The sequence below is a fragment of the Megalobrama amblycephala genome, linkage group LG5 (genome assembly GCF_018812025.1).
Source record: "Megalobrama amblycephala isolate DHTTF-2021 linkage group LG5, ASM1881202v1, whole genome shotgun sequence".
In the NCBI taxonomy this organism is placed as follows: domain Eukaryota; kingdom Metazoa; phylum Chordata; class Actinopteri; order Cypriniformes; family Xenocyprididae; genus Megalobrama; species Megalobrama amblycephala.
In genome coordinates, this window is record NC_063048.1 from 12,037,287 (window position 1) to 12,140,463 (window position 103,177).

The 103,177-nt window shown below is 37.6% G+C and overlaps 5 protein-coding genes and 1 long non-coding RNA gene across 7 annotated transcripts; 4 read left to right on the plus strand and 2 right to left on the minus strand.

Moving 5' to 3' along the window:
- The first annotated feature begins 6,488 nt into the window (after positions 1-6,488).
- On the plus strand, positions 6,489-10,824 carry LOC125268475 (cardiac phospholamban-like). Its single transcript, XM_048190698.1, has 2 exons — positions 6,489-6,636; positions 9,173-10,824. Exon 2 carries the CDS (start codon positions 9,271-9,273, stop codon positions 9,427-9,429), a length of 159 nt encoding a protein of 52 aa, XP_048046655.1. The 5' UTR covers positions 6,489-6,636; positions 9,173-9,270; the 3' UTR covers positions 9,430-10,824.
- A 457-nt stretch (positions 10,825-11,281) lies between these two features.
- Positions 11,282-57,571, minus strand: fam184aa (family with sequence similarity 184 member Aa). The gene is given in 19 exon segments (XM_048190697.1): positions 11,282-11,604; positions 18,718-18,822; positions 19,018-19,135; positions 20,977-21,123; positions 24,197-24,381; positions 31,020-31,147; positions 31,548-31,701; positions 34,635-34,847; positions 45,545-45,695; positions 46,131-46,252; positions 46,679-46,759; positions 46,761-46,841; positions 48,154-48,183; positions 48,185-48,277; positions 48,900-49,085; positions 50,593-50,774; positions 51,032-51,167; positions 52,498-53,352; positions 57,023-57,571. Coding segments are annotated over 19 exon segments (3,174 nt in total). The 5' UTR covers positions 57,221-57,571; the 3' UTR covers positions 11,282-11,595.
- A 2,466-nt stretch (positions 57,572-60,037) lies between these two features.
- On the plus strand, positions 60,038-75,780 carry si:ch211-266g18.6 (synaptotagmin-like protein 1). Its single transcript, XM_048190699.1, has 16 exons — positions 60,038-60,543; positions 63,622-63,767; positions 64,070-64,151; positions 64,272-64,317; positions 64,420-64,459; positions 65,013-65,374; positions 66,845-67,454; positions 67,694-67,779; positions 68,957-69,067; positions 69,587-69,759; positions 73,679-73,781; positions 73,879-74,041; positions 74,169-74,247; positions 74,372-74,471; positions 75,021-75,226; positions 75,352-75,780. Exons 1-13 carry the CDS (start codon positions 60,416-60,418, stop codon positions 74,198-74,200), a joined length of 2,082 nt encoding a protein of 693 aa, XP_048046656.1. The 5' UTR covers positions 60,038-60,415; the 3' UTR covers positions 74,201-74,247; positions 74,372-74,471; positions 75,021-75,226; positions 75,352-75,780.
- On the minus strand, positions 63,679-82,114 carry LOC125268479. Its single transcript, XR_007184897.1, has 3 exons — positions 81,768-82,114; positions 78,230-78,361; positions 63,679-63,804 (listed from the first exon to the last, which is right to left on the minus strand). It is a non-coding gene; the product is annotated as an uncharacterized LOC125268479 (long non-coding RNA).
- Positions 82,115-82,116: 2 nt separating this feature from the next.
- On the plus strand, positions 82,117-84,413 carry gja1a (gap junction protein alpha 1a). Of its 2 annotated transcripts, none has more exons than XM_048190701.1 (2): positions 82,117-82,141; positions 83,046-84,413. In XM_048190701.1, the coding sequence occupies exon 2, from the start codon at positions 83,091-83,093 to the stop codon at positions 84,153-84,155; it is 1,065 nt and encodes a 354-aa protein (XP_048046658.1). In that variant the 5' UTR covers positions 82,117-82,141; positions 83,046-83,090; the 3' UTR covers positions 84,156-84,413. The 2 variants fall into 2 exon arrangements, with proteins under 2 accessions (XP_048046658.1, XP_048046657.1); XM_048190700.1 differs by lacking the exon at positions 82,117-82,141 and adding an exon at positions 82,148-82,425.
- Positions 84,414-94,221: 9,808 nt separating this feature from the next.
- fabp7a (fatty acid binding protein 7, brain, a) lies at positions 94,222-95,366 on the plus strand. The gene is made up of 4 exons (XM_048190702.1): positions 94,222-94,382; positions 94,555-94,727; positions 94,853-94,954; positions 95,074-95,366. The coding sequence occupies exons 1-4, from the start codon at positions 94,310-94,312 to the stop codon at positions 95,122-95,124; spliced, it is 399 nt and encodes a 132-aa protein (XP_048046659.1). The 5' UTR covers positions 94,222-94,309; the 3' UTR covers positions 95,125-95,366.
- Positions 95,367-103,177: the final 7,811 nt, after the last annotated feature.

The window sequence follows — 103,177 nt, forward strand, 5'->3', positions numbered from 1 at the left end:
CTAATACTATATGTCTAAATAATAAGATGCATAAATGTACATTTAAATATTTTATTAATCATTTACTTACACTTCCTAAATGATCTTATGAACCACTGACAACTCCCTAAATAACTGGTTTGTGAATAATGTAATACATAATTTACAAATGATAAATTGATCATTAATAAAGTATGAAAATACAATTATTAAACTCATTATAGATATGCTTATAAATCAAGAACAAAGCATTTATAGCTGTATTTATAAACGGCTTACTAATGTCTGAATTAGTAAATTATAAATGATGAATTGACTATTTACTAATGCTTAACTAATGCTTCATAGCGTGAGTTATTACTAAAGTGTTACCAATGTATTTATCCTGTGATAGAAAAGCTAATGCTAACACTTTATTTTGATGGTCTACTTTAGGCATTCTACTATTATAAATAACAGTCTCCCCAACAGACATTCTACTGACTTTAAGTAAATTTGGAAGTACATGTCAACTTATTTGACAAACCCAAACCATAACACCTAACCTACTAACCTACTAACAGTCTACCAATACTCTAATGAGAGTTAGTTGACAAGTTACTGATAGAGATAGTTGTAGAAAGTGTCTAAAGTGGACCATCGAAAGAAAGCGTAAGGTTTCATTAGCAGCCAGTCTTCAGTGTCAGTGAAATCATTCTAATATGCTGATTTGGTGCTCAAAAAACATTTATAACTATCAATGTTGAAAACACTTGTGCTGCTTAATATTTTTTAGAAACATGAAGTATAAGTTCATTGAAGTATAAGCGCGAGACATCACTGCCGTTGTCAGAGCGCGATCAGACCTCACTAACCGAGTGCTGAACGCAGTTGGACATAGTGGTGTATTAGAGGTAAAAAATGATATAAATACTGTTCGGTTTCTCGCACAAACCGATCGTTTCGTGTCTTAGGACATCAATGTGTCGTCACGAGCCGCAAGGTTTAATTTGGATTTGTCTATGCAAGTTTTTTCGACTCTTATTGATTGTGTTCCCATTCACTCGCATTATATGACTGACAGACCACAACGGTTGGAGTTAAAAATCATCATTTGTGTTCTACTGAAGAAACAACATCTTGGATGCGCTGGGGTAAGCAGATAAAAATCAAATTTTCATTTTTGGGTGAACTATCCTTTTAACGCATCCTTGCTCAATAAAAGTATTCATTTCTTTGAATATTCAACATTTGAATGGTAGTGTATTAGTGTTGTCACGATCCTGGAATTTCTAACTTCGATACGATACCTTGAAAAATATTGATATTTGATACCATTTTCGAAATGATGGTGAAAACTGCCATAGATATTAAAATAAAATAGATATTTCTATTATAATTCTTTGATAATTTGGAGAATTATAGCTCACACACAGCACAGGGATGCTTTATTTGAAACTTTGAACTAAAGTAAACCGTCAGTAATAAAATAAGAACAAATGAACAAATTGCAAATGGAAAATTTAACAAAATAAATAATTACTAATATAATATTTTTGTTTTAGCCCTTACAAGGAGAATTTTGTTTGCTTTTGTAAATATCTAGATCCTGAAGCAAACCATTTAAAAAGCATTAGTCTGAAATATGAATTTTTCATACCAACAAATTTCTAATAAATCAGCATTTCAGCATTTATGCTTCAGACCAAAGCTGTGAATTTGTGTTGAAATAACCCGTATAAAGACCCAGAACTTAATCATTTGGTCTCTTCTGCCTCCGCGCACCAGATGCCACTTTTACAGAATGTCATTGCTACGTGTCAGACATGCGACGCAGGCCTCATTCCTTATCCTGTGGAAAAGCCGCACCTTCCTTGACCTGACATTTCTGTTCAGAGCCATCCATCTGCCATAACCAAGAGGTGTTGACAGCACTGGATGATGGCTCCTCTGCATCTTCGCTGTCAACTGACACAATATTTCTCTCTGCAGCTGTGAGAAAACAGATGAAGCTTTGAAAATCAAGAGCAAAAACAAACAAGTACCACATGATCTCTTGCGCATCCTGAGCCCTGTTTCTCTCTCAAACGGTGTTTAAACAACAATCATTTCCTAAATTTAAAGCAAGAGGCAAACAAATCCATAGAGAGTGATTGATAAATACTCTAGTAAAAGTGTTTCGGCTTTTATAGTGCGTCACGCAGGATGGGATAAAAGCGGGCTTTATCCTGAGCTTAATTCATCCATCTGTGATGACACGTCATAGCGCTGACACCTTCTCGTTCATTACTGTACTTTTATTATAGAAGCTACCAGGGCTTATGCTGTGGAATCGCACACTTGTGCCCCGGCATAGCTTCTGGACAGCAGGAGATGTGGAGGCATGCCAAAGGCAGCAAAGTCAAGTCCAGGGAAAACACAACCAGCACACATTCCTATACGCATCCTTGGCTGTTAGATAAGAGCGGTGTGCTTTTCAAATATTTATCCTGTGCTTGATTTAGGTTTTCCAAAGCCTGTAAAGCTCCTTAACACAAAGGAGTCTCCGCACGGCCCTACTGTTTTTTTCCTCAGCATCAACAATCTGTTTCATGTCTCAATTTTTAAATAATATTTGCTGTTGAAATTGGCACATGAGACCCAAAAGTTTTGCATAAAATAACTAATGCGAACAGCAAGTATTAAAACCAAAAAAGGAAATGTGAACAAGCATCATTATTTGCATATTTGAGGAACTTTTGTTTACATTTGCATGTTATAAGAACACTTACAGTATATACACTCTAGGTTAAAAATAACCCAAGTTGGGTTGAAAACAGGGTTGTTTTAACCCAGCGGTTGGGTTAAATGTTCACCCAACCTGCTGGGTAGTTTTATTTAACTCAACTATTGTTTAAAAATGACTGTATTGCTTGCTTAAAATGAACCCAAATTATGTTGGAAATTAACATTTATTAATATGTTTAATGAATAATAATTAATCATTTATTAAATTGCTTATTAATAAATGTTCACCTTTTGATTATTATTGTTGCCTCTAGTAATTTTGTGTCTGATTTTTAATTTCCAACCTACTGTATTTTAGGTTCAGCTATATAGTAATTTTTAAACAATAGTTGGGTTAAATAAAACTGCCCATCATGTTAGGCAAACATTTAAAGGTGCCCAAGAATGCTTTTTTACAAGATGTAATATAAGTCTAAGGTGTCCCCTGAATGTGTCTGTGAAGTTTCAGCTCAAAATACCCCATAGATTTTTTTAAATAAATTTTTTTAACTGCCTATTTTGGGGCATCATTAACTATACACTGATTTTTTCAGCGCGCCGCCCCTTTAAATCGCATGCTCCCTGCCTCACGAGAGCGCATTTACAAAGTTCACACAGCTAATATAACCCTCAAATGGATCTTTACAAGATGTTCATCATGCATGCTGTGTGCATACATCGAATCATGTGAGTAAAGTATTTTTTTTTGATGTTTACATTTGATTCTGTATGAGTTTGAGGCTAGTCCGTGGCTAACGGCTAATGCTACACTGTTGGAGAGATTTATAAAGAATGAAGTTGTGGTTATGAATTATACAGACTGCAAGTGTTTAAAAATGAAAATAGCGACGGCTCTTGTCTCCGTGAATACAGTAAGAAACGATGGTAACTTTAACCTCATTTAACAGTACATTAGCAACATGCTAACGAAACATTTAGAAAGAAAATTTACAAATATCACTAAAAATATCATGTTATCATGGATCATGTCAGTTATTATTGCTCCATCTGCCATTTTTCGCTGTTGTTCTTGCTTGCTTACCTTGTCTGTGCACAGATCCAGACGTTAATACAGCCTTTCCTTGTCTAATGCTCGAACATGGGCTGGCATATATGCAAATATTTGGGTCATACATATTAACTTACGTAACAGTCGGTGTTATGTTGAGATCCGCGTGTTTTCCAGAAGTCTTTTAAACAAATGAGATTTACATAAGACAGAGGAAGCATGGGGTTTGAAACTCAATGTATGTCTTTTCCATGTACTGAACTTTGTTATTCAACTATGCCAAGATAAATTCAATTTTTCATTCGAGGGCACCTTTAACCCAACTGCGGGGTTTGTCCATGTTTAACCCAACTTGGGTTGTTTTTAACCCAGCATTTTTTAGCATGTACACATTTATTCTTTAATTCTATAACTCCTGCACGGACTTCAGAAGACGCAACATCTGGATCAACATGCACATTCCCAAATTTCTATATATCCTTTATTTGCTAATATGTAATTCTGTCAAACGATTAATCGCGATTAATCGCAAACAAAATAAGTTTGAGTTTGCAAATATATGTGTGAGTACTGTGTGTAATTATGTATATATATATATATATATATATATATATAAATACACACAAATTAATGTGTATATTTAAGAGAAATATGTTATTTATGTACAAAATATTTTTATTTATATATAATATCAATTATATAAAAATATAAATGAATACATATACTTGTAAATATTTCTCAAATATATACATGAATGTGTTTGTATTCATATATACATAATAATTACACACAGTACACCCACATATATTAGGCAAACTTAAGCTTTTATTTTGTATGCGATTAATCGCGATTAATCGTTTGACAGCCCTACTAAATTATTACATTATTTGCTAACTGCATTCTTTAAATTGTAATTTTCACATGCATTCTCTGTAAAGCTGCTTTTAAACGATATGTATTGTGAAAATCGCTATACAAATAAATGTGAATTGAATTGAACTGAATTTATGTTACTGTGACATTACTAACATTAACATTGTTTCTTCAGGTGGTTAGATACATTTTTCCTCTTGTAAGTCTGTTAGTAATTCATTTTTCCAGGAGCTCATTGCTTCTACCTTCAGTTAAACTGCTAACAGTGTTTGTAAATTAATTGCCTAAATTATAGGGCTGTCAAACGATTAATCGCGATTAATCGCAAACAAAATAAGTTTGAGTTTGCAAATATATGTGTGAGTACTGTGTGTAATTATGTATATATATATATATATATATATATATATATATATATATATATATATATATATATATATATATAAATACACACAAATTAATGTGTATATTTAAGAGAAATATGTTATTTATGTACAAAATATTTTTATTTATAATATCAATTATATAAAAATATAAATGAATACATATACTTGTAAATATTTCTCAAATATATACATGAATGTGTTTGTATTCATATATACATAATTACACACAGTACACCCACATATATTAGGCAAACTCAAGCTTTTATTTTGTATGCGATTAATCTTTAAATTGTAATTTTGACATGCATTCTCTATAAAGCTGCTTTGAAACGATATGTATTGTGAAAAGCGCTATACAAATAAATGTGAATTGAATTGAATTCATATATTGAATTGAATTTATATGTCTGTTTTTAAATATTAATATTTTGTGTCCCTATTGTGTTATTTTAAAGGTTCCCGTTTTTGATTTGGTCTCCTACAATAGGTTTACATGCATCTAAGGTAAAAAAAAGAAAGAAAAAAAAAGTGTTTTCTCATAACACTGCACATCACCTCACCTCATTTTCACCAAGAGTCTGAAAATGGTTTGTTTTAAGATTCATTCTTTCTAAACCCCTCCTTTCCGAGAGCCTACTCTGCTCTGATTGGTCAGATGGCCCATTCTACCGCTTACAGCACATGTTGGAAACAAATGTCCATTACCATTTCTAAATTTCAGCACTCTGATGGCGTCGGTTTTTCTGTATCAATTCCAGCGCGAGTCCTCATCCTCTTGAAGTGCCTGCAAAGTGGATTCACAGTACTGAAAACAGCGTCTTCTCAACAAAAACAGAAAACACAAACCAAACTCTTCCAGTCTCAGCTGCAACTGCAGCGTTTGAGGGCGGGTCAAAGTAGACGTTGTTCACGGGCAGCCAGTGAAAACCATAGGCTGGCATTATGCAAATTTGTTACATTATCATGTAGGTTTGTAACAGGAAGTGAGACTGGAATTACTGACGACTCATTTCAGCAGTTCAGAATCGATTTTTCCTTTAGGAGACAATAACTTAATATTTGTTGTGCACTTTGATCTTTAAAAAGCAGACATTTTACATTCACAAACACAAAATATTACACACTACATGAAAGGAAGCATATTAGGGGCACTTTTTGGAGGAAAAATTAGATGATTTTTATGTTCTTATAGACAAAGATAATGCTTTGAGACTTAAAATTACCTTTGTATTCATGTTTAGTCATATTTGGATTCATTCTGTTTTATTAAATATACATTTTTATTTGTTACATAGCAAAATCTAACAGTCCTGCTCTACCACTCCTCTCTGTTTACTATAAACTACAGTTTGGAAGGATAATGATCCAGCATTGACTTCCTTCACCAGTCATGTGTCATCACAACAAACACTGGATGGAGGAGTCGATACAAACAGGCCAGTCCAGTGATCTTGAGAAGGGGATGTGTTCCCTTTGCATCTAACGCCCTCCTGTTTGTTTTCCCCACCCCTTTCAGTTCCTCCTATAAACTTTGTAGCGTGTCCTGGGAGCCTGTGTGTGTCGACATCCAACATTTTCCTGCTGGTTCACACTTTTCCTTATATTTGAAAAGGACTGCTTCTTTCTTTGGCTGCCATTTAACGGGTAAGAAAAAGACTTTAAATCAAGTACATCTTCTCTTGAACTGAATTACCACAGCTAAAATAATATTTAAAAATTAGCTATACTATTAAATATTAAGATTCTGAAGATTTGCTATTCATTGCATGTGGTTTACATCAGAAAATAGCAGATGAAAAAGGACATAGAGGATGAGCTGTCTAGCAAGAACACCAAAAACATTTGCATCCTGCACTGAAATATTACTTTCATAAAATTTGTTTCCATGCAAATCAGTAAACAGAAAACAGTCGGTCAAAGTCAAATAATTTGATGTAGCAGAACTGTAATGTACACCCTTAAAAATAAAGTTTCCGTAATGTTTTTTTTTGGCAGCGATGCCATAGAAGAACCATTTTTGGTTCTCCAAAGAAAGAATCTTTTTCCACTATAAACAACCTTTTTTGGTTCCATGGATTTTAAAGATTCTTCATGGAACCATTGATGCCTATAAAGAATATTTATTTTAAAAAGTTTTAGGTTCACAGGATAAAACTGTGCATTGATGAAATTGTATTTATTTTTACTGCACAACCAGTACACCATTGTATAGTCTATTGAAATCGAATAAAAGGCAAATCTAGTTGCTTTTTGTTCGACTTCAATACAGTCTGATCACAGATGCTAGTGTTTACTTTGCAGCTAAGCAGTTATAATTGTCACTGGATCACAGGACTGGAATGCAAGTCCTCCCCTGATAAATACTGGCTTTTGGTGCCTTTAAAATGAGATCAAGTTCATAAGTCTTGACGCACCACCGACTCTGCTTTTGTTGTGATATTTTTATTTTTGTCATCTAGCTGTTGTCTGTTTATCCAGAGCAAAAGTCCACATGGAGTCAAGGGCTGAGCTTGAGGGCTCAATGTTGATACAGGATCTCTGTAATTCTAGGTCAATCCTAATACACTATAGCAATACGATATACTGAAATTTCCCATCTGAAATGCAAGTGGAGAGACAGATAGAGAAAGACAGGGCGTCTAACTACCTTGTCTTTTTAATGGTCAATTAACTTTGTTAATAGGAATGTTGTTCCTGGAAAATTATTCAGGAACATCTTGCTTAGAATGTAATCAACCCGTATACATCAGCTTCAGTAAATCAGTTGTTGACTAATATAATTTAAAGAAGTGTTGACATTTAAAGTGACGGGATTGACTGTAGGCTACGTGAACTTTTGGCAGAGCATGTGCAGTCTGGAATTATTGAGCAGATATCTGGAGACAGTTGATAAGAGTATAGTGTTAGCTGTTAGACAAGTGGCTGTCACTGACGAAATGCATGTCCTTCACAGCTTTTAACACAAGTGCCCTAAAGAGGGTAAGAGTAGAGCAGTGAAAACTCTTTGAACTTTGAGTGCTGCTACAGAGTGTTCATGATAATCAGATCACTTTGGCAAATATGCAAGACAAATACATGCTATGAATAAAAACTGATCATACGCTTCTCAGATATTATTATTAAAGAATCCCTAATAAATAAAGGGCTGTGTGGTATTTATGTGATATCTACATGGTATTTTTAATTTCCTTTGATATATTTGTTGATCAGTTACATTAACACTCATACATGAATTATTAAATTAGGAAGTAAAATATAAAGGGAAAAAATGCTTAATGTATTGAAGAAATACAGTATACAGTGTGTTCATTTATTTTTTAACAATTAAATATATATATATATATATATACTTATCTCTCCCCAAAATTTCGATATTATAGGAATAAATTCCTTACTGATTTTTTTTTTAAAAAGTACATTTATAAATATAGTTAATTTTAATATAAATAAATAATTGAAATATAATATAATTTAACAATATAAATAAATAAATAAAAACACTTTTTAAAGATTTTCTCTTCCCAAAAAATATGTATTTTAATCGTATATATAAAAAAATAGCTCAATGCTTATAAAAACATTTAAATAAATACAGAACGAATGTTTATTTTATGCATATTTATTTTTATATAAAAGTAAGCTATTTTGTCGAGTCCCGGCTTGTGGTCCTTTCCCGATTCCGTGTCCCTCTCTCTCTCCCACTTTGCTTCCTGTCTAATCACTGTCCTATTATAATAAAGGCAAAAATAAAAAAAAAATTTAAAAAAAAGAAGAAAAAAAGTAAGCTATTTTTCCCCCTATACTTCCCCAAAATTATGTATTTAAGAGTTGCACTTCTCTCTGTTGCAACAAAAAATAGCAGTAAATATCTCAGTGGTACTTTATTCTTCACTGCTTTATCAGCCATTTTGATTTTATGTTGTTGTCATAAATTAAAAATACAAAAACAAGAGGACAGTGATATAGAATTATGGTAAGAATGTGATGTCACAATCCAAAGGGTTAAAAAACATGTGATGTCCATAGTGAACATCATGCATCAGAGGGTTAAAGACTTGAGCATCCCACATCAGAATACAGATTACCTATAAATACTTCCAAGACTAATCACCTGTTATTTTTTTATTTGTAAAACTTGTTTCATCATCTTAAAATAGAATTTCTTTCTTTTCCCATAAAGCACCAGAAGAACGTAACAGCACCACCATCTCCATCCGTCCATTCCTCTTACTGCCACTAGTCTGCAGTCTTTACTCTCAGCCCTCAGAAGCCATCAAGATGGAGAGGGTGCAGCACATGACGCGGTCAGCGATTCGGAGGGCGTCCAACATCGAAGTGAACCCTCAGACCAAGCGCAACCTACAAGATCTCATCATCAACTTCTCCCTCATCCTCATCTGCCTGCTGCTCATCTACATCATCGTCTTGCTCATGTGACACCAAAATATGGCAACTGGCCAATCACAAGATGCGCTTGATTTAAAAAGATTTTTTTTTTTAATTTACAAGATCTTGGACGATTTTAGGGAATTGAAAATGTCCTATTGATGATGATGATGCATCGCATGTCAATTTCCTCAAACGATATGAGGGCGGCCCACATTTAGGCTATGTTTGTTGCATTCTTCCTTCAACAATATGCAAATATCTGACCAATACAAAACTCTATGTTAGGTAAATTCAGATTCATGTTTTGTATATGAATGTAGACCTCCCACAAGGAAGCAGTCATCTGAACTGTTCAAAAAGACACAAAGAATTAACATCAAAATGGCTGTAATTACTGGCTATAATTGTTCCCAAAGGTGGACTACAAACCAGACACAGAGAACAGCAACTCCTCAGTCATTTATGTAAATATCCCCACAAAAAAACGTTTTCGTAATTGTTGTGTTGAAATGCAAAATTTAGGTTAGTCCCAGAAATCATATATTATTCACAGAGGAACAGAGCATGTTGGCACTGAAGTAAATTACGCTATACTCTTAACATATTAATGTCTGTTTACACTTCCTGTGAACATGATCTGAGAGAGAGAGAGCTAAAATAGGAAATTTAAGGATGTTTTTAAATGTGAACAACCAATAAAGATAATGTTTGTTTTAAATGTTGTAACTGACTGATTCTTTTTTAAACAAAACTAGTGAGAAATGAACCATGTGCAGATCCTGTTCAAGTCACTGAAAGTGCAGTGGAAAACCATAAAAAGTACCATAAAAAGTATCTTTAAAGTGCATTCACCTACAAATTAAAATTACTTTAAATTAACATCTTTATACTCTCCCTCCTTTCCAAACATGTATGACTGGAGTAAATGACTTTAGACACACACACAAACACACACACCAAAAAAAAAGTAATTTTTCCCCCAATGCACCGATAGTTTATAGTTCTGTCGTCATGACTTCAGAAGACTTGAAATATAATGCAAATATCAATTTTGTCCTATTTGACAGCTTGTCACTATGAGCAGTGGTGGTGGGACAAGAAAAAAAAATCTTTTAAAAAAATTTTTATGGACAAATAATTTATTTTTTGGTAAACTTTTATGGTAAAAGGAAACTCTTTCCCCGCCATGCATTCTTTTTTTTTATCAAAACCTGAATGTGATTTAGTTTCATAAAATAAATAAAGTAATATCTTGAACAAAAAGCTGAGAAAATGATGTTTTTGTCAAAGACTACGTCTGGTTTACGATGATCAAAACAGACCGAATAGACAGCGTCCATCAACACCCCCACAACTTGCAAAGTCCTATACCTCGTTTTGGGTCGACATTTCATTCAGTAACCTTGGGCAGTTTTGATTTATTTGCTGTTGAATGTTTAATGATCTTGTTAGCTTATATATGTGTAAGAAATGCTTCTATTGCTTGTTTCTGCTTCTTCTTCACTTGTGTTTTTCAGGGTTGCCAGGTCTGCACAACAAAACCTGCCCAACTGCTAATCAAAAGTAGCCCAATCACGGCCAAAACAAGCACAAAAAAAGTAAAAATCCCATTTGCTTCAACCCGCAGACTACAAAAACTACCCGCAGCAACAGTGTAAAAGTAACCCAATTCAAAGGAGAAACCGCGGACTTGGCAAGTGGTTTGGAGCCGGAGATTCCGTACTCTTTCAGAAGATGCATAATAGCGCCCACTACGGTATAAATGATGGAAAATTCTGTGAATGGCGGGGAAAGAGTCAAAAGACATGCAGTCCTGTTTCCATGCTATTAAAGTGTTTTTTTTTTTTTTTTTTTCAATTTATGGTTTATTCTTTCGTAACAAGACAGTATAATACAAATATAAGTGTCTGTGCAATTTATTTCAAAACTGGCAAGACATTGGTATTCCAACAGTTTTAGTCCATCCAGAAAAGACATATTTATGAATAGTATATGAAATGAATGTGCATTTCATTTTAAATCAAGTATATGCCCATATCAAAAGGGAAAATAACAAACTCACAGTGAGATATCAAGAACAGACGAATGGACTATTGAAAACTGCAGTTTCACATGCTCTTCAGTTGAGTGTCTTGAAAAATTTAAAAGGAGAAGTACTGTGAAAATAGCTCTTGTGGTTGCTGTTCTTTTGGTGCTACAGTTGAATCCTCAGTCTTACGAGGGCTGCACAAAACACAGAAAAGTCAAACACAACCAGTTACACTGCAGCAACATTACATGAAAGTGAATTTGCACATCCAAACCAAACACTTCTACATTGAATTGCTACTTTATTACATGACAATACTATCTAAGAAATGTTATACTTGTGTAGAGTGGCCGCAAAAAAATAAGTGGAAACTTCAGACGCAATTTGAATGTCATCACAATAGATTTCTATTAAAGATAGCGCAAGCTTGTTATTGTTTTTTGGAAATACAATCATTAAAATCACATTAACTGTTGGTTAAAAGCAGTGTTAGTGATAACACATTACAAGCAACTCAAGTTACATAATCAGATTACTTTTTTAAAGTAACTAGTAAAGTTATGCATTACTTTTAAATTTACAACAAAATATCTGAGTTACCTTTTCAAATAAGTAACATCTAGGTTACTAATGTAACCCCTGTTCCCATTCAGTCAGTTAGATCGACGTTACATCAATACTGACATAATGGGGTCTCGCCTGGGAGCCTGATCACCTCCAAGTGGTACAAAACGAGCCAATGGGAATTGTCCAGTGAGATATACATGCCGGATCCCACCCACCCGGCACATCCGGGTATAAATAGGACCGGCATACTCACTCTCATTCATATTTTGCTAAGGAGCCAAGACAATGATCCTGGTCATTCAGCGGTGGATCAGGGCTATGGCAAGGGGATGTAATGCCTCCGTTCCCTCCTTCAGGGAGGGGGGTTACAATAGTAACCTAGATGTTCCCATTTAGTCAGTCACGTTCAATGTTACATCGATACTGATGTAATGGGGTCCCAATGGAAAACTCCATAGCAACTGAACCGTGTTACGAGTATTGGAGATGCAGATGCTGGCAAGCAACGGTGTGCCCAGAGCAAGTACTACTCACAAACGTTGTAACCTACCCAGCGTCCAAAATAAGCCGAGAAAAAGTCCTCCATACCAAGGGGATGGAGTAGACAGGGCCTTACTCAGGAGATGGTCAAAGCTGCTGTTCCTTACCCCAGGGAAGAGTGCTTCGGAACTCAATTCCCACATTTCAGCCATGACCAATGCTAGGTAAGCATTCCCAGTCCCAAGGGAGGGGAACGCTACGGAGACTACACCCTGCGCGAAGGGAGGTAACATGTGGAAATACACATATGGACTGACCTGTGGGGCAATACTACATATGGAAGATCTCTGAGGTAGGTCCTACCTAGTCAGGGAGGAAACATTACAGCACAGAGACAGGGCAGAGCAGAGCCGCCCTGTGAAAAAAAGACACAGGTTTATAGTCAGGGAAACCCTACCGTGGACGATACACATATGGTATTACCTGCAGGGAATCACTTCATATGGGCATCTAGCCAAGTACAGGGGCTGACCGACAGGGCATGCACACGAGTCCTGGGCCTGGCATGGGACGCCTCTGCCGACTGGAGTGAGCTCTCACTCCGAGGGGACACGGCTCACCTTGGGACTGGTATGCGATGGCATCCATTAACCAGTGGGCCAATCTTTGTTTGGAGACAGCCTTTCACTTCTGCTGACCTCCAAAGCAGACAAAGAGCTGCTCTGAGCTTCTGAAGCTCTGCGTGCGGTCCACATAAGCGCACACAGCGCGAACAGGACAAAGCAATGCAAGGGCTGGGTCTGCCTCCTCCAGAGGCAGTGCTTACAAGTTCACCACCTGGTCCCGGAAGGGAGTGGTCAGAACTTTGGGCACATTTCCAAGCCTGGGTCTCAGGATGACATGAGACAAGGCCGGCCCAAATTCCAGGCAGGTTTCACTGACCGAAAATGCTTGCAGGTCCCCGACCCTTTTGAAGGAAGCGAGCGTGGTCAGAGGCACTGTCTTCAAAGACAGGAGTTTAAGCGCAACTGTCTCAAGGGGCTCGAAGGGAGCTCTCTGTAGGCCCACAAGGACGACAGAGTGGTCCCAAGAGGGAACAAGGCGAGGCCTAGGAGAATTCAATTTACTGGCGCATCTCAGGAACATGATGATCAGGTCGTGCTTTCCTAGTGACCTACCACCGACCACATCGTGATGTGCTGGAATGATGGCCATGTAGACTTCAAGGTAGAGGGGGACAGCCTCCACTCCAGCTGATGGTGGAGGAGCATCAGCTCTGGGAACCAGGTCCATTTGGGCCAGTAAGGCGCAATTAGCAAGACCTGCTCCTCGTCCTTCCTGACCTTGCACGAGTCTGTGCGAGAAAGCTAACTGGGAGAAACGCATATTTGCATAGGCCCTGGGGCCAGCTGTGTGCCAGTGCATCCATGCTGAGGGTCCCCTCGGTCAGGGAGTAAAACAACTGGCAGTGAGCAGAATCCTGGGAGGCAAACAGGTCCACTTGTGCATCCTCGAATTGGCTCCAAATCATCTGGACCACCTGGGGGTGGATTCTCCATTCCCCAGGGAGCGTAAGATGTCGTGAGAGCATGTCAGCTGCACGATTGAGCTCTCCAGGGATGTAAATGGCAATTAGTGACCAGAGCTGCCACTGACTCCAGAGGAGGAGTTGGTGGGCGAGTTGCGACATACGACGGGAACGTAGACCACCCTGATGGTTGATGTACGCTACGGACTATGTGTTGTCCGTTCAGACCATTACATGCTTGTCATGCAGCAATGGTCGAAACTGGCGCAGGGCAAGGAGTACTGCAAGCAACTCGAGGCAATTGATATGCCACCGCAGTTGGGGTCCCGTCCAGGAGCCCGAAGCTGCATGCCCGTTGCATACGGCACCCCAGCTGGTGGTGGAGGCACCTGTTGTGACCTGTTGTACTAGGGGCAACCCGGCCCATAGAAAAGCAAGGTCCGACCACAGCCCTTTGGCCCCAGAAATAAAAATAAAAATAACAGAAATAAAACGGAACACAGGATTATCCACCTGGCCCCTCTCCTGGGGAAGGAGCGGTGCCTTCACAGTCTCCTGGGACAGAGCAGTCCCCTGGGTCTGGTTGGGGGCCAGCCCGTGGCGGAACAGTTGCAGTATCACACCGGGTCAAGATATACTTTATGGACTCCGTCTGCTTCTGGACTGCCGAGAACTGCTGGGCAAAGTCCTCGACAGTGTCGGCGAAGAGACCAGTCTGGGAAATGTTGCACCAGCATCCGGCAACTTGACGGCACATGGTGTGCTGGAGGAGTGGGAGGTTCGTGGGGGCGGACCCGACGAAGAAGCACCCACTGTAACCCTCAGATCTCCCAAAGTGCTAACCAGACCGCGGCTTTACTGAAAGAAAGCACGGGGGGCTGGGTAGCAGCAGAGGGGACTCGTGCCTTCATGTTAAAGAAGGAGAGTCGTGATTGCAACGCCAACATGGAAATGCCATCGTAGTGAGGGCATGTACCATCCATGAGCGCAGACTCAGCATGCTGTTTGCCCAGGCATGTGAGACAGTGATCGTGGCCATCAGATGAGGTCAGGAAACGACTGCATCCAGAAAATCATGGGCGAAAAGACATCTTGAAAAAGACGCTGAACGCCAGTGCTGCTCTTTTAGGGACTGCTCTGACAGCTGAAACGCTCAGGGATGAGATGCTATGCTGCCTGTGCCAGCGCACTGACGCACACACAGCTGAACTGTGCCTTCAAGAGAATCCCATGAGCTTCGAGGCAGAAAGCATTTAAAATTGCTGTTTTTGCTCTCTTAATGGAAATTTGCACAGTCTTTTTAAAGGTGAATGGATTAAAAGCGATCAGATGTGACCGTTCGACTCCGAAGCAAAATATGAATGAAAGCGAGTATGCCGGTCCTATTTATACCCGGATGTGCCAGGTGGGTGGGATCCAGCATGTAAATCTCACTGGTCAATTCCCATTGGCTCGTTTTGTACCACTTGGATTGGGCTCCCAGGCGAGACCCCATTACGTCAGTATCGACGTAAAATCGAACATGACTGACTAATCGGAACTCAAGTTACTTTGTTTTCCCATTTATTGACTGACACCTCTCCTATCCCCATGTTGAGAGAAATCGGGAGTACAGAAGAGTTGTGTGCGCTCTGTAAACATGATGCTTATTCTAGACTAGTTTTAGACTAAATGTGAGCATACATTTACTCATTTACTTCTCCTGTGTCCTATTGTTCTGTATTTCAGAATGGCAGCACAGCTGAAAGGCTTGTTTGAGTAGCGCCCTCTACTGTACAGACGTGGATTTGCATTTCCTTCAGTCTGTGGCTCATTTATTTCCATTTTGGTGTGAAAGGGCCTTTACATTTGCCAAAAATATAACTTTTTTGTTGTTTTAAAAACAAACAGCCTAGCCCAGATGAGAAAAAAAATCCTGCAAAAGTAACGTAACACATTACTTTCTATAAAAAGTAACTAATGCAATTAGTTACTTTTTTAGGAGTAACGCAATATTGTAATGGATTACTTTTAAAAAGTAACTTTCCCCAACACTGGTTAAAAGTAATTGCACACACTATTACAAACAAATAAGATAATTATGGGGGGAAATGATATTTTCATATTTCTCATCTGTAATCATATTCAGACAGTTAAAAGTGTGGCAAAACATCCAGTACTTACTAGTCTAAATATTTTTTGTGGCCACTGTATATTTACATTATTTCCATATAGTAATCATTACTATAGTCAAGTAACCTTTGATTTGTTGGTGACATCAAGAATTATCCTAAAATTTGAGATCTGTAACTACCACAGCACACAGTGCAGTGTCTCTTGATGAATAGGAAGCTGCCCTCCTTGTTCAAGCATCAAATGAATCACAGGCTCCATGCTGTACTGTTTCCTTTTAAATGATAAATAAAATATGCCCCTCTACCAGAGACGGTCTAATATTATCTCCCGTCTCACAGCATACAGCATGTTCCTATGCCTGATTTTCATGTGGACAGAAATGCCAGGAATAGCTGTTCATCATTTGAATAGCTCATTTTAAAACCACAAAACAACAAAATGCATGAAATGTGAAGGGTGGAGTACAGCTAATAGGTGGAGCCATACTCATGACTGCAATGTGATGATGTGATGACAACAACCACATGCTCGCTTTGGCATTCCAATGCCATTGTGTGATCACACACAGTTTACGTGAACTTTCAGTCCGATTTGTGATAATATTCTTGTCAAACTTGACACAATAAGGACATTGAGACAGAACTTCTACGCACAATTTATCATGCACATCAAAGTAGCATAAAATACAAACATTTTTGATGTGTGCCTTTCACCGGCAAGATGCATTAAAGAGTGAGATGAGCATACCCACAATTCACTCTGGACACAAATGGCTGTGTTCTCATATCAAAACGTCTAATCAACAGACAGACTGACGGTTTGTCTACCATTACTGCAGTACAGGACTGAGACTGTGTGATCCGACCAATGGCAAGACAGTTCTGTGGTTTAAGCATGTCTCTTGTGAGGACAAGGACGTCTCGGACAATCTCACCTCCGGGTGGAGTCGGCCTGAGGCGGAGGGGTTGGAGGGGGCTGAGGTTTGTTAGACCTGAGCTCATGGTGGTGAATGGGGGAGTTGGGGACAGACTCTAGGCAAGCAGGCGGAACGGAGCCGCCCGCCATCCCTTCTGCCGCAACAACGCTTAGGTTCGAAGAGCTGGCGAAACTGTTTGCAGGTTTTCTACTCTTACGCTACATTAAAAGGACACACACAGAAAGGGATTGTGGGAAGTCGGAGGTGATGGCGAACTGTAGCTTCAAGCTAAACGATGACAAGGTAATGAACATCATTTTGAATGTGGACAGGGAACAGAAATGACAGGTTATAGCCCTGTTACAAAACCTAGTGTGCTATCCACCTAGACAGCATTTTAAGGCATCACAGGTGCAGTTCTGAAGCAAAGGCCAAATTTCAAATTTGATAACTATTAAATGAACCAGTTTCTATAATTTAACTGTTGGACTTTAGCACTAGTACCAAGGTCATGGGTTTGATTCCCAGAAAATACATATTGCTAAAGTGTGTGTCAAATGTGAAAAAATAAATGCAGCTTTCATGGTGGGCATAAGTAACTTTGAACATTCAAAAGTTTGAGGTTGGTAAGATTTTTGTTTTTGAAAGAATATATATGAAAATCGCAATATATTTAAAGGCACAATATGTAATTTTTAGCCGCTAGAGGTCCCCTATTCAAAACAAAGGACTCCTCGATTGAGTGCAGAATCATTTAACGATAGTTTTCTGTCAATGAATGCATCCAAACATGTTGTTCCAATGTCTAATAAAACATATAATATCTTAAAGCGTCTTTGGTGTTTCCATGGTTTCTACAAAATAAAATGGAAATCGAGGGTAACGCAGATATGATGTCATTGATAGGCGACGCACAGACACGTTCCGTGTCCTGGTTAAAATTGCTTATTTCTCTGGATTTAAACATTCTTGGAAACATCTGTGATAATGGAATTACACAAGTCAACAAAATATATAACATCTTCTAGTGGTTTTTGGATATTTTAGTCCAAAAATCTTACATATTGTGCCTTTAATGTATACTTTACTATACTAAATATTCGACTATCTCAGATGAGTGTTGCAGCATTAGAAACATGCTAATGTCTAATTCTATTGGAACTGGGAAGAAACTAATGGATAATTTTCTTCAGGTATTATATAGACCTCCAGTGCAGAACAATATTTGTGTGATGTGTAGATTTGTAGAGTGCTCTGAATGAGTAATTTTTAAGGTTTTATCTCAGTTAGGATGGATGCTGCCTATGTAGGAAGCACATAAGATTTTGGAACAGAGCTTATGACTTGGAAAGCAGGGTAGAACTTGATGTTTGAACATGGATATAAGACACAGACCATGACAACCGCACAAAACACAAAACGTATGCAACAGAAAAAGTTAGACCAACTAAAAGAAGTGCAGAACGCTTTAAATAGTCTCCCAGAACATCCCATTCCAGTGGTACCTCTGTAAAATACACTTCCCATAAGGCAAAACCTTTGAAGTATTTATTTATTATATTCATGGATTCCATGAACTGTATAGATGGAGTGCTAATAAAAATTTTATGGTTTGTGCTTTTTTTTTTTTTTTTTTTTTAACTATCAGATGAAATCCAGTTTATGTGGTACTCTTGATCAGTGTGGCTGTATCTCTCTAACCTTTATAAGGGGGTTTATGACCCCGACATTGGGATTGGTGTTGAACACCTTGTTGAAGCCAGGCTCTCGATTCACCAGCTCCAGTTGATAAAACTTCTTGTCATCCTGGAACAAAGGAGGCACAGTCAGACCGAAAGGCCCTGTGCAGAAAAATCAATGAACTGATATTGACTTTTGTCTGAAGATGTGTAATGCTTTGGGACAAAACAAAACAAAAAAACATATGAAGAAGTACAGTAGTACACATTTCACTTTTAATGTGGTGCTGCACCTCTGCGGTCCATTGCTGTGCATACTTACCACAAGCTTCTTGACCAGGGCTTCTCTCTCGGACACCATTTCTCTGAGCTCAGCAATCACCTGGAGGTCCTCCGGTCGGCTTTCTCTATTCCTGAACTTCTCCTCCGTACCTTCCAACCTGCTCACCCCACGCACATACACATTAAAGGGTTAGTTCACCCAGATTGAAAATTATCCCATGATTTACTCACCCTCAAGCCATCCTCGGTGTATATGACTATCTTCTTTTAAACTAACACAACCGGAGATATATTTAAAAATATATTGGCACTTTTTGAAGCCAAAAAAATGCATCCATCCATCATAAAAAATAATCCATACAGCTCCAGGGGTTTAATAAAGGCATTCTGAAGCAAAGTGATGTTTTTTTTAGGAAAAATATCTATATTTAAAACTTTATTAACTATAATAACTAGCTTTCGGCAGATGGTTGTAAACCCTGACCTCGTGCATATTGATGAACATGGAAGCGCAGAGAATAGAGCAAAACAAAACACTGGTCACTAATTAGAAGTCTAAAACGAGAATTTTTAAAGGTCCCGTTCTTCGTGATCCCATGTTTTAAACTTTAGTTAGTGTGTAATGTTGTTGTTAGAGTATAAATAAAATCTGTAAAATTTTAAAGCTCAAAGTTCAATGCCAAGCGAGATATTTTATTTAACAGAAGTCACCTACATCGAACGGCCAGTTTGGACTACATCCCTCTACTTCCTTCTTTAATGACGTCACTAAAACAGTTTTTTGACTAACCTCCGCCCACAGGAATACACAAGAGTTGCGTTTGTAGAGTGTGTTTGTCGCCATGTCGTCAAAACGTGGTTATTTTCATCCTGCAGTCCAATCACCGGGTCTGATTCCGGCTCAAATTGATAGGGTAAAATTAAAGACATGTTTACAATAACACTGAGCGCATGCATCTCCACGTTATGGTAAGAGGCGTGACCTTTCCGGGCAAGGTTCGCTAAGCTGCTGTCGAATCACAACACAGGAACCGCTGACACAATCAGAACTCGTTACGTATTTCTGAAGGAGGGACTTCATAGAACAAGGAAGTCATCAGCCCGTTTTTATGACAGTGGAAACAGCGGTATACAGATAAGTAAATTATGTGAAAAATACTGTGTTTTTTTACACGCGAAATATGAACACATGTTATATTGCACACTATAAACACAATCAAAGCTTCAAAAAACCATGAAAACGGGACCTTTAAAGAGAAATGTCAGAGGATTTCAACGTAAGACAAGGCGAGCTTGAATTTGTTGCCCAGCCCTATTTGTTTAAACCGCGAGAGGCGTCTAAGCTAACAATACTCCAACATCCTCCAACATCCCCCCCTTCACAACCATTATAAAGCTTGGAAGAGCCAGGATATTTTTTTATATATCTCTGATTGTGTTCATCTGAAAGAAGATACTGAAAGTCATATACTGTACATCTAGGGTGGCTTGAGGGTGAGTAAATCATGGGGTAATTTTCATTTTAGGTGAACTATCCCTTTAACAATTATACTGTAGTAAAAATAATGTCTCTGTCATAAAACCTAGCAAGGTGCCCTCCAAGCCAAAATGTTTAGGCACTTCTGGCCACTTCCTTGCTGCAAAATTCAGTCAGTGTAAACGCTCTTTTATATATCAGCTAAGTGAAACCTTGCATTCAAAAACACCAACAGAGCCAGCAGCAAATATTTTTTGGTAAAAATAGTTCCATATAATTAAACATTTAATGTAATATTTTATAAGATATGCAACATGCTAACATCAGACACTATTGCAATCAAAACTCCCATTGTTAGTGGGCCAAAAGTGATCCTATCTGTTCCATCTAATTGTAATCAATATGTGTGATTTTTGGCATTAGCATGTTGCTAAGCTTATGGCTCAATAATACTTAGAACTTCATATGTGGAATGCTGAAGTGATTTGATATTCAATTTGTAACTGAGATAAAGGGACTCACAGAATCTGCAGAGCAGAGATCTTGTCTTTTAGCAGCTCCTGAGCTTTGTTAAAATCTGACAGCATGATCTGGGTCTCTCTGTTATGAGAAGCGTTCAGCTCTTCAATCTCCCTCTCAAGGCGCTTAGAGAGATCCTGTTCATGAGCCCTATGTAAAAACAAAACCCTTTAACATATGCAAAACAATGTATATATTCACTCTTAAAAATAAAGGCTCTTTATTGGCATCTATGGTTCCATGAAGAAACGTTAACATCATTGGAATATTTCCAACCTTTCCAAAAGCTTCTTAAAATGTTCTTAATGTTCTTAAATGTTCTTAAAATTGTTCTTCACACTAAGAAGACTTTAAGGAACTGTTCACCAAAAGGTTACCAAAGTGTTTTTTTCTAATAGAGAAACACGGGCAACAAAACACATTCAAAATTATTTCGCTCTATCTGAGGTGCGCAATCTCCATTATTTATTAAAACAAATTCCCTCTGTTCCCCAAAGAACATGATCTCTTTTCATGTGCCAGAAATTAGATCCTCATTTGAATGAAACTAAAGGAAATTTGTTTGTTTATCTGCTAGACACCTCCACTGACCTTGATACTTCCATATTGTCGGAACAGAAAAATGCAGCTGATGATATCAAAAGAAGAAAGCTCTGCCTAAAGGCATTGGGCTCCTGCGTGGGAAACAGCTTCATCTGCTTTCTCCTCATATTAAATTAGCTTCTGCTTCAGCTAGACTGACCTTTAGGATTTTATAATTTAATAGCTCGTGAAAGCCAAAAAAGATTCTGCACACGCAGAAGATGTCTGTTGCTCATTTTTGCATAAAATGAGGCTATCAAAAACTGGGATAACGGTAATGTTCACAGTTTGTACTCTAACCTTAACATGAAAGTATTACCATGAGCACCTCAATTTCCTGTTCCTTTATGTTTCTGACCTTTGTGGCCTTTTTATTGGCAGAGATAGGGAAAGAAAAGACAAGAAGTGACACGGGGAAAAAAGGAGGAATGAGATCAGGGGCTGAAAAATCTTAAAGGTGCTAAAGAGGATTTTTTCGTCGACTGAGAATCCAAAGACTGTTACTGAGTTTTTTAAATGAGCGCATGCGTAAAAACAGCCCCCCAAAAACGGCATCCAAAACTTGTGCACGAGTATTGGAAGACGAGTGTTTAACACCGGCATTCGCTGTGTTGTGTTAGTGGATTCATTTTGTCGGACTCACCGTAGGTAACTCATAATCTGCAGTTGTTACTCCTGTCTCCTGACAAAAACATTGCATGCGGCGCCTGTGGAGTGTGGAAAGTTACTGGAGAGCGCAGCTGTGCTCGTCTCTCACAAGGAACGTCATGGCAGTGATTGACAAGCCAGAGAGCCAATCCGCGCACGTCTCTCACAAGGAACGTCACGACAGTGATTGACAAGCCAGAGGGCCAATCGTTTACACGATGATCGTATAAACGATTGGCTGATGTTTTTAAGGCCCTACCTCGTGCACAGATGATGTATATTAATATTATTTCTTTCAGTGCACCTAATAAATAGTCTTTTATCAGTTAGTAAAGACAGTTTCAAGTAATATTGCAAAAATGTATAAAACAAAACATCCTCTTTAGCACCTTTAAGGTAAAATTTTTTTGAAAATTTTTAAATCTTAAAATTTCTTAGGAGCATTCTTACAAACTTTTAGAATTTATCTTAAGCACAATTCTTGAAAAATTCTTAAGTTCTCATATTTTCTTAAGAACATCAGTTATTTTTCTTAAGAGGAAAATGATGGCTTTGGTGTTAGCTGAGTGTATGGAGGTTCTTGCCGTTTTTGTAGAGTTGTCACATCATGACTGACTCATTTTATATTATTAATCATTGTTGTCACTTCAGTAATGGTAATATGTATTACATGTAACTAATGTTATGTTGTAATGCTTAATATTTCAAACAACCCAATAAATTCATTAAACATCTGACCTGTAGGGATTTAAAACAAGTTTCTAAAAAAAATTCTAATGCTCAAGTTTTGTCTTAACGTGTAACTTTGCCGATTTTTAACACGCTCTGTATTGTTACAATGTTCATAGTATATGTAAATAAACAATGTTTAATTGTTCTCTGTTTTACCTGGACTGAGAAATTCACATTTATTTTGATAGCTCCAGGGCTTTTGTGAAAACAGCAGTTTCTTTTCCTTTTTCCACCTCCGTTTGGCCTAAAACACTGCGTTCATGGTTTGAAATGTTGACTACAAACACAGGTTTTTCAAATTTTCCATTGCGTAACTTCCGAAACTCACTCCTGCTAAACGTTTACTCTTTGAAATCTTGCACCCAGGAACAATACAAGTCGACACCCATTATGACTTAAAGTTTGTCAAGAAGTATTTCCTACTAAACTGTTTATCCAGCCAAGTTTTATTGAAAGCCCATTTTGCCAGTGGTGACATACCCCTTTGGGAAAAAAAGAAGAAGAAAAAAAAAAACCCATCTTAATAAAAGGGAATAAAAAATATTCTTAACTTTATTTAGAAAATATTAATTTTTAGTTTAAAAAAGAGGAAAAAGCATTTTTTTTTATATAAAAAAATACAAAAAAAAAGAGTTTTTTTAATATATGAATATTTCGTGAATCCAGCCCCAGAATGTGACGTGGGAACTAATGGCACTTTTCCACTTCATGGAGTGACTCGGCTCGGCTCGCTTACTTTCGGTTTGCTTTTCCACTGCAGTTTAGTACCGCTTCTAAGTGGGTGGGATTACACTGATCGGTATAGTTGTGCTGCCTTTACTGCGGTGGATCTGCTCCTTGGCTACTAACGAGTCACCTCATGTACTAACCATGATTTCTTCTTTCAAGTTGTGTGCAACGGTCGTTTAAAGCAAGTTGTTGATACTGCGGTGGCTGTTACTGACTACTTAAATCTTGTTTGGTGTCTCGTGTTTCAAATCCAATGATGCTAGTAATGACAATTCTCTCTGACCAATCAGTGATCTGCAGTGTTTACACGTTACATTTAGTATCAGTTTGGCTGATCCACCAAGGTGGTACTATTTAAGTGAGCCATACCATCCCGTACCGAACCGTACCATGCAGTAGGAAGAGCGCCATTAAGGTTGACTGAATAAGTACCAGAGTATGTCCCCTTCTGGCCAAGTTACGTAACTGACAGTCCTGTAATAGAAGTTAAAACAGCCTCAAACAAGGTTAATATATCCTCACAAGATGGTACCTGATCTGCATATTGGCCTCACTGCGTGCCCGCAGAACTTCTTTCCCTTTGAGCTCCAGCTCTTTGGTCAGGGTGCTGATGGTCTCATTGAGCGAGTGGATCTCATGGTCCAGATCGGCGATCCGGTTCTTCCAGCAGCTCACCTCCTGTTTCAGGTCAGATAAACGCTCTAGAAGGTCTTGTTCCTGGAGAGGAAATCCACAAAATCCACAAGAGCAGATAAGACTTTAACAGATGGATGACTGTGTGTCTAAACAAGGCAGCAAATGCAGTTTTCATAAATTCATTGCATTGGAATGATTCTCTTAAAAAAGCATTAGAAGATGTTTTGTGCCAGACCCAGGGTCTTTCAAAATATGCATATAGGTCACATAAAAAGAGATTCAATTGTCCTGAAGTATTAGCTGAAGTGAAACGAACATGAGAGAGTGAGACAATGAGAGTGTATAAGAGAGACAGACAGGGAGGGAGATTATAAATCAAATATGAAAATGGGAAAGAGGTGCAAGTCACGGTAAGAGCTCCCATAATTCAGAATTCAGTACCTCATACTTTATTCATTGTGGTTATTCTTCAAATTTCTATAAAGTGCAGCTTAGCTTAGAGACATTTTATAATGGCCTGGCACCCATTTCACATCTCTGTCAGTTTCAAGCCTCTCTATTGTTAGAAACCCTAACTTATGTCTTGAAGCCAAAGGAACCAAATGTGGCATCTGGTTTTATAAAAACAAGTAGCAAATTCCTGGCCCTCACACTGAAATAAGAAACATTTTAAATGTGGGATTTTGGTATGCTATTTGTTTTTTTATTAGTGGTTACCATTACTATTGATCATATTTAAAAAGATATTTTATGAAAAACATAGTTCCCTTTCAGTCGGTCACTCTCGACATCACATCATGACAGACGAAATGGGGATCTCGCTAGAGAGGCCAATCTACTTCGAGTGTAACTAAAACAAGCCAATGCACATTGGCATGCAATATTTGCATCAGCTGCGCCATCCTGCAGTGCGGGTACTTTATGAGCAGCAGGTGCATCGCATACTTCAGCTTTTCGCTTCGGAGCCGAGCATTTGTTTTCTGTTCTGAAAGCTGTTCTGTTCTATAAACTGAGCTGTTCTTCAGAGAAGAAGCCTCTTTCCTGGTTGGTGTTGGTGACACAGCACAAGCAGTGTTTGTTTATTTTTCTTTCTGCCTAAAGAGCGAAAAACATCAAAGGCTGTTCTCACAGCTGGTAAATGATGCGCTTTATTAGAGTGTTAAAAAGCTGTTCTCATCTTTCTCCGGAAAGCTTGAAAGCCTCTGCTGTTGGCCAGACGCTGCTTGTGTGTAAAAGCACAACCACAGGTCTGCTCGACACTCTAGGAAACTAAGGAGGTCAGCGAGAGCTTATCCGCCAGGCAAAACTCAGACGGACCTCTCGCTCCTCTGCATGTCACATGCCGTCGAGCTGCAGCGCAGGTTGTCACAGCAACCAAGTGCTCGCTAGGCGCTCTTGGTGCACGGTCTAGACTCAAGTGCCTCAAATGAGGTGGAGTCCCCTCGCCTATTTCTCGTTGTAGCACCCTCCCTGGTGGCCACCAGGAGAGGTCTACTTTGGTGGAATAGCTTGGGTGACCATAAATATGGAAAGCCAAGAAAACCAAAGCCTGCATAAAGTTTTCTCCTCTCTCACTACCCTTGACAGTGAGGTGGCTGTGAAAAAAACAGGTCACCTCTGCCCTTGTGCACTCTTAATGCACAAGGGTAGTTCTGAGCTGGGGTTGAGCTGCGCTTGTTGACTAACCATGATTAAAGTCACGGCACAGGCCCTTGGCCAGACGATGTCCACCTTAGTGGTCCAGAAGAGCCCCTGGCTTGCCTTGCAGAGGTGTGTGAGGTCGTCAAAGTGCGTTTTCTCGATGCTCCCATCTCACAAGGTGGCCTTTTCGGTGACACTGTCGAGGACTGGGCCCAGCAGTTCTCCACAGTTGGTAGCAGACTGAGGCAACCAAAAGCTTCCCCGATGGACCATCAGAGTCCCTCATGGGCCGCCCCTCAGTCTGCTCATTGGCCAGGGTGTCATCTCCTGTGGGGAAAAAAAACTCTGGCACAGCCTGCTCTAATGTGTCCATCGCAGGAAGACGATGCCACTCGTCTCAGCCACCGTTAAACAGTCGGTGAAACATCACCCTTGAGACGGGCGACCTGGAGATGGGTTGGGCTGCCCTTCCCCTGCCCCACAGCCAGCAGCACCCAAATTCTCAACAAAAGAGCAGTTCCTCTATCTCTAGGTCCCAAGAGGGCACGGAGAGCAGTGGGAGGCGAAAAACCTCACCACGCTCATCCTCCTCTTTTGTCACCAGTGGCCAGTTCAAGAGCATGAATAAGTCTCATGCACCCTATGCCCAACTGTGGAACCAGGCGTCGCACACCCAGACCCCGTTACGGGCCGCTTCAGAAAGAGAGCCCCAAAGCCGAGTCCCTGTGTTCCACCTTGCTGCTCCACTGGTGGTACATCTGTGGTTCACTCTGAGAGCCTGGTTAGCGCTCCACATTAGACTCGGCTATGCGATTCAGTTTGCCTGTCGTCCCCCCAAGATCAGAGGCATCCAGTTTACTGTTGATGCCCCTGTCTTGGGAGCAGAGATCACAGTCCTACTGGTGAAGGACGCGATAGAGCTGGTCCCTCCAGCTGATATGAAGACAGATTTTTACAGCCCTTACTTCATAGTACCCAAGAAAGGCGGTGGGTTACGACCAATCTTGGACCTACAAGTTTTGAACCGAGCCTTACACAAGCTACCATTCAAAATGTTGACGCAGAAACGCATTTTTGAATGCATCCGTCCCCGAGATTGGTTTGCAGTGATTGACCTGAAGGACGTGTACTTTCATGTCTAGAGTCTCCCTCGACACAGATTATTCCTGCGCTTTGCGTTCGAGGGTCAAGCATATCAGTACAAAGTCCTGACCTTCAGGCTGTCCCTGTCACCCCGTGTCTTCACCAAAGTCACCAAGGTGGCCCTTGTTCCCATGAGAGAACATGGTGTTCGCATCCTCAACTATCTCGACGACTGGCTCATACTAGCACAGTCCCGAGATCAGTTATGCAAACACAGGGACCTGGTGCTCAGTCACCTTAGCCAGTTGGGTCTTCAGGTCAACTGGGAAAAGAGCAAACTCTTGCCAGTGCAGAAGGATCTCTTTTCTTGGAATGGAGTTGGATTCGTTCGAACGGACAGCATGCCTCAGAGGAACATGCCTGGTCAGTGCAGAACTGCTTGAAAACAGAACGGTGGTCCCACTGAAACTGTTTCAGAGGCTCCTGGGGCATATGGCAACCACAGCGGCAGTAACACCGCTCGATTTGCCTCATATGAGACTGCATCAGTACTGGCTTCACGGCCGAATCCAGAGATAGGTGTGGCAATGCAGCACTCACTGGGTGGAAATCACACCGGCCTGTCACCAAACTTTCAGCTTGTGGTCAGAGCCTTTGTTTCTTCAGGCAGGAGTGCCCCTGGAGAAAGTGTCTAGGCATTCTGTGGTAATCACGGATGCCTCTGCCACCGGCTGAGGTGCCACGTACAACGGGCATGCATTCTCAGGGGTTTGGATGGTACCCCATCTGCATTGGCACATCAATTGTCTTGAGTTGCTGTCAGTACGTCTTGCACTGAGCCACCTAAAAAAGCGGCTACAGGGACAACACTGTATGGAAATCACTGCAGCCATTGCATACATCAACCAAAGGTGGCTTACACTTCCGTCGCATGTCGCAACTCGGCCGTCATCTCCTCCTCTGGAGTCGGAAGCATCTGAGGTCGCTTTGTGCCATTCACATTCCTGGCACTCTCTACCATGTGGTCGATGCGCTATCACGAGCTCCGCTACCAGGAGAATGGAGACTCCATCCCCAGGCGGTCCAGCTGATTTGGAGTTGTTTCGGAGCCGCACAGGTAGACCTGTATGCCTCTCCAGAAAAAACCCCACTGCCAGTTGTTTTATTCCCTGACCAAGGGAACACTCGAAATGGATGCACTGGCACACAGCTGGCCCAGGGGCCTACGCAAATATGAGTTTCCCCAGTGAGCCTTCTCGCACAGACACTGTGCAAGGTAAGGGAGAACAAAGTCTTACTAGTTGCACCTTATTGGCCCAACTGGACCTGGTTCCCAAAACTGATGCTCCTCGCAGCAGACCCTCCATGGAAGAACCTACTTTCTTAGAGACGAGGCATCCTATGGCACCCAGGTCCAGACCTCTGGAAACTCCATGTCTTGTCCCTGGACAGGATGCGGAGGTTTTGGTGACTTACCCCAAGAGATCAGTGTAATGCTTTCCTTCCTCCAGCATGGGTTGGAGCGAAGGCTGTCTCCCTCCACTCTCATAGTCTATGCTGCTGCAATTTCTGTTAATCACGACCCCATAGGAGGCAAGTCGGTTGGGAAGCACGACCTGGTCGTCAGGTTCCTTAGGGGTGGCGAGACAGTTAAATCCCACTTGACCTCCCTCCATACATTCTTGGGGACCTCACTCTGGTGCTCAGAGCACTTCAGATTATCCCATTTGAGCCTTTTCAGTCAGTTGATCTAAAGATTCTAACAATGAAGACTTTGATTCTGGTTGCATTGGCCTCCATCAATAGGGTAGGGGACCTGCAGGCATTTTCGGTCGCCGAATTGTGCCTAGTGTTCGAGCTGGGCGACGCCCATGTGGTACTGAGACCCCAGCACCCGGCACTGCTCCTTTCAAGGAACAGGTGGTGAACCTGCAAGCGCTGTCCCCAGAGGAGGGAGACCCAGCCTTAGCTTTGCTTTGTACCATCCGTGCACTATAAATGTACGTTGACTGGACACAAAGCTTTAGGACCTCAGACCAGCTCTTTGTCTGTTTCGGAGGCCAACAGAAGGGAAAGGCTATCTCCAAGCAGAGGATGGCCCACTGGATAGTGGATGCCATCGCCTTGGCTTTCCAAGCACAAAGCATGCCCTGCCCACTCAGGCTGTGAGCTCACTCTACTAGATGTGTTGCATCCTCCTGGGTGCTGGCAGGTGGCGCCTTGCTAACAGATATTTGTAGAGCTGCAGACTGGGTGACACCTAACACGTTCGCTAGATTCTATAGCTATTGTGTTAAGCCTTAGTGTGGGCTTGCTGCGCCAGTATGTACGCTTAATTTTCTAGAGAGTCCCTACGGGCAGACCCTGTTGAGTCCTCTGATCTCCCCCGGCAGCCAGACATGGCGGAGCGTCTGGCACCAGGCCTACATCTGCTGTATCCATGTGAACCAGTTCTAGGCTGGGTGCCAATATGTGCGACCCTGCATTAAGTGCAATTTCCATGGTAAAGTTCCTAAGTGGAAGCCTGTGTCTTTCCCTTGACAGAGTCTGCTCTGCCGTCTCTGCCATGTGTTGCCTCCTCCCAAACTGGGTGAAAGCCACTTCAGAGACTTCCATATGAAGTACGGCCCTACGGGTTAGTCCATATGTGTATACTCCACTAGACCTTCTGTGGAGGATGTGGTTTCTGCATCGTTCCTTCTCCTATGGAAAGGGTATGCTTTTCCAGTGTTATCTAAGGTCACTGTATGGGCATCTCTTTGCGTAAGCCCTGTCCCACGAGAGGGCTCAGCTAGCTTACGCAGGGCACTGGAAGGTGGCAGAACCTGTGGCGCTTCGGTAGGGATCCCAATTCATCAGAGGAGACGTCACGTCCAATCACCACAGCTGATGTACCGCTGCTGGTGTGCCGGGTCGGCTCCTCAGCAAAAACCTGAAGTATGCGATGCACCTGCTGCTCATTAAGTACCCATGCTGCGGGACAGCACAGCTGATGCAAAATCACATGCCAATGTGCATTGGTTTGTTTTAGTTACACAAGAAGTAGATTGGCTTCTCTAGCAAGATCCCCAATTTGTCGGTCATGACGTGACATTCTTCAGGGAACAAGCATTACATACGTGACCAAGACGTTTTTAAAATAAAAATTCTATCTTCATTTATTCACCCTCATGTAGTTTCAAACTTGTATGACATTTCTTCTTCTGTGAAACAAAAAAGAAGATATTCTAAAGAACACTGAGATCCAAACAACATTAGACCAATTGACTTTCATTGTATGGACAAAAAAATGTTCCAAAGAAAAAAGAAAGTCATACAGATTTGAAACCACAGTAAATGATGACAAAGGTCTGAACAAACCACTAACTACAATGTTATTTTAGTATTAATTAAAGTATCAATACTATTATAACAATTAATATTTTGAATTAGCTTTTATTTTTATTAAACTAATTAATTTTTTTTTTCACTTTTAGCTTTATTATTTTTAGTTCTTCAACGTTTTTGATTGTAGTTTCTAATTTTACTTTTTTTTTTTTATATTTATATTTTACTTTATTTAATCTGATTAAATCTTTATTAAATCTATCAGACATAAATCAATCTCTCAAATATTCTTTATCTGTGGGCAAAAATCCCACAGACATGCACAATATAAAATATTCTATTTTCCCATTTGTATAGAAAAATACAATGTTTTAAAAACATTGCAGCTGAAAATTGAAGATGATGCATATCATGTGTGGCTGTCTGTATAGTTTTGCAAAGGGTTCAGATGTTCTTATCTGCAAGGCATGATATGTCAGTGGTTCTCATGAGAGAAAATGCTTCTTACTAAATGCAAATAGCTCAAAAAAGCTCAAATAGCATCAAAATATCTTTCTCCTTTTGGAATTAATCAAGAGTCAACATCTATCAATCCAAAATGGCAAGTCTGCCTGTTGGGTTTAGAATTGAAGAGTCATGCTTTGTAACCTTATAAAAAAAATGCTCACATGTTCTTTGCAGCGCTCAATAGTGTCATCCAGCTCTCGTTTGGCAGCATTGTTCTCCTTCAGGTGGACTTGTCTCAGGTGTTCAATGGCAGTGGCATGGAGATGATTGAGCTCTGACCGCAGGGAAGCTATAGCACACAAACACACACACACACACACACACACACACACACACACACACACACAAAAAACAGCACAAACCAAATCTTCCATTTACTTTATTTTCTTGCACTGAGAGCCTACTAAGAGCCTAATTGTAGTTTTAGTAGCTCTGGGGTGGTGACCATAAGGTTGTAGGTTCAAACCCCTACAGTGAGTGATCCATGAGCTATTATAATCATACCCTTGAGCAAAAAGATTTCCTCTGTAATAAGTGCACTGTGAGTCACTTTAGGATATAAACGGCTGTGTTTGCTTTCATGATAACAGTGCATATGAATATACTACAAGACTTTAATGACCCCATAAAAGGCTCTAATCTTGTAGGCTGGTGTGTGGCGATGTAGTTAATGTAAGCATATGACTCACCCAGCATGGCTTTGCCTTCATCCTCCAGCTCAAAGCGCAGCGTCTGCAGCTCCTGGTCTGACTGCTGCTGAAGGATTTCCAGGGTCTGTCTGTGGGCTTCTCTTAAAGCATGTAACTCTTCTCTCTGTTCCTGCTTTAGACGATCCTCGAGCTCCTACACAAATGCACATGTACAGGAGCAGATGAAAATAAAGAATAAAAAATTCTGAATCACACATGCAATGCATTAAACAAAAGACCACATTTGCATCTGAATGCTACATGATGTGAACAAAAGGTGTCAATGAGAAAACTAGATTTGCATTTAATGAAGGAAATAGCAGAGTAGCCTATATATAGTTATAGATGCCTTTATATTTTAGGAATCATTATCATCACTATATTACTACCAAGGAAGCCTTAATATCAAACAATTAAAATAAAAGCCGGCATTAAGCTATTTGGACTAAATTCTTTGCAGAAATTTGGGAAGAAGAAAAAAAATTTAAGAGGATTTTCAATACAGTGGGTTAGTTAGTAAGCCAGATAGTTAGCCATGCATTGTCATCTAAATTACAGAATCATCCAGTTTTCCTGTTGACACTCTGCCTCTTTATCCTGATGCTTCCATGCCTCCACATGTCTGGGAGGAATGAGAGGACATTTAAACAGTCCACCCACAAAGTCACTCTAACATGCAGCGCCAACAACTGCATTCAAGGGTTGACATAAAAGAACGGAGATGAAAGCAACTATTAATGTTTTTTTCATTACTTGGTAATCCGAAATGTGCCAAATCAGCTTAAAAAAGCTTCTTTCTTGGCCACAGAGCCAGGCTGAGCGAGATGGAGAAAAGCCGGTTAGACTCTGTGTCACGTGTCTGCTTCAAATGTCTGGGCTTGCTATCTTAAAATATACTGCGTAATGCCCAATTTTGAAATGAAAACAACAGCTGCAGGTTCCTGGGTGAGAAACATGTTTTTTTGTGCATAACGTGTTTTAGGAGTAGATGGTAGACAAGTAAGGACAAAAAAGGAGCATAATTTACCATATGGATGTCATGCACAATGCAGATTCTCAGTGTGGGGTGATAATGCAGGGGTGACAAATCCAGAGTGTAAAGGAAACAGACATGTACTATGAAGGGGAAGAGGAGACAATGAAGGTGACAATCAATACACAATGACAGGCAGGAGGCATCATGTCTAGATGAAAAACAGGTAACATACACTACTGTTCAAAGGTTTGGGGTAAGTAAGATTTTTGGAAAGAAATATTTCTTCAGTTTCAAATAAATGCTTTTGAACTTTCTATTCATCAAGGAATCCTGAAAAAATACTGTTTTCAACATTGATAATAATAAGAAATGTTTCAGTATATTAGAATGGTTTCTGAAAGATCATGTGACACTTAAGACTGGAGTAATGATGCTGAAAATTCAGCTTTGCCATCACAGGAATAAATTACATTTTAAAATATATTTTAATAGTTATTTTAAATTGTAACAATTTTTTAATGTCTTTTTGATCAAATAAATGTAACCTTGGTGAGCATAAGAGATTTCTCTCAAAAACATAAGATCTCTTACTGACCCCAAACCTTTTAATGGTAGTGTATATTCAATGAGCTGAATGCATGTTTGTGAGCAGTATGGAGGTTGAAATTCATTATATGAAGGACACAAAAAGCTTTTCATGCCTTTGTTTATTTTTTACTACTTTTCAAATAGCTTTTATGTATATATTTAAATATTTTAACTAAGAGTATAAAGTTATAAAATATAAAAACTAAAAAAATATATAAAATGTTAAAAACTATGACAAAGGCCAAGCCATTTTAATATTTATTGTGAAAAATGGTGTGTAAAAAAAAAAAAAAAAAGAATTATCAAGTGAAAATTTCCAGTCAAGCTCTAATTATGCTAAGAAGTGTGAACAATGCTATTTAATGTTTATTTAGAATACATAAAATTTGCGCTATGAAATTAGCCTCAGTGAGACAAAGGACTTGGCCATTTTATTCCAAAAGATATTTCCGAAAACATTCCAATGATGTGCTGGAAATGACACTATGGTGGAAAATACTGGGGGAAAAAATGACAGAATTCTTCTGATATGCATGTACATTCACTGTTGGACATTTTAAATAGACCAAATTAGATCCTTAAATATTAAAGTCCCCCTGTAGTCAACAATTTCCTGTGAAAACATGCCTTCATGCCTTAAAATAGCTTGAATGTAACTCTACACCCTTGCTTCATTTAGTATATGTGGAGCTCAGAGATCCACTCGGTCAACTTGCTAGGTAAACGCAGCACAATGGTATCGCTTTTTCCAACGTTGGACACATAACGGTAATTAATACGATTAGCCTTTTGCTTGACTACGTTATCAAACAGCTAATAATGTGTTGCAAATGCTACACAAACCATGTTCCTGTTCACCATGTCAGAGTCAAACAGCTGCCTTCTAACGATCAGTATCCTTATAAATGCTTTAATACCTCAGAATGTCAGTGGAGAAAAACATATAATTCATCATAACATAGTATATACACAATACACCCACCATATTGCTAAATCTACCCGATTTTTCATATCAACAGAAAAATATACTGGGAAAACTTGGCTTCTCTTGAGACTCTCTTGCTTCAGATCGGTCATAGTTAATGATATGCTAAAGCCCGCTGACACGTTGACATGATCAGTTACAAGGTAGTTTGTGATTTAAGAAACACCAGCGATTTCAGACCTTGTTTTTGAAACGGTCTTTAAATCACTGCAGTTTTAAAGTGAAAATACTCAGCAATGGTGTTGACGTATGAATTTGCACATGGTTTGTCTTAAAGCATATTAAAAACACCACATAGACATATAAACAACATTAAAAACTTGATTTTCCCCACAGGGGGACTTTAAATACTATTGAAAAAACTTTTGAAAAGTATTTTCAAAAAGTCCACAGAGCCAAAAGTGTCCATAATTGATGAAACATGCATCTACTTTACAGGTATTTGGGAAATACTGTACAAGTGTAACTCTGCATGCTGACGTCATTGTGTGTGAGTTTGCATTTGTGCAGCCTGTGTTTGTATGTAAGATGCAGGTACCCTAAGCTCGATTTGTTGTGCGTCCTCCATGTCCTGCAGGGCGCAGCACTGGGCCTCCTGCAGGCGGCACTCTCTGTGCTGATGCTCCAGAGCCAGTTCCTGCACCTGCTGCGCCAGGTGCTCGCGCTCTTGGTTAAACTGTGCCTGCAACTGCTGCAGCGCGCTTTTCGACTGCGACATCTGTAGCTCCAGGCTCTGCTTCAGTAGAGAGATCTGACACAACACAAACACAGAGAACAGCTTCAAACGACTCATACAGAAATTGGAAGCCTGATAAAAACTGTGAACTGTGGATGACTTAGATTTGGGTGAAGGTAAAGCTGATATTTTGAACAGAGAAATTTGAAGCATTTGAAGGAATTTGGATCCAAATCACTGTAAAAACAAGCATTGACTTAAAAACAATTTATTATTGCATCGATCAGTATGGAACATGAGTCATTAAACTGAGACTGAAAAAATACTATGCTAAGAGCAATTTGAAATTTAATCCTTTCAGAAATAACCGTTAAACAGATGAAATATGACATCAACTGCATTTAACATGCTATTACAATAAGGTGAGGACTTTCTGTTGAGCTTTATCATCTGTTTTATGCTAGTAAAATATATTAATTCAGATCTGCTGTGTAGTATTTCCTGAACTACCCCAGGGATACCCTAAATGAGAAAAGTAATGTAATCTAAATGGCTTACCTACCAAAAGAATATGACTGAATAATAATAAAAAAAATAGATGAGGCCTAAGATAAAGAAAAAATAAAGAGAAGTCTTGCTAATCACCAAGATAGAGAATAAACAGAAGATGGTGAGCACATCTTCGCCTGCAGCAAATGGAAGGCCGAAAATAGACATGGAGGCAATAAAATGAGAGCAAAAGCAGAGGAGGGTCTGTTAAGGCAGTCTTCAATGCCTGTACTACACTGTGTTTGAATTCACACACAGATTTGTCTCAATAAACTGTCGAGGGACTTATAAGTCACAGGATTATTTGAGGTTGAAGGACCACGCTGTCCTCGCAAGCAGTTCAAAAACTAAACTGTAACCTCCCTACAGACCAAAGTGTATCCGTCTTCATGAACTATTAAATAGTATCTCACAGTGACTTCATTGCTTTGGGATGCACGCTTCATGGAAATTTTGGCTGATAATTATTGTCTATGGCCAATTACCAATATAACTGTTTTTTCCTTATAAACAAGATAAAAATAGAATTTGAATTATTTAAAAATAATAATTGAAATCAGACATAGAAACTTTTAAATTAAGGCTGTCAATTGATTAAATTAAATTAATCAATTAATCAAATTAATCATAATTAAATCACATATATTAATATTTACCCAAAAAACATTTATAAGACATAAATGTATTATTGCATCAAATATATATAACAAAATGTCTCGGTTGCGTATGTAACCCTCGTTCCCTGAAGGAGGGAACGGAGACGTACGTGAGTTGTGACCGAGGAATTGGGATATCACCAGAGAGCCCTATCAGCTTCGAGTGAAACTAAAACAAGCCAATGGAACTGGTGTGCGATATTTGCATAATGTGCACCGCCCCCGCCAGGTGGGTATAAATAGGGAAGCGGATGTTTTTTGTTTTTTGCTGAGGAGACAACCTTGAGTCTGCACTACAGTGAAGGCACAGGAACTGTGGCGACAGGATGTATGTCTCCGTTCCCTCCTTCAGAGAACGAGGGTTACATACGTAACCGAGACGTTCCTTTTCAGTTGGTCACGTTCGACGTACGTCAGTAGTGACCGACGAATTGGGATCCCAAATAAAACACCACAGTTGCTGACCCCTTCCAGCACCCAGAGTAAGCTCCAGCCACCCGGCGCACCTGGGGGGCGGAGAAGGGGGCGAGCTTACACTGAGAGAGTCTACTGCTGTTCTGCAAGACCCACTACAGTAAGACTTAGACAACACTGGGGAAGCGAACCCGTAGGGGACGCTGCGGAGGCCACAACCTACCCTGCAGGGAAGGAATTACGTGGGAATACACATATGGACTGGCCGTGGGCAGTATGCAAATGGAGTCGCTAGGATGGCTCCAGCCTAGAGATAGGGGGAGACTCATCTGACAAGGTGACAGCAGAGCTGACTCTGCTAAGGGAAAGACACAGGCTCACCGTAGGGAGTTTAACCGTGGACAATACACATATGAGACCACTCACGTGGAGGGGTCACAACATATAGCACCCAGCCAATTATCAACACCCAGCCTAGCATCAGACACTCTGCAATGTCAGAGCTGCAAGGGGTGGCGGAGGAACTCGACAGGGTTCACCAAGCGGGGAACTCGACTGGAGCAATGGATGCATGTATCCGGCACAGGGGGCGGGAGTGGCATAGCAAGCCGACACTAGAATGGGTTCTTCGCGTTACCGGCTACTGGAAGCGAGTACACAGGAAGATACCGGTTCCACACGAAGGCTATAGAATCTAGCGAACGTGCTGGGTGTCGCCCAGCCCGCAGCTGTACAGATATCTGTCAGCGAGGTGCCGTGCGCCAGCGCCCAGGAAGAGCCAACTCCTCTAGTGGAGTTAGCTCTTAACCCGAGCGGTCGAGGCATGCCTTGGGACTGATAAGCCAAGGCAATGGCGTCCACCATCCAGTGGGCCATCCTCTGCTTGGAGACAGCCTTTCCCTTCTGCTGGCCTCCGTAACAGACAAAGAGCTGATCTGAGGTCCTAAAGCTTTGCCTTCTACCCACGTACAGGTGCAGAGCGCGGTTGGGACAGAGCAAAGCCAGGGCTGGGTCTGCCTCCTCCGAGGGCAGCGCTTGCAGGTTCACTACCTGATCTCTGAAGGGAGTGGTAGGAACCTTGGGCACATGTCCAGGCCTGACGATCAGGTCGTGCCTTCCTTAAAGACTTACCATCAACTGCATCGTGATGTGTGGCAATACAGCAACATACACCTTGAGGGTGGAGGGAGACAGCCTTCGCTCCAAGCCCTCTTGCAGGAAGGAAAGCACAGACCTGACCGAACATGAACGGGGGTCCTCTCGGTGAGAGGAACACCATTCGACAAACAGGTTCCACTTCAACGCATAGAGGTTCCTAGTAGAAGGAGCTCTAATGGAAGTGATAGTGTCTACAACCAACTGGGGGAGATCACTTAGAACCTCCACGTCCCGTGCCCTCGGTCAGGGAATAAAACAACTGGCAATGGGCTGTGTCCGGAAAGGCAAACAGATCTGTCTGTGTGGCCCCGAAACGCTGCCAGATCAGCTAGACCACCTGGGGATGGAGTCTCCATTCGCCCGGAAGCAGAGGCTGCCATGAGAGCTCGTCAGCTGCACGGTTGAGCACGCCTGGGACGTGAATGGCACGAAGTGACCTCAGATGCTTCTGACTCCATAGCAAGAGATGGCGGGCGAATTGCGACATGCGACGGGAGTGTAGACCACCCTGTTGGTTGATGTACGCAACGATCGCAGTGCTGTCTGAGTGGACCAGTACGTTCTTGTCTGACAACAGCTCCTTGAAGCGGCCCAATGCAAGACGTACTGCTAGCAACTCGAGGCAATTGATATGCCAATGCAGTTGAGGCCCTGTTCACAGACCCGACACTGCATGCCCATTGTACTTGGCTCCCCACCTGGTGGCAGAGGCATCTGTGGAGACCAAAGCATACCTGGATACTTGTTAGAGGGGAACTCCTACCCGCAGGAACGAAGTGAGGGTACGACGGCAGTTCGGTGTCACGGGACACGGAACGTACCGTGTTGCCACGCCCATCTCGGGACTCTCGAGTTTGCTCTTCCCCAGTTGACCCAAAGACCCAAGCGGCTGAGGTGAGCTAACACCATGTCCCTGTGCTCGCACAACTGCTCTCGCAAGCTGGCCAGAATGAGCCAGTCATTGAGGTAGTTGAGAATGCGAACGCCCTGTTCCTTAAGCGGACGTGGGGTGACAGGGCCAGCCCGAAGGGTAGGACTTTGTACTGATATGCCTGACCCTCGAACGCAAACCGTAGGAAGGGTCTGTGTCGAGGCAGAATCGAGACATGAAAGTATGCGTCCTTCAGGTCGATCGCTATGAACCAATCCTGGGGACGGATGCATTCGAAAATGAGTTTCTTCCTAAGCATCTTGAACGGCAGCCTGTGAAGGGACCGATTCAGGGCACGCACACTGCCAGCCGTGCCCTCTTGGGACCTGGAGTATTGGGAAACAGTTCTAATTCATAGGTACCGCTGGACTCCAGAGAGCCAGCAGATGAGGGCATTGTCTCCCGAAGAACTGTCTACCTCTGCTCCAGGTCACCTGTTTCAGGACCGCTTCTCACTAACCACCTGGCTTGGCTGCGGACTGAGCGGGCTGGGTTTTGCTTGTGAGATGAGAGCGTCGAGAAAGCGCAATTTGACGACAACTCACACCTCTGCAAGGCTAGCCAGGGGTGTTTCTGGACCACCATGGTGGACATCATGTGGCCGGGGGCCTGCGCTGTGACTTGCATCATGCGTAGCTCAACCCTGACTCAGAACTACCCATATGCAATGAGTGCTTTGGCCTTCCACAGACTCGCCTGGGGCCAAGACACATGCAGGGCAGAGGTGGTGTGCCTGTAGCACTGCCACCCAACCATCGAGGGTAGTGAGAAAGGAAAAACTTTTGATGCCGATTATGGCCCTTTTGACATGTTGTACGAAACATAAACCACCCATGAACACAGTCACAGCATGTTTGCGATGCGCTAGAGGAGTGGGGGACCCACGGAGATCAGCTCGGTGGGTATTGCCCCACTGTGATCCTCTGGTCACCCTGGCTTATTCACCAAAGTAGCACTTTTCCGATTCAGAAAAAGAAACTAGATCGGGGAATAGGTGAGGGGACTCCACCTTGTTTGAGGCACTCGAGTCTCGACCACGCATCTAGAGTGCCGAACAATGCGCTGGGTTGCCATGCGCTGTCAGCCGGCACATGGCGCACTAAGCGCTCAAGCCCTTACGAGAAAGGCAAGATGAACAACGTGCCGACATGGGCATGCTCTCATGAGAGAATATGAACCACTCACAAACACAGTCTCAGCATGCTAAGCAGACATGAGAGAAAGTGATTGTGGTCGTCAGTGAGGATAGGAAATGACCACCTCCAGAAACGCACAGACAGAATGACGTGTTGAAAAAGACGCAGTGCCCGTCTGTGAAGCTCTTTTAGAAGAGGGAAAGAAACAGCTCTTTGTGTTGTGCTGAAGCACATAGGGGATCAGCCGTGATGTGACTGCATGCAGGGATGGGCAGTATCATAGGCATATGTGAATATTTGATCTGTTAAAGCCACAATATGTAAATTTTCGCCTCTAGGATCGCTAATTCAAAACAAAGGCGAAGCTCGATGACACCTTGATTTCATGGAACCACGGGATGTGTCGTCTTCACGTCTACATCCGGTGGAAAAGAATCGGGACAGGAAATCATGTTCATGGAGAGATTATTAACATTACTGTAGTATGAAGCAGAGCAGGACCAAATGCTGTGAGAGCAGTAACGAGCCCACTGGAGCGATTACTAATGAGAGACGAGTGCGACACACAGATTGACAGCAGCGGATCTTTTATTATGCCACAGTCGGCACTTCCGCTTCTTTCGGTCATGTGCACCTAGGGTAAAGCAGTGCTGCTTATCATACTAGATTCATTTGTGTGTTGAAAGTTGGTATAGTGCTACTCTGTGCGTTCGCTCGGCAGCTACTATGACACACTTGTTGCACACTGCAGTAAGCTAGATTGATATTAGTCATGGTAAAACATGGTACTAGCGATAAATCAAGAAAATGAGATTCAAACAAAAAGACTTAGGGCCAGATTTACTAACAGCTTGTGCCAGCGCAAACCCTCTTTTAGTGTTTAAAAACTACTGTCGGGATTTACTAAAGACACGCAGTATAAAATTAGTGCTGAAAACGCGTGAACCGAATTGCGTTTTCGGCTGACCTTATTGCATATGCATTTTTAGGAGTTTCCCCTTTCAGATGCAAAATTTATGGGAGGAGAGTATTTAAATGAATCACACAATGCTAATGATTTACTAATGTTTGTGCTCGTCAATTTACTGGTATTTACACCATTATTTAACGCCCTAAAAAAGCATGTCTGAACCCATTTTGTGACATGGCTGCAATTGTTGCTGTTAGGAGGAGACACCGCAGACAACAGAGAGTGCGTGGTAGAAAGAATATTAATTTCTTTGAAATGACAGAGTAAGAACTTATCCGAACATATTGTTTGCCTATATCTATATCTATAGGCCAACATAGCTTGGCAAACTATATTATACAGTATATGTGTATGTGTTTGTTAGATTACATATTAAGTTGCGCCTGTGTCGACCCACACCTGATGAGAACATCAGCATCAGGATTCAGCTCTGTTTATTTGCAACCCAACTCTAATTTGCACTGCTCTTGGTATATTGCGTTAATCATTATGTAAATGATCTGACCGTGTCTGTGATCTTTAATTTGCATGTCAGCAGATCACGTGCAAAACTTGCCACTCCCATCAACACATTTGTGGAATTACGCTCTCACGCTAATTTGCCCCGTTTAGTAAATCTGGCCTTTAATGTGTTAAGCGATATAACATGATGAGTTTTCTGTCGATTAATGTATCCAAACAGTTGCTTCCCTGTCTAATAAAACTCAGAATATACAGTACTAAAGTGTCTTTGATGTATCCATGGTATTTCGACAAAATAAAACAGGAAATCGAGGGTAATGATGTCATTGATAGGCGACACACGGACACGGTGTGTGTCCTGGTTAAAATTGCTTATTTCTCTGGATTTAGAATTTCTTGGAAACATTTAGGATAATGTAAGTACACAAGTAAACAAAAAATATGACATTGTTTTAGTGGTTTTTGAATATTTTAATCTAAAAATCCTACATATTTGTACCTTTAACTGATTGCATATGTCAGATTTATTGCATGACTCGGGCAAAGAAAAGCTGTTGCTATCAAACATTGTGTACTTAAATCAACTCAGTCAGTGTAATGGTGAAGGGATAGATCAAATGGGCCAACTGATGGAAGTTTTTTGAAGAAATGTCATGCTCCCTTGTAAAAGTATTTTGTAGTATTTTCAAAATACAAAAATACAGTAGTTTATTTCGATACATGGTGTGGCTGCTGTATTTTGTAGTTTATTTTTATACATTTAAAATTAAGGTATTTGGTATTTTATTTTAAAATACATTTTGATGTATTTTTGCCCATCCCTGATTGCAGGTACACCACTCCCTGAGTCACACGCACAGAGGAACCAGCCCAAATCGCAAACCAACAATGCTGTGAAAACAGCAGTTGAGAGCTGTATAATTAGCTTGTGAAAGCTCGCGGCTTCGCTGTAGGGTGCCTTAACACCAGCATGACGAACAAAGGCTCTTCAAAGGCTTGAGAAGTTCACTCTCAGTCGATAGCAGGAATACAACAGGTTAGCTCCGAAGCAAAAGACAGAGTGCGATTGCATTCGCTTCCCTATTTATACCCACCTGGTGGGGGCGGTGCACATTATGCAAATATCGCACGCCAATTCCATTGGCTTGTTTTAGTTTCACTCGAAGCTGATAGGGCTCTCTGGCGATATCCCAATTCGGTCACTACTGACTGAAAGGGAACATTGCTTTAGAAGTCAAGTCAATATATTGTTTATTTTATTTCATATTATTGAACATCAGCCCATTACTGGCATATTTAATTAATTAAACATAATTAAATCACATATATTAATATTTACTAAATGTCCCCCCCCCCATATATATGTCTCATATATATATATATACACATACATATATGAGACATAAATGTATTATTTATTTTGGCATCAAATATATATTACAAAAGAATGTTTTAGAAGTCAAGTGAATATATTGTTTATTTAATTTTCATATTATTGAACATAAGCCTTTTACTGGCATATAGTCACAGCAGTCTGTTTTGGAATCGAGTCATAAATCTGTCCGATGTAGACAAAGGGGCCGTACACACAGGAGTCAGAATGATTAATTGTGTTTTTTTATATACTTAATTAATTAATTAATTAACTGTTTTTATATGATTACACACACTAAATGAATGTGTTAAATTGACAGTGCCAATAATATGTATTACAACCTGAATTTTACAATTTTATGCACAAAATGAGCTTATTTCAAATTTGTTGCCTGCTATAGGTCTCAAATTAGTTGGGAAGGGGGCATGTTTACCATTGTGTAGCATCTCCTCTTCTTTTCAAAACAGTGTGAAGACATCTGGGCATCGAGGTTATGAGTTTCTGGAGTTTTGCTGTTGAAATTTGGTCCCCTTCTTGCCTGATATAGGCTTCCAGCTGCTGAAGAGTTTGTGGTCATCTTTCGTTTAATGATGCGCCAAATGTTCTCTATAGGTGAAAGATCTGGACTGTAGGCAGGCCAATTCAACACCCAGACTCTTCTATGATGAAGCCATGCTGTTGTAATAGCTGCAATATGTAGTTTTGCATTGTCTTGCTGAAATATACAAGGCCTTCCCTGAAATAGACGTCATCTGGAGGGGAGCATATGTTGCTCTAAAAACTTTATATACCTTTCAGCATTCATAATGCCTTCCAAAACATGCAAGCTGCCCATACCGTACGCTCTTATGCACCCCCATACCATTTTAAATGAGCCTTGGCTCACATGACATGATGGTGCTTCTGGACCATGTTCACATATGGCTTCCTTTTTGCATGATAGAGCTTTAATTGGCATCTGCAGATGGCACAGTGGATGGTGTTTATCGACAGTGGTTTCTGGATGTAATCCTGGGCCCATTTAGTAATGTCATTGAAACAATCATGCCAATGAGCGATGCAGTGTCATCTGAGGGCCCGAAGACCACAGGCATTCAATAAAGGTCTTTGGCCTTGTCCCTTACGCACAGAGATTTCTCCAGTTTCTCTGAATCTTTTGATGATGTTATGCACTGTAGATGATGAGATTTGCAAAGCCTTTGCAATTTGACGTTGAGGAACATTGTTTTTAAAGTATTCCACAATCTTTTTACGCACTCTTTCACAGTTCTGGCCATCTTTACTTCTGAGAGACTCTCCCTCTCTAAGACATCCCTTTTTTAGCTAATCATGTTACAGACCTGATATCAATTAACTTAATTAGTTGCTAGATGTTTTCCCAGCTGAATTTTTTCAAAATTTCTTGTTTTTTCAGCCATTTGTTGTCCCCATGCCAACTTTTTTGAGACCTGTAGCAGGCATCATATTTGAAATGAGCTCATTTAGTGGATAAATGTGTAAAATTTCTCAGTTTAAACATTTGTTCTGTTACCTGTGTTCTATTGTGAATAAAATATTGGCTCATGTGATTTGAAAGTCTTTTATTTTTCATTTTATTCAAATTTAAAAAACGTCCCAACATTTCCGGAATTTGGGTTGTACAAAAGATTAATATCTGTTTAGTAATCTGAAAGAGAACATAATATCTGAATTGAAAAAAGCCCTGCTATTGATATAGTCTGCTTCTGTCAGCCTGATGTCAACAACAAAACAATAAAAAATGCAAATATTGGCCAATGTCAATATAAAGTCACTGATAGTATAGAGCCCTAGTTTTACATGAGATCAGGGGCACTGACCTGAGGAAGCACTAAAGACAGACAACACAACACACATCAAGAGATGCTGACAGATGCCAGACGCAGCAACTTTTGGAGGCTCTTGAGTCTTGACATAAGCGACAGTGACGTGACTCTTGAGAGTGTCAGAGAGAAGTACAGGAGGCAGGCTGTCACATTACAGAAAGTGCCAAACATGCAGAGTATCATGGGAAATGAGGTTGCACACTAGAGACGGTGTGTGTATTCTACAATTCTGAATATCTAGTTTGCATGATATTGCACAAGACCAAAAGAACTTTGAAAGCATCAGAATTTAAGAAAAAACATCACTTCAATCTGAACTAAATGACTGATGATAGTTGTTGACAGTTACTCAAATAAGAACCACAGCTATGGGACTTCTTATGGCCTCGGGTGTCATACTACTCCAAATTAAGATATTCAAGGAGACATATGATGGAAAACAAGAATTTACTTGATCTTTTAAAATAAAAAAAAAGCTATGTACAGTAGATAATACTTTGTTCAAAACACAAAGCTCCCTTCCCAGTCCAGCCAGACTTCGTTTCCAGCCAAACTGCATGGTATTGGTGTCAGAAACACTATAACATTAGCATATAATCATTGACATATGCATTTCAACATTTATTAAAGGTGCCCTAGAATTAAATATTTAATTTATACTGGCATAGTTGAATAATAAGAGTTCAGTACATGGAAATGACATACACTGAGTTTCAAACTCCATTGTTTCCTCCTTCTTATATAAATCTCATTTGTTTAAAAGACCTCCGAAAAACAGGCGAATCTCAACATAACACCAACTGTTACGTAACAGTCGGGATCATTAATATGTACGCCCCCAATATTTGCATATGCCAGCCCATGTTCAAGGCATTAGACAAGGGCAGGCAGTATTAACGTCTGGATCTGTGCACAGCTGAATCATCAGACTAGGTAAGCAAGCGAACTTCTGAGGAAAAATTTAACACCTCTAAAATGTTAAAAGTGGACAAAACACTCTTAAAAATAAAGGTTCTTTATTGGCATCGATAGTTCCATAAAAAAATTTAACATCAATGGAATATTTCCATTGCACTAAAGATTCTTTATAGTGTAAAAGGTTTCTTTTTTCATTATAAAAATTTTCTTCACACTAAGAACAAAAATTGTTCTTTTAAGAACTGTTCACTGAAAGGTTCTTCTATGGCACTGCTGCAAAAACCTCCTTTTTTTTTAACTGTTATTTTTAAGAGTGTAGGCATAAATTACAAAAAGTCACCTGTGTGACCTTCTGTTACCTGTTCCAGGAGGTCCTCCACCTTCCTCTGCCAGCTCTCCCTGGCGGCCATCATCTCCAGGTCTCTCTGCTGGGAAAGTTGTGTCAGGGCCACCTGTTTCTCTGCCTGATATTCGGCTGTAAGCTCTTCCCGAAGACCCTTCAGCTCAGCCCTGAGATGAAAAAGAGAAGGAGAGGGCGCACAACTGACAGGGTGAAACAGATACAAGGACACATTACTTAAACAGCGTGGAAGTGACTCTGAAAGTAAGATATTAAAATGTTAATAAGAACCTCACAGATGTCTCAGTAACCTTCAGATCACTGTATATTGTGTGCTGCTCTGCGATTAGATGTTAACCTCTTACTCTTGTAATTAGCATATTTTAATCCAAATGCATGCCTGTGTAAGAGGATTTGTCACAGGCTTTCATGCAGGACAGACTGCTCCTATTTTAGGTTTGATTTGCCGTGTGCACTCTCTAAAAATCAAACACTGTGTACAGTCACAGTTTATTCAATTTAATGCGCTGTGCACAGAAAATCTCGCTCTGTTTTTAGCTCCGTCTTCTCCACAGTATGTATGACTCATATGTTTTGTGCAACACCTTAGAGCATCGGTCCACTTGAGATCCAGCTCCTCTGTGATTTTGTCCATTTTCTGTTTCTCCTCTGTTTTGATAGCGATGACCCTGGCTTCATGTTGCTGTTTCTGGGTTTCTATCTCCTCCTGTGAGAGGACAATGATTCATCATGGGAAAAGCAAAGAGAGAAAGCAGTTTCCAGTAGAGCTGATTATACAAATGGCATCTTTAGACATGCAGGCTCTTCCTGCACTTTGCACACTTTAGTGCAAAACAAAAGCGGCTGGTTTTGGGTGTCTTAAAAATTGAATGAGGCTTAATTTTTCTTTTAAGATCTTCACCACGCTCCATTATCCGTCTCCTATTGCAGTGATTGCCATGCCGAACTCCCGCTTCTCCCTCTAAACGACGAGATGCGTCAGTGGTTTTCACGCTTCTAAAAGCGTGAAAGAACTTGAACATTTTATATCAACATCTCCAAAAGCTGCTTCTATTTTTCTATCTAATGAGAGCCTAACTCAAAATGCAAGTAATTCATAATAAATGGAGTAAAAAAAAGTGGAGCGTTTTACTTGTAGGTCTGTGAGCAGATTGCTTGTCTCTCTCACTCTCGCCCTAGTGGCATCCAACTCGATGAGAAGCTTTTCCTGGCTTGTCTTTAAGACAGGAGATATGGCTCTCAGCAGAGTCCAGATTTTCTTCACTCTCCTTCACAAGATCCTTTAAATGGGACACCTGAGAGAAGCCACAAAGACAATCAAATTGTACAAAATCAAAATACGTATATGGGTCATTCTTACTACGCATTACATTTTCTTACATACATATCTTAATATCATCATCATCAAAAAAAAAATTTAAACACAATTTTTAAAGATGGAAATTATATAACAGTATATCATTTTCATCACAATATTTCAATAAACTCTACTTTGGTGGCCATCTTTAAATAAAAAATTAGCAATTTATTAAAAAAATTTCTTCATGATGTCCTTTTTCTTATTTAAATATTACAAAAGACATTCTTCAGGAAGTCAGGAATCTTTTTTTTTTTCACAGTGGTGAAAAAAAAAACAAGCATTAGCAATGAATTCTGTGGTGTTTTGGCTTTTCTTTAAACTCTAAAGCAATATCATATAATATAATATGAAAGATAATTATAAGTTGTCATATTAGACTGATATTGGAAGCAGACAATATCAATATTGGCGTAAAATATAATAATTATTAAACAGGTACTGGGGGAAAAACACATAAACATGGTTTATGAAAAATGTAAATTGGCATGTTGCTGGTTCAACTTTTTCTAACAGCTCTGTCCAGCGAGACTTAAAGCAGTGTTATTTTAGTATCAGTGAGATAGTAGTTATAGTTATATTTATATTTTCTGTTTGCATTTTAATTTTAGTTTTAGTTAAAGTTCTAGTAATTTTGTTGTTTTTGTCATTTTTATTAGTTTTTTTTAAATGTCTATATATTTTTAATATTTTTATTTCAGTTTTAGTTATTTTAGCGCATCAAGTTAAACTAAATGAAAATGAGAAATGTTTCCTTGTCAACTAGCTAAAATAAAATAAGTTTTCTTTTTATATTTTGTTTTATTATTTTTTTATTGTACTTTTTTTTATTTTAATTTATTTTTTAAAATAAAAATAAATATTTTAAATAAAAATAATATTTATATTTTATTTTAATTATATTACAAGTAACAAAAAAAGTTTATGTTTTTAATTTTAATTAATTATAATAACCCTGATGTAAAGTTCAAAATAAGGTCCACCAGCTAGAATTGCAGCTGATCAACCATCTAAACCAGTCTGGACAAATTTTTTTAATTTTTTTGGGGGCTCGTACGGGATATTACTAAGAAACACGGGACTGAGAGGTAATCCTTGATCAAAGGTAAGTTGTTTTTAATGATTTCCTGTGGTGGTAGGATTGATTGATCTCATTTCATAATTAAAAAAAATAAATTAAAATTCTAGCTACCATGAGATGTGTTGAAGCAGAAAAGTTTAACAAAAATTGAACAGCTGTTAATATAAACCTCTTGGTTGGCCATGTTGAGCTTGGTAGTGAAGTTCCTCTCGTATGGTCTCCAGTTGCTGTTGCAGGTGGTTTCTTTGCTCTTCCAATGACAGACGCCGGATATCAAACTGTTGTCTCATCTCCTGGCAAAGTAAACATGAAAAGAAAACATTAGAAAAGCCATAGTAGAGCATTGAAATGAGAGGTGAATCCAGACAGTAGGACAATCTGCTGCTGAAAGATGGAGTCTTTTTCAATTAATTACACAGAAGCTGTAAAAGAGCTTTGTTGAGAAGAGAGATATTTTCAAAAAATAAAGTGACATGATTGTCATGAGATGACAAGAAGATTAGTCTCAATATTTGTCATGATTGAGAGCTATTTTTATGGAGCATCACAAAAACTGTGGGAATAATATCACTGTCACATTGTCATCATTGCAATGAGAAACGGCTGTTTGCATAATCAACACCACTCAACGAGGAGCAGAAAATGTAATTAGGCATAGCTCTCAGGGTTTCAATAGATGGTTTGGGAACAGTGGTAATCCACCAGTCTTGTTTAGTAATATTTTTAATTTGTTTTGCGTTAAGATGATGCAGTTTATTTTTATGAAACAGAACACAGAGAAGAAGAAGCGAAAGAGAACACAAGGGAGGGAATATCTAAAGCAAAACTGCTAATAAAGCAAAAACTTAAAGCTCAAGAATAGATCTGAATAAGCACTTAAGCACTAAATCCATAGTAAAAAATATATGTTCTTACACTGAGCAGCTGATTCTTCTCTCTCTCAGCGGCATTGCGAGCACTTTCCTGCTGGACTCTGTGTTTCTCCTTGAGTTCTTCTAAGGACTCTGCCTGGCTTTCTTTCAGACAGGCCGTTTCCTCCTCGTATTTGGCCCTGATTTGCGCCAGCTCCATATCATAGCTCTGCTTTTCCTCACGAAGCGACTGCCAAAACAGCAAAGCTTCATTTACACACTGTCAAGACTCGATATCTTCTGTTAAACACCTGATAATAGTTTTCAGTTGGCAGTGACTGATTTCAAAATACTGTTTAGCAACAGTTTGTGTACATGATATTTGGTTTGTATGATTATAAAGTACCAATTCCTAGGGATGTAACCAAATACTCAAGATTACAGGGGACTAAATGTAAAAATCGAATAATCTGTCAGTGGAAAATTCATATTGATCAAGCAATAATTATTGAATACTGGAGGGAATTTGTCATGTTGCATCAATGTATCCTATATTAGGACATTAAATATTGATTTATTGAAAATTTATTGAAATACACTACAATTTAAAAGTCTGGAGTCGGTAAGATTTTTTATGTTTTTGAAAGAAGTCTCTAATGCTCACCATGGAAGCAATTTAAAAACAACTTTAATATATTATTATAAAAATGTTTACTATATTTTAAAATGTCATTTTGTAAGTCTTTTGTAAGTCACTTTAGATAAAAGCATCTACTAACTATATTAAAGGGAACCTATTATGCCCCTTTTCACAAGATGTAATATAAGTCTCTGGTGTCCCCAGAATGTGTCTGTGAAGTTTCAGCTCAAATACCCAACAGATTATTTATTCTAAGCTGTAAAATTTGCCCCTATTTTGGTTTGAGCAAAAACACACCATTTTTGTGTGTGTCACTTTAAATGCAAATGAGCTGCTGCTCCCGGCCCCAGTGTTGCCAAGTCCGTGGGAATAGGGCTACTTTTACACTGTTTCCGCGGGTTGTTTTTCATGTCCTCAGGTTGAATCGACCCCAAATAACGTGATATTTAGCCCTTGAATGTGAATTTTACCAGGGGAGCCCCGCCAAAAACGCGGATTTCACCCCCTGAAACGCGTGGGACCCCCCTAAAACACTAGATTTGAGGAGCAATTGGGCGGGTTTTGTTGTGAAAACCTGACAACCCTGCCGGCCCCCTTTCCAGAAGAGGGCGGAGCTTTAACAGCTCACGCTTCAGTTACTCAACAACAACAAAGCTGGAGAATCTCACGCAGCCAAAATGACGATTGTCGGTAACGGTGTTCAGCCTTACATTGTTCAAACCGGAGTCGGACACTGATGGAGAGACTCGGAAAGAAGTTACATCTTTTAGAAAGCATCTAGATGTTTCTGAATGGTTAGTGGATAAATTTATGTAGTTGCTGTCGAGTTGATTCAACTCATCGACTAGCATTGACTAGACTCTTTTGTGCAAATCCAGCATTAATTGATCCTCGTTTGTGAAACAGTCCGGCGTAAAAAAAAAAAAAGTGATACATTTTTTTCAGGATTCTTTGATGAAATTTGAAAAGATCAGCATTTATTTGAAATATAAATAATTTTAATTCATCCTTGCAGAATAAAAATATTAATTTCTTTCAAAATAAATTTTTACTGACCCAAAACTTGGTTCTTGAACAGTATGTAATAAAAAAATAAAAATGGTGAATAATAACTTGCCTTCTCCAGAGTGAGGATCTTCTGATGCTGTTGTTCTTCTAGGGTTTGAATCTGTTTCTGAAGTCTCTCTCTCTCCTCCTCCAGTTGGAGGATCTTCTCCTTCAGGCGGTTCTGCTCGGAGCCAAGATCCCTGATAGTGGCCTCATGGCTCATTTGGGTCGCTTGAAGAGAGCCTATCTGACCTGTTAATGAAATACATGGGGTGTGTTGTTAGATTAATTCTTCCTCAAAAAAAAATTTGTGGATATGAAGGAGTCAATTGCAAATTCAAAAACTGAGCAGTATTTTTTGCAAGTGAAAATTCAGAGCTATGTAAATCAATCCCTGCCAAGCTATCACAAAACTGTAACCTTTCTAAAAAACCTCTCACGTTGCAGCTTGAGTGAGTCACAGTCCTATGCTGAAGAAAAATGTAATTTGGTCATGACATTATTCTCACTGGCTTTGTGAAGGATTTCATTGGCCTGCTGCTGAACTCGATCTCTGCTTCCCTCCAGCTCATATTCTGTATCTTTCAGCTGCATCACCCAAATCTCTCCATCCTGTATGGCCTCTTCCAGCTGCTTATGTAACTCCTGTCAAGGAAAAAAAAACTTAAATTACTTTTCTGAGATGCATTATTATTTTATAAAGCATATAAACTCACAAACTCATCTCAATGTTGTTTGTTTCTTTTCCTTTTAAAATAAGCACCCAATATATTTTGAAGAGAATTGCCACTTGTGGCCTTGTGGAGTCTAAACAAACTTCATTTCACATACTTTATGTAATTTGGTCACAAACAATACAGTGTACTGTTCATACATGAATCATGAGAAAATTCTGTCATTTTTATCATTTTTCTGAACCATCATTAATATTTTTCATTAATAACACCACATCTCAAATTATGTTGTGTTTGATAGCATTGTGTAATGGAAATTACATTTTAAATATTTTGGAATACAGCCGTCACTTTTGTCCTACTAAGGCTAATTTCATAGCTAGCATTTTATATATTCCAAATAAATACAACTAAATATAATTTTCACACATTTGCAAAGTTACATTTGGGAAATAATGCACAATATATTATCTTTAGCTCATGCATGTCATTTTTATACTTTGTCTGATTTTTATTTTTTTTATTTTTTTGAACTTTTGATCAAATTTTATTAGGGTCAAAGTTATGGTATGCGAAAACAAGGTAAATTAAATACACTACCGTTTGCCAAAACTTTGGGGTCAGTAAGTATTTTTAGAGAAATTAATACTTTTATTCAGCAATAATGCATTAAATTAAGCAAAAGACAATAAAGACAATTAAGATTTCTATTTTAAATATTTATCTAACTTTCTACTTATCAAAAAAATCCTGAAAAAAAGTATCACAGTTTCTAAAAAATATTAAAAAGAAATTAGGAATTACATCTTAAAAAGTGTTCAAATAAAAGGAACCAGTTATTTTAAATTGTAATATTTTGAATTATTGGTTTTAATTATTGTTTGTTGTTGTTATTTGTTATTGACTGCATTTATTTGTTATTGTTGAATATTATTGTTTTTATTGTATTTTTGAGCAAATAAATGTAGTATTGGTAAGCCTAACAACTTATTTCAAAAACAAAAATGCTAGTGTACATTAAATGGTATATTATATTTCTTGTTATATTATAGTTTTAAAAAATATCTCATATTTATGATAGATTTCCATTTTTAGATTGAAATTTTGGGTTTGGGAAAAGGCTTAAATGATAAAAATCTACAATAAAAGGTAATAAAATTAAATTATGAAGACACTGTAAGACATTTCCAAGACTGACAGTTTTAATAAAAAAAAAATCAACCCCATAAAAGTGCCTAGAGTTGGAGAAGCACTCTTCAATGAATCTTCATTTACTGCAAATGCTACAGTAAAATCATTACCGTAATCGTGACTTCTGCATTGTTAAGAGATGCCTGGAGTCTGTTGGTCTTGTCCCTGCTCTCTCGCGCCTCATCCTGAGCTCTGTGTAGTTCAGCGCGGAGTTTACATAGGGTCCTCTGAAGAGCCGCCTCCTGCATCTGAAACTCCTTCCTCAGTTCCACCTCCGTCCTCTTCCAGGCCAGCAAGTTCTCTGTGGTGAGCTGCTGCGTTCGCCTCATGGCCTCCAGCTCACGTTCATAGAACCCTTGAGCCTTGCTCAGCTTGGCCTCGTATTCCTCCACCAGCCGAACCTTGTCCTGCATCAGCTCCTCCACGCGCTCCATGAGCGACTCCAGCTCGGTACGGTGCAGCTCGGCCAGTTTCTCCTGTTCCAGGCTTGAGGACGCACTCTGGTTCTCCTGGCTTTCCAGCAGCTCCTGGACTTCCTGTCGGTGGGCTGACTTGAGCTCCTCCAATGCCCGGCGTTTTTCCTGCTCAAACTGGGCTTGCACCTGGCTGAAGGAGCGCAGCTTCTCTTCGAACTCGTGCCGCATCTCCTCTACTTCACGGGACATGGATACCACGCGTTGCGTGTGCTGGGCCTCCGTGCAGAGCTGCGTGTCCTCCATGCGCTGACGGTACATCTCGAACTCTGCCAGGGCTTGGCGCTTCATGTGTTCGTGCAGCTCCACGGATTCCTCCAGGGACTGTAGGCGCCGTTTTAGGTCGGCCTCGTCCCCGATTTTGCTCTTGTAGTGAAGGATCTTCTCTCGAGTCTCTGTCAGGATGTGCTGCACCTCCTCATCATGGGCCTCCTTCAGAGACTGGATGGCATCTTCGTGCTCGTCGTTTTTCGTGTTGAGGGCGTAAATGACCTACGAGAAACATGGGTGATGATGAAGAAACAGTTTTTATACAGCTGCAGAAAATTCATTTCTGAACAGCCTCTCTGTCTTTCATCTCACTCCCTCTAAAAATCTGTGATTAGATGTCAGCACCTTTAAAATCTGTGATTATGTGAGTGCTCGGTCTTCATGTTTACTGAAAACAGCAGCTGCGGTAAGAAATTTGAGTTAATTTTACATGGATTATTTCATTTATGAGTCATAATATTAAGTATTGGTGGATCCAATCATAGTCAACACAGGTCAGCAAAGTACATTGTGGAGGTCAGATCTTTATTTCTCTGAAAAACAAAATAAGATATTTTGAATATCTTATTTTGTCATCATTTTTTTTGTCCAGACAATGAAGTGTTGTTTTGGACCCCAATGACTTCCACTGTATAGACAAAAACAGTTGAAACATTCATCAAAATATCTTCTATATCTCCTATCTTCTATACACAGGTTTGGAATAAGAGCTGGACGATGTGACCCAAAATCAAAATCTCGATTAACTGGACTGAATTTTTGTTTGTTTGTTTGTCTTTTGCTTTTTTTGCCCTCATAGTTCACTGATTGTACTGTAAATATGCTTGACTATTAAAGGTGGGATATTTTTTCCTACTGAAAGAGTGCTCTGACATAACAGCTCACTTTCTGCAGTTATTTTATCTATGGTTTGTAACATTTCTTACAGATTTCTGCTCGTTGTAAATCAGATACAGATAAATGAACACAGTAACAGTACATTTATTTGAATGCATTAATGAGAGAGCGATTGCGTGTGTGAATTATTCACTTTCTCTCTATCAATTATGAAGCTGTGGATTGTACTTAGTTACTTCAAAAGCATAAAAATATATGCTATAACTTTTGAGTTTCTAAGTGATAAATCACAACGTTGACAAATGAGATTCTGCGCTCCTTCTCTGTACGCGTGATCTTCACGTGATGTGCAGCTACTGTCTGTATGAGTGTTCGTGTGCCACAATCCATCAGCGCAGTAGCTCAATATAATGATACATACTGTATCTAATGGTCCTAAATTCGCTTGAATGTCCAAACTAGGCAAGCCTTAAAACACATACAACTGACAAAGTTTAGTGAAAACGCAAGTGAAAGTGATCTGGCTTCAGGGCTCACGCTTTGTCAGAGACATGATGCAACTCGGCTATCTGTGGCACAGAAAACAGAGGTGTTTTCCATATTGTTTTTCTTGAATGGTGTAAAATCACTTAAATGTTCAAACTGGCAAGCTTTTAAACACATACAATTGACAAACTTTTGTGAGGACGCAAGTGAAAGTGAAAGGGGCTCGCAAGCTGTCTATGTGTGTTGACTCGGCAACTGAGTTAGCCTTCATGTTGCTTCCATGCCGCTGACTGCACAAGGCAAAAGTCACGTGACTTCACACAAATTAATTTCGGTTTCGATTAATTTCCGATTAATCGTCCAGCCCTAACTATATGAGGGTGAGTAAATGACGGGTGAAAACTTGAACTGAACTGAGCTGGATGATTTATCCATACTACCAATAATAAAAAAAAAAAACTAAATAAGGGACATGGGAAAATTATGTTGGTTCTGAATTTCGGTTTCGATTAATTTCCGATTAATCGTCCAGCCCTAACTATATGAGGGTGAGTAAATGACGGGTGAAAACTTGAACTGAACTGAGCTGGATGATCACACTATTGTCTTCTGACACTTACACTTATTCAAATGAATTGAATCAACATTAAACTGACTTGAGCTGAATAACTATTCAGACACTATTGTCTTCGGTACAGTTGTTTATAAATTGAACTCATTTCATAATTGATGAACTTTACAAAGTTATTGGACTGAACTGAATCAAGACTGAACTGATTTGTGCTAAATAATGACACGATTGTCTTTGTAGAGCTGATTTATAGCAGAGTTTGTCTCATATTTGTTAGTTTCCATCTTTGATTCTGTTATTTTCCTATACTGTGAAGCTGCTTTGAAACAATTGGTATTGTATAAAGTGCCATAAAAATAAAGCTGATTTGACCTGAAGTTTCTTTTTAAGTCCAAGAAATAATTCCCTTAAAGCCACATGAAGATGTACTGAGCACCACCAAAATGTGCACCACTGTCACCAAATCAGACATAAGAACAAATAAGAAAAATTGCACTCCAATCAGGACATATACACATCTAAAGTGACAAAAAAAATGAAGGAATGGCCATTAAAGACCCAGTACACAATCTCTCCTGACCTCTGGCAACCAAAACAGATTCTTACATAAACATATATTCATATTTATGCTGTTTCAATGCTCTATGTCCAATTTGCCCATTCCAATACAAATATTTAAAAGTGTATTTTTTGTTATGTATCTTCTTGCATACATAATATATGTTCAGAGTCCTCAGAGCTTCTGTAAACCAAATCAAATTCCTTGTATTTCTATAAAGCGCTTTCTGATTTGGACCAAATCCTTAATTTAATAAACAAGAGTCTGTTTTCCTTTCGTAGCCAACAGTTTTTCCAGCCAAACATTTCATAATCATGACTCTCTTTCGGTGTGTTTAAAGAGTTGCACATCAAAGCAAGCCGCCCTCACTTGCCGCTGTTCTCCTTTTCATCTTTAATTGATTCCTTTCTGTCGCATCCATGTTATTAACATACTGTAAGGACTCCCTATTCTGCACAACTGTAGTTATGCAAAGTAGCCCTACCTAGTTTAATTAGTGTATTAATACATTCGCCGTCAGTTTAAAACTAGATTTTCCTAAACAAAGCTCTTGATTTAGTTTACTTAAAAATACCACATTGAAAAGGTGGATTAGATGTGCATTTAAAAGGGATTTTAATAGCTCAAAAACAAATCTAACATTTAATTATCATGTTTAAACACCATGTCTTAAGAGAAACTTATGAAAACATACAGTATAAACACAATCTCAACTTCATAACACACGACACAACCAAAAAGTCCTTACATTACTTCTGAATAGGGTCTTATAAACAAATGCAATTTGCACATAGCCTTAAACAGTATAGTATTGTAAACAGTATGTTTTTGCTGTGTTCAAAAAGGACCCAAACACAAACAACATCTAGAATGAATACTAGTCACATTTCTGTGAAACGCATGCATACTTTGTGGTAAAATCTTGTATCTGCATGCCTACCGGATTTTGTTTACATCAAAAGAACAAATGAAAATCATCTGAAAGGGAAAATAAGAGGTTAATTATTGTTGTTTTCACGCATACATCAAATTGAGGTTTGGAACTCTAAACAAAAACAGTGAAATACTGAATGGAATTAAATCTGAGGTAAAATTAATATGGCACACGCACTATTGATAAACATGAATGTTAATAAACTACAGTAGACTGATTATCTCTGCATTAAAGACTCATTATGTAAGATGCGTTGTTTTTGTAGAAATTAATCGTAGATTAAATGCAGTTTGCCAATCTTGTCTGGGATTATAAACAGATTTTTGCAGGGGAAAAAAACACTGCAGTTCAAAAATATGCAATATGTAGGGCATCATCTCTATGGGGGATAAGGATTAAACATCATGCAGAATCCTGGTGACTGTATATTCATATTAAAGTTGAGATTATACAATCTAAAATCTGACAATTTCCCTAAAATATGAGCTAATGTGATCATACCAACCTTAGTGAGTTGTGCTATTTTTTTACTCATCTTCAGGTGCAGATCTTGAGTGTATTCCATGGTCAGAGCAGATTCGTAGAGTAAATGGCTGGATGAGGAGGATGGACTGGTGCTTGATCCAGAAGCAGCAGCAGCAGCGGGAGGATTGATACCCGGAGCAGCGCTGTACGGCGGCTGCCAGCCCGTCCCCGTCGCCATCTTCACGTACTGTCACGATCAAAAGCCCCTCGCAAGTGGGTTAAGGATGATCCTGCGCCATCAGTATACCTGTCATCCATATGAATTCATGTAAACCCATCATCCTGTTTGTCTATACGTGTCGATCACCGTTCGCAGATGAAAGTACTGTTCACCTGACCCAATAAACAATCAATATTCTTAGCGTCTGATATTAGAGATTCATGACAGACGTGGTTATTACTTGGTTTACATCAGCCAGACATCAATGGCGGGAAACGAATGAAAATGAACTGAGCGCTACAATGTAACATTCGAGCATCATCACATACACGCACGGTGGAAGATGCGGAGCGAGGAGAGAGAGTTGTAAATGACGTCAGAGCAGTACGGCTGTCTCTCTCTCTCTCTCTCTCTCTCTCTCTCTCTCTCTCTCTCTCTCTCTCTCTCTCTCTCACACTGCTTTTCTGCTGCAAATACGTGATATAAATACAAAAGGGCCCAAGAATTATCAAAACAAAGAATAGCACGAACTATGACATGCCAACAAGCATAGTTAGTGTTAATTTGCTCATTTCAGTATGGTTAGTTGCGTGTATAGCCTACTAATATAATATAATATAATATAATATAATAACATTCATTGGTATAGGCCTAATGTTTATGGAGTATATTCTCTTTATTGTTTTTTTTTTTCCTTTTTATAATTGTATTAAATTAATATGTTTATTACTTGTGTGTATTCATAGGCAATATTATTATATTATCAATATCCATCTAACATATATTATATATTGAGCATATTCTCTTGATTATAATTTGCATTTAATTTTATTAAAATAAATTTGTTGTTATTTTTAATTATGTGATTTATTATGAATTTGATATATAATATAATATAATATAATATAATATAATATAATATAATATAATATAATAACATTCATTGGTATAGGCCAAATGTTTATGGAGTATATTCTCTTTATTGTTTTTTTTTTTCTCCTTTTTATAATTGTATTAAATTAATTTGTTTATTAATTGTGTGTATTCATAGGCAATATTATTATATTATCAATATCCATCCTAACATATATTATATATTGAGTATATTATTTTGATTATAATTTGTATTTAATTTGATTATTAAAATAAATTTGTTGTTATTTTTAATTATGTGATTTATTATGCATTTGATATATAATATAATATAATATAATATAATATAATAACATTCATTGGTATAGGCCTAATGTTTATGGAGTATATTCTCTTTATTGTTAATTTGTTTATTAATTGTGTGTATTCATAGGCAATATTATTATATTATCAATATCCATCTAACATATATTATATATTGAGTATATTATTTTGATTATAATTTGTATTTAATTTGATTAAAATAAATGTGTTATTTTTAATTATGTGATTTATTATGCATTTGATATATACCTATAGTATCTACTTACACACATTTTTATATATAATATAATATATCTGTTATAGTTTTTATGGAGTATATTCTCTTTACTATATATTTTTTCATTTGTCTAATTTTAATTAAAATAATTTGTTTAGTTGTGTGTATACATAGGCAGTAATATTATATTATCCAATATCCGTCTATTACATTATATTATAATGTATATTGGGTATATTCTCTTTAATTGATTTAATTTAATTAAAATAATTTAGTTTTTGTTATTTATTTTTAATTGTGTGATTTATTATGTATTTGCTCTATAGCTATCTATGCACGCAAGCGCGCGCGAACGAACACACACACAATTTCATATTTTATGAGGACTTTCCATAGACATAATGATTTCTATACAAACTGTATATCCTATCCCTTAACCCCAAACCTACCCATCACAGAAAACTTTCTGCATTTTTACATTTTCTAAAAACATCACTAAATATGATTTATAAGATGTCTTCCTCGTGGCCAAAAATGTCCCCGTTAGCTATCAGCAGACATACATTTGATTTATCAATGAAACGTCAAATAACAGTCTTGACTGAGTCCATAAGTGCTTTTGTTGAGTAATTACTGCCACCTACTGGAGTTTGAGTGATATGTGTCTACTGATGTTTACTACACCCAACTCATTTCAGTAAGTTAAAAGTAATGTTTTTTTCGGCTTCTGGGCTCTCATTAGCTGTGTTATGTGATGGCCAGGAAATAATTGCAAGACATTGCAAAATATTTATCTAAAAGGTGTGGTGTGGGTCAACATTGTGCTTTCAGCAACACACCAAAGTCAACTGCTAATGCACACCTATAAAAGATCCAACTGTATCGATGTACATTTTGAGCTCTAAAACTCTTGGTTGTCTTTTCAAAATACCCTTAGTACCCTTAGCAAAATAGCAAAGCAAACTATGTTTATCTCCCCCATGCAAACTCACACAGACTCCTAAACCAAGTAACAGGAAACCAGAAACATTATCATCAGAAGAAAGATGATATAATCTCATCTTCCTTCATGACATCGGAAAGCTTTAACCATTTTACTTCCTCTTATTTGGGGTGTCATTTTAAACATAATTTCACTGCAGAAAAGCATGTTGGAACTTGAATTAGGTGTGTCTTCTTACAACACAAACAGGACTTCAGATTGCTTAATAATTTTAGGTCTGGATGAGGAGAAATGAACAGTATTTTTATTTTGATTCTTTATAATGGATTTTATAAATACACGCCAATTCGTAATTCTTCATGTTATTTTGTAATAAATATATAGTGGAGCTCATTTACCATATATGTGGATTGCATAACAATAACAACACAAATATCTAAGAGACTAGTTTTATTGAATATTAAAATGTAGTAAATAAACAAATTAATGACTTTTCTCCTCTGTGTTTGCTCTGGTTCAGGGATCTAGGTTACTCCTGAAGGACACAGGTAGGGAAACATTAACTCTATTCTCAAACTAAATGTTGACAGATGACGTCACACCGTCCATTAGCTGTTTTACACCGTGTGAATGTGAACGACTGTGACACGCTTTAAAAGTGCAGCAAATCTCTTCCTCAATCACGCGAAAGAGGTTGAGCGTCTCAGAGGAATATGCGTTTACCTGTGTGGGCACGAATTCATGAGGACTGAAAGTGGGTTGACAGATTTCTGATTTGAGGAAAACGCGGTGGTTTGCAGCTTACCTTGGGGGAAAGAGATCGGTTGCTGGAAAGCGTTTGTTTTTATTGAACAGGATGAAACAATCAAAAAGTGCATTGGAATTGATTGACTTGAGCTTTCTGTCTGCTGAGGAAGAAGCAGCCATCCGACAAGTGCTTCTGAGAGATGAAGATTTAAAGCGACTAGAGAGTGGACGAGTCAGGTAGGAAGTGGTTGTTTGACCTACACTACAAGACATTTCATTGTCTTATTGTACACTGTTAAAAATATTTTCCTAAGTTGCAAATAAAACAAAGATCATTAGAGTATGTTTACTAAAAAATAGACTATTGTTTTTCTACTTCAAAATTTCGTTTCAAATGTACAAATACTCATGCTTACAACTTATAGAAACCCAAGCACTGATTATGTATTTCCCTGTTAAACCCCATTAAAGTTTTATTTACATTTTGTTTGTAATGCACTTTTCTCATACTCAAAGCATGTTACAACATGTCACAGAATGCAAAAATAACAATGATAATTACAGATTAAAAACTTTACTAAAAAGATGAAAGAAGTTTTGAAATGTTTCTTAAAAAAAGAAACGATCAAAAGGAGCATTCCTAATCAAGCAGGTATAAATTCCATAACTTTTGAGCAATGAAAGAAAATTGTGTAACCAAATCACAAATGTAAACAGGAGCCAATCCATCTACTGCTTCATAAGTTAATTTTTTTTTTTTTTTTTTTAATCAATGCGTGATTGACCTGGTAGTCAGTAGAGATGTGCAGTATTTTAATTAAATGTATTTAAAATATGTATGTAATTACTTTTGAGTATTTTGTAATTTGTATTTTCCTTAACAAAAACAAAAAAAAATCAAATGCAATTTATAATTAAATACTTTGAGAGAAAGTATTTTGTATTTAAAATACATTCAAACACATTATTTTATTCTTACATACAATAAATTTCATCACCAGGCTTAAAGGTAGGGTAGATCACTTTCGGAGAGGCTAGCGATAGCGAGCTAGCTTTGAAAGCATAAGAATCCCACCCTCCCTTCAAAACCACGCCTCCTCCAAAACACATGAACACAAACAGCAGGGAGAAAAAGCGATAAACAACCTCATGTCTCAAAGCACATAACATTAACAACAATAATGACGAACATAAACAACTTAAAGAGCACTTGACCTGTAGCATCCGACTGCTGCAGATTCATTTCGCCGTTGATAGTGTTGCCAGTGAAATGCATAAATTCGAGTCACAAACTGCTCCGAGTATAACTTCACAGGTGCCATCTCTTAATTAGGGTAGTTATGGAGTGAGCGCAGCATAAGCTTGTTGTTTTGGTTCAGGAGGAACTGTAACGGTGCATTCACATGGGGAGTTGGCGTCAACACTTGATGGAGGGCGTGTCTGAAGTATGGTGCGGACGCGACCTTCATAGTGACAACAGCCAATCACATTACTTTTCGGTGTTGGATGAATGCAATTAACTAGTGTCTGCGCTAGGGTATTTGCATAAGGCGATCTGATTGGCTGACGTTTGCATTGGCACTTGAACATTTGAGAAATTTTCAACTTCAACACGAGTGAAGCGACCCACAATTCAGTTTGGCAATTTACCAATTCAAAGTAAAAGAAAAGTGTTAACGCCGACGCCATGTGTGAATACTTGAACAGGTAGGTCAAGTAATAAAAAAATAACATTCTGATTAATTGCAGGTGAAAATACAGTAGGTTGTGTCTTAAATTAATGTACCATACGTGCGTTCGTTCTTAAAGTGACAGCAGCCTAATAAACCGGCTGCTGTTTGTCATTAAAGCAGAACTAAGTAACTTTTTTTACCTTCATAAATAGTTTTCTAAGTCCTTACGATGGTTAATTGACTTGTAGTGGTGTGTTTGAGGCGAGCACTAACCCCCTCTGCCACGTCTACGCCAGAATACAAATCTTGCAAGTTGAGCTGCACCGACCCGAAACAATCTTGCCTCATGTTCACGTTCACGCGAGAGTGACACAATGCTTTACGGTAATTCAAAAACAATGTATATAACTTTATAAGACAATTTCGAAAATTACCCACCTCCATCAAGTGTACTGTATTTGCAAATTACCCACCTCCTCTTTCTTGTACTGTATTTGCAAAACTACTGCGCCAGTGAGCGTTGTAGTCGTTGTAGTCCAGAGCTGCGCTTGGAGTATTTACGACAGTGTGATTCACTGTGATTCAGTGCGAGACACAAGCAGCTGAATTTTGTATATATTGCAACCTCTTCATAGAATTTTCTGGTAGACCTGCAAAGAGTGATTTACAGTCATCAAGCCTAGATGTAATAAAGCCATGAATAAGCCTTTCTGCTCTCAGCCTAGAGAAAAAAACTTTAGTAATATTTTTAAAATGAGTATTAAAAGTAAGTTGAGCATAAAAAAAAATACCCAAATACCGCACGTGGACAGAAGGGGAGATTAGGCTATCGTCCACGGTAAGTTATTATTACATTTATTAACATTAGTTGGAGTGCTGATTAACAAAATGTCAGTTTTAGAAGAATGTAATTTAAGAAAGTTCCAGGCCTTTATTTTCAACAAACAAGCAGAGAGAGTTGAAGAGGCAGATGTGAAATCAGGCTGAATGCTATGAGACGGTTAAACCGAGGTCCTGACTCTCTGTGGTCATTAAAAATCCTATGTCAGATGATGGCACTTCTTGTAAAGAGTAGGGGTGTAACCCCGGTGTCCTGGCCAAATTCCCTCCATTGGCCCTTACCAATCATGGCCTCTTAATAATCCCCATCCATTGAATTGGCTCTATCACTCTTTCTCCTCTCCACTTACAGCTTCCGTCGCATCATCCAAGTGGATGCTGCACACTGGTGGTGGATGAGGAGAGACACCTGATACGATTGTAAAGTGCTTTGGATGTTCAGTAGTACATATGAAAGTGTTATATAACAACATAGCAATGATATAGACACTAAACAGAGTAGGACCCAACACTGACCCCTGAGGGACACCCTGTCGTAACGGCACAATTTGAGATCTATTAGTACCCACATAGACAAATTGGGAACATTCTGAGAGATAAGATTCAAACCAGTTTAATGTGGTGTCAGAAAGTCCAATCAATCCAAAACAGTGTAACTAATGCATGCTAGTGAACCAAAAGCATATGCTAAATAACTACTCGTATTTATTTTGCATTTTATAAGTTATAATGATTTCTGCACACTTTTCACTGTTTGGCCAAAGTATACAGAACCCTGTCTGTGCTTTTTCTGTCATACCAGGACACTGAGGCAGTCAGTCCCTGACCTTACACAGCTGAAGACTTTGACAGGCGAGTGGTTTGAAGAGCTCAGGGTCAAGCGATATGGGCAGCAGACGGATGTCACATCAGTGGTAAGGTCCTCCATGAGATGGAAGAAAACAGCAGGTATGTAGGAGTCCATGCCTTCCTTATTGAGCTGATGCTGTTAAAAAGAATTTATCTTTGAGTACACATACCACACCTGTCTGGTGATTTCAAACTTTCTGGACTCTAACTGAGTCATGTGAGTCAACATGCTATGCCATGTGCCCTGATTATGCTTTGCATTGCTTTTCGCTACTGTAACTGCAAAACTCCATTTCACTGTTGAACAGAGTGTCTGTGAATTACTTTACCTCTAGATTTGAATCAGGAAGTTTTGAGTATGAATTGATTACTGTATATGTACTCTTTCTTTTTTAACTCAGCCCATAAACTCAACCCTTTCCTGAATGATATAGTAGACGAGAACAAAGAAAATGAAAAGGAGGAGCACAGAACACCTTCAAAGTAATGGCCTTTATTTTCACAGCAACTGCCATCCAAATGTATTTTGAGTGGATTTACAATATATAGATTTTCAATATACATGTTAATATTATGCTTTTTTTTTTTTTCATTCCACTGCAGTCCATCAGCTGACCCTAGATTAATTCATCCAGCCCTTAGTAAAGAGGTTTGTCACAAATATTATTTTTTTTCTGTAAATATTCAGAAAATAAGACCAGAATTTCAATTTATTTTATATTTTTATTTTATTATGTTTCTATTTATTCAGACTTATCATCAATATACTGATGATGACTTTGTGGATGATGGTGAGTTTGAATCACATGATTAAACATGAATGTTATTTTTAATATAAATTAATAACTTGAGGGAATTACACTACCTTTCAAAATGTTGGGGTTGGTATGATTAAAACAGTAATATTGCAAAATATTATAACAATTTAAAATAACTTTTTTTCTATATTTAATATATTTTGAAATGTATTTATTCCTCTGATGGCAAAGCTGAATTTTCAGCATCATTGCTCCAGTTTTCAGTGTCACATGATCCTTCAGAATTCATTCTAATATGCTGATTTGCTGCTCAAGAACCATTTCTTATTATCATCAATGTGAAAACGGTTGTGCTACTTAATATTTTCATGGAAAAGGTTAAAAAGTACAGGATTTATTAGAAATAGAAACATTTTGTAACAATGTAAAAGTCTTTACTGTCACTTTTGATCAATTTATTGCATGTTTGCTAAATAAAGGTATTAATAATAAAAAACTTTTAACCATGGTTTACATTTGGAAAAAAAAAAGTACATTGTTATCACGTGAGTCTGATTTGGTGATGTTTTGGTGTTTGTATTTGCAGAACCTTCATCTGCTCCAAGAGTGTCTGGTAGAAAAGAAAAACCACAAGCAGAAATTGATGGCAATCATATCCTCAATGGCAATGACCCAGAACGCAATTTAACTGAAGCACAACCCAAACAGCTCTCTGATGACAGAATAACAACCGTTTTTCCCTTTTCAAGAGCAGTTCAAGACACTAAACCTGAAAGAAGCACTGCAAAACCAGCAACAAATCCAGAGCCAAGGCGAAAAGTTTCACTCCCTCCAGCACTACAGAGAGATCAATCGTTTGAGGAGAACTGGGTGAAGATTTCCCTCGAACCAAATGCAGTGAAGCCTGTGCATGATGAAAAAAATAGTGTTGGACCTAAACTAAAAGAGGTAAAATCACATGATGAGAACACAGAGACCCTAGAGAAGCAGAATCAGGTCCATCTTTAAAATTCATGGATAAAACATCATTTCGAATTGTACACTACCCGTCTAAAAAAAAAAAGCTGCTGTTTGGATTTTAATTGGCAAATACTTGAGAGTCTATGGATGGATCATTTTTACAGTGATTATTATTTTTTCTAGCATGTTATAAGTTTGGCAACGGTTCTTTTAAAACCCTAAAAGATGGAGTGTGTAGCTTCATTTCAGTAAACAGTTCATTTCTTAAACAACCATGTATCAAGATTTATCATGGCCATATTCCAGGATGACAATGTCAAGATTCATCAGACTCAAATTGTGAATGAATGGTTGGGAGGGAGCATGAAGAATCATTTTCACACATGAATTGGCACTGACCTTAACCTCAGTGTAAGTTTTTGGGATGTGCTGGAGGAGACTTTACAGAGTGCTCACCTCTTGTATTGTCAATACAAGATCTTGACCAAAAAAATGATGCACCTCTTGATGGAAATAAATGTTGTGATGTTATTTCCATCAAGAGGTGCAACAATTTTTGGTCAAGATCTTGTATTGACAATGCAAGAGGTAAGCACTCTGTAAAGTCTACTCCAGCACATCCCAAAGACTTTCAATGAAATTAAGGTCTGGACTCAGAGGTGCAAATTCATGTGTGAAAATGATTCTTCATGCTTCTTGCCAACAATTCTTTCACAATTTTATCCCTGGTGAATCTTGACATTGTCATCCTGGAATATGGCCATGATGTGTCTTCCTACATGGTTGTTTAAGAAATGAAAGGGTTAAAAGAACCATTGCCTTACATATAACATGCTAGAAACATAATAATCACTGTAAAAATGATCCATTCATAGATTAAGTATTTGCCTATTAAAATCCAAATTGCAACTTTTTTTGGCCGAGCAGTGTATCTGTAGTTGAGCCTAAAGACTTTAACCAAGATGTTTTCTTAGAAAAATGTTTGTCGACCAAGTTTCAGATTCAACCACAGACTTCCTTAGTTTTCACAAGCGATGAACCAGAATTTACTAGACACTCAGATCATGAAGGTTCAAATGAGGTTAATGAGTCTACTAATGCTTTCCAAGATAATACAGGCAAAGATCAGCCATGTTCAGTTGAATTTATATTTAGAGAGTTTGAAACTGATAAACTAGATAGAAAGTCCCTCAGACTGTACTAATGAGCATGATAAGAGAAGGATGGTCTCTGGTGATTTTCTTAATGATGAAGCAAGTTCAGACAGGAAGGGAGGTGGAGGAAAAAATGTAAGTGCTGGTTTATGTGCCAAGACAGATACGGATCAAGTTTCATGAGCGTGTAGCTGGTAAGGAACAAATCAATAAGCATTGCTCTACTGAAGAAGCATCCCAAAGTAAGTCATTAAAATGGGGGACTGAAATGAATTCTCATGAATTTCCCTCTAACACTCTGCAGGGAAAAGATGCTTCCAGTGATTTTGGCGATGCCGTCCCAGTCGAGAAGAAAACATCCGATAAAAAGGAGCCATTGTTGCAGAATAAAACAGCTGATGTTAGTGTGAATAACAATTCTGAATCGAAACCAAGTGTCAGTGACAAAACTGTGCAAAGATATCTTGATGCTCATGAAGAAAAAATAAAGTTATCAAATGATCAGAACTTGCCAAAAGACACACCCACAAGTCAGGTTTTAAGAGAATTGAGCCAAGACTATCTTTCAATGACAGATGATGGGAAATTAGTGCACATTAAAGATGCTGGATTGCACGTTAACCCTAAACAAATCGACAAATTTGAACCAATTAAACCAGCTAAACCTACAATTGAAGATGTTGCTGAACTGGGTCAAGGTTCTTCAGAAATGAAAGATGAGGAGCACAGTGTCGAAACTGAGCAGAGGACGCAGTCAGATATTCTACTAAATGTTCTCGCAAGAGCTGAAAGGACAAGACCACCTGTCCCGCAGAAGAGCACCGCTCAGGAGCCAAAGCAGGGGAATGGAGATGATTCGGTTCCCACAATTGTCATTATACCATCTGAATCTCCAGATCCAACAGAATTGAATGGTAAATGGTTATGAGATCTAATACTAGAGGCTTATTCACCATGCTAATACAGTATGTTAAGCTTGAAGCGTAAAATAGCGTGTCTGATTTCTGAAGTGCCCTTAAGGGCTGATATTTGAGAAAGACACACCCTGTATTGTGTGTATGTTCACCTAAGCTCAAGTTTAACCTGTTCGATTCTCTCTGTAGATTTTCATGGATTTATAGCTGGTTTGAGATTTATTCTTTGATTTCTTTAGGAAATAAACATGGGTTGTCCGTTCTGGAGACTTTACTTGAGGATTCCAAATCTAAAACTCCTTCGTACACGGCAGATGCTTGGAAGGTGAGCTACTGTCCCACAAAAATAATTCATACTGTTGCAGCATTTGAAATATCATTTCATCATTCCTTTTATCATCCTCTGAAGTGTGAAGTGTTGAGAATAAGTTGCTTGACTGTCAAAAGTAACCTTATGTTCTGCTTTGCTGTTTTTTAGGGCCCGAGCACCGATGGTGTGAGGACCCTATTGTAATTGCTCGGTCAATTCTTCTTCTTCTCCGAAATGATTCTCTCACATTTTTGAGGGCCTAAACATGCTCGAAAACTCATGAAACTCAGAAGTGGTGAAAATTTAAGTCTGATATGGGTCTCTGTATTAGGTGTGTCAAAATGGATTGATAGCGCCACCTACAAAATTTCAATTAAGCGCCCTTCACGCAGCATTTCACGGATGAGTATGAAATTCGGTAGACACATGTTTTTGCAGTTTTTGCCATTTCCAGACGTTGTCCTTCAACGAACTCCTCCTAGAGATTTTATCAGATCAACATCATATTTGGTCAGTCTAATCAAAAGGCCTTTGTGACGTTAAATTGTGAAGATCTTGAGTTTTCGTTGAAGGGCGTGTCCGCGGCGGCCTGACAAAGTTCGATGTTTCACCATTAAACAGGAAGTTGTTGTAACTCGGGCATACAATGTCCGATCTGCCCCAAACTTCACATGTTTGATAAGAGTCCTAACCTAAAGACATCTACATGCAAATATTTAATTATATATCTATATGCCGATATTCAGTTATCATAGCGCAACAGAAAATTGCATTCTTTGTACTGTAATTCACTCCCAGAAACACATTTAAATATGCCATTAAGTACCAAACATGTTAGAAACACGTTAAATCATGCAACACTTGGCTAAGTGCTAATGTGTGCGATTAACACCATGAAACAGGAAGTTGTTGTAACTCAGGCATATAATGTCCGATTTGCTCCAAACTTCACGTTTGATAATAGTCCTGGCCTGAAGAAATCTACATGGCAGTCAGAGCGCCACCTGTTGGAAGCAGGAAGTGTGGCACGTCGAAATGACTTTGCCATATTTCTCCTGTATTTACTCACTTACATGCATGTCACCCACTATTCACTGTTTTCCTAAGGCCACCAGGTGGCGGTGGCCCCAGGTGCGAGGGCTCTTTCATCGCTGCTTGCAGCTTTAATGTTTATATTGTTTCTATTTTGCAGGATGAAGGAGTTGATTCAGATGATGATGAAGATGATATTTCATTGTCCAGCTATGGATCGGATCTCTCTAGCAGAAAAGGCTATTCAGCTAGCGCATTGTCTCTTACTGATGTAAGCTGGACTTTTTCATTTTTACTTTCTGTTTTTAACAATGTTTAAAGGCCAATTTAACATTGCTTGGCCAAGCTTGTCAATTATCCGATAAACAGTTTATTAAAGCTGACATTGGTTGAGCCAAAGTTGACTTGTTTAGAAAGCACCATAGAGCCACAGTGTTGGAAATTAATAGATGTTTATGCATATTAAACATCTAAAAATACTTTTGAACACATTTAAATAGCCCTTAAGTGGTATGAAATGACTCATTCACATTCAATGACATTAAGACAATGGTGTTATGTTTTTCTGTCTGGCGCATGTGCATATGATACGAGGGCCGTTGTGCTCCAGAGGGGCACAGGTTCAAGTACAGACTGCGTCATTTCCCAATCCCATATTCCCCTCACTCTCTCCCACCCTTTCCTGTCATCATTCACTTTCCTATCCCAAGTACAAGACATTAAAAGTCCAAAAATAAAAATATAGTCTGCCAGAGATTTATCCTTGCTAATTTTTTTTCCCTCCTATAAGCGCACCAGTAGTATGCTGAGTGTGTACAGCGATGCAGGGGATTTTGGGAATGTTGAGGTGCAGGGCTCTGTGGAGTTTGCAGTGATGTACAGCCCTGTTGGAGAGCTGATCATTATGATTGAACAGTGTCAGGATCTGGCTATTGCTAATCCTCGTAAACAACGCACTGACCCGTGAGTAATGAACCTAAAAGAAAATATATACTAATGAAATACATTAAATAAATAAATCTGACTCTGTCTATCTGTCTGTCTGTCTGTCTGTCTGTCTACTGTATCTGTCAGGGTGCATGCACACTGGCAGTTTAGTTTGAAACGGGGCACGGTTCGCACGAAAAATTGGTAATGTGAAAGCTGTCATGCGGACCTGGGAGCGCACACCAGGGTATCGAACCCGAGATCTGTATGAGGTCTGGTTGCACTGGAACTAGAGTGCGAATTCACGTGAATGTGAAAGCAACTCAGACTCGGGTGCGCGCTTGCTAAGTAAACTGCACATGCATTTTAGCCGATGGCAACATAATTAGTTAAAAAAACACATGTAAGGGGTGACAGTACCTTGGATATGAGCGAGCGTGATGCAGTGTGAGTGCAATCAGAGCACAAATGAATAGGCCAGTTTCATAAAGTGTAGGCCTATATAGCATGTATTAATCTCACGACATTATCGCACATTGAAACATATATTATAACTAATTCTGACAGATTAAAATGATGAAACTAAGACAATTTATTTCCAAGGCCACATTGTATACATTAACCAGAGTCTTTGTATTAATCTATAGTAAGCAAAGCAACTATGAAATGTGCAACAGTATCACTACTAATGGGTTTGCTAATACTGTGAATATTTATAGATATGTTTGGAGCCTATGTGAGTGAATGAGATGGAATATCATTGAGAGATGACAGTGTTGCTGTTTATGATAGAGATATCTAGAAACACATAAACGTGTCCTGCTTCTGTTTATGAATCAGCAGATCAGGTCTGTGTGAGAAGGGAGCTGCCAGCCGATGATTTCCCTAGCAAATCGCGAAAAAACACTTTTTACATGGAGTTTGATGATAATGCACAGCCACACCAAACAGGCAACTTGATATAACCAAGACAATTCTGAATTATTTCTGAAATTTAGCTCTTGATTAGAGCTTTGTAGTCTGACCAATAAATCACCAATAATTCGTACAAAGACTTTAATTCATGAACTGGCTCTTGTTAGGCTCAGCCATCGCTGTTACCGGAAAAAAGCTTACCCACTGCATTGGCCAATCTGACCAAAAACCCAAAATTGTGAAATTGGCCTATGGCTCTCAATCTGCGGTCTCCTCAAAAGAGTCAGTTTGCTAGCATCAGAAAATCACCTTCATGTAACGCTCATACAGTTAACCTAAGTGTCATTCACTCTGCTGTGCATATAATAGCACTAAATTAATAAAAAATACACAATATATTGACCTGAGTCCTGTCCTCTCCGCAAATGCACCGGGGTTCAGTAGAATCAAGTTGAGTGTGAAACCAGACCAATCACGCTAGGACCACAGCAAACGTACCCAGTGTGAAAGACCCCTCTGTCTGCTGTCTATCTATCCATCTGTTTGTTTGTCTGTCTGTACTGTGTATCTGTTCGTTTATCTATCTGTCTATCTATCTACTAGGGGTGTGACGAGACAGTTAGCTCACAAGACGAGACACGAGATTGAGTTCATGAGAACGAAACAATACACAGTATTTTTAAGAAATCTTCAATGACTAGAAAAATAGTCTGCTGGTGCATTTGAAATGTTTTAATTAATCATCTTGTTCATACGAAGTCTCTTCAGACCTTAGAACTGTACATGATTTATGAGTTTCTACAACTTTTGACCTCCTAACTGAACTCTAAAAATTGATCATAGAAATAAAAACAGTATAAATAAAAATAAATAACGGCTTTCTCTTAGTCTATTAGGCTATTAAGTGCAAACAATAAACAAGAGCGACCACAATCAAAGTACTCTCAATACTGAAAATGCAAATAGAGACCAAATTTTCTTCAAGCATGATACAGAGCTGAGAGATGGTTACAACTACACAGCCCAGCCTAAGATAGCTTTCATATTGGGAGATATTTGCATGCATAAGGAAATGCTTCCAAAACACAGGGTATTGAAATCGCGTTTGAATGCGCGCTCGCGTTTTACTTTTGCTTTCGCTTTTGTGATCACACATACTCTGTGAATAGGGAGAGGAGGTGCTGAACACGCATTCAACAATACAAGACATTTGTTAGACGCTTAGGCTCTGTTGTGCATCGAATCCTCCGCCATGGTCTTGTCAGTCATCTCGTCACTCATCACCTGATCAGTGAACTCTGATTCCTGCTGCACTACGTACAACTCTGCAGTTCCTGTTTAATGAGCTTTAATGACAATTGAAGCGACCATTATGGAGTCAACTGAATTAAATGGCCTTAAAGTTTTTTCAAAAATAAAGTTTTGCAAAACAAAAAAAGAATTGAGCAATAAAAAAATGTTTTGCAAACAAAAATAAAGAATTGCAAAGGAAAAATAAAGTATTGAGCAGAAAAAAAATAAGTTTTGCAAGCAAAAATAATAAATTGCAAAATAAAATAACGTAGTGCAAAAATAAAAATATAATCAATTACAAAAATCAATGACAGCTGTAATCCTATTTTATCTTTGCCACATATTTTTCATGCTCAAACCTACTAAATCATTTGCAACGCTCATTTTATTCTGCGTTTCAGTCAAGCGTGCGCTCACGATACCGGCTTTCGTTTGCGCTGCACTGTTCTGTGCGGTTCTCTTTATGGCACTGGTTTGACGTGGGGGTGGAGTCAAGAAACGGGGGCACGCCCCCGCGAAACACGTCATCGACAGGAGACGCAGATCGCAACAGAACAGATCAAGCATAGAGACAGAGCGCATTTATTATAATCTGAAAACCATGCCCACCGGGGGAAAAACAATCCAACCGGGGGAAAAATCAATCCAACCGTCTCCATTGACTTTGTAATGCATGATGCTGCCTCCTCGTATTTTCTGACTCATTACAAAAAACAGAACAATGCCTAAAAGTTGCTGTGTGGCAAGGTGTACAGCTAACAAGCTAAAAAACCCAGAAATAAGTTTTTATAAGCTGTCGACCCCAAAAAACGAATGTTTAAGGACACAAAAGTGGATACAGGCAGTGAGACAGAGCACAACAGGTCATATTACTATAAGAAATGCATTGAAGGGGGTCGTAATCGGCGACAACATATGCTAAACAAACCAACAAAAACAAACCATTCATTATTTTTAACCATGTCAAAGAATTATTTCACCTGTAGCTGATTACGTTCCCCTCCAATGCATTTCGCGGGGGCGTGCCCCCGTTTCTTGACTCCACCCCCACGTCAAACCAGTGCCATAAAGAGATCCGCACAGAAAAGTGCAGCGCAAAAGAAAACCAGTATCGTGAGCGCACACTTGACTGAAACGCAGAATAAAATGAGCGTTGCAAATGATTTAGTAGGTTTGAGCATGAAAAATATGTGGCAAAGATAAAATAGGATTACAGCTGTCATTGATTTTTGTAATTGATTATATTTTTATTTTTGCACTACTTTATTTTATTTTGCAATTTATTATTTTTGTTTGCAAAACTTATTTTTTTCTGCTCAATACTTTATTTTTCCTTTGCAATTCTTTATTTTTGTTTGCAAAACATTTTTTTATTGCTCAATTCTTTTTTGTGTTTTGCAAAACTTTATTTTTGTGCAAAACTTTAAGGCATTAATTTGACTCCATACGACCATTATTCAACTGAATTAAATGGCTTTTATTTCTATAAAAAGCAAAATGACAGTGGAGGTGTAATGTAAAAACTCTGTCATGGCAATATCGCAAGACGGCTTTTTACCTTGACAAGAAATCTCGTCACACCCCTACTATCATGGCCAAAAGTGATGTCTGGCCTCGGAAATTTGACATCTTCAACATTTATTCAGAAATTATTAAAAAAATGGTTAAAGATTTTGTAAGCATATTGTGTTTGGAGTCAATTGTTTCTATCTATTTATCTATCATGAATAACAACTTTCCTTTACAGTTATGTGAAGACCTACCTCTATCCAGACAAGTCTCGTCGTAGCAAAAGGAAAACTTCTATTAAGAAACGGACTGTGAATCCAGTTTATGTGGAATCCCTGAGAGTATGTTTCTCTGTGACACTAAATGATAGAAATATAATATGTACATTTATATTTAATAAAACCTTTAATCTTATATGCGCTGTAAATCTCTAATCAGTACAAAGTGAAGCGCGAAGAGCTGCCGGAAAAGACTCTGAATATGTCCGTGTGGCACAATGACTCCAGGGGCCGAAATGTGTTCCTGGGGCAGGTTGAGATCAGTCTTAAGACCTGGGACTGGGGACATGAAGCCCTCACCTGGTACAATCCTACAGCCAAAGGTACATCTTCTAAAGATGTTTGTGTGATTAGGAAAGATAAATAACATTGAGAGTTGAAAAAAGGGATGTCTTCGTTCAACTTAATTCTCTGTTATAACAGAATATTACCCTTTTTTTTTTATTATAGACTTCAGAAAATCAAGAATTGCAAGAGTCTAATGGATTGTTGTCAATTTCACTAAAATATGTTCCTCCAGAGTCCACTGGTAAAGTTTCAAATATTGATGTTGCTTCTGTGTATTTCATATCATTCTGTACATCTAATCTTAAAAATATATTGCTCATGACTAACCGACTCTATTTGCTCTAAAACACGTTATTTGATTTCAGGTGGGTCGAAGAACAGCACTGGGGAGATTCACGTCTGGCTGCGGGAGGCAAAAGAATTACGTCGCCTGAAGCCTCAGGGAGTGGATTCTTTTGTTAAGTGGTGAGGGTGTGCCGGTCATCTGTTACGGACCTGACTTTCAAAGGAGCTAAAGCCATTGTTCCATCTCTAACTCTCTCTCCCTCTCTCACGCTTCCTCTTTGTCATGTTTAAAGCGTCATGTTTGAAGTGTCATGTTTTTGTTTTGTTTTCATCTATTAAATTGACAAGAGCAGAAAGGAAATAACTCAGATGACCCATTTCACTTCATTTTGTTTGGTTTAGAGGACAAAAGTAAATACAGAGCTAACTTGCTCAAAACATTTTCACAATCTCATTTTACACATGGTCAGATCAAAAGTATAATAGTTTTCCTGTTGTATTTTTACAGGTTAAAAATTGCTGTTTTAGCACTTTAATTATTTAAATAATTTTGTTTATATATCCAAAAACCACTGAGTCAGAGGAAAACATGTTAAGAAAAAGAAATTATATTGCGCATAAGTAAATATTATCATTCCTGTAATGCCACCAGTCATTTTTTGTGGTGAAATAAGATCTGGACATATACTTTACAGGTGAGATTCACCAATTAATTTGTTTGTTTTTTAGCTACATTTTACCGGACACCAGAAAGAAAAGCCGCCAGAAGACTCGTGTTGTAAAAAAGAGCCAGGACCCTGTGTATAACCACGCCATGGTGTATGACGGGTTCAAAACTGGGGAAGTCACTGAGGCCTGCTGCGAATTGACCGTTTGGGATCACAACACACTCGCCAATCAATTTCTGGGAGGTCTGCGCCTCAGTCTTGGAACAGGTACAGAACCTTTTCCTTCACTGCACATGTATTTTGCACTTAATCTACATTAAAATCCTGATTTAAGAGCTGACGGCAGGTTTCTTGAAGCCATTTCATCAAACGGTGTCTGTATTTACTTGCAGGCCAGAGCTATGGCAAGAAAGTTGATTGGATGGATTCGCTGAATGAGGAAGTTCAAATATGGAAACGAATGTTGGCCAATCCAAACAGCTGGGTTGAGGGAGAGCTTCCCCTGAGGTCCTCCATGACCCCGAGGAAATGAACCTCCTAAAGTTCATTTGTGGTCTTGAATGTTTAGTTGTGAGAGAAAAACAATTCTTGGTTCCCAAAACAAATCAAGCATTTTCTATTACCGAAACCGTTTCTTCATTTCAGTCTCATTGCAAAACATAAAAAGAGTATATTAAATAAATGTGATGAGAACTTCAGTTTGGAAATCAGCTATGTAGAATATGCCTAATCTATTAGATAATATATCTATACATAAATTGATATAAGTATTTTAAGAGATGAGTTGTGATTTGTTCCAGAATAAAAAAAAAAAAGTGTAAACAAAACTTGTTTAATGTCTTTACATTCATTTCACTGTTCGTGGAAAAAAAAGAAAAAAAGAGATGAAATACTCTCTTTAATGGAAATATAATTAACGTGATATACAATAAAATGTATTCTGTCATTTCAACACAAACCCCCTCTAGATTAAATATAGACATTTGTGACCCTGGACCACAAAACCAGTCATAAGGGTCTGGGTTTCAACATTTGGCTGAGATACAACTATTTGAAAATCTAGAATCTGAGGGAGCAAAAAAAAATCTAAATATTGAGAAAATCGCCTTTAAATTTGTACAAATGAAGTCCTTAGCAATGTCGACTCATTAACGCACGGGCTTCCAGGGGCCTACACTGGGGAGGGCTCTACTGACTGCATGAAAATTATATTTTTCAAATAATTATTTGTATATAAGAGTTCATTCCATGAAATTGGTATCATTTGGACTTACACATTTTTAGATTTTTACCAATATGTATTACTTTTCTGAACACCCCACAAAATTAATGACATATTTAACTTCCAGAAAAACATATTTTCCCATCTCAGGCATTAAATCCCTATTATTTTTGGACATTATGGGAGCTCTCTGAATATTATTAAAAAATGTATTTGTGATAAAATCAACATTGTCCTATTAATCAGATGACCCTCACACTAATTCAGTAATTGCAAATATAAAAGTTACATAAAATCTCACACTTTTGCTATACTAAAGCCTGAAATGGGCGCTTTTTGTGTCAGCAACCTCATCATTTTTGATCAAAGGCTTTACTTCAGAATTTGAACTAAAATCAGTATTCTTATGATTGCTCTGTAACATTTCAGACAGAGTTCAACAAACTTTAAATTACTTTTTCATAAACTTAAAAAATAATAATAATAATAATAATAAAAATGTAGGTGTGATGGGGTTGTGATTTTTTGCCCAAATTGGCCACTGCTCTAAATCTAGTGAATAAATGGAGAGCAGATGGCATGCATGATATTAACAAATCATGAATAATGTTGAAATAACAAAGATAATTTTCACAAGTAATAGTTTTCTATCTTTAATTGATGTAACGGGGTTGAGCCGTTAAGCTTGACAAACACAATTTCACAACATAATTTAGTTATAATTATTAAAGTAACTTGCCTGTGTCTGCTCACAATGTTGTTCAGAAGACTTCTATGATGTCACTTCCTATTAATGGTGTCACATAAGTATCGGTTCATTATTTTTATAGGGGGAGAATGGTTTGTGTAACGGGGTTGAGGGGTTACTGAGTTACGGAACTAAATAATGTGATTTTAATGAATAATCATGAATTTACTTTACCAGCATTACCAGCAAAAAAGCACAGATGGATATTTATGGGAATGGCAAAATGTATGGACTTTTTTCTCATTTTATTATTCATATCCCAAGTACACTCATAGAAGGCCTTGAGGGACACGACAAAATAGGTGGTGTCAACTGAAAAAAACAAAATAATTTCTAATATGAAGATAAAATGTATGTCATGTTTTTAAACATTATTAAAGAAGACATTTCAATTAATACAAAAAGCTTTTAAATATATATTTTGGTGACCCAATAGATAAAATACACTGAAAAAGGTCAGAGGGACTCAAATCGTACCGGTTTTTGGAATGACTCATATGGGAGTCAGCAGCGACAACAACATTAAAGGTCCCGTTTTTCGTGGTTTTTTGAAGCTTTGATTGTGTTTATAGTGTGCAATATAACATGTGTTCATGTTTCGCGTGTAAAAAAACACAGTATTTTTCACATAATTTACTTATCTGTATTCCGCTGTTTCCACTGTCATAAAAACGGGCTGATGACTTCCTTGTTCTATGAAGTCCCTCCTTCAGAAATACGTAACGAGTTCTGATTGTGCCAGCGGTTCCTGTGTTGTGATTCGACAGCAGCTTAGCGCATCTTGCCCGGAAAGGTCACGCCTCTTACCATAACGTGGAGATGCACGCGCTCAGTGTTATTGTAAACATGTCTTTAATTTTACCCTATCAATTTGAGCCGGAATCAGACCCGGTGATTGGACTGCGGGATGAAAATAACAGCGTTTCGACGACATGGCGACAAACGCAACTCTTGTGTATTCCTGTGGGCGGAGGTTAGTCAAAAAACTGTTTTAGTGACGTCATTAAAGAAGGAAGTAGAGGGATGTAGTCCAAACTGGCCGTTCGATGTAGGTGACTTCTGTTAAATAAAATATCTCGCTTGGCATTGAACTTTGAGCTGTAAAATTTTACAGATTTTATTTATACTCTAACAACAACATTACACACTAACTAAAGTTTGAAACATGGGATCACGAAGAACGGGACCTTTAAACCAACTCACACACCTGTACATTTTCTGGACTCTCAACTGTATTTTTTTGGGCAAAGCCCTGCTGTGCGAACAGAAAGGGACTGGACAACTAGTAGTAGTTCTGTACCGTCATTCAGTGCGAGAGAGCCGTCCTGTGCTGAACGAGGGTTCAGTAACTTTTGCGCGGATATAATCTGCGTGTCATCACAGTTCCATCGGTGCTGCATTAAAGCCTCAATAATTTCAGCAGGTTTTAAATCTGGGGACGGAAAAACAGCAATATTGCTTAAATGTGATAATTACACTTTAAAAGGATATGATTTGATTAATAAAAATGCCCGCACTGCATGTTTCAAAGAAAAGACGCGGTTTACGTGCTTGTGCTTTTAGAGTAGTTTGCAATAATCAAATAACACCACATTTATGCCAAGTGATTATATGATCTACTGTTGATGAATAATAAATATTTTGTATAATTTATGTTATTTTTATCATGGAGCTATACCTGTAAAAGTCGCATTTTGGCCCTGAAATTTTTGATGCCATTTTCTTTTAATGATATTATGCTGTGACAGGTTGTCAGGTGTGCCATGGAAAATGATAATATTCCAAATAATATGTAAAAATAAATGCTACAAATAAGAGTACTATATCATCGCTGTCGGACCTTGTGTCTGTATATTTTGTCATTTTTGTTTTATAAAATTAATGCTACTGGTCATTCTTTACATCTGTATGTGGGTTTTACAAATATTTTACCAATAAAAAGCATTTAAATGAGGTTGTGACTAAATCTCGTAAATCCATTGGCTCCTCAAACTGTCAGTCAAACTTCATAACTCCTCCCCCACCACCATTTAGAATGTGCCGCGCACAGTTTGGAGATCTGCTTGATTGCATGCATGGTTATTAAAGTCCCCCTGAAATCAAAATTTAAGTTTTGTAGCTTTTAGTATTAATTTGTAATCCTTAAAGTTATGAATAAGCTGGTGTGTTCCAAAACAATGACAAAATTTGCATTTAGGAGATATAGGCATTCAAAACTATGACATCACATCGCACTTCAGCTTCTCATCAAATCTTCTGTCCAATCAAATGCTCTCTAGAATCTGAAGTCCCACCCCCTCCTACACTATAAACAGATCCTGAAGCCTCAGCTGAAATCAGGAAATTCACACATTTACTAGTTTCTACATGGTGAATGGCACATAGTGCACTATATAGAAGAATATGCTTTCCTTTTATGTGAATTAAGTCCATTTGTCACATGAACCGCCATCGCGCAAGCACAGTCTGCTCTGGTCCAGAGACACGAGAGCACAGAGCGGATCATATGCACGAGTCGGCTCAGACCACAAAACGTATTGGACCCATTTAAATTCTGCACAGAATGCTGTATTTTAAAGCGATATAGAGGAGATTAGGAGGAGAAACGGTTAAAGATTAGAAGGAAACCAAAGCTTTACCGAGCTCAGCTCTGGCCGAGCTGTGATATAAATGAAACGCTATTGGCTATTTTAAAAAAAGGGGCTGGGCTGTTTTATCCCGCCCTGTCTTCCTGTTTCAGTTGAATTTACATCAACACATTGAATAATGCTGCACGTTCCAAGACACTTCAGTGGGCCTTTAAATAAAGTTCTGCTGTTTGCGTAAGTACAGCGTTTTCTTTACTCAAAGAAACACTATGTAGAGTAATGTGGAGAATATTCTTAGTCTGCTATTTGCTGTCAAGTTGAAGCAAGTTTTAAATATGTGCATAGCGCTTCATCTTCTGTATCAGGACTTATCAAAACTGTCCCATGGCAAAAAAAAAGGGAAACACTGATGTAATAGTGTTTATAAGAGCATCGCTGCTTTGTTTATGCAATTGCTATGATTCTGCTGTTTCTCGTGCACCATCTACTAGCAAAGAGTGAATTTGAATATTCACCTTTATTTGACCCATATTTTTATACAGCATACATACAGTGTTGTAAATGTTATCGACAAAATAAATTTCTACATAAATAATTGACAGGATAGCTAAAAAAAAAATTTCGTCTGGGGTAGGAGGGGCCTACCGTAATGCTGTAGCCCAGGGGCCTTTGGTTACCTAAATGCGCCCCTGCTCACAAAATATATATTTTTTCATATATTTACGGTAAGAAATTTACAACATATCTTTATGGAACATGATCTTATCCTAATGATTTTTGACATGAAAGAAAAATGGATAATTTTGCTATTGCTGCATATATACCCGTGCTTATGACTCGTTTTGTGGTCCAGGGTCACATTTGTTACATCAATTGTTTTTTTTTTTTTTATTATGCAAACATACAATTACAATAATTACAGATGAGAAATTAAATGCAAAATACAAATGTACAAAGACCAACAAAACATACATAACAGCCAGTAAGATTTGTTTATGTGTGTGTGTGTGTGTGTGTGTGTGTGTGTGTGTGTGTGTGTGTGTGTGTGTGTGTGTGTGTGTGTGTGTGTGTGTGTAACTGTAAGTGTAACTGGGTGTGGGAGTGGAAATGTATGAATAAAGGAGCATGTAGGGAAGTACAACAGACATAACCAGAGTTAAAAAAAATTTTATATATATATATATATATATATATATATATATATATATATATATATATATATATATATCAAAGAGAAAAAAATCAATTTTAATGACAATAATAATGATGAAGATAATAATAGTATCACACACACAAAAAAAAATGGAAAATGGGGGATGAGGAGTGTGACAATAGTAATAGTAATAGCAATATTAATAATAATAATAATAATAATAATGATAAATTCAATTAAAAGGGTTAGTTCACCCAAAAATGAAAATTCTTACTTACCCTCATGCCGTTCCACACCCGTAAGACCTTCGTTAATCTTCAGAACACAAATTAAGATATTTTAGTTGAAATCCGATGACTCTGTGAGGCATCCATAAAGGTACTAAAAACATATTTAAATCGGTTCATGTGAGTACAGTGGTTCAATATTAATATTATAAAAAGACGAGAATATTTTTGGAGCGCCAAAAAAACAAAATAACGACTTATTTAGTGATAGCCGATTTCAAAACACTGCTTCAGGAAGATTCGGAGCACAAATGAATCAGTGTATCAAATCATGATTCAGATCGCGTGTCAAACTGCCAACGGCTGAAATCACGTGACTTTGGCGCTCCGAACAGCAGATTCGACACACTGATTCATCTGTGCTCCGATACTTCCTGAAGCATTGTTTTGAAATCGGCCATCACTAAATAAGTCTTTTTTTTGATTTTTTGGGGCTCCAAAAATATTCTCGTCGCTTTATAATATTAATATTGAACCACTGTACTCACATGAACCGATTTAAATATGTTTTTAGTACCTTTATGGATGCCTCACAGAGTCATCGGATTTCAACTAAAATATCTTAATTTGTGTTCTGAAGATTAACGAAGGTCTTACGGGTGTGGAACGGCATGAGGGTAAGTAAAGTTAATAAATGACAGAATTTTAATTTTTGGGTGAACTAACCCTTTAATAAGAAATTACAAATAGTAATAGTATTAGCAACAATAGTAATGATAAACATATTATCATCAATTACATCAATTGTTAAACGCAATGCTTTAATTAATTTACAAAAAATCTAAAATATGAAATAACTGAAGAACTGACCTGACCCAGAGCCGCTGAAAACTGACCAGCCTAACATGAAATGTTTCATCTTTACAATAGACCTCGTTCGCAGCAACGCCATCTTCTTTTTAAAGAAAGCGAGGCACCCCTTTAATGGGTGTACTATTATTTAATGTGTTTTTTGATGGTTCTGCTTACGAAACACTGCAACAATATATTTTCAGCAGACAAAAAACTCCAGACAAAATGATAAGTGATCTAGGAGCTTTGTGCAGCGTATGGCACTGAAAACGCGCTAAGTTCCCTCACAGCCTCGCTTTCATACCTGTCGTTGTCATAGTAACAGATGAGCAGTAACATCCCCAACATTTTGAAGCCTGTGTGGCACGTTGCTGATTCTACACCAGATGGCGGTAATTCCCACGTTCACTGCACTCTCTTATTCCAAGCCATTTCCTCCCAAAATATAACGGAGATGGAGAAGTTCTGGAAGTCCATAAGTTTGAGTCAGCTGACGTTTAACTTTTCCCCCTTCTAACTCAGTCCCTCCGACGCATGGGATGAGGGAACATTCGCCGTCGAGAGCTTAAATTTCATATCGAAACTGCTTACTAATAATTGGGGGTTTATAATTGAAATGTGTTACAGACGGTCATCGTGAACTGACAAGAAGTTTAGGGTTTTAACGACTTTCAAGGTAAGAAATAAGCTTCGTACAACATGGATTGGAGAGATGTTTAAATACTTAAGATAAATGCATGATAAAAACGGTATTTTTGGTAGGATAAAAAGGCCTATATGTGTGTGTTTTTTTGTTTTGTATTTAATAGCGTCTTTTGGTTATAGCATAGCATGAATCCTTATTTTTCGAAATATGTCGTTTTTGGATGTCACTTAGATTCTCCTTTTTATTCAGTGACTTAAATCTCTGCTGTGATAAGTGATAAAAGTGTTAAACCTGAGTAGTTTGTTTTCCAGAAAGACTTTTTTTGTGTGTGATCAAAAATACTTAATATGTATGTGAGTATATTTTAAAATATTTTGTCCTTTAGTATTTGTGTTTTAACCTATTTCCTTTGTTTTGGAGTTTATATAGTTAAAAAAAAAAGCTACTTTTTTTAGGTTAGCTGCTGAAAAGTCAGAAAACCCCAGAGCATTCAGAGTGGAGATTGACCCATGAACATTTCTGAAGATGAGCCAAGGACTTGTGTTATTGTATTTGGCAGTAATATGTGGAGCGAGGAGACCACTCGGATGTGTTTAACTCCAGGGTTCATCTGTGTTTATGACACTCACTGAATTTACTCTCTTTTTCAGCTTGAAGGTTGGTCATCTGCTGCTTAATCCAGAACATCTTTCATCATGGGTGACTGGAGTGCACTAGGGAAACTTCTTGACAAGGTCCAGGCGTACTCCACGGCAGGAGGCAAAGTCTGGCTCTCCGTCCTCTTCATCTTCCGCATCCTGGTGTTGGGGACGGCGGTGGAGTCCGCCTGGGGAGACGAGCAGTCGGCGTTCAAGTGCAACACGCTGCAGCCCGGTTGCGAGAACGTGTGCTACGACAAGTCGTTCCCCATCTCCCACGTGCGCTTCTGGGTGCTGCAGATCATATTTGTGTCCATGCCGACTCTCCTGTACCTCAGCCACATCGTGTTCCTCATGCACAAGGAGGAGAAACTGAATAAAAAGGAGGAGAAACTAAGAGACATCCAGAGCAAAGGCGAAGACGTGGATGTGCTCCTGCGGAAAATCGAAATGAAGAAGTTCAAGTATGGCCTGGAAGATCACGGGAAGATCAAAATGAGAGGAGGGATATTTTACACGTACATAGTGAGCATCGTGTTAAAGTCCGTATTTGAAGTTGTTTTCCTGCTGATACAGTGGCATCTTTACGGATTCAAGCTGTCAACTGTTTATACGTGTCAAAAGTCTCCTTGTCCGCATAAAGTGGACTGCTTTCTCTCCCGCCCCACTGAGAAGACGGTTTTTATCATCTTCATGCTGGTCGTGTCGCTGGTTTCTCTGGCCCTCAACGTCTTTGAGTTTTTTTACGTGATTCTCAAGAGGATGAAGGACCAAATCAGAGAGTCTGCGAAAAACTTTGACAGCGCCTGTAATATCAAGCCCTGCCCAAGGAACCTGTCCAGTTACGGCTATTACAACGACTGCTCGGCCCCCGCCCCCGTCCCTAATCTGGGCTACAACCTAGATACAGGTGACAAGTCCAACTCCTCTGACAATTATGACAAGCAGGCTAATGAGCAGAACTGGACTAATTACAGTACAGAACAGAACCAGTTGGGTCACACCCACCCATATCCTGAGAAAGTAACTCTGGGAAAGGATCTTCTGCTGCTCAAAGAGCTTGAACCTCGACCCAGTAGTCGAGCGAGCAGTCGGGCCAGGCCGGATGATCTTGACATCTAGCAGAAGCCTTAAACACAGGACAGTTTCTGCCTTTGACAAATGGTGAACGTTTAAATAAACTGTGAAATAACACTGTCACTGACATCCAAAGAATGACGTTTCATTCAGTGTTTCAGCATATATTTATTTTGTTCGTTTTTGCTATTGTAACTCATGCCAAACGGTTGTTGTTGTTTTTGTTAAGTGAACTGTATTTATGAGCAATGATTGTGAAAATAATTTCACAGGTTACTTTGAAATAAACATTTAATACAGTAAGTATATGGCTAGATGATAAATATTTGTCCATATGTGCAAGCATTTCTTTTAGTTATTTATCATTTTAAGCACTAACTCATTTTGCCTTCACTACTAGACAAATGAATTTTTGAAGCTACAAATATTAGTTTCACTAATTAATATAAGTAACTATAAGTAGTATAATATACACTACCAGTCAAAAGTTTGGAAACATTACCATTTTTAATGTTTTTGAACGAAGTCTCTTATGCTCATTAAGGCTGAATTTATTTCATAATAAATACAGAAAAACAATAATATTGTGAAATATTATTACAATTTAAAATTAGGGTTTTCTATTTTAATATACTTTAAAATGTAACTATTTCTGTGATGCAAAGCTGAATTTTCAGCATCATTACTCCAGTCTTCAGTGTCACATGATTCTTCAGAAATCATTATAATATGATGATTTATTATCAATGTTGAAAACAGTTGTGTTGCTTAATATTATTTTATAACCTGTGATACTTTTTAACGGTTTCTTTTATGATTAAAAAGTTTTTTTTTTGAAAGAAATTAATACTTTTATTCAGCAAGTATGTGTTAAATTGATAAAAAGTGATAGTAAAGATTTACATTGTTAGAAAAGATTTATATTTTGAATAAATGCTGTTCTTTTTATCATTTCATTCATCAATGAATCCTGAAAAAAAGTATCACAGGTTCCAAAAAGATATTAAGCAACACAACTGCTTTCATCATATTATAATGATTTATAAGACTGAAGACTGGAGTAATGATGCTGAAAATTCAGCTTTGCATCACAGAAATAAATTATATTTTAAAGTATATTAAAATACAAAACCATCATTTTACATTGTAATAATATTTCACAATATTATTGTTTTTTCTGTATTTATTATGAAATAAATGCAGCCTTAATGAGCATAAGAGACTTTGTTAAAAAAAAAAAAAAAATAGTAATGTTTCCAAACTTTTGATTGGTAGTGTATATTTAATAATAAGAAAGCATAACATTTACTTAACTACCCATATGTGATTTAGAAACAGCTAACACTTTTATATTTATCAGGAAAAATAGTGAAATCAAGTCTGTTGTACAGTGTTTAGCAGCACAAGGAAATCTATCAAGTTTAACCTTACTGGAATAAATTAAGATCATTCATTCTACTCCAGCAGGATCTTAACTTTTTTCCATTCTTCTTTTTCCGACAGCGTTTTTCCATTACGGGAAGTTAGCCAGCGCGTATAAATGGAGCACTGTTTTCTGGAATCTTTACAGTAACTGTACATAGTCTTCTGCTCTGGGCCTGTAAATATCAACAGCAAGCCACCTGACTGCTTATCAGCGTTTTCTGTAAAGTGTTGACATAAATGTTGGTTAACATATTCACATAATTCACCAGTGCAAATTGACTCCCTCTGATTGACAAATGAAAGCATTAAGAGAGTCTGAAATTAAAACGAGTTAATTAGATTCAACTTTTTCCTCTCTTCTCAGAGTTTCCTATTTATTTGAAGGGCTAAATGAAAACATATGCTTTCACTCAAGTCTGCCAGCCACATGTGAAAGGCAAAAAACCCCTGTGAACTGTGTCTCTGCACTTTACACTGAAAAAGTGTGCATTCTATGTGCGTCAAAGACATGGTGTGGTTATGTAGCATGAAAGGAATTAAAGTAAATATTTGCTATTTACTATCGTATGTAAAAATATTGCACATTATCAAAGGCCCATTTCAAGCATAAATAAACCTTACAAGGTAAAATTGTTGGCTTTTCTTATGTTCCTCATTTGGGTGATCAAATATGACCTAATGAAATCTGCCCCTTGTAAATGTTCTTCAGTCATGAAATGAGACTTTGAAGAATGTTTTTAATAACTCAGTAAAACACTAACTCAACCAGAACTCTGCCTCGAGCTCCAGCTGTATAGCCTGGATGAACCAGCAGCGACCAACATGATTACATTATGATGTCTCAGAAGTAAAGTGTTTGAAAAGTGTTTAAACTTACCCTAGTTCTTCTACAGTGTTTATTGCCCAATATAAACTGATAGATACATCACTGTTTGTCATCAGTAATTCTGTTTCTATCTATCTATCTATCTATCTATCTATCTATCTATCTATCTATCTATCTATCTATCTATCTATCTATCTATCTATCTGTCTATCTATCTATCTATCTATCTATCTATCTATATCTCCATCTTATATTCTATCTATCTATCTATCTATCTGTCTCCATCTTATATTCTATCTATCTAATCTCCATCTTATATTCTATCTATCTATCTATCTCCATCTTATATTCTATCTATCTATCTATATCTCCATCTTATATTCTATCTATCTATCTATATCTCCATCTTATATTCTATCTATCTATCTATCTATCTATCCATATCTTCTATCTATCTATCTATCTATCCATATCTTATATTCTATCTATCTATCTATCTATCTATCTATCTATATATATCTTATATTTTATCTATCTATCTATCTATCTATCTATCTATTTATCTATCTATATCTCCATCTTATATTCTATCTATATCTCCATCTTATATTCTATCTATCTATATATCCATATCTTATATTCTATCTATCTATCTCCATCTTATATTCTATCTATCTATCTATCTATCTATCTATCTATCTATCTATCTATATCTCCATCTTATATTCTATCTATCTATATATCATCAAAAAATGGATTTGCAAAACAGAAAAGTTCTTTAAAGTATGTTCATTTGTACACTCAATACTTGGTCGGCAGCACATATTACAGCAAATGACTTGCTCTAGCACAAATTACAGCATCAGTGAAGTGTGGCATGGAAGTGATCAGCCTGTGGCACTGCTGAGGCACTATTGAGCCTTCAGATCATCTGTATATTGTTGGATCGACTGTTTCTCATCTTTCTCTTGAAAATATCCCATAGATTCAGGGGTCAGGCATGTTGGCTGGCCAATAAAGCACAGTAAAATCATGGTCAGCAAACCACTTGGAAGTGGTTTTTGCACTGTGGGCAGGTGCTAAAGTCCTGCTGGAAAAGGAAATCAGCATCTCCATAAAGCTTGTCAGCAGATGGAAGCATAAAGTGCTCCAAAATCTCCTGGAAGATGGCTGCATTGACTTTGCACTTGATAAAACACAATGGACCAACACCAGCAGACGTCACGGCCCCCCCAAATCATTACTGACTTCAGAAACTTCACACTAGACTTCAAGCAGCTTGTTTCTGTTTCAGAAGTGGCTTGGTAGTCCTTTTCCTGAAGATGTCTGAGTGTGGTGACTCTTGATGCGCTGACTCCGGCTTCATTCTACTCATTGTGAAGCTCTCCCAAGTGTTTGAATCGGCTTTACTTGACAGTATTCTCAAGCTTGTGGTCATCCCTGTTGCTTGTGCACCTTTGCCTACCCAATTTCTTCCTTCCAGTCAACTTTGCATTTAATATGCTTTGATACATCACTCTGTAAACAGCCACCCCATTCAGTAATGACCTTCTGTCACTTACTCTCTTTGTGGAGGGTGTCAATGATTGTCTCCTGGACCACTGCCAAGTCAGCAGTCTTCCCCATTAGTGTGGTTTCAAAGAACAAGAGATACCCAGAATTTATACTGTAGGGATGGTCATTTAATGAAACTCAAATGTAAATATTCTAATATTTTAAGATACTTGATTTTGGACTTTCATGAACTGTATGCTCTAATCAACAAATTTTAAAAAAAACTTTTGAAATGTTTTACTTTACATGTAGGGAATCTAGAATTTATGAAAGTTTCATTTTTTAAAATAATTTACAATAAAAAAATGAACTTTTTCACGATATTCTAATTATATGACCAGCACCTGTATTCTATCTATCTATCTATCTATCTATATATATATATATATATATATATAGTATCTCAGAACACCCTAGCAACTGCAAAGGGAATAGAATTCTGCACAGAAACGCCCTAGTTACCACCCAAAGCACCATAGCTCCAACTCAGAACACCATAGCAACAGTAATGCAACTACATAAGAATATATAACATTCAAACTAAAAATTTCCCCATGTTCTCTAACTTCATAAGGCCTAAATCATCAAATGTCAAGATTTTTCCAGTGAAGTTGTACTGACGAACTTTAAAACATAGTTTTTGTGTTAAATTCCATTTTAGGTTCAAAATAGAAACCTAGAAAGTACACATATAAAAGGTAAGTGCAGCCAAGCTCATCTTTTACTCTTGCTTGGCCGACTGTAAGATCTGAGGCGGCCGGACATACCTTTCAGCCTGCCAGTTTAATTGAAAACAGCAGGGTCTAGTTCTGCTAGTTCAGAACGTTCTGCCATACCGATTGCATTATAGTGTACCATATATAAATTTGAGGTGTCTAATTGTGTGTGACTTCATGAAATAGCACATGTTTGATATCCTACTTGCATAAATCGCAGGACCACAAACTGTCTAAAAATAAACGTTCTGTTCTCAGTGCTGTGGGGAGCGCTTTTGATATAGTACTTAAAGGCTTTGTAGAAACAGCTTGTCTTGGTCTATTAGGTGAACTTTACATGCCATTAACATCAATCTTTTTAATTACACTAAATATTCACACTACACCAAAATCTCCATGGTTACATTCAGGCCTCCTCCTTGGCGATGCATTTGGACAAACAAGGGAGTGGTTATAGGCCTTATGGTTTGTGGTGACACTGAGGTTTATTCGGCAGTACAGACTAAAGTCAGCTCAACATTAAGTGGTATCATGTGATTTCCTCCAGTATTTTAAGCCGCTCTTAGAGTTTTGAGGTACTTTTGAGTGTGAACTTGTCTTCTGTACTATAGGATTGGACTGTGAAGGGACTATTGGGAAACAAAGGCAAAGCGCTTGGCTGAAGGGGAAAACACAATAAGTCTCACAGTTGGCATAGTTTTCTAGCTTTTTATGTAACAAAAACTCATGACATAATTGTTTTGGGCTCATGACATGACAAATAACTGATCTCAGTTTTAGTTTTTCTCCCTGTTATCCAGAATTGAGAGAGTCCATGATTGTGTAGATGACTCAAATGGAAAAAAATTAAATCAAGTCAATATTACTAGTTTTATGTAGCAAGAAATTAACCAAAATTCAATTTAGGTCTCAAAAGTTTCATTATAGTATTTAAGTGATATGGACTGCCTTAACCCAGCTAACAGAGAATGTTTTTATTTATTTATTTATTTTCTAATGTTCTGGCAAGGTTCTCTCAATGTAATGTATTACTTGTTACTAATTACTTCTTTCAAAAGTGATATTATTACTTTACTTATTACTTTCTGGCAACAGTAATTAGTTACAGTAGCCTACTAGTTATATTACTTTTCCTTCATGCCCCACAGAAGTTGTAATTGAGTATCTTGACCATAAAATTCTTCTAAAATGTTACTAACAACATATTTCTGTTCTCCAAAATCCACATTGGATCGCATTCAAAAACACTCAGTGGTGACTGATAGTTACTTTTAAGTATAAGTATTGTATTAATCTCATTCTCATGTGTAGCTTGAAGCTAATTGTAGCTACAAAGATTATTAATTATAATAATATAATTTATATAATTTATAAGCTTTTCTATATTCCAAGCTTGCCTGCTGCACTGTTGACTTCATGTGCCTGTGCAAGTCGTGAAAAATATGAAAATAAATCTAGGAATTATTGGATCGTTGGATTTCAAATCAGTAGGGCTCGAGGCATCAAAAGTAACTAAGTAACGAGCTGTTTATGGTAACTGTAATTATATTACCAAAATCTTAATAATAATTATTTACACTACTAGTTACTGCAAAACGTAATGTAATAAATAGCTGTAACTAATTATTAGTTACTGCCCAACACTGGTCATGATACATTATCTTTAATAATGTTCTCAAAACATCAGCACAGAAATTTTATCTATAGACCTACATCATTCAGACCTTTTTTCCAGAAATGTTTCAGATGGATGTTTGTCTAACTTTTCTTTATTTTTTTAATGTTACTACTTTTATCAGAATGTTCTCATGATGTTTAAGAAATTGAATGTTCCCTTAAAGGTAAGGTAGGCAATTTCGGAGAGGCTAGCAATAGCCTCCCTTTAGAGCGTCTCCAAAGCCTCACCTCCACGAAAACTCTGCAATGCGTCACGAGACAAGACGAGAGATGCCTCGTGTTAAATTACCTCATGTCTTAAAGTACATAACATTATGATAATAATGAACGTTAACAACTTACAGAGCTCTTACTTGTACCAGTAAGACTTGTGCAGATTAATTTCAGTGTTGATTGTGTTGACAGAGAAATGCATTAATCAGAGTCTGAGGACAGCTCCGGGGAGAAGGTCACGGGTTGCCATCTCATAATTACGGTTATGACATGGTGAACACATAAGCTGGTTGTTTTGCATAGCCTTAAGTAACGTGCTGATGACCTGTGATGTCTGAATGGAATGGAAATACATAATGTTGATAGGTCAATTGTATCATTGGACAAACATTTTTTATTTTTTAAAATTAGTTTTGGTCCTGAGACATCCTCAGAAGATTTATGCTGCGTTCACGCCACCTCGTATTTACCGGAATCTTGAAATGACAACACGTGACATTATATTCAGAGCTGTTCACGTCCTTTTGGTCCTTGGACTGGGAATTATGCGTTTCCATGGCACCACTATCAACCTAAATGAATCTACAGCGGTCAGGTGGTACAGCAGCCACGTGGTACATGTGTGAGCTTTCAGAAAACTCCCAGCTTACGAGCTGTAATTTAGGGCTGCAATGATTAATCGCGATTAATCGTTTGCAAAATAAAAGTCTGTGTTTACAAAATATATATGTGTGTGTTCTGTGTATAATAATTATGTTTATATAAATACACACACATTCATGTATATATTTAAGAAAAATGTGATATTTATATATAAAATATTTATGTTTATATGTAATATAAAATACAGTACAGTCCAAAAGTTTGGAACCACTAAGATTTTTAATGTTTTTAAAAGAAGTTTCGTCTGCTCACCAAGGCTACATTTATTTAATTAAAAATACAGTAAAAAACAGTAATATTGTGAAATATTATTACAATTTAAAATAACTGTGTACTATTTAAATATATTTGACAAAGTAATTTATTCCTGTGATGCAAAGCTGAATTTTCAGCATCGTTACTCCAGTCTTCAGTGTCACATGATCCTTCAGAAATCATTCTAATATGCTGATTTTCTGCTCAATAAACATTTATGATTATTTTCAATGTTGAAAACAGTTGTGTACTTTTTTTTTTTCAGGATTCCTTGATGAATAGAAAGTTCAAAAGAACAGCATTTATCTGAAATACAAAGCTTCTGTAGCATTATACACTACCGTTCAAAAGTTTGGGGTCAGTAAGAATTTTTATTTTTATTTTTTTGAAAAGAAATTAAAGAAATGAATACTTTTATTCAGCAAGGATGCATTAAATCAATCAAAAGACATTTATAATGGTACAAAAGATTAGATTTCAGATAAACACTGTTCTTTTGAACTTTCTATTCATCAAATAATCCTGAAAAAAAATATTGTACACAAATATTTTGTACAATTGTACACATTAAATGTTTCTTGAGCAGCAGATCAGCATATTAGAATGATTTCTGAAGGATCATGTGACACTGAAGACTGGAGTAATGATGCTGAAAATTCAGCTTTGCCATCACAGGAATAAATTACTTTGTGAAATATATTCAAATTGAAAACAGTTATTTTAAATTAATATTTAAATAATATTTCACAATATTACTGTTTTTTACTGTATTTTTAATTAAATAAATGTAGCCTTGGTGAGCAGACGAAACTTCTTTTAAAAACATTAAAAATCTTAGTGGTTCCAAACTTTTGGACTGTACTGTATATATATATTTATAATACATGCATATATTTCTAAACTTTATACCTGTATGTGTGTGTATTTATATATACATAATTATTATACACAGAACACACACATATATATTACGTAAACACAGACTTTTATTTTGCAAATAATTAATTGCGATTAATCGTTGCAGCCCTACTGTAATTACGAGCTCTACGAGGACGTGAACGCTTTTTACAAGTTATAATCTCATAACTACAGGAATTACGAGGCCGCGTGAACGCACCTTTAGCCTACATGTTTTAATATTTAGACCACTTCTATTATTGATTACTATCAGGATGTGAAGAGAGTTTCAATCAGTATAACAAAAAGTGTTTATACAAAATTGTCTACCCTACTTTTAACTTTCATATAACCAAGAAAAACGTTTTTAAAACATTAAATAAAAAAAAAAAAAACTGTATGTTCAGAGAACATTCAGAATTTTTTTTTTCATAACTTAATGTGAATGTTAGCAAAACGTTCTTGGGACATATTTTTGTTAGCTGGGAAGGTGTTTTCATGATATTTTGTCCTTTGATATATGTTGTCAGCTGACGTGTGTGAAGATTCTTTAGTATTCCACTGAAAAAAAGACAAGATACGAATTAGGAACTCATAAACAATGCTTTAATATTTGTGTGAACTAGCTCTTTAACCATGTTTTAATTCATACATCAGGAGCAAAATGAAGTGATATGACACTATGTTGACTCGCACCGTGACAATGCTGAAAAATTCCAGTTATCCTGAGTAATCCCAAAATAAAGCATATGTGACTAAAGTAGGGAAACGCACTAAATGACTAGCCTGGAAGTACTGAGGGACACTGCAATCACATGTGCACAATGTGACACGACTGCCATCTAGCGGCTGACTTTAAGAAGTGCAAATCATTCTGCACAAAGGACTGCAGACATTCTGCTACATTATCATTGGGTAGAAAGGCCGTTACTAAATAAAACGGACGGGTCTTCCGATGCGTTTAAATAATACACTGCTTATTTTTCTAGATATTTTCAGTTTAGTGGTAATTTATTTCTCATATTCTTTCCTCAGGTGTTCAGACTGCAGGTGAAGTAACAGAGGAACGGCGCTGTCACATGATACGTACTACTCGTTTATCGAAGAACGTTATAGAATAATTTTATAGAGATTGCTGGGGAGCATTTGACAGACAATCCTAAATTAAAAACAATATTTTAACTGGACAGAGAGCAACACAATCACGCCCTGACATTTTAAAGCTGAGCCTTCATACGCCCCCTGGCGGGAGACATCTCTCCTCATGAAGACTCGTCCAGTGCTGAAAGCAACCAACATAGTGAACGTGGTTACACACTATGCAATAATAAAATGTTCTGTGTAACTCCTGTTACATGTGACTGCTTATTACAGATTAAAGTGGCAGAATTTATTGTGTGAGGAGGATCGTCTTATTCTACAGTCGTGCATACTCTATAGGCGTCTCTATAGTTTAGTATAGATTAGTCATTTTCTTTGTGCACTGATGAAAACCCCCGTAATGTAGCTATTTATCTCAAATAAATAATTGCACCTGCACACAAAAAATGCCTCAGAGATGCACAGCTCTGAAATCAAACATAGGGGTTTTTACACACACCTGAAGTTGCATTAAAATTATTTATCGTTATATTCTACTGTGCAATATATATTATATGTAAATGTATAATTTTGGACGCTATTAAGAGGATAATCTAGACGATTATATATATGCAAAAACATTTTTTTTAATCTTTTCTCAAATGCAAAATCCCAGACCCGTTATTGGATTAAGCTATTGAAATTACAGTGTCACTTCTCGCCATGTATTCGAACAAATCACAGCTTGAGTAGATAAAAGCCTATCCAATCAGCACAAACTTCCCCTAAAGCCCCGCCTCCCTGACAGTATTAATTAGTTAGGGCTTTGCAGTCCGCAGACACTTGAGAGACAGTGAACTCTGCACAAGGACCACTGCTTTTAAACTGTCATAATGGTTGATGCATTTTGTGCAACTTGGAAACTGGTTGACAGCCAGAACTTTGATGAATACATGAAAGCACTGGGTAAGTAGCCTAAAACATGTTTATTTATTTAATTATTTTGCAAGAAAGACATCTTAACATCCTTTGCACGTGCAAGGTGCAGTAGTGCAGCCTGGTGTACTGTACAGTCTGTACAGTTTATTTAATAATAATAGTTTTGTTAATAAATGTTTTCTGATCTTTTGTTCCACAGGTGTTGGTTTTGCCACTAGGCAAGTAGGCAATGTTACCAAACCCACTATTGTCATCAGTCATGAGGGTGACAAAGTTGTCATAAAGACGCTGAGCACCTTCAAAAATACTGAGATTTCCTTCAAACTGGGAGAGGAGTTTGACGAAACCACAGCAGACGACAGACATGTAAAGGTTTGTGATTTTTCATCTCTAAAATCAGTTTTAAAATGTATTTTTGGCAGGTCAAATGATTAAATATGATATACTTGATCTTTTTCCACAACGATAAACTTAACTTGCATCTTTTCTCATTTCAGTCCACTGTAACCTTGGAAGGAGACAATCTTGTCCACGTCCAGAGGTGGGACGGCAAGGAGACTAAGTTCATTAGAGAAATCAAGGATGGTAAAATGATTATGGTAAGCAGCAGTATTTTTTTTATTTTTTAGGATTGTAATTCAAAAGTTTTTTCTTCTTAATCAGTGTCGTGGCTATTTCATGTTTCTAAATGTGCTCTCCTCATCTTTGCTGTTTCCAGACCTTGACCTTTGAGGGCGTGCAGGCTGTCCGCTCATATGAAAAGGCATAATGCCAAACTGATAGATGTTTCAGTGTTACCCTGGCAACTTGACAATATTACAAGGGAATTTTTACATTGTATTCTCAACTGAGAGTTTTCCCCTTTTTAAGACATTTTTTGTAAGACCTTTTATATAAAATGCACATTGTGAATTTTGTTTGAATGTTGCAGAATGTCATTAATGTTGATGGAGTGTATAATTGAGGCCTGCCTTTGTGTTAAATTGAATGAAATACACACTTGATCAAAAACTGATTGTTTCTTTGTTTCTTATTGACTTATGCAAAAGCTTCATTCTCACTGGTTTGATACTGAAGTTTCTAAAGTCCTAATATTTGTCATTCAAACAAAACAGTAGAGCAGTATATCCATGTACAGCTTACACACACACACACACACACACACATACACTGTAAAAAATGGCCGTGATTTTAACAGTAAAAGACTGTAAAAATGCTGCGGTGAAAAACTGTTGATTGGTTTACAGAAAGTTTCCGTACTATATACGGTGAATAACTGTAATAGATCTAATGGTACATTTAATGTAATTTTACGGTAAAATACCGTTAAATTCACAGTTTTTGGAAGTGAAAAATAACAATTCATTGTAAAATTTACAGTGAAAAACCGTATATTGACATTCCCACAATTCCCTGCGTGACACTTCAGATTTGATATATTTTCGTTGAAATAACTCTGTTTCTTCTTAGTTTTTCTCATTTTTTTCTAATCAGTTATGTACATTAGGGTTTTATGTTACATCTAATGTTGTTAAATTAATGTTTATTGCATTTTTAAAATTTCATGCATGTTACCATGATGGTGTTTAGTGTGTGTGTGAATGACACTGTGTGCACCTTCTATATGTTAGTATTGTGCTTCTCAGCTTGTGGAAAAGCTGCTTGTGATGAACTTTGATTAATCATGTGACTCTTATCACCACTGTGTTTGGTGACTGTCAGTGTATTATAAAGGTACAAAACAGATATTAGTACTTCATTAGGTTGGTAAATTAACATTATATCAGTTAATAAAATACGTTATTTTACCGTAAATTTAACAGATTTAAAATGTAAAATTCACATGTAACTCCGTAAGTATGTTTACGGTTTGATGTCATTTTTAAAGTATTGTTCTGGTAACCACAGCTGCCGGTATTTTTCCGTAGAAACAACGGGATTTTTTTTACAGTGTACATTACAGTATATACAAAATTTCCTGAAACTATTTCAAAATTAAAGGGTTAGTTCACCCAAAAATGAAAATTCTGTCATTAATTACTCACCCTCATGTCGTTCCACATCCGTAAGACTTTCGTTGATCTTCGGAACAAGAACATTTTGACCACTCAAAACCAGTTCATATGGATTAGTTTTACGATCTCTTTATGAACTTTTTGAAGCGTCAAAGTTACATATGCTGTCAATGGAGGGACAGAAAACTAACAGATTTCATCAAAAATATCTTCATTTGTGTTCCAAAGATCAACGAAAGTCTTACGGATGTGGAACGACATGAGTAATTAATGACAGAATATTCATTTTTGGGTGAACTAACCCTTTAAAATTAAACTACATTAGATTAAAGCAATTGCATATAGATTATTATTATTATTATTATTTTTAAATCAGAGACATGCATATTTCAATTATTTTTCTCTGAAGTGAACAATCACCAGTTTGCTTGCATTATTCAGAATTAGAGATTTTATTGCTTTTATTGTAAATTTTATCACTTCTATCCAGTGCCAATGAATGCTTAATGTAATTCGTTAAATTGTCAGTTTAGCTTTTTATACACCCATTGATTTTGGGCCATAAATTCACAGAAAATTTTAACAATCAAACAAATAATGTCTTAATTGAATTTTTGTTCTATAACCATACTGTACAGACCTTTATTCACATGTAATTTCATTTCATTACACATAATCCAGTCCGATTATGGATTGTATCCTTAAGTACCGGGATGATGCCCGGTATTAATGATCAGCCATTTTTGTGCTTTAGATGCTAATTAGATTTTGACTTTGAGAGTCGACGCTGCGCCGCCTTAATCCACTGAGCGGATGGCCAACACTCAAGTCATATCGGAGAAGACTGAATTTAATCTATTATCCAGGATTATTTAACTCTTCCACTGTGCTAGCATTTTCAAGCGCCCACTTCAGACTGAGAACTCATTGAATTGCAGAGTTGTGTATGAGAAAAAGGCTGTCTGAAGTCCTGAATGACTGTTTGTTTTACTTCTGGAGCAGTTTGAACACAGCCAACAGACTATTTAAAAGACTCTTTAGTGCAGGCCAAATATATCTGCATCTGTATTGAAAATGTCCGGGAGAAGAACAACCCTGTATCTGTTTGATATAACGCTGGTATGATCGTGTAGCCCTATGAAGATGACCTGCAGTAACCTCTCCACAACTTGAACCTGAAACGTTGTCACTGGGTCAAAGTTAATCCTATAATCCGTGTTGTCTTTACGTAGGAGCATCATTCGATCAATTTGACCAACCATGTTCAGATGCTTGATAAGTCTATAGTGTGATGTTACCGGCCAAATTTTGTCAGTACCAATTGTACACTCGATTATGATTAAAAAGTAAACATCAGTTTACATCTAATATCCATATTTAATCATGGAGTTTAAGCAGAAAATGAACTGACACAATATACAAAATTAACTGTAACAATATTTTATTATCATTGAGATACTAATATATATATATATATATATATATATATATATATATATATATATATATATATATATATATATATATATATATATATATATATATATATATATATATATATATATATATACACACACAGTACAGTCCAAAAGTTTGGAACCACTAAGATTTTTAATGTTTTTAAAAGAAGTTTCGTCTGCTCACCAAGGCTACATTTATTTAATTAAAAATACAGTAAAAAAACAGTAATATTGTGAAATATTATTACAATTTAAAATAACTGTGTACTATTTAAATATATTTGACAAAGTAATTTATTCCTGTGATGCAAAGCTGAATTTTCAGCATCGTTACTCCAGTCTTCAGTGTCACATGATCCTTCAGAAATCATTCTAATATGCTGATCTGCTGCTCAATAAACATTTATGATTATTTTCAATGTTGAAAACAGTTGTGTACTTTTTTTTTTTTTTCAGGATTCCTTGATGAATAGAAAGTTCAAAAGAACAGCATTTATCTGAAATACAAAGCTTCTGTAGCATTATACACTACCGTTCAAAAGTTTGGGGTCAGTAAGAATTTTTATTTTTATTTTTTTGAAAAGAAATTAAAGAAATGAATACTTTTATTCAGCAAGGATGCATTAAATCAATCAAAAGTGGCAGTAAAGACATTTATAATGTTACAAAAGATTAGATTTCAGATAAACACTGTTCTTTTGAACTTTCTATTCATCAAATAATCCTGAAAAAAAATATTGTACATAAATATTTTGTACAATTGTACACATTAAATGTTTCTTGAGCAGCAGATCAGCATATTAGAATGATTTCTGAAGGATCATGTGACACTGAAGACTGGAGTAATGATGCTGAAAATTCAGATTTGCATCACAGGAATAAATTACTTTGTGAAATATATTCAAATAGAAAACAGTTATTTTAAATTGTAATAATATTTCACAATATTACTGTTTATTTAATTAAAAATACAGTAAAAAATGTAGCCTTGGTGAGCAGACGAAACTTCTTTTAAAAACATTAAAAATCTTAGTGGTTCCAAACTTTTGGACTGTGTATATATATATATATATATATATATATATATATATATATATATATATATATATATATATATATATATATATATATATATATTTTTATTTTCAGTTTTAGTTTGTTAACTGTAATAACCCTGTACTTTGCAATAGTTTGACTCTTGTGGCTGCTGTTGCTCAAAATGATATTTCGTAAGATTCAGTGTGTTCCAGATTGCACAGTGACAGTTTAGTGTGACCCATAGCTGTCACGATAGCTTCAGTCTAACAGCAGATTGTGAATGGACTGTTTCAGTCACAAAAGCGCCGTAATTGGAGTGGAAAGTAATCAGCCATTGTTCTCTGCACTCACGGCTGATCTAATAGCATGAGACTCATGAGCAACTTGCTCTGATTAATGAAACAAATGTTTAAGCACACATCACAATACAGTTTTGCCAGGACACACACTGAGACAGACGGCTTAACCTACTGTAAATATTGCTGAAATGAGAACCGGTTTTGGTTTTGGAGAAATTGCAAAAAAAATAACGACACAATTTAAACCTGTAACCCTTACTGAATGCATCTGGGTTGCATTTGCCTTTAACCTGCATAGTTTGGATCATGATTTTTGAGCTCCGTGTGAAATTGTTGAATATTCGCCAAAATATCAGATATGAATAGTGTGTTCTTCTTGCATTTAAAGGTTGATACGCCTATTTATTTATCTATTTCGCTATACTAACTTAACATTCAAACTGAATACGCCTAATAATATAGTATCCGAAAAACAGTACACCCGCCAAGAGTAGCTAGGCTATGTCTGAATTCATATTATTCGAAAAACACAAGTAATCTGAAGTAGTACCCTAGTAATGCATTGAATAATTATTCGAATGATTCATTCAAAAATGCCATTGAATCATTTATTCAGCCAATGCCTTCATTAAGGAACAAAACATTATTTACACTATTGTTGTTCGCGATGCTTCTTATTGCAACGGTTCTGCTGTGGCTTTGTTTGAAACTACTTTTGTTGGCAGAACAGAAACAAAGTAATAACTGGCAATATATTATGTCTAAAATGTAAGTTAATCAATATTAACATACTGTTTATTGGATTGAGACTTTCCCTGCTGAAATAAAAGCTGGTTAGCTGGTCCTCCAGTCTGGTCATAGGTAGTTTAGCAGGCTGGTTTTAGAGGGGTTTTGGCCACATCTTTAGATGTTCAGGCTGGACAGGCTATGAGACCCACTGACCAACCAGCTAAAACCAGCTGAACATCAGCTTGGCCAACTTGGGAGACCAGCTTGACCAGCTTACTAGCTACATCCTGCTTAAACCACCCAAGACAGCTTAGGCTGGTTTTAGTCATTTCTTTCAGCAGGGTTGCATGCACTCATAAAACTTTTGTAATGGAAATATAATGAGGTGGGAGAAAAACTAAATTTCAATGCTTTTGTGTTTGCACTAAACTACGGAAGAGGATTAGGGCCAAGCAATAATAAAAAAATAAAACCAATTTGAGATTAAAGTTGTTAAATTTCGAGAAAAAAGTCGAGATAAAATGTTGAGAATAAACTCGTTAAATTACGAATTTGTTCTCATAATTTAACGACTTTTTTCTCATAATTTAATGACTTTATTCTCATAATTTGAGTTTATTCTCAACATTTTATCTTGACTTTTTTCTCGAAATTTAACGTCATTTTTCTCATAATTTAACGAATTTGTTCTCGTAATTTAACGACTTTCTTCCCGTAATTGACTTTATTCTCAACATTTTATCTCGACTTTTTTCTCGAAATTTAACGAGTTTTTTCTCGTAATTTAACGAGTTTATTCTCAACATTTTATTTTGACTTTTTTCTCAAAATTTAATGAGTTTTTTCTCGTAATTTAACGAGTTTATTCTCAACATTTTATCTCGACTTTTTTCTCGAAATTTAACGACATTTTTCTCATAATTTAACAAATTTGTTCTCGTAATTTAACGAATTTTTTCTCGTAATTGACTTTATTCTCAACATTTTATCTCAACTTTTTTCTCGAAATTTAACGAGTTTTTTCTCGTAATTTAATGAGTTTATTCTCAACATTTTATTTCGACTTTTTTCTCGAAATTTAATGATTTTTTTCTCGAAATTTAACAACTTTAATCTCGAGATGGTTTTATTTTTTTATTATTGCTTGGCCCTAATCCTCTTCCGTACTAAACAATTACGTTCCGCAAAGAAACTTTGCCGTCGCTTGCAAAACCATTGTTTTGGAAATTGAGCCCCTAAATGGACATGGTGAAGGAAAACAAATATGAAATGGAGGAAAAATTATTTGTCAATGCTTTTGCGTTTTCTCTCGTTACCCCGCAAAAACTTTTGCGATCTGCAAAGTTTCTTGGGGAACTGCAAAACATTTGCGAAAGAACACAAAATCATTGGCTTATTATTTTTTGTGTCCCTTTAGGGGCTCCGTAGTACGGAGTAGTACTAAAGGCACATGGGATGTAAGGAAAAACTATATTTCAATGCTTTTGCGTTTGCTCGCAAAATCATGGCGTTCATTCGCTTTTGCTTCTTGTATTATATAATGAAGTATTTGTAGTATTTAATGTTAATTTTTAACGTGTATTCAATAATTCCTCTGCATTTATATTAAGTTGCAGTGTAGGTGAAAAGACATTAGTTTCTTGCTTAATTCAGGAACTAAATTCTAAAACCTATAGTAAAGTAATGCTTTCATTTCTTTTAGATCACCACAGGTGTTTCCAAAAGTGCCAAGACTACCGTTCAGACTAATTTTGTCTACAAACTGACTGAGCGAGAGAAAAAAAGCGAGAGGATATGGGGGGTCTATTCAGCCCCTCAGTCTATGTCAAGTCTCTGTGGCCATTTGTCAGGAAGCATGAATGCTTGCCTTCATCTTCTCTCTTTTTTCTTCTTTAGGCCAACCACAGTTCAGCTTTAAGCTGATTTTGCCTCTCTTCTTTGTGGGCTGAGAGTAGTCTGTTCTTCAGTGGCCAATAGCCTATAAGATTGGGGGTGACATCACTGCCAGATTATGCTCTTGCCAAGCGTCATGAAAGAAACTCTCCCCGTTGTTCCCCAATGAAAAGAAAAGAGGCAAAGAGGCTCTGGGAAACCCTGACACTCCTCCATGCCTGCCATGGGAACTGTTAACACAGAAGAGAAAATATTTCAGTTGACAATGCACAGATTGTAATCAGGCACCGTTCCAGGACTGGACCACGGTTCACTCTGGGACTGCTTTTAATTTTAGGGCAGTCTTGTAGCAATAATGGCTAGCAATGTTTAGTGTGAGAGAGTGATTCAAATGAATGTGTCTTCATTTGGTTTCAGTTTCAAATGTTCAATAATGGAGGGATGTCTATGTCTAAACTGAGCTTACACATAGACATCCTTCTACGACTGAAAATCAACAGCCATCTGTGCTACATGTCCCAATATTGATTTTCTTGTCCTTATTGAACCTGTGAGATCTGGTTAAAATTCCATAGTAGTCACATGGTTGTTGGTGCCAGACAGGCTTGTCTGAGCATTTCAGAAATTGCTGATCTACTGGGATTTTCATGCACTACCATCTCTAGGGTTTACAGAGAATGGTTCGAAAAAGAGAAAATATCCAGTGAGTGGCAGTTCTGTTGGTAAAAATGCCTTGTTGATGCCAGATGTCAGAGGAGAACAGCCAGACTGGTTTGAGCTGATAGAAAGACAACAGTAACTCAAATAACCACTGGTTACAACTGAGGTCTGGAGAAGAGCTTCACAACCAACCTGAGTATTGTTGTTGACCATGTCCATCCCTTTATGACCACAGTGTACCCATCTACTTCCAGCAAGATAACACGTCATGTCACAAAGCTCAAATCATCTCAAACTGGTATCTTGAACATGACAATGAATTCACTAAACTCAAATGGTTTCCACAGTCACCAGATCTCAATCCAATAGAGCAGCTTTGGGATGTCATGGAACGGGAGATTCGCACAATGGATGTGCAACTAAAATCTAAATGTTTGTTTTACTGAAATCCTACTGATATGTGACTTGCATAATAATTTGGAACAAAACATTATATTATATATATCATGGATGTGCAGCTGACAAATCTGTAGCAACTGCGTGCTACATGCTATCATGTCAATATGGACCAAAAAAAACACAAACTACCATAGTAGGAAAAATAAATACTATGGAAGTCAATGGGGATGAGATCTGTTTGGTTACTGACATTCTTCCAAATATTTCTGATATTTTTTACATCCTGAGGGTGAGTAAATGACAGAATTTTCATCTTTGGAATTTTCAAC

Coding starts and splice junctions, on each gene's coding strand:
- gja1a (XM_048190701.1), top strand. CDS start 83,091: ATGGGTGACTGGAGTGCACTAGGGAAACTTCTTGACAAGGTCCAGGCG.
- LOC125268475 (XM_048190698.1), top strand. CDS start 9,271: ATGGAGAGGGTGCAGCACATGACGCGGTCAGCGATTCGGAGGGCGTCC.
- si:ch211-266g18.6 (XM_048190699.1), top strand. CDS start 60,416: ATGAAACAATCAAAAAGTGCATTGGAATTGATTGACTTGAGCTTTCTG. Junction 60,544..63,621: donor CTAGAGAGTGGACGAGTCAG/GTAGGAAGTGGT, acceptor CTGTCATACCAG/GACACTGAGGCAGTCAGTCC. Junction 64,460..65,012: donor TGATGACTTTGTGGATGATG/GTGAGTTTGAAT, acceptor TTGTATTTGCAG/AACCTTCATCTGCTCCAAGA.
- fabp7a (XM_048190702.1), top strand. CDS start 94,310: ATGGTTGATGCATTTTGTGCAACTTGGAAACTGGTTGACAGCCAGAAC. Junction 94,728..94,852: donor CAGACGACAGACATGTAAAG/GTTTGTGATTTT, acceptor TTCTCATTTCAG/TCCACTGTAACCTTGGAAGG. Junction 94,955..95,073: donor AGGATGGTAAAATGATTATG/GTAAGCAGCAGT, acceptor TGCTGTTTCCAG/ACCTTGACCTTTGAGGGCGT.